Source organism: Melopsittacus undulatus, chromosome 2, assembly GCF_012275295.1.
Source record: "Melopsittacus undulatus isolate bMelUnd1 chromosome 2, bMelUnd1.mat.Z, whole genome shotgun sequence".
Classification (NCBI taxonomy): Eukaryota; Metazoa; Chordata; class Aves; order Psittaciformes; family Psittaculidae; genus Melopsittacus; species Melopsittacus undulatus.
The window spans coordinates 95,028,427-95,172,605 of NC_047528.1; the positions used below are offsets into that span (position 1 = coordinate 95,028,427).

General features: G+C 38.5%; 5 protein-coding genes across 12 annotated transcripts; 3 read left to right on the forward strand and 2 right to left on the reverse strand.

The window, feature by feature from the left end:
• Positions 1-1,750: 1,750 nt before the first annotated feature.
• CCT8 (chaperonin containing TCP1 subunit 8) lies at positions 1,751-13,055 on the forward strand. Its single transcript, XM_005151641.2, has 15 exons — positions 1,751-1,895; positions 3,497-3,587; positions 4,150-4,229; positions 5,277-5,426; positions 5,688-5,868; positions 6,586-6,647; positions 7,333-7,470; positions 7,912-8,090; positions 9,005-9,071; positions 9,149-9,236; positions 9,337-9,452; positions 10,742-10,813; positions 10,965-11,129; positions 11,531-11,650; positions 12,821-13,055. Exons 1-15 carry the CDS (start codon positions 1,836-1,838, stop codon positions 12,896-12,898), a joined length of 1,647 nt encoding a protein of 548 aa, XP_005151698.1. The 5' UTR covers positions 1,751-1,835; the 3' UTR covers positions 12,899-13,055.
• An 861-nt stretch (positions 13,056-13,916) lies between these two features.
• On the reverse strand, positions 13,917-35,515 carry USP16 (ubiquitin specific peptidase 16). Of its 5 annotated transcripts, none has more exons than XM_031051227.2 (18): positions 35,396-35,515; positions 33,417-33,515; positions 30,669-30,847; positions 29,938-30,041; positions 27,473-27,576; positions 25,509-25,690; positions 24,377-24,469; positions 23,581-23,711; positions 23,133-23,220; positions 22,279-22,357; positions 21,295-21,386; positions 20,858-20,914; positions 19,550-19,717; positions 17,882-18,581; positions 17,160-17,251; positions 15,942-16,028; positions 15,421-15,577; positions 13,917-15,315 (listed from the first exon to the last, which is right to left on the reverse strand). In XM_031051227.2, exons 2-18 carry the CDS (start codon positions 33,475-33,477, stop codon positions 15,191-15,193), a joined length of 2,499 nt encoding a protein of 832 aa, XP_030907087.2. In that variant the 5' UTR covers positions 33,478-33,515; positions 35,396-35,515; the 3' UTR covers positions 13,917-15,190. The 5 variants fall into 5 exon arrangements, with proteins under 5 accessions (XP_030907087.2, XP_005151696.2, XP_030907085.2 ...); XM_005151639.4 differs by having other exon boundaries at positions 15,151-15,315; positions 17,912-18,581; XM_031051225.2 differs by lacking the exon at positions 35,396-35,515 and adding an exon at positions 35,132-35,189 and having other exon boundaries at positions 15,151-15,315.
• RWDD2B (RWD domain containing 2B) lies at positions 35,238-38,635 on the forward strand. 4 transcript variants are annotated; one of them, XM_031051231.2, is made up of 5 exons: positions 35,238-35,315; positions 35,967-36,185; positions 36,281-36,348; positions 37,123-37,488; positions 38,201-38,635. In XM_031051231.2, the coding sequence occupies exons 2-5, from the start codon at positions 35,979-35,981 to the stop codon at positions 38,436-38,438; spliced, it is 879 nt and encodes a 292-aa protein (XP_030907091.2). In that variant the 5' UTR covers positions 35,238-35,315; positions 35,967-35,978; the 3' UTR covers positions 38,439-38,635. The 4 variants fall into 4 exon arrangements, with proteins under 4 accessions (XP_030907091.2, XP_030907089.2, XP_030907090.2 ...); XM_031051229.2 differs by lacking the exon at positions 35,238-35,315 and adding an exon at positions 35,507-35,847; XM_031051230.2 differs by lacking the exon at positions 35,238-35,315 and adding an exon at positions 35,507-35,727.
• Positions 38,636-39,958: 1,323 nt separating this feature from the next.
• On the forward strand, positions 39,959-71,418 carry LTN1 (listerin E3 ubiquitin protein ligase 1). The gene is made up of 30 exons (XM_005151637.3): positions 39,959-40,074; positions 41,552-41,755; positions 42,076-42,174; positions 43,069-43,299; positions 44,964-45,016; positions 45,455-45,635; positions 46,317-46,490; positions 47,558-47,748; positions 48,377-48,524; positions 48,886-49,671; positions 50,117-50,158; positions 51,193-51,385; positions 53,685-53,924; positions 54,911-55,064; positions 55,347-55,497; positions 56,208-56,409; positions 57,326-57,485; positions 57,644-57,748; positions 57,999-58,141; positions 58,966-59,101; positions 60,561-60,705; positions 62,526-62,739; positions 63,016-63,253; positions 64,221-64,295; positions 65,702-65,888; positions 66,324-66,495; positions 67,205-67,425; positions 67,934-68,128; positions 68,784-68,951; positions 69,716-71,418. Exons 1-30 carry the CDS (start codon positions 40,033-40,035, stop codon positions 69,776-69,778), a joined length of 5,313 nt encoding a protein of 1,770 aa, XP_005151694.2. The 5' UTR covers positions 39,959-40,032; the 3' UTR covers positions 69,779-71,418.
• A 1,752-nt stretch (positions 71,419-73,170) lies between these two features.
• On the reverse strand, positions 73,171-79,349 carry N6AMT1 (N-6 adenine-specific DNA methyltransferase 1). The gene is made up of 6 exons (XM_005151636.3): positions 79,198-79,349; positions 77,749-77,835; positions 77,039-77,129; positions 75,516-75,599; positions 74,637-74,778; positions 73,171-73,636 (listed from the first exon to the last, which is right to left on the reverse strand). Exons 1-6 carry the CDS (start codon positions 79,338-79,340, stop codon positions 73,485-73,487), a joined length of 699 nt encoding a protein of 232 aa, XP_005151693.1. The 5' UTR covers positions 79,341-79,349; the 3' UTR covers positions 73,171-73,484.
• Positions 79,350-144,179: the final 64,830 nt, after the last annotated feature.

Sequence of the window (144,179 nt, forward strand, 5' to 3'; positions counted from 1 at the left end):
TTATCAAACACAAAGCAGCTCCATACCGAAGCAGCTCCACTCTCTCCTGGCTGGACCTCAGCTATTTTATAGAGATGTCATATTTTATAGGTGAGCCTCCTAAGTACTCTTCACTGTGTTCTGTAGCACACATACTACTTATGATTACCCTGGACAATGAGAACTTGACTGTAATTTTCCCATCATAGAATCATAGAATGGTTTGGGTTGGAAAGGACATTAAAGCTCATCCAGTTCCAACCCTTCTGCTATAGGCAGGGACACCTCCACTAGACCACCCTGTCCAGCCTGGCCTTGAACACTGCCAGGCCATCCACAACTTCTCTGGGCAACCTGTTCCAGTGCCACACCACCCCCATAGTGAAGAATTTCTTCCCTATACACAATCTAAATCTACCCTCCTTCAGTTTAAACCCATTCCTCCTTGTCCAGTCATTACCTGTCCTTGTAATAACTCCCTCTCCAGCTTTCTTGTAGGCCCCTTTAGGTACTGGAAGGCTGCACAAAAGTCTCCTGAGAACCTTCTCCAGACTGAACAAGCCCAGCTCTCTCGGCCTGTCTTCATAGGAGAGGTGTTACAACCCTCTGAACATCTTCATGGCCTACTCTGACCTTGCTCAAGTAGGTCACTGTTCCTCTTACGCTGGGGCCCCCATTGCTGAATGCAGTACTGCAGGTGGGATCTCTTGAGAGCATAGAAGAAGGGGACAATCACACTCCTGATAACACTTCTTTTGATGCAGACCAGGATATGGTTGGCTTTCTGGGCTGCAAGCACAGGGTGCCAGGTGATACTGAGCTTCTCATTGACCAACAACACCCCCAGCTCCTTCTCCTCAGGGCTGCTATCCAGACTATCAGTGCTATCAGCACATTTTGCTTCCATTTGAACAAGTCTGGTCTGTATCAAACAAAACACTCTACTGGAGTCTGCAAAGTTTCATGACCAGTTTTTGCCACCAGTGGCAATGAAGGCTATTAACTGTTTCTGGGACATGTTTCACTTAATGTACTCAGATAAACATCTGGGAAACACCCTGCACTTGACAGTGAAAGAAGCCAACATCAGCCACGATCACCATATCACCTTACTATATTGCTGATGATTCCTAGGAAAGAGCACCATCACATAGCACCCCTGACACAAGGAGGAAGTGAGTTGGACATAGTACAATAAATCTGCCAATGCTCTCCTACCTGTTTCAGAAAAATATGAACAGGGGTCTTTTCTTTCTAAATAAGTTACATAAATACAGCAACAATGAGATGACCATTTACGTTCTTTGGTCACATTCACCTAAAGCAAAACGCAGAGCCACAGGACAAGCCAACCATCTCTCAGGTTAGGCACCTCTAAATACTCCCCGTTCTCTCGATCTCCATTCTCTTTTAGAAACCCAGTAGCCTTTGCCCGGCGATCAAGCTAAAGACTACGCAGCTTTCTGACGGGCTCAGGCAAACCTGCGGGCAGACAAACATGGCAGGCAAGCCGCTGCTGTAACAAACCCGGCTTTGGGCAGAACCCCTCCAGCTCACAGAGCACAGGCCCCACAGACGCAGACAACCCGCGGCCTGCGCGCCACCTACCGCCCATTGCGAGCGGGAGCCGAGCGGGAGCCGAGCGGGAGTCGGGCGGGAGTCGGGCGGGAGCCAAGCGCACAGCCCAGCGCCCCGCCTCGTGGCCCGCCTTCCCGGGGCGGGGCGGGGCGGGGCGGGGCGGCGCAGCCTGCCCTGCCCGCAAGCTCCCGGTTGCCCCGGCGCGCCTGCGCGTTTCCTGCTCTTGTCTCTCCCGTCGTCCTCAGCGCCCCACGGTGCCAGGCCCGAACGGAGCAGAGATGGCGCTTCACGTCCCTAAGGCCCCGGGCTTCGCCCAGATGCTCAAGGAGGGGGCGAAGGTGGGAGCGGCACTGGGCAGGGACTGTTCCCTCCGAGGGGGTGTGGGATGGGAAGGGTGGCTGGGAGTCTCAGCGGAGCGGCGCGCGGAAGGTTCTGGAAGGGTGGTAGGCCCCGGTGCTCCATGGGTCCCGCGAGGTGGGGGCCGGGCGGCTTTGCGCTCCCCGACCACGCCCCCCGCAGCCTTGGACCCTCTGACGGCCGTTGTGAGGCGGGAACCGGCCCCGGTCTGTGCTGGGCCGCGCCAAGCGCCACTGTCGGTGAGGGGGCGGCGCTTGGCGCACGCGGTCTTAGAGTAGGCTCTGCTGCGGCCGCTCCTCTGTATCATTCCCTGTGCCCGGAGGCGCTGCCGTTACTTCCCGCCGGCCCTGTCCCCACAGCCCCTCCCGAGCGGTGCGTCTGGAAGCTGTGTCAGGAAGGCGTGTGTCTGGAGAGCTCGTATAGGTGGTGGTCAGCAAAAGTCAACCGGGGCCTCTAGATTTAGCTTCTCAGAAGTGTCCCAGTTGTTATGTACATCCCTTGATGCTCTTACTGTGCCCATAAGAAAAGTATCTCTGCCAGCGGTGTAGAGTAACACACAATTTTCCGTATGTTTCCATAAATCCGTTCTCATTGTGTGTATCGCTAACACAGTGTAAATTTTGGTAGTAGTCAGACAGTTCCTAATAAAGCATTGTCATTCTTTGAGAAAGTGGACAGAAAGCAAGCACGTCTGGTGTGTTTTTCTTTATTTACAGAGGAAAATAGAAGTTCTGGTTGCTGCTACTTAATAGCAAGGAAAGCGAAGCTGGCAACTCAGAAACCTCTGTTTCTCTTTTCAGAATCTCTTGGAGACAAAGAATGGCATATATCAAGGGCAGGGGGAGAGCAAGGAAACAAAGTGGCCTAGATGCTCTAATAGAGGTTCCAAGGCCAGAACAGCAAGAACTGCCTTTTACAAAAGGAGGCAGCTGGCATTCTGAGATTTTGTTCTTTTGTATTTAGAGAGCAAATATTAGAGAGTACCTTTCTCCCCTCTCTTATGGCCTACACAGTATGTTTTATCCTGCTCTTTCTTCAGGCTCTTTCTGTGGATCCCTCCTTTTCTTAATGCTTCCAAACTGAAGCCAGGCTGATTGGCTTCTCAAACAGATATCTTATAGATCATTATGAATTTTCATAGTTTACATGTTTGAACCTAGAACTGAGTTAAATTATCTTTGTGGAATAGCTGTGAGCAAAGAAGCAGGCGCGGAACTTTGTGCTTACAGAACCCTTGCCCCTCTCCAGTCTGGTATAGGTTGTTTTCTGTTTCCCTTTGGCATGCCACTAACTTATTTGGAAGACTTAGGACATACAGACTGTATTGAAAACTGAGTCACTGTTCAGATGTTCTGTTCAGAGCTTATTGAACCTGCTGAACTGCCTACTTGAGGAGTACACAGTAGCTCTTTTCTTGCTGTCTTTGGGTAAGGTTTAATTTCCCTTTTAAGCTTTTAAGTGAAATGCAAAATCAAGGTTGATGAAACCATTGACTCAGTAGATTATTACTGCTTCGATGATAAATGACTAGTTAATACTTTTCTTTCTTTGTTAGTCTAATTCTAAATAACTTTCTTTTTAGCATTATTCAGGACTAGAAGAAGCTGTCTATAGGAACATCCAGGCATGCAAAGAACTTGCTCAAACCACTCGTACAGCTTATGGACCAAATGGTAAATAAATCCTAAAATCAGTGTAGTGTTTTTGAGCAAATGTGTTTGAGGAAGCATGTTGGACTTGCTGTGGAATGCTAAAGACAGTCTTTGTGGCTGTATAACTTGGACTTTGTTTTGTTAGCTCTTGATTTATGCTATATGATGTGCTTGGTTTTGCCAGTTTTTTGTTTGAGTTTTTGTCCTTTTTGCTGTCTTGCTGCTATATGGAAGACCTACAAAAACAAAAGGAAGGACTAACTTGGTAGATAGTCATAATGAATATACCCATATTATGTCTGGCCAGATACACCAAAGCAAAAGGTGTTCTGCAGCATTTGTTAGTTAAATGATGTGCTAATATTCTTCTGAAGAGAAAACTGCTTATTCAGAAATTACTGATTTCTCCTCATTGTAGCACTCTCTCAAGGGTTATTTCACAAAAATATTTTAGCTTCTTGAATTATAAATAGGGTTAAAATTTTAATGTATAAAATATACCTGAAGTCTATGGAATAGTATTTGTGTACAAAATGCTGTTTTCCTAATGAATGCTTTTTTAATTTTTTTTTCCTTCCACAAGGAATGAACAAAATGGTTATCAATCATTTGGAGAAGCTCTTTGTTACAAATGATGCAGCTACTATCTTGAGAGAGCTGGATGTAAGTTTTCTTGCTTCAGAAGATGTCAGTTGTGAGCTAGTGTTTTCCATTCATGGGCTGCTATGGTTCTGAATGTTTAATAAATACATGCCACCCTGACAGATGATGTACGTATGTCGTTTTGTAAGTCATTGACATCTTTTACTGGGTTTGAGTAAAGTCAATGTGCTGTACCCACAGCAAGGAACAGAACTCTTCTGTGAAGCAGCATTAAGTAGCTGCAGGAAATGCTTAATAGTTGCCTACTTTTTGTCCCCCAAACCAATGTAGATTTAGAAGAGTGCATGTCTGGACAATGCAGTGTTTGGAAAACTATTAATGAAATCACTGTTAAGTTAATTTCCCAGTGTTGGTAGTTGCCGTAATCTCTTGTCTGCTTAGAATACATTAATTGCATTTAAAGAAGCTGAGGATAAAGCAGCATCCTCCTGTGGATACAGTAGAAGTGTGGGAAGACTGATCTTTCATAACTGTTACTATCAAGTTAATATTTGTGTTTTGATACAAATAATACTTTACTGAATTCTGTACTTGCTGATAGAAATAATGTAAGTATTAAGTATTTCCTTAATACAGTGTGTTAATGCAGGCTAGTTACTGAATAGAATGAGTCTTGCATATTACTTTCTGGGATAAAATGACAGTGGTTTTATTGTCTTGGAACTAAAGGGAAAGCAGTGCAGTCTGTAAGCAGAAAAACGCTAAACAGGTATTTAGGCATCTACTTGGCATGTTATGCATCCAAATTCAGCTTGAAGAGCTGAACTTCCTGTTGCAGAGCTTGATTGTGAAACTATTGTGTCCTATAAAAATAGAACAGAACCAATATCGGGGATGTCTGATTTATGTTGTAGGGGGATTGTTCAGATCTCTGATTTTTATTTTCTTCATACATATCATTTGCTTACTAGGGAAGATAGCCAGTTAAGAAAACCTGTCCTCTTTTTCCAATTTAAAATAAGAGAGATTATACTGGATGCACAGAAAAATCTGACACTGTAGTCTAGGTGGATTTTTAGTAACTAAGATATGTAACTTCTTTTAAAGGTCCAGCATCCTGCTGCAAAAATGCTTGTGATGGCTTCCCACATGCAAGAACAAGAAGTTGGAGATGGAACAAACTTTGTCCTTGTTTTTGCTGGTCTTCTTCTGGAGTTAGCGGAAGACCTTCTGAGGATGGGGTTATCTGTCTCAGAGGCAAGTCATATTCTCATTACAGTTAGCAGAGCTTGAATTCACACTAGGATTCTTGGATCATGGTATTGTGAATTGTCTGCTTCCTTCTGAAGTAATTTTTTAGATAGATACATATGAAGAAGAACAGTAGAACAGATTTGCTGCTTGTGATGTCTTGCTACACTTGTAAGCTTTTGCTTTTGTTAATGTCTAATGGTCCTTTGAAAAGAAGATACAAGCAATATAAAGTGGTGTAGCGAATATTTCTTTTTTGCTTTGCAGGTGATAGAAGGATATGAAAAAGGTTGCAAGAAAGCCCTAGAAATCCTTCCAGACTTGGTGTGCTGTTCTGCAAAGAACCTTCGAGATGTTGAAGAAGTGGCATCTTTGCTGCACACTTCAGTGATGAGCAAACAATATGGCAATGAGCAGTTTTTGGCAAAGCTTATTGCTCAGGCCTGCGGTAAGTGGACAAGGACAGGTGTATGCATGCATCTAAAAAACTGAATGGTTTTGCTTATGATTGTTAGTAATGTCTTCATGTGAGGTGAAAGGTATGTTTGGTTTATCAGATTGAATTGGATGGAATGATTTAGCCTGTGAAATGAGTATATAACCTTGTGTTGGACTCCTTGTTGGTATTGTGGCTCAGAAAAGGTCTGTTTCCTACTAAAAATTTATAGATAAACAGACTTCTAGTCTTTTAAAATCAGAAACCATATTTTTCCTCTTAGCATTTGGAAAATATGTTACACTTCATATAAGCTGTTGCTAGTCTCAGCCACAGAACAATGGAAGCAGGACTGTAGTTGTGTTGAGTTGTTTTCTCCCTTTAGATTTCCAGGAAGAAAAGCTTTCATGTTTAGTTTTAAGTGTTTTCTGGAAATATTCTACATCAGACTTCACTCTTGAATGTATGTGTGTAAATGGATATTTGAATTTAATTAATTTAGCAGCCTGAATAGGTGTTGCTTTCTGATTGCCACATTGTAAAAGCAAAATTTGTTTCTCTTGATGCAGGTTATTAGCAGATTAAAATTGCCTTAACTTTAGGCAAGCATCTGAAACCATTGAAATTTAGTACTTCAGAAGAACTCCAGGCATTACTTATGGTCATTGTTCTACTTTATTCATTAACCAGGAAAAATTAATTATTTTTTAATTTCTTTCCTTGAAACAGTTTCTATTCTTTCGGATTCTGGTCATTTCAACGTTGATAATATTAGAGTGTGCAAAATTGTGGTAAGTTGGAAGTAGCTAGCTTTACTGTATTATGAAGGTAAACAGTTTAATGAAAGTTAATTTTCAGATCTTTAAATTTCGGAAGTGCCTTTTATATTCTTGTTCCTGTTGTGTTGTGGCATGCATAGTAAGTTTTGGAAATTGGTCTTTATATTGCTTATTCAGTGCTCACTATCAACTTTCAGAAACAAAAATCCTTAAAATCATGAAAGTATACACTTAAGTCAGATACATTAACTATTGTATACAGGGACGTTGATTGCATCTTTGCTGTAGAAGCAGTCACAAGATTAGGCTAAGATGCAGGCTGGCAGAAATTTAGCTGTCTAATCTTGCATTCTTTTTGTCAGGCCTCAGTATAGTATTTAAGGTAGGAATAAGTTTATATCTAGTATGAATTTCCCCCTGCATTTTTTCTCTGCTAATAAATACCTAACAAATTGAGCACAGAAAATGTATGTCATAGGCTTTAGCTGGACCACCAAATAATCTTAACATGGAAACCTGTAAGGCAATGTTTGGTGTTGCTAAATCAGCTTCAGTCTCATTTCTTTATGCTGCAATGAAAACTTAGGTTGCTACATTCAAATGAATGTAAGGACTGCCTTTCCTAAAGGGTGTAGTGCAGCTTTCTGGCAATAAATGATAGATACAGCTTTCCCCCATTCCATTTCTTTCCTTTCAGGGTGCTGGTATCTCCGCTTCCTCAGTACTGCATGGCATGGTTTTTAAAAAAGAAACTGAAGGAGATGTCACTTCTGTCAAAGATGCAAAAATAGCTGTGTATTCCTGCCCTTTTGATGCTATGATAACTGAAACTAAGGTATGTTAAAGCTCAGAATAAGTTGTATATCTATTTATGCTCATGTGCTCTTATTTTTAGACTTAACTATAAATATTGTTGACACTTGATGATTGAGATAATTTTGTTAATATCGAGTTCATTAGTTTAAAAAAAGTTCATAGAAAACATCTGAACCCAGTTTTACTTCAGAGGGTTTTTGGGGTTTGCGAGGTGGTTTTGGTTATGTTGGGTTATTTGAGGTATGTGCTAGAATGTCTGAACTTCAGGGTTGTCTGTAAATGCTAGAGTGCCCTTTTTTTGATTTCTTTTACCCATTGCTTGGGAAGGGAGGCAGTATTATGAAATAGGATGACTTGGGGTTTATGGATAAGGTTGGGAGACAAAATGATTTGTCAGAAACTTCTAGGCATATAGTTAACACTGAATTGGTAACAATGTATGTGTTTTATTTTTTACTAGGGCACTGTACTTATAAAGAATGCTGAAGAGCTGATGAATTTCAGTAAGGGAGAAGAAAATCTAATGGATTTGCAAGTGAAAGCTATTGCTGATAGTGGTGCAAATGTAGTAGTAACGGGTGGCAAAGTGGCAGACATGGCACTTCACTATGCCAACAAATACAATCTTATGTTAGTCAGGTAAGTGCTAGAAGAATGTAAAAACATTTAATCTACCAGATTTATGAAATGTACTTGCCATATTGGCACTTGCCTCTCCAACAAATTGGAAAGAAACTATTGCAGACTGCTTGGTTTTCTACTGATCAAAACCTGAGCTGCAGTTTGGTTGTTTCATAGCTTATGTTTCTTGATAGTATTTTACCTCTGTATGACACCTAATCAGGGAGTAACTTGTGTATGTGGTACTGTTATTCTGGCTTTAAGTGTTATTATAGCACAGCTGAAATTAAGAATATCAAAACTTACGGATCTAGTAAAGAGGGATGTGGCCTCAGAGGCATGTAAAACTATGCCACAATGGTTCTGCCTGGTCACAGTCTTCATGTGGTAGTTTAGCAATGATGAAATGCCTCCATGCAACACTGATGTATTGATGGGTGGAAGAACTAATTCTTAATACTTTATTTTTGTGGGTTTTAAATCATCTTCTCTAAATAAAGCATATTTGTGCATCCTTGAATCATATTCTGCACAACATAAGTCAGGTTTACTAGTGGTAGCTCTCATTTCATGCAAATAAGTGGACCTTTGTTGAAAGCTGTAAATTTATTGATGGTATCCAAAAAGTTTGAACTTCTGGAAATGCAGCATGATACTAAATCTTTTTCATAACAAAGAGAGATCATTATAGAAGTGCTGTAAAGATCCGTTCAAGTCTTAATGCACTAGATTATTGATAATTTTCATCAATTTGAACTACTTGTTTTTAAATTCTTAGTTTTTGCATAGCATTCCTGAAAATTGTAACTGAAAGAGATTAATGGATTTTATAACTTGGTGCAGTAAATCTTGATAGACGTCATTAGTTTACAGAATGCTGCCAAGTTTAGAGAATATTTGTTAACATTTGTTCTGCAAACGTGTTTTTAAAGGTTGAACTCAAAGTGGGATCTGAGAAGACTCTGCAAAACTGTTGGTGCAACAGCCCTACCCAGACTGGTATGGATTTTTCAAATGAGTAGGAGGGAGAGAACTGATGAGGAGGTTCACCTCTTAACTCCTGTTTTTCTTTACAGACTCCCCCTACTCTAGAAGAAATGGGTCACTGTGACAGCGTGTATTTATCAGAGATTGGGGATACACAGGTTGTTGTTTTTAAGCATGGTATGTTTGTTCCTTACAGCTCCTAATGTTACTGTACTAGAAGTACGATGTTCTTGTGTTTTGCATCTAACAAAATTCAGTAATGCACATGTCTGAACAGAAAAAGAGGATGGTGCCATTTCTACTATCCTCATTCGTGGGTCTACAGACAATCTGATGGATGACATAGAGCGAGCAGTGGATGATGGTGTAAATACTTTCAAAGTACTCACAAGGGTAAGTAACCAGTTATCAAAACTGAGCTATATAGATGAGTTTGAAGCAAAACTCATGCTTGCTTTGTCCTCATTTGCTACAAGGGCTGTAGCAGATACTCATCAGCGTAGGTACCTTCTTGAGGTGTAGAGAAGACTGTGTAGATGGGTGCCAACATTGTTGTGAATGGAGTGTACGTGAAAGATGGTGCTCGGCTCTGAATGTACTACTCTTAAATTTTCCAGTAACAAGTAAGTTCTTGAAGATAGATTGGTTTTACTACATTGTAATAGCAGTCAGCTATTGCTTGGCTATTTCCCTAAATGTTTTATAATGCTCTTTGGAAGCCAGGGACAGAGGAAAGCTAGATAGCTTTGTCACTGGGGATCAGAAGGAACTGACTGGTCGGATACTGAATTTATAGTTCACTGGTGACAAGATGTGCTTCTTCCACATACTACAGATAGGTTTTAGAGATGGAAGAATTCAGTTCTTCAGAGTTTCTTCTGAGCAGCTTTTGTGGACTTGAATGTTCATCTTTCCATATTTGGTTTTGTTTTTTTTTTTTAATACAAAAGGAAATGATTGTGAATTTACTCAGAAAAATGCACGCAGAAAATGCTGAACTTCTGGACTACCAGGACATGCACAGAGTTAAAGTGCAGAAGCAGCCATAGTTTCTGTATTTATTTTTGTCTCCAGGAGTTGGCCTGACTTATGATTTATGGTGATTACTTTTCTGTTAGAAAGACTGAGAGTTCTTCAGTGAATCCTGGTTTGCTAAAGGATAAACAAAATGCTTAATTTAAAAGAAAACAAAAACACCAAGCACTTTGTAGTACCTTAAACTTAGTGTACAATAGATTTGTTTCCTGCATGGTATTTCCCAACTGTGGCATGTTGGGAAAGTTAATGGAAAAGGTGAGAAAGTCTAGTAATTCTGTTATTAGTTAGGCAAGAGTTTAAGTTACTTTATAAAAACCCCAAGCCAACCCTCCACCCAAAAAGCTCAAAAATCAAAACCAAAAAAAACCCCAAACCCCACAACCAGCCGACCAACCAAACACAAATCCCACTGCATTATTATTGTGCTTTTACACGAGAAGCTATTCTCTTCAATGACATTGGAACAAATGCGTAAATTCTGGTAAATTTCTATTGTAATGCGTGTTTGTTCTGAAGCATATTTGTAATAAGTCTGCGTGGAATAAAGTTCTGTTTCATTCTTCATAGCATCTATAAATTTTAAAAGTGAAAATTAATGCCACACTTTAACCAAGACTTTGTGTTTTGGGATGGTATGTTCACAGGATAAACGTCTTGTTCCTGGAGGTGGTGCAACAGAGATTGAGTTAGCCAAGCAGATCACATCATATGGAGAGGTACAGCAAATGGGCACTTTATTTCTTTTTTTATACAACTTAGACACACATATATGCTTATTTAAATATATATGTGACTCATACAAATATATACATATTATTTTATACCTACATTTTTTAAATGCTGACATGGTTTTCAACTTCACTTTAGACTTGTCCTGGGCTTGACCAGTATGCCATCAAGAAGTTTGCTGAGGCGTTTGAAGCCATTCCTCGAGCACTTGCAGAAAACTCTGGAGTAAAGGCTAATGAGGTCATCTCCAAACTTTATGCTATGCATCAGGAAGGGAACAAAAATGTTGGATTTGATATTGAGGTAAATAGTCTTTTGCATTACTTGGTGCTTTGCCGTACAGGGTTATAGTTAATATATACATAATTCATATTGATAGAAGTACTTTAAATCACTGAATTTGTGTTGTATGGTCTAGAATAACTTCTTAGAGTTGTAATAATCAGCCAGCAAGCAGTTAAATTCAGTGTAGTATAGTAGCCTTCTGTTGAAGGTAAAGTGAGATACTGAACTGATGTGATGGATAATAAGTCTTTAGTAATCATTTAGTCTTCCTGCTAATGGATTAGGAACAAAGGTTTTCTGAAGAGAGGAGAAATTAGAAAAGTGATAACTTGTTTTAAACCTGTAACCTTGAAAACCCAGTAACTTGCTAGGTAGAAGCCTGAGGAAGGTCTGAACAATGTTTTCACCCTGTCTGATAGGCTGAAGCTGCTGCTGTGAAGGATATGTTGGAAGCTGGTGTATTAGACACATACCTTGGAAAATCCTGGGGTATCAAGCTCGCTACGAATGCAGCAGTAACCGTCCTAAGGGTAGATCAGGTAAGATCACAAGTAATTTGGGCACTGAATTGAAATCTTGAATTAAGTGTGCAGAACATGTGAATCTTCTTGGAATGCAAGATAGAAAAATAGAATACTTGAAAATGTGGTTTGTTTATTGCTGAAAGCCTGGAAGTCGTTTTCTGAAGAGCTCATAATTTGGAATGTTGTAATGTTGTCACTTTTAATGTTTTGGGGTTTTTTTTACGATTTGACATTTTGACACTCATAGTCCAGAGTATTTGTAGTCCAGTGCTTTTGTAGAAGCAAGACTTTTAACAGAAGAAACCTTCTGTCATGTATTTTTCACATTAAAGTCCAACTTTTAGGGAAAATAGATATTATAATCTTACTGATAAAATGTTAACTTTCCATATTTTGTGGAACTTTAGCAAAAATGTATTTGCATGTAAAATTCCTGTAGATTATTATGGCAAAACCGGCAGGTGGTCCAAAAGTCCCTAAGCAACAAGGACATTGGGATAAGGATGACTGGAAAGATGAGCCTGAAAAATAGTGTGCAGTAAGCTGTCTCTAGCAGAGAGGTATCTGTGTGTGTGAGCACATGCATGAGTATATATTGACAAGCACATGGCAGATGATAACTTTCTTGAGGACATGTGACACTGCTGTCTTAGGTGTGCTGATTGCTACATTTTGTTTATGCCTTTGCAAAAGAATTCTACTAAACCCAAGCTTCGACTAAGCGATGACAAGTGCAGTTTTAGTTTTGCTCGTCGCTATCACAAGTACAGGAAAAGAGCCTTTCACATGGTAGGACGGGTGGACTTTAGGCATTTAAAGTGTTGCTCAGTAAAGTTTAGACTATAATTCAGACTAATAGCTCTGATAATTCTGCCTTCTGTAGTGTGCATTCTGGAATCCCATCACTCCTATTTTTGCACTCACTTTCTGTAGACTAACCATAATTTGCATGCAAAAAATGAGGTAAAAGCCCTTTTCTTGTGTATCAGGGCTCAGCTTCTGCTATTTACAAAAAACCCAACCCAGACTAATGTGTGAGTATCTCAATTAGGTGGATAAAAATCAGATTGAGGCTTAGGTTCAGACTATGGAAATTGCATTTATTTTAGTGAATGTTGACAGAATCATAAAGCTGTAAGAGTCTGATTCTAACCTTTACCTTTTTCTTTTCCCTGTTCTTTTAAGATCATTATGGCAAAACCAGCTGGTGGCCCTAAACCTCCATCAGGAAAGAAGGATTGGGATGAAGACCAAAATGCTTAAACAATTTAACTATACTTAAGTGACATGATAATGTGAGTTTTTTGATACTCCAGCCAGAGCCTGTCATGATGTTTTGGTCTGTTGCCTTTAAGTTATGAATGATGTCTGATGGAGTGCAGAACTTCAGACACACCAATAAATATACTTGCTCTTAAAATGTTAACTGTCACATTATTTGGAGTTAGCATGATGTGGTTGTTCCCAGGCATTTGTGTGTGGGTTGGCCTTCTTCACTAGGGCAGGGGCAGAACATAAGGTGAAAAAATTCATGGGCTGAGGTGGACACAGAGACATCCCTTACTGATTACTGCAACAGGCACGTGCAGAAAATTAACTTATTACCAATTAAAGAGGAATTGGAGGGTGAGAAGGAATTAAATCTAAAATATTCCTGTCCAGCTCCCCTTGTTCCCAGGCTAAGATGTATTCCTTTATTCCAACTCCTCTACCTCTTCCCTGCTCCTGAGTGGTGAAGGGGATGGGGAATGGGGGTTGTGGTCAGGCTGTAACAGCTCCTCTTTGCTGCTCCTTCCTATGCACACTTTTTCCCTCCTCCCCTACCACAGTACAGTCCTTGTTGAGCTGCTTCAGCATGAGGATCCGCTGTAGGTTATAGTCGACCAGGAACAACTGGCTCCTGTAGCACCGTGTGCCCCAGTGTGGGTTCCTCATTGCAAACTGCAGCTTCCTTCAGTGCACACATTCCCCTAACTCTGGCCTGGGGGCCTCCGTGGCTGCAGTGAGGAGGCCAGTATGGCCACCACCTTGGCTGAAGGGCTCAGCTGTGCCCTGGTGTGGGTCTGCTTAGAGGTGGCTGGATCCAGCAGCAGCCATGCCCAGCCTCTCCTTAGAGGCCACAACTGCACCCAGTGCAGTGAATTAAGGAGAGACTATGAGCCTGCTGCAGGAACTTCTGGAAAGCATAATCTAGTTGTTACAGCTCTTCACTGTACTCCTTGCCCAATATTTGAGCGTAAAAAGTCAAATGAATAAGAAAGAAACAAGTATGGCAACAGGTTCATTTATTTTTGTTTCATACATCAACTTCATTGTTACCCTTTAAAGAATTTCCATGCTCTCAAAATGGCAGCCTGACTGCAGTGAACTGCATCTCATTCTAATGGCCTTAAAAATAAAGGATGGGTAGCAGTAGCTAGCATGATGCAGAATACCAGAATCTTTCAAGAGAAGCCCTCTGTTAAGATTCTTCTTGGAAATTAAACAGCTTGTGTGTCTCAGAGTAACCTGAAAGGAGAACTGCACTTGAAATTCAAGCCACTTCAGTAATTAATGCCTTTATTACTCTTGCTGGTGCTACTGTTTCACAGCCAGGAGGGTGTGGAAGGCTAAATCAAGTCTAGGACTATCTTATGCCTAAATAAGGCTGCCATACAGCAGCTACACTAATGCTTGCTTTATAGTTCATTGCTGGTGTGGCCAAAAAATAAACTCAGCAAGTTTTCAGAAGGATTGGCATACTGGTAACAGTCAGCTGCACAAGTGCTGCTGCTGCTGACTGTAAGGGTAACAAGAACACGTAAGACTGCCCATTTCCTTAGTGAGGTTGTGAAAAATGCACTGAATGTAAGCAGCTGCTGCTTTAGCATGGACAAGCCAAGATTTTATTTATGTGAAACCCAATGTGAAGCCTAGCCTGTGGAGAACTTCATAGTTACAAGTCACTGCAGGACTAATTTTCTTACCCCACCCTAGTGCAGAAGGAGTGCCTGTAGCAAAGGGGAGAGAGACCCAAGCTCTTAGCCTTACCAAAATACCAGCAACATTCCCATGTGGAAGAATTCCCAGAGTTTGCACACCAGGGACAACTCTATGGGGCATAAACCAACAGTGAAAAAGGAGCTGATGCTGAATTTGTCTCAGGTCTAAGATGTGCAGAAAGAAACAGCTACTAATTGGAACTCAGTTCTAAAATACACTTAGATGATAGGCAAGATAACTAGCTTAAAATTGAAGCTGGTCCCATTAAAGTGAAAGCTGACTGAAATGTATAGCGCTTGCAGGAAACTAAAAGTAGTGGTTCCTTGTCTGTGCCAATGCCCTCAACAGAAACTCAACACTAATTTTGTAAAAGGCCTTTATTTAAAAGCAGTGAAAACACTGGAAAAAGTGTAAGTTAACCCCTTGTCAGTGTGTTTAGGAAGCATAAACTGTATTTCTGCAGTTGTATACAGTAGCTACACCATGTGAAGACCATGATTTGCAAGTCTTTTCCTTCTTTCAGACCACCTGAGGATAAACACCTCTCACCACCTATAAGATTTCTCAAATGAGTTAAAGGAGTCGCTCATAGAAGAGAAGATAGGCTTGAGAGTTCAGAACTTTTGATGCAGACACAGCTTGTACGTGGGTGTCACTGATGTGGAACCACTGCCCTTTTACTGGTTCAGTTTCTAAAGCTGTGAAAGGAAGAATTTATGAGTAAAGGTTATTATGAAGGATTGAAGCAATCAATCCTGTACTGTTGTGCAGTAAGAATTTGTAAAATACTTCAAATTATTTACCTTGAGGAGGTTGTCCTCGAAGGACAAGATCAGAGAGATGGTTGTTCATACTTCGCATTTTAGCATATGCAGTATAGTGCCCAGACCTCATTGTTCCACTGTGCTCAACAACTCCATAGAGAGAGTATAATACTTTTGTGTTCCCTTCAGCCACATTCTATAAAAGCAGAAGTTTAGGCATGCCAGTCAGGTACTGGGTTTTAAGCAAGGCTAGAATGCAAACTCTTCACTTTGATCTGTTTGCTGATGAAAGGGAAGCTGGTCATTGCAGATTCATGCAAGCACTACAGCTATGGTCAATGGACATAACGCTGATTCAAGTACAAGCTGCACTTAGAATCATAGAATAGTTAGGGTTGGAAAGGACCTTAAGATCATCTAGTTCCAACCCCCCTGCCCCTGTATTATCACACAAAATAATTGAAGCTTGACAAGCATTCTGCAAAGTTCCTGCTAAACAGCTTAATTGTGAAAGCTTGTTAGAACATGGGAAAGGAGAATCTGGTTGTTTTCCCACTTACTTTACATTTAGCTGTACAGAAAGGAGCCAAGTCTATCACTTCTGGGAACTTGATATGCCTGTTAACCTTCCGGAGATTAAATCCAGCCTTAAATAAAGAAAAATCCCATAAAGTTAAAATGTAGGTATTAAAACCACACTTAGATACTAAATGTCTTGGGTTAAAGTTTCAACAATACAAAACGGGAAAAAGCAACACTTCTTTTTGTCTCCAGTGCCCAAGGTTTCCCAGCAGTACCTCCTGGTCCCCACATGCTGCACTGGAGCAGAAGTTAACATGGCTCTTCAACTCACAGTAACTTAAAGGTAGCAAAAGTGGAGAAAGAATCAGCTCTAATGCACTTATTTAACTATGAGGACATTCTTGCTTCTCAGGCAGTGTGATATGCTTGAGAATCTAATTTTATATCACAAGAACTAATGTAAATTCTACTGCCTTATGTCAATAATCTTCCAGTATCAAACTAGAAAAACAAAAGGAGAAGATGACATTTTCTTCATTATGTTACAGTCTCTTGGAATAAGCTACACATTTCCATTTTCTCTATGAAATTGTTTTTCATCTACTTAAAAGTTACCTCCCTTATTTTTTCCAAGCTTTTTGACCAAAACACTGAAGAGCTTTACATTCAGAAGAGGTGATACTGTCTCCCATCCCCATCCCATTCCCCTTTCTTGCTTGAAAACCTAAAGCCCTAAAACTTTTCCTTACAACTTGGAAAAAACGTGAGCCACTTTACTTCAGTGTCTATAAATAAGACTCAAGTCACAGTGCTTTCCATTCTCCATGTTTCACCACCACCACCTCGTAAGGCTCAGAATCCTCTCTTTTCCAATTTTATGGACCTATTTGTTACACTAATTTAGTAAGGGATCTTATTCTATCTGTACTGAACTGCTGTAGTAGCAAGACACAATTAATGCCAAGATGCTGCTTAATCCAGTAAGCAGTAACAACAGCGAGGGTATGTATTTTCCAGGTAACTAATGGAATACTCTTTTTGGGAAAATACACCCCAGCTCCTTAAAGGCCACAAAAAAAAAAAAATGCTGCACACCAATGCCTTCTGAACATTGGAAAAAAACCCTAAACCATAACAGTCTCTCATGAAAATATGCTAACATTAGATTTAAGTTAAGCTAGTATTATGTGCATATATACATATTAAACTGATACTATGTACATACGCATTTCTGCAGTTACCAGCCTGCTACTTACCTGTTGAAACCTTTTTAAGTGAAGAGTTAAAACTGGAGGAGCAAGAGAGATTAGCATCTGCTTTTTGGCATTAGTATAAATATATTTTTCACCTGCAGGAAAGAAAAACCACCAATGATTAATGTCTAAACAAATGTTACACCAAAAATTTATTTTCACTATTTAGGCTGCTCTAATGCCATCTACTACAACTGAGAAACGGAATATTCCCCCTTAATCTGATGAACAGCTGCCATCTTGCAGATTCCATATCACAAAAGTAACCCCTCATGTTACTAAGCAATGGCTGCACAAGCAGGATGAATTCTTCCCCCTTCTCCACAAGTCTCATCATCAGAAATCACATGCAGCTTTTACCGGCCTTTTGTGCAAACACCAACAGGATTTCCCTATTACTGTCTCAGCAGAATTTTATCATTTAAGGAGTAAACAGGAAAAAAAGTCACCTCCTAAATCTCCCTACATTTACCCACAAAAATAATTTTCAGACTGCAATGCCCTTTTTCTCCCACCAAATCCAAACCCACTCCTCTTTCGCAGTCCTGCAGCATTCTGTACCTGAGCTTATGAGCCTACTATTCTGCTCAGTTAAGAACTTACTTGTATTCATCTGTATGAAAAAAGGTTCTCACAACCTACCCACTTAATACTAGTTCAACATATCCAAGTTAAAGTTATACCAATACCACTTTAGGGACATTGCTCTCCACTCCCTCACCCACCCAAGCAGCAGATAAGATAATTTGTCATACTTTTTATGTTCTTCTTTGGTCCATAATGTCTTTGTGTACATACATCACAGAGTAGTTTATTGGTCTCAGTAAGTTTTTCATTACGGGTAAACTGATACAAACAGTGATGGATTGAACCTTCTTCTGGATTCAGATCTTCCCTATTTGCAAGAGTACAAAATGCTGTCCCTGAATCTTCAGTCAATACTTCACATGTCTTGATGGGAACAGACTGAAGGTCATCTAAGGTACTCATATCAGGTTCAGCATTGTCACTCAAATGTAGTTTTGAAAAGTCAGTAGCAAGCTCTTTGTCATTATTTTCATCACCTTCATCTTTCAAAGATATATTGTCAAGTCCATTAACTAATTTGCCAGGACAATCTAAGTCTCCCATAGGGAGATCCCCGAGAGACTCCTTTTCTACACACTCTTGTTCAGGCTTTCCTGTATTTTCATGCATGCTCTGAACTTCTGTACTATTTCCCTGTATATTCAAGTCTTTTTGAGTTAAGCAGTGATCTTTGCAATCATTTGATGACTCCTCTTCTTGCTTCATATCAGGCATTTCAGAGTCAATTTCTGCCTCTGATTCTTGGTTGTGTTCAAAATCTTTTTCTGGCTGTTCAGTTGCACAGATATCTGTCAAGTGAAGCACTTTTCCTTGAAGTTTTTGTTGACGGCGTTGGCTCTGCAAATCAGAATACGTAACATAGAAGAATACAAAAACCAGAGCAAATTTAAAATATATTTAGCGTTTATTACCATTTCTTTATCAAAATTTTTGTAGCATGCCATAGATCCATAGGGTGGGAAAGTAATCTATGATTTAATAACCAGAGGTGACTAATATACTGAACTTATTCTCACTGAGAGAGGCTGAGAGCTTGTTCAGCCTGGAGATGAGAAGGCTCTGGGGAGACCTTATAACAGCCTTCCAGTACATAAACAGGGCTTACAAGAAAGCTGGAGAAGGACTTTTTTTACAAGGGACTGTAGTGACAAGACAAGGGGGAATGGCTTTAAACTGAAAGAGGGGAGATTTAGATTGTATTCAGAAAGAAATTCTTCACTGTGAGGGTGGTGAGGCACTGGCACAAGTTGCCCAGAGAAGCTGTGGCTGCCTCATCCCTGGCAATGTTCAAGACAAGGTTGGACGGGGCTTTGAGCAACCTGGTCTAGTGGAAGGTGTCCCTGGCCATGGCAGGGGGATTGGAACTAGGTAAGCTTTAAGATCCCTTCCAACCCAAACCATTCTGTGATTCTATGATAGTTCCCAATGTTCCTTGTTACACAGTATCTTCAAAATACATTAATGATTCTCTTTAGAACACAGACATAAGAAAGGATATAGTTTTGTGAGTATTCTTGCAATCAATTACTAGAGAACAGCTGCCTGAAACAAATTAATTACTTCATACAAGCATCAAAATTCCACATTCCTCTGGATATTAGCTTATATATAGCACAGCAGCTCTTAACAGAATATGTAACTTCCTAATAGCAATGATGCAGATAAAATTGGTCTTATGATTTGTGCATTTTACAGAGGATAAATTCTGAGTGGTCTCTACCTAATCTGAAGAAGCAAAAAGAATTTGTTTTACTAAAAGTTGCAAGCACTTCATTAATAAAAGTGAAATACTGATCAAAACCAACCTTAGCTTGTTTTTTGGCCTGTTTCTTGACTTTTTTCTGAAGGTGCTTACTTGTACCAGGGGGCTCATCTCTCTGCTTAAGGTAACAGTCATCGTTTTTATTCTCTTCATCCTCAGATTCCTTTTCTTTGTTTTTCTTAATGTTTCTCTCATTGGTATTTTTTACTTTCTATGAAAAAAACATGTAAAAAGCCACAAAACAACCACAGAAGTAGAGATGTTACTGTCCTGAGTAACAAAACAGTATTCAAAAGAAAACTATGGATGAGAAGTTATCTGAGTTTTCAGCTCAAGAGAAAGCATTTTAGTGACTGTAACATACAACTAACTCGTTTATTCCTTACAAAAGAAGTACCTCATTCCAGAGGGAACCCACGTGAAACAATGCCTTCCAGAATGAAATGGCATGAAAAACCAAGGGCCAAATTCTGAACCAGTAAAGGAGCAACATTACCTTTGGCTCTAACAGATGTAAGTCTCATTAAATGCACTGAAGAGTAACATTTTACACAAACGGAGAGACATTTTCAGTTGAACTGCCTGCCACAGAATTTGTTTGCTTCTGCTATAATGCAATTTGTTTGCTGCAGAAGACATACAATCCATTTGGTTGAGGGGGTTTAATTTTGATATTTACTCTTTAACTTTTGTGTTAGCAGCACTACATCGCAAATCTGAAACATTATGTACAAAGATTATCAATATGGAATCCAAAGCAAATCAAGCCTAGACACTCAAATATCTAGAGATCAATCAAATAAATCAGTACTGATCAAATAGGTAAGTACATGCTATCCTACCAACTTTATTTAATAACCTGAATATTATGAGAAGTATTTCTGCATTCAGCACAGAAAAATGGATTAAAAAAGGGGCACTCAAGCAACCACTTGCTTGATGGCAACCCATCATTGTCATACAATTTAGATTTACAACAGCGAGGATGAATCGGGAAGCCATTGTTTTTCGAAACTCGGTCTTCTACAATAGTGAGACAATATTGGTACATTCCAGATTACCACCTAAGCCAACCTCTACATTAGAAATGTTAATTGACAAAGCAGCAAGATTACCAACAGACTATCAGATTTTCTAGAGACCAGTTATGAGCCACGACCTACAGGAATGACACTCATAAAAAAAAATATAATCTTATTTTCTAGCCTTCTGGGCAAACTTATAATTTTAAGTTCCAGAAGAGACATTTAGAAATATGTATAGATTCATTCTCTACTGATTATATAATAAAGGTGTTTTCATGTACAGGAACAAAAACTAATGCAAAAAGCTAGCACATACAATTTCTTACCTGATCATCTAGTACAGGAAGCGACAAATCAAGGAAAGACTCATGGACCAAGGATACCTTTAAATGAATATTCAAAAGTCCAGTTTAATTTTGTTTGGAACTGGCTGGGTTGCTGTCAATAGGCTTATTTGTACATAGCCTTGTTTGCATTTAAGTCGTGTTTTCACAAGTGCATTCAAACATAACACAGCTAATCTACCTTCACAAATGGCAATCATGACTAAATTACAGCTTTATAACATAAGGGAAGGAAGCCAAACCATGCTCCTCTTTGAAAAGCATGTAGCTAGCCAACTCCTAGAAGTGCATTAAATGAAAAAAACTCTAGTTTCACTTATATCTACATATAGCTATTTTGGTGTTCTCCTACATTACGTAAATTATATAGATTACATTTAATTATTCTCCAGGCTATTGAAAACAGGCAATTTACTTACAGTTCTGCATTCCTCACACATAATTGTACTGGTTAATTCTCCACCAAAAATCCGATCCACAAAACTCTGTATTCCCTTTTTCTTTTCATATTCTGAGAATTGGCAGAGTATACAGCAAAGTTAGTAATATTACACTGAATATACTGACATCCAACTTAGTTATGGCATACCACCTTAAAAAAAAAGTGAACACACATATACAAGATATATGATGAAACATATTGGTCTGTTCTGGTTTCCTTCAGAAATACAGAAAGATTCTTTCATGTATCAAAGAAATGGAAGCAAAAACAGATTTGCAGAAGACAGACTGACTGAACTAACACCTTTATCACTTTCTCAACCCAAACACATTTCCTCATTTTCTAAGAAGTACTGCATGCCAGTAAGAGTTCCCGTTTTCTCTCAGGACTTAAACAGCTGTCTGAACCTAAAACCCAAGCACCAACTCTGGTCTGTATAGGTGCCCTAAAACAAAAGCAATTTCCTCAAGCTGTATTTGCAGTGTTGCAGACAATCTGAATTTAAACTGGCTCTTCTAACCTAAGTGATGTTGAAAAGTTTAAAAATTCTTCTGTTCAGTATTTGTTTCCTTTATATACCGCTGTTAAGTACCAATGGATTATTAGGACTGAATAAGTAATTATATTCATGTGATGTAATATCTGTGATAATTCAGTAAGGACTGAATAAATAATTATATTCATGTGATAATATCTGAATAATTAAACACTACCCAAACATATTTTAATTTATAATGTCTATAGAATCAACTCTCTGTTAGACTGTTAAGGCTCGGTAAGACATTTGAATAGACTTAACGCTATTGAGCCCTATACTCTAGGTACACACATACTCAAGAGATCCCATAAAATTGTACAATTAAACATAAATCTTTTAGTTGATACTATTAGTGTTACTTTGGGTACTTCAAAGTTTTAACAAGGTTTCAAACTATCACAATATCAGGACCATATATTTTACCTTTAATTTTCTTTTTAATTTCTTCTTCATTTTGTTTGTTAGAGTCAGTCAGTGCCTTCAGTATTCCAACACTTATTTGCTGTAATTTTCAAAACAAACACATGCTGTAAAATTTCCTAAACTAATTCTGCTAACTGGTTCGTCTCACAAAATGTTTCAGATGAAGGAAAAAATTTAATCACCAGTAATTAAGAGAATCAACACAAACTACCACAAATGCCAAAAAATAACTGAGAAACAAACTTGCAACTCTAATGTTGCAATTAGGATGTAAGAAAGTAAGCCTAAGGGTAAAATACTTTTCCAAATTAAGTGAGCTTTCAGGCATTTCAGAAAGAAAAAAGAACATTTTGTTAGGGACAGTTCACATACACCATGCTTTTCTGTAGAAATTTTGGAGAAATCAATCTATTCCTGAAGGACAATAAACATTTATATTAGTAGTGTTGAATTAACCAAAGACCTTTAAAGCAAGCAAAACTGAACCTTTCTATTTGGCTTGAGCATAGAGAATAATCAGTTCACTGCCTTGTAAAATGTCAGAAAATATCATTACCTTAGAAACCTAAACAGCACATGCAATATATGCAGGAGATACTAGTTCCATCTAACAGAAGTATTCAAAGAGGGAAGTTTGTGGCCTGTAATACCCATGGTTGTACCATCACAACCACACTGCTTAGAACCTGCCCAGTTCTACAGCTTTGTAGCTCATTTGCTTGAAGTGTGTGCTATGGGCAGCACAGACCACTCTCAGAGTTCAACTTATAACATTCTTTCTTCTCTCAGCAGAGGGAAAAGTCTTGATCTACAGCATGAAGACAGGTTTGCACAACTATAAAATTAGCACTCACTTGCATTTCTTCTGATCTCATTCCATCAAGTAAGTAACGAAGCAACTCATGACTGTCTTGCTGCTGATAACCTTTAAATCGTATTGCTCTGTTAAGTGAAATGATGGTTGTAAAGTATAACTGAACTTGGACAAAGTAAAAACAATTCACATCAGACATAAAAGGACAAAGTCTTAAGCATGTATGTATATAAAAGCAACAAATTTCTACATATGGTGTTTTCTAATTATATGAAGCTAGCTAATCTGAATATGTCACTGTTAATCTTCCATTTTACTTCTATTCATTTATATTTTGCTTTTTATCCTCTTCTTTCAAAACTTGTTACATATACAAATTTTACAGGCTATGATGTGAGCTCAAAAAAAAAAGGGACAAAACTGTCTGTCTTTTTAAATAGCAAACTTTTTTCATACTGGCTATGACATGCAATTGTAAAGATACTCACTTTTTACAAACCTGAGCAAAAAGTTCCTTAGGAGTGACGACCCCTCTTTTTGTCTCTTGCATTTCTGTCAGGAATTGATACATGGCTAATGTCAAAGGACCTGGCTGATCTAGTTTTATCAGTTGAGGTTCCTGTTTTAAAGAAAAGCAACAAAGTTGTTTTGCCTTAATTTGGTGATAGATCCTTCTGAAGTAAGTTCTCCTTACCTAAACACTCCAGCACTTGAAAACATTATAAACAAACCCTCCAAAATGGCAGCAAGTTAACCTAACAAAAACAATCAACAGGTGGATTCTATTGAGGTGAAACAAAAACACTGGGCTAAGAATCATGAGTTATTTACTGCAACTCTGGATTTCTTGCTTTTATTAGGAAAAAAAACCCCAACAATTTCTTAAAATGCACAACCCTTCTTTCCCTTCCAAATCCCTAACTGTAATGAGGAGTGTTATTTCAGTTACCACCACAGACAACCTCTAGTTTCCTATTTTGTATTTAGACAAGCAACACTGTAGAAAAAGTTACACATTTTCACCCTTTAAATAGCTTAACCATAACGTAAGTACTAACAACTGACAACTAACAGCTAATGAATCGCCACTCTTTCACTTTAAATGAAAGAACTCTGTGGACTTCAGAAGTAGCTTTATGGAAATCAGTGGTGAAGTTCCCACTGATTTTACATCTTAATGTTATTATTTAGCTGAAACAGATTTAAAATCCAGAGATGAGTGCTTCTTGCTTTAACAGACTTGGAAGGCAGAAAGAAATGGTATGGAAGTCAAAGCATATGTACCATGGATAACTCGGGTGACTCGATTTTAACTGTTGTGCCAGACATTTTAGCTTCTTTAAGCAGCTCCCTCAGGACTGGAGTTTGTGATAAATTCTGTAGAACATAAAAGAAAGAAAAAGATTGATAACTGGGAACAAGAGGAAGAGCAGTTGAATTCCACTGGTCATGGAATTGGCAGCAATCAGATTAGTATGAATTTGTTTTTCCCAAATACAGAACTAAAGTGCAAATCATCACTCCAGAAATGCTAATGGTGTCTAACAGTTAAAGGTACATCCCATACAGCTAATGGGACTGTCACGTATTCTTTATTATTTAGATTTCAGAAACCCGAAATTCTTGTACAGACTCATCTTCTGTCTATTTCCTAATGTCTGTTTCTAAAAAGGAAAAGGTAAAACGCAGTGTATATATTTGGTTTAAAACATGTTTAAAAAATAAAACAAATTGTGTACGAAAACCTGTGAGTAGGAATTCTAAGTAAAGCTTCAGTATCAAAAGCCAAAGAGCACACGATTCATGTGTATTACAACTTGCATGTAGAGAGCCAGCTTATTATATCCAAACACTGCTTAGATGAGCAAGACACACAAGATAGCAATGCAATACACTCATCCTGTTGACATTTGCTTTTGTTTGATTTCCTGTTGCCGAGAGAAACACTTGTGTTTCAGTAAACACACATGGTGTTCGGATATTAATCTCTTATATTCTAAGAGGTCAGCAAGGGCGATGTGCCAGACTATTTTTTTATAAAAGCAAGAATTTGGCATGCTCAATCTACATCAGCCAAAGATGCCGTCCCTCAAAGAGAAGGCAAGTTTGTTATATTCTCCCTTTCAGCAAGTCTGAACCTGCAGTTCCATTTCTTCGTATTTCTCTAGGCCAACACACTATTTTTAGAAAGAACCCATCATTCCTGGCAGATAAAAAAAAAAAAACAAACAAAAAGAAAAACCCACACCAAAAAAAGCCCCAAACATTTTAATTGTGTCATTGTAAAATACTGGTGGCAGGGGAGTTGTGGGCTGATTGACTTTGCAGTTTCTTTGGTTTGGTTTGTTTTCTTATTCAAAGGTTTGGGTTGTTTGTTGGTTTTTAAGGTTTCTTTTTAAAGCAGTAACTACCATACCTGCATCACTGCATTAAAGAAACATGTATTCCCCAAATTACTAAGTCCCTTCACAGTCACTTCCGAATTAGTACTTGAATTAGAATTCTCTTCTTTAAGCGAGACTTCTTTTTCTTGCTCATTTTTGCTGTCCTTTTCTACTTTTTTATTTTCAATATCTTTGTTCTCTTGTTGCTTTTGTACTGAAATAATAAAGAAAAAACATACCACATATTATCCAGTAACAGGGAATGTGCTAGGAAAAAAAAATACAGGCATCAGCAATTTATGATGTTTAAAACTTACAACATATAATTAATTTTGGAATTGTGTAATGCTACTGAGGTAGGTTCTTAAACTGTCAAGGTAAGAGGAGTTGAAATACAAACCAAACAAAAATATCAGCAAACCCCTGAAATGTCATTTCAGATCAGCATGCAATTTAAACATGCCGCTTGGCCCACAAGCCATTCATACCATCAATCTCTGAAACTCTGCATGTGTTATCTGAAATTTAATTCCTGTTGCAAAACCATGTATGTTAGTGCTTTATACAACATCCAACATGATGGCATCTGAGATACCCTTCTTGAATGAAACGAAACACACAGGCCTTCCATTGTGAATACATTCGCATGTTCATTTCATGAACCTATTCAGATGAAACTGGAAGGTTTATATTCTTTAAGACATTAAGATATCTTCCCTAAAATTAGTTTGGTGCATAGTTCAAAATTTCAATGACCATAATAAAACCATAAAGGAATTCTGACTAATTTTTAGAATAACACCCACACTGGTTCTGCCAGTTTGGCAGTCTACTATTGATTCAGTTTCTGACAAATAGAGCTGTGAGCAAAGATTAACCTGAAAATAAAGTAACACCAGCTCAGAGAAAGAAAGGGCAACAGACAGTACAGTCTCCGCAGATGGGCAAGAAGTGGATGGACAACAGATAGAACACCTGAAGCAACAACTGCAACCAGGTATTTGTTTTCCAGCTCAAACCTGAAAAAGAGAATTTTGGGAACCAATATGAAGGCCAAGGATATTAGATGGAGAAAAACTATGCATCTGAAAAAGACTGACCAAAACCACTCAAAGATTCTGGTCTCTGTGGGAAAACCTTAGCTGCTTCCTGAACAAATATTTGGAGACAGCCACTTGGCATTGCTGGATGGTTGTGATCTATTTCCCAAGTGGGCTACAAACCCAAATGTGTAATTTTTTATAGCTATGAGTTACAGCATTTATTTTGATATGCAAATTCTTTCAGGTTTTCTAGTGGAAATACCTTGTACAAAACCAGTTTTGCAACTGTGGAAAGTGGGTGGTTTTGCTGGATTTATCTCCTTTTAAACAATCACATTTTACAGACTGCAGGCTGAACATGCTGTTTTAGGAGAGTTGTGAAGGCACTGCACCTACCTATACTAAATGTACAGGCCCAGCAGAGAAATCCTCTTCTATATGCCTTCGTGTGCTACAACAGCTGGAGGCAGTAATTCCAGCTGATACATTCACAAGTATCTATAAAAATACTTTTAAACACTCAAAGTATCCTTCGAATCTCAAGACAGACTAAGCAATTCTGATGAATAAACACAGCACTTTCAAGTACCGAAAGTCAATTCCTTACAGAACAACGGAATAACACATTAAAAAAATAAAGTAAAAAATGTCACAGTAAAATCATATTTTTTCCCCTGCTATTCCTGTATTTCTGGTCTGTAAAAGTTTAGGAAACACTGAGCAAAATCCTGGTTCAATTAGGGGCATAGGTTAAAACAGTACTTATGCTATCAGAACTCTGGGGACAGGAGGGAAAAAAAAAATCTAAAAAAGAACAGGAAATTAGCTTTTTACTTTAACTACAAAATGCTCCAAAAGCTAAATCTAATTTAGTGTACATTCTGGATTTACAGTAGTGTCTCCTACATTTAAGGGACTTTCTGATTTACTGTATGCATACTACAGTTATTTACCTGTATGTGATGAGCCAGTGCAAACTTGTTTTCTAATATAATCCACAGTCTGGCCCAATCGGCTTGAAGTACCATATGGAACTTCAGTATCACATATGTAGCACCTGTCTCCGCCGCCCCAAAAAAGAAAGAGAATTAATCCTATTTTTTTTCCTATTGTTTAAAATTCCTAAACTATTTGCTTATTTGATGCACTTCATTACACAAAATTACCATATTTATTTTAAGGTTTAGAAGTTTTGGAGAAGAGTTCAATCTATTTCTAATCAAGAAAAGAAAGCTTACAAATTATCTCTACTAAATTATTTCAGTGACTGAAGGCTGTGATTTACAAGTATAAATTAGACTCTTAAAAGCTGTGCTTAAAAACCTTGTTGCAAGTAAAATAAATGCAGGGAAAATTTTGCCAAAATCAACAAAGGTATCAGGCCCTAAAGGAAATTACTTACATTGTTATGGCATGGAAAAATACTATGAGTATTCTAGCCAAGCAAGTATTTAATTTTATTTAAACCGGATAAGAAATAAATTATTGTCCTCCATTAGTCCGGCACATTTTTATTTGCTCTTCCATTGCTGATACAAACCTATTTGTGTCTTTATGAGCAAGGAAGCACATGGTTAGACCACTAGTTTGTTTAAAACAAAACTGTGAGAGAAGCTGCAGTGATAACGGCTTGAATAAAATTCTGCCAGAACACATACAGCTGGAAAGTTGCAAGTACAGATTTTTGCAGCTCTGCTAAACCAGCTCTTTGAACAGGTGGCAAAAAGTATTGAAGAAACTGCAAATACTTCAAACCTTGAAATACACCAATTACAGTTCTTAGGCACAAATGCATTTAGCAGATTTCAGGATTACCATAAATCAGACTATTTTCTGATATTAAAAGCAGTAGAAGTCTGTAGCAAAGTGCTTCCCTAAATCTCCAGCATCCCTGAAATTAGCTGCAATTTTCACATTTCTTCATGCCACAGTAAAAAAATTGGCTCAACTTTTGTACCCCTGATTATGTACTTATTGTCTGCCTGGCTAATTATAAAAATAGGCATTCTTACCCCTGAATAATAAATGATAGTTATTTCCATGGGCAATGTTTACATCATAAACTTTTATCTGTCAAAAATTTTGTAGGTAACCTTGAAGGAATCAAGGCATTGGAAGTTGTTTTTTTTCCCCCCAGTGATGGCTGTTTGACTGGTAGGGGGAAAAAATATAAGTAGGTCCAACTGCTGTGTCACGCCAGTAGTGAACATGGATACAACAGCACTTGTTGTAAACCCCAAACGGCAGAACCTAATGAATTACTAGAACTCTCCTCTTTCTCTCCAAGTTCAAAACATTTCTTTTAACTGTTTACAGGTACTACTTACATGCCAATTTCAACCACAAATGCATACACACCATAAAAAGAACTATTCACACATTCATAGCATCAATAAATTCTGACCAAAACTGGTCTTCCTTTTGTATACCAGGCCCACTGTGAAATACAGTTCTTGACTACAGGTTTGATTTATAACAATTTATACCAATGTATCAATCACTGAATAATTTCTTGTGCAAGTTTGTACAACCAAGAAATTTGAGAAGTAAGCAAAACAACTTGCTTCAACAACTTCCTCTCAGCCACAAGCACTTAGAGTTAAAAACTAAGTTTAGAAAAGAGAAAATAAAGCACTTCTAAATCATATTTTTGACATGAATTTAAATCCAAAACGTTCACTAATTCATTAGTAACACATGCAATTAATAGTATCTATTTCCATTCTAGAGTTCAATGAAAATATTGATCATTACACATAAAAATGTTTAATATAATCAAGTAAGAAGATCTTGTTATACAAAGATTCTATGAAAATGAACATACTGACAGATAATGAGTTCTAAAAAAAAAAAAGGTACTAAGCAAAATGAAAATTCTATGTCAGGCACAGTATTTGTGTATAGCACAGTTTAGAAAATTAAGGTTTCCCCTTATGTAGTGCACTATTCCTTTTAAGAGAAAGATATACTACCAGGGAGATGCAATTTGTATTGACTGATGCGAGTAGCATCTTGTATTTCTAAAGCTGTGCTTCTTAACTATACATATGCTATTAAGAAGTCACGCTTACTGAGAAAATAAGTTTGTCACGAAGCGCATGAGAAAGAAGCTTCTCCCAAAGCTGAAAGTTTAGATTTAGAGCTACATATCAACACTGGTTGCCACGTATTAGTATTCTGACCAAGCAAAAGCAGCATTTACTTGTTGATGGATTTCAACTTCAATTACAAAAATTTTCTAGTTATGAATTTTACAAGAAAGCAGTATTTATTTAGACTGTTGAGAACTTCATGTGTGGAAATACTTTATACCCATCTAGCGGTAAATCCTAGAATTAACAAAGAAAAGAAAACAAATTATATCCCAGCCTCTGATGCCCTCTAGCTATGGCTTATAACTGTTGCCTGACAAACTCACCACACACTCCAGTTGTCCAAACTGAGAACCAAACAATGGGGATCTGATCTTGGCGTTTCGTAATGCTTTAAAGCATGCTGTTCTTGAGAATTTCTGCCACAGCCCTATAATGTTGATAACCAGAAGTGTCACAAAATCCAGTTGACTATCAATGAAACATAAAGTCAAAGTATAAACAAAGAATTAAAATGAAAACTGTTTAATGCTAAATTATTTAGGATGGTCAGCTCTCTATTTTAAGACCCTTATTTCTGCAGAGAGAAATGGGTGTAGAATAACTATAAAGTTGCTCAGGGACATAACATTTAATTTACAAATTCCAATTTGAACAGCTTGAAGAATGGAACAAGACAGATACCTCTTCAGCATGCAGAGGTCTAAGTTTACTAAACTAATGTGAGCATAAGATCTCATTGCAGGAATCATAAATCAGGACCATTAACAGAAATTTTTACTTTCTTAGGAAAATAATTTGGACTTTCTAAGAAAACAAGTCCTCAAGATGGTGTTCTAGCCTTAAGCCTGCTAAATGCTTTTGTGCCAAGCTTTTAAGTACTTCATTTCCAATTCAGAGCAGATATTCTTGAATCACACTACAGTAGATTAAATTATTTATGTACCACCACTTTTAAAATTATAAAAAGAATGTAAGAGTTGAATTAGAAACTCTCTTGTTCCACTATATTATGAGGCACTGAAAGATATTAAGACAAAAACAAAACAAGAGATACCCTATGGCCACATTTTAGACATAACCATATTGAAGGGCTTTCACTGGTCTCCTCTTCAGACTTCTCTTGTGTCTTATTATCTGCCTTGCAGTCCTGACAAACATGCCATTCCACATTCAGTAGCGCCTTTTTCAGATGACCTTGTTCTAATCCTTTACGAATATGCTTGCACACAGGTTCTACAAAATAAAAGGCATGAGAAGGTTATAGGTATAACAAATGGAAATGTTGAAGACACAGACAGCAATTCAGAAGCTAGGACAGCCTTTCCAGAGTCAAAAAGATACTGACAATTTAGCAGAAAGAAACCCTTCATTACCTCCATTCACATACAGGGATATTGTTACTGCATCCCAAGCTACAAAAAAAACCCCACAAACAAAAACAAACAAAAAAACCCAACCCAACACCAACCAAACCAAACCAAAAAATTTATCACTCAAACCCACAATTAGTCAAAGCTGTTGACAAAACTTCTGCATAAAAACCTACATACTGTGTCAGGCTGTGAGCTTCTGTTATTAAGATTCCCACACCACCCAGGATGCAGTCACAACCCACTGCCATGATTTCCAGCCACCAAGGCAGCACCTGGCTGGCCTATAAAGTGGAGGTTACAGAGGCTGTGCTTCTAGCTGAGCTGCGTCAGTGAAATTATACAGCATACTATGGTAGAAGAAAATGACAGAGTCATCCTGCCTATACCATTATCACTTCACACTACAATACTACACCCTTCTGGGAGCTGCACCTTCTGGCCATGGTGTGAACTCCATCTATTTAACCACACTGTTAAGAACGACTGCACTGAGACCAGGCATATGTTGCTAAGAGCTACTATCAGGAGTTTAATTACCTTATTTCTTCTTTTTTTAATTTTATGATTGCTGATTACACTACACTTGCGTGAAGAAAAGCTGTAAGCTTGAGTCATGAACAGAGAAACTGAAATTGACAAACAATGCATATGCAAACTGTTTCAAGATCTTCCAAATAAAATGAAAAAAAAAATTATAAGAGGAACACATTTTAGTCCCTCCCCCTTTTTTCTCTCCTGTGCATTTTTTTAAGACATTTAGCCTACATCAGCCTACAATTCTTCACTATTTGCAGTTACAAGTGTCTAAATTTGCAAATACAGGGTCAAATACCTGACAGTGCAGTTACCTCAAAAGTTAAAAAAAAAAAACAACAAATCCCATGATAAAAGAAAATGCTATATGTACTTAATATGTTAGAAATAAATAAAAATCACAGTCTTGTTACACTATTATTAAGAATTACATAGCTGTTTACATAATTCAATTGCCTTAAGTACTTTGCTACAGAAGTACTTTTATTGCTCAGATGGTGTAAAAACCTCAATCTATCTTTGTTGGGATCATATCCAAGATTACATCTTCAAGACGGGAAACTTCTCTTGGCATGAGCTGAAACTGATGAAAAGTCTTGTATCCACAGTTCTATTTCTGTCCAAGATTAAAGGATTTTACCAGAGTACAAGTGCAAGCCAATAAGAGCCAAATACAGACATTTAGATACACTTTTTAAGCCTTAAAAAAAACCACCTCCCCCCTCCCCCCCCCAAAAAAAAACCAAACCAACCAAAAAATCCCACCAAACAACCCACAAGCTTCATCTACAACTTCAAAACTATCTTTTTAAGCAAAACTTTTGTTTACTGCCACTACTACCATAGTGGAATTATTTACAATGATCAGTCTTAGTTTAGATTTGTGGTTTTATAGGACTTCATCAGCCTACTTTTAGCCAAAGAAGTGAGATGCCATCAGCAAATGCACCATAACCGATTTCTTTGCTGGAACACTCACAGCAGACATTGACCTTGATTTCAGGAAGAAAAGACAAAAGAAGCTAAAAAGACAGAAGGCAACACAAGACCAAGACAACCAGGAAACCAAAGTAAAGTAGACTTGAACTTAAAATAGACAGGCCATCACACCAAGCCTCCTAGATAAAAATGCAAGTGTCTTCTAATTAGCATGGCCCAACTCGTTTGCCCAGTCAGGACCAACAAAAAGGATGGGTAAGACACAATCTGTGACCTGGTCAGAAAAGGTGGTAGAACAGAATACTATACAGCACAAGCAAAATTAAGAGCTAGATCAACCAGAGTAAACAAGATCATGAAACTTCAAAACAGGGGTGAGCTCCAGTAGAGCTAGAAGGGTAGCATGAACTTGGGATTAGGAGCAGAAGGCAAGGATGAGAAGGAGGTTTTCGCCAAGAAGCACCATGACTAGAGAGCTAAGATGTCCAGAGACAGTACTGAGCTAGGTGCTAGTGTAAAGACAAATAGTTTTGCAGAAACATTTTAATCACAACCTTTTTCACTGAAGCAAAAGCCTTCTGCAACAAAATCTTCATTAGGAAAATGCTACTTAAACCTATCACAACCAGTCTGGCAACTGACTAAGCAAACCCTTTATATTCTGAGGAATTTTATACAATCTGTGTAAGTCTACAGAATTGTATGTCAGAGTTTCTTGAAAACCAGAAAATAATCCTAATTTTCAAGATGGGATTATTATTATTTTCTAGCACACTTAACCTAAGTAGCAACCCAGTTTCTTGGCAGTCCAGTTTCAATTATACAAACCTATACTTTGTAAATGAGACTTCAAAGCCAGTGACTAATGTATATGACTTCTAATATTAATGAGTTTTCAAGCCCTGTTTGAGGTTAAAACAAACATTAGGACCACAAACTTCTCAGAGGAAACACACCCAGCGTATCTGCAGACTCATCAGACTGTGCAGGTTTGCCTTTGATGCGTTTCTTTCCCATATTTGTAGTCTGTAATTTTTCTTACATAGAACAGTGACCTAGCAAAGAAAAATAATAAATTAGAAAACAGGCTTTGGTTTATTTGCTTAGTGCTAAACAATACATTATTTCTATGTCCAAGATAGTGATTTTGAGGTGATTTAACTTGTTTTAATTTGACTTTTCAAAAGAAAATACATTAATTATACTTTAACATGAAACAAATGCAACTGTTGTATAAGCAAGATCACAGTGTGAACTATAAAAGTGAAATGATTTAAAACCTTAAATCAAAACTATTATACAAAAGATGGGAAACTTAAGCATCAAAAATCCCATAAACCTTTAGGACTTGTACTTTAATAACAGGCAAAAGAATTGGGTTTGTCCCAGTTAAATCTTGAAGTTATTACAATCTTTCAGTTTCCTTTACTGTAAATACCTTGTATCTTTGAAGAAGTCTGACACACACCAATACACTAACATACTTGAAAATATACACACAATGGGAGCTGAAATTTTTCAGTTTTTTCACTGGGGGAGTCTTATTATCACCTTCCCAACCTATCAACCAACTAATTCAGAAGGGGTCTGTTATTTATATGCCTGCAGACCCTTCCAAACAAGACTAAGCTACCACTGCAGAGTTTCAAGTCAAGTACTTGCCTTCAAATATATTTAGCTTCTACTCTGTAGCCCCATGACGTCTGTGCCTTAACTCACAAAGAACACAAACATCAGGTAAACTTAAAACCCAACATATGCTATACAATGAAAGCACACAACCTAAGCAGGTTCAAAACCAGGTTCCTGCAGCCTTACACAGTCTTCACAGGCTGGCCTATGCCTGCTGTCTACCCTTAGCATAAACGTGTTAGCGCAGCACTAAATCTGACTTGTATAACACTCATCCTTTCAAACCCGTTTCTTAGCTTGGACTCCACCATCACACCAGCCACAGAGAACAGCTGCCTGCGTGGGGCTGTCACAAACGACAACTAAAGCCAGCCCCCAAAAACTGGAGAGAAACTGAGCTGGGAAAAGTTTACACATGATAGCCGAATAGGGGTGAATTCTCTGCTGGAGAATTCACAAACCAGTCAAGTTGACAGACAGGGCACAGAGGACTTCAGGAAAACAAATGACAGATCATCCCCAACCCCCAGCACGTTTTTCTGCCAAAATCTACAACATTTAATCCTACACGAACAACTCTAAACAGTCAAAATCCCTTCCAAATCGACTTTGCTCCTGCCGGGAGGTCAGGGCAGTATCAACACATGTAGCTGTTAGTTTAACCCACACTGTCTCTGGATGAACTTGTCTAGCATACTCCTCGCTAGCCTTTTCCACGGAACAGCCCGCACAAAAGTGATGCAAAGCCAGCAGCCAAAGCAAGAAAACGACAATCTGAGTGTTTTGGGGGTGTTCTGGCAAAACAGAGCGGTGTGCCCAAGCCAGGGAAAACACCGGGCCGCGGCAAGCGCTTGCCCCAAGCACCAGGCTGGGCCGCGGACAACAGCGGGGAGCCAACACTCCCTGTCCCAGAGGCAGCCAGGACCCGCCGCGGCGGGAAGCAGGTGTGCCCCGGGACTCGGCACGGCTGGTCTCGTCCCCCCACCACCGGACAGGTCCCCGGGCGGGCAGCCACCCCCACACCTCACTCACCACGTACCGGACCGTACCACCCACGTGTACACCTGCCCCAGACCCGCCGCCGAGCACCCCACGGCCCTGCACCGCCCCGCCTGCTTCCGATTGGCCTGTGCCCGCCTCCTGTGCCAGCACTGACAGGCACCGCAGCCAACAGGAGAGCCGAGTGTCTCGGCCCGAAGCGGACACTGCGGAACGCTGGAGGAGTGAGTCCCGGGCCGGGGGAAGGAGGGCAGCCGAGGAGGCAGGGGCGTGATAGCAGTACCGAAGGGCTCCCGTGCCTTACCTGATGGTGCCTCGGGGTGAACGGCTTGGTAGTGCATGGCTCCTCCTTGGGCAGCCCGATTGCTTCACCTCATCTTGCAGCCGGTTGGGCAACAGTCACCAGCTGCTATACGTGTTTCCGGCGCGTTGCATTGTGGGGCTGTGAGGATACGGCGGCATGGGAAAGCAGTGGAGGGAACTGGGATGAGGACGTGTCTGCGCATGCACATCACGCCTTTAGCCCGCCCTCCTGAGCCCCGTCCGGATGAGTTATCGGTGCGGAGGGATGTTGATCTGGGTGGTAGCGTTTAGCGTTCTACGGCTGTCACAGCAGCACAGGCGGCTCTGCTCCAGGTGTGCGGCCTTGTGAGAGGGAAATGTATCTGTTGGTACAGCACCACATCCTGCCTCGTCTCAGCTTGGAAACCTCGAGGGCTGTCACAGAGTGCGTTTGTGCTCCTGATCTGCTCGCATGTGTGAGCTAGTTTCGAAAGGCTTGGTTATAAAGATTAATATGATTTATGCAGGGTAGTTCATGAACTTTGTCCCTTATTCAAGCCCTTATTTTCTTTCCTCATTTCCTCTTTGCTTAGGAATCAACAGAAATGACTAACCGAGAAGAAGCTGAGATACAAATTTCAGAATTGGATTTACTCTCTAGCATGTTTCCTTATGAGGAAGAGTTCGTTCTGACTGACCAGCTGGCTGTAGCAGAGCTAAAACACTATGTTGAAAATGAGTCTGCAGAGATGCCATCTTCGAAAGTTCAGTTTATACTCAATGTAAAGCCAGAGATCTGTAATGCTTCTATGGTATGGTAAATACTTATTTGGATTTTGTGAGATTTTAGGGCTTACTTGACCTGAGCACTTGCTTATTTGTTGTTTTTTTTTGTTTGTTTTTTTAGGTGGAATTCTCTATGGCCTGTGCTTTACCGTTTAAATATCCAGCTGTTCTACCAGAAATTACTGTGAGGTATGGCATTAAAAGTACAGGTAACAAAAATATTAAGAAGCTATGGTGTACTAAATAGATAGAGTTATAAAAGGAAAAGGCAGTCCCTTTTTGAATAGTTTACTGTCAAATTAAGCCAGAAGGACAACAGTGTTGAAGAAAAGCAAATCTACAAGGTTATGATTTCTTCGTCGTCCTCAGCAGGTAAGAAAAATAGGAAAACCGTGGAGGAGCGCCATCTTCTGTACAGAGGGGTTAGGCATAGGTACCATTCGTTGGTTTGATGTTAAAGAAGAGAGACTGTTGTCCATTTTGGCAAGGATTAACATTAGCCAAAAGAGTAAAAAGTTACTTGGTGGTCTTATTCTTCCTTTGTCAAAATGCTGTCACTTGCAGGCTTCTGGTTTGTTGGGTATTTTGGTTTGTTTGTTGTTGTTGTGTTTTTTGTTGTTGTGTTTTTTGTTTTTGTTTTTTTTTATTGCAACATACCTGTTTAAAGAAGTAGCCCTGCATGTTGCAGGAAGTCAGTTTAGCCACCGTGCCTACTTTTCAAGTACATTTTCCTTGATTTTGATTTACAGATTAATTGTATTATATGTGAACTGAAAGAGTTAACACACCCATTAAATACTGATTAACACCTTTTCATAGCTAATAATGACTTAAATAATAGCAAGTGTATACCATCTAAATGCAGCCTGGATTTTCTTGGCAGCTTGAAGTAAAACTGAAAAACAAAATTTAAAAACTTCTAGATTGTAAATGTATTACAACTGCTTTTAAATTTTTCTCTAGGTCGTCGTTATTGAGCCGCTCTCAGCAGCTTCACCTGAACTCAGATCTAAAAACATATTTGATGCAAAACTGCAGTGGTGAACCCTGTATGTTGAGTGCAAGGGAATGGGTTAAAGACCATGCAGCTGCTTACATTGACAAAGAGCTTTCATCTTCTTCAGTGACAGCATCGAATGCTACACAGCCAGAAGTCATCATGTTCACTCGACTGTGGATCTATAGTCATCACATTTACAATAAGCAAAAAAGAAAGAATATTATTGATTGGGCCAAGGAGCTCTCTCTGTCAGGGTTTTGCATGCCAGGGAAACCAGGTGTTGTTTGTGTAGAAGGTCTTCAAAGTAATTGTGAAGAGTTCTGGTCAAGGTTAGTTTTTTCTTTGTTCTTAAATGTCATTAGTAGTTAGACTATTACATTTTTTCATGTGGTATATGTGGCCAGAAAGTGGGAAATCCTACCACCTTCCAGCCTGTGAAGGTCTGCAAAATACGTGTGCTTATCATAATGTATTTCCAACTGTGAATATCAACTGTAGTGTTGGTTGCAGAAATCAAAGCTGCTAGTACCACACAATGCCTATTCATTTCTGTTTTATCTTCCTCTATATTTCACTTGTATAGCAGTAGGCTGCAGTACCGTAGTTGCATTACATAAGTACGTTGTTATATTCCTCTGCATTTGTGTTTTATTCTGCTCCCATCATTTATACTTCTGAGTCGTGCAGACTAAATGAACATTGTTATTTGATTGTAACAGCTAAGAGAGTACGAGAATATGAGAGTTCTTAGCACAGGCAAGGCAGAAATAAGCACTGAAATTGAAACCACATCTTCATCAATTATTTTGTGAGCAATAACATTAAGGTTCTTGAACCCTGAGGCAATACAAAGAAACAAGCTCCTGCTTATGGAGGTGTTTGCATGTGAGTGGTGTTTCTGTGACAAGCCAGGTAACCAGTATCTGCCAAAGATACAGGTACAAGGAGTTTGTTGACTTCTGTGATAATAGTTATTCCATAGTATTTTCTAAAAAAGTATTTATTTTATAGGCAGATTCATATTTCTCCAATTTCTTTCAGAGTGAGAAGATTAACATGGAAAAGAATTCTCATTCGGCACAGAGAAGATGTTTCTTTGGAAGGTGGAGGACATGCTGAGATTCAGAAACAAAGAAAGTTCTCCACTTTGGAAGAAAAATGTTTTGATGCACATGGTGCCAGAGGGAATCATATGGATTTGGGGCAGCTATATCATTTTTTAGAAGAAAAAGGATGTGCTGACATCTTTCAAATGTACTTTGGGGTTGAAGGGCATTGAAGGGGTTGACAATCACCACTGGTCCAAGTGTCTACGTTTGTAAGTTAATTTTCATAACAGATTCCTTAGCTGTTCTGCAGGAGTTTATCAGAGGGGGAATTAATAATTTGTGGTTTTATATGATGAATCCAGTTTTCAATGAAAAAATATCCAGTGAGAGGCTGAATAATGAAAATTAAAATAACTGTTTTATTACACTTTCTGGATGTTTAGTGTACATAATTAATTATTGGGAAAGAAAGTATGTTTGATGAACTACCAGGGCATTACAGAATTACAGGTGAATGAATAGATGTAATTGTGGTGAATGCATATATGAGTAAGGAGAGACAAAATTCAAGTGTGGGTATCTCAGGAGACATACCAAAACATTTGTATTATTTGTTGCTGTTTACATACACTACATGAAAGCTTTTTTGTAACAAGCTTTTATTCTGCTTTCTATCTGGAAGTATATTGAGCTGTGATATTGACGTATTATTAAAAAAACCAAACAAAACCCAGAACAAAACAAAACCAAGCTAGTCAAAACAACAAACAGAAAAGGAATGAGCAAGTTCACAGAAGTCTTGCTTAGGCAAACAGGATGAGCTAGGATGCCTACTCTAAGGCATAAGAATTTTCCATAGGTAGACTTGGGTGTGCAGAGAGGTGCTGTGGTAGCTTTATACTGCACCTGTGACTGAGAAGCCCAGTCTCTACTCACATTAAAGTGGAATGTTACCCAGGGATGGGCTGCCTTATGGCAAGCACACTCCTGAGCAGGGAAGCAATCCTCACTGTTCTGAGCTTGTGGAGTTGCAGCCAAGTAACAAAGTGAGTTACACTGCATGTGCTGTTGAATACAGTTTCAACAAAGCTATATCAGAATGATATTTTGATTTGTTTATGGATTGCTTATCTAAATCACACATGTCATAAATCATAGAATGGGCTGGGTTGGAAGGGATCTTAAAGCTCATCTAGTTCCAACCTCCCTGCTATAGGCAGGGACACCTTCCACTATACCAGCTTGGCCTTAAACACTCAGGGACAGGGCAGCCACAACTTTTCGGGGCAACCTGTTCCAGTGAGTCACTGCCGTCATAGTAAAGAATTGTTAACTTACATCTAATCTAAATCTACCTTCTGCTAGTTTAAAGCTATTCTCCCTTGTGCTGTCACTGCATGCGCTTGTAAAAAGTCCTTCTCCTTCCTGTAGGTCCCTTTAGATACTGGAAAGCTGCTATAAGGTCTCCCTAGAACCTTCTCTAGGCTGAACGCCCCCAAGGGGTTGCTTGCTTCTGATGTTGAAGATCTGTTAAAATCCCCAACATGCAGATCTCTGGTGTGCACTCGGACACGTCCCGTACCAATACTCCTCGGTGATTTCCTTCGGCAAGCGCCGATTTGCCTCCGATCCTTTGACAGGTCCCAGGTCTTTGTAAACGTACGGAAACGGCGCCGCTACAGAAGGGTGCCAGACAGCTGCGCTGACTACAGAGTCAGGGGCGTGGCCCCGCTCCCCCGGAAGTGCCGCCTCTCCCGTCCCGGTCGCGCGCCCGGTTTCTTCTGGCCCTTCCCCAGGGCCGTTGCCGCTGCTACTGTCACCGCTATGGGGGGAAAGAACAAGCAACGAACCAAGGGCAATCTGCGGGTGAGCGCGCCCTGTCTGTGGGGCCCTGGTCCCGTGTTGCCGAAGCCGCCGGCCCGCGGTCTGGACGGGGAGAGTGGCGGAGCTCGGGCCTTGGCGCTGGGGCTTCGGGCACTGTCGAGTGGGTTGAGGCCGTATTTCACCTTCCGGTGCCCTGGGGACTGGGTTGTAGGCCGCCGGAGGCGACCCCCGCTGAAAGGCGGCGCAGTCTTAGGGCCCGGCTGTCGTAGCCGGGGCCACAGCCGGGCTTTGCGGGCGACTGTTGGCCTGGGCCCACGCTTCAGGGCAGTGTGCCTGCCGCTTCTGTTGCTTTCGTGCGGGCTTTCCAGGGAGGGGTAAGGGCAGGGGGTGTAACCGGCAAGTCACTGCGGGTATGAGTTCAGTGAGGTACCGGTGCGTAGCGCGTTCCTCTGTGGAGTGGTTTGGAGCACACTTGTGTCTACTTGATCTCTTTTGCCGCCACCGGGCCTGAGGTGGTGGCTGTATGGCACTGGGTTGATATGGGAGAACTGTGCGTGAAGAGTTGTGTTCAGGTGATGTAATACCTACTTGTGTTTAGCGAAGAATAGGGAACACAAAGAAGCAGTCCTTATATTTGAGATTTCCCATGCAGAATGTAGATACAGTACTCAGGCCTGCAGATAAAATAGTCAGGTAAAATGTGGCTTATGTACCTCAAAAAAATCAGAAAAGTACAGTGGACTTCAGCAAATTGTCATTACTTTAAAAACAAACAAGCAAATGCAAACTCACAAAACTACAAGGATCGTAATGAAACAAAAAGATACTTGGATTCTAAAGTCTCACAGAGAACATTAAAGCATCAGTGGGTTTGGGGACAATCTTTTGGGAAGAGTGTGGTTGAAATAAACATGAGCCACTGATACGATGAACAAGGTGTTGACTTAACTGGGGCAAACTAGAAGAGATGCTGAACTCTGAAATGCTCACTGTAGCACTAATGGGATAGTATCACACTCTGTTACATATGCATCCTTTCACTCTGTTCTTCTAAATCCTTCTTGGCCTCTTTGCTGCTGGTATCATCTTTTGATTCATGCATATTCTTATTTTGCCCAGTGATATGAAGAGCATTCCTTGGAGGCTGTGTCCATCCATATGCAGTAACACGAGAAGAACTAATAAAACCAGTAGTGAAAGAGAGTAAATGGTTTCTTAATAAATCCTTCACTTACAGAAGAACTTGTCTGTTATACTTTTTTGTATGTGTATAAAACCAATATTTTTTTTCCATAAGTATTCATGGATTATTAGAAAACAGAATGCTGATTCTGAAGCGAGGAATAATTTTCTAGTTCAAACTTTTATGTGTAAAGCATATGTGGTGGCTCTTTTTTTATGAGATTTTGTTTTAAATAGAAGGTTAATTCTACAATTTAAATAGGAGCATTCTTTCAAATGCAAACTAAAATAAAATGACTGAAGTAGATAACTGACTTATGTCCCTGTTTTTTGTCAGCCTTCTAGCAGTGGCCGAGCTGCAGAGCTCCTTGCCAAAGAACGTGGAACAGTGCCTGGGTTTATTGGCTTTGGAACATCTCAGAATGATCTAGGATATGTTCCTGCAGTTCAAGGAGCAGAGGAGATAGACAGCCTTGTGGATGCTGATTTTCGAATGGTGTTGCGAAAACTCTCTAAAAGGGATATCACAACAAAATTAAAAGTAGGTATATCCTTTGTCTTCTCTGTTGGAGAGGAATATATCAAGATTGCTGATACTAATTTCATATTGATAAATTTGCTAAAACTGCAATCCAGAAGGTATCTTGGAGGACTTATGAAAAGATCCATCATGCAGTGCTGATGGAGCATTCATAGAAGTAACTAGATTCTGTAGAAGCATCTAATTAATCATCTAATCTATAGATGCTTAATTGCAGGAATTGAATTGATTTTTGAAAAAGAATTGCACTGTATGGTAGGAGCTGATAAATTACAGGACATCTATTTGAATTCTTAAATCATGCTTTTGATATTTTTTAGGCTATGCAAGAATTTGGAACAATGTGCAAGGAAAGGGAAGCAGAAGTTGTTAAAGGTGTTCTTCCTTACTGGCCAAGAATTTATTGTAAAATCTCACTGGTAAGTATTAAAGTATCTAAATTAAAAAGCTCTGTGGATACTTCCTGTGGAAATGTCTGGGGTGGACTTTATTGATATATCTAACTATGTTGGAATTACTGACTTGTCCTAGGAGCAAACATGAAGTTGAAGGAAAGTAATGTTCTTCATTGTGGAGATATGTCAGTATTGGCAGTGAGTGGAATTTTGAACTGGTGAAATCTGGGCTCTACTTACTGGATAGGGATAGCTGTTCATTAGACCTTTATGTTTAAAAGATGACAAGACATTTCTCTTAATGAAAAATTATTTTATGTCACTTCCAGAATGGCTAAGGAGAATGTGCTCTTATAAATATTTTTATCTAGGACTAATACCTGACTAGACTTAATATTAAAAAAAACCCAAAACCAAACAAATATTGGACAAAATTAATCACAATGCTGATTTGTAAGAGGAATCTTTAATATTTCTTTCAGGAACCAAGAACATAGAAATTCATGATGATATAAATTCACACACAAAAATTGGATAATGATGCACAGTTTGTGTAGGCTTATGGTTGTTTTAGTCAAGAAAGTGTCTTCAAGTCTTCCTGTTTCTCTTGCCTCTTTGTTTTTGTTAAATGTTTTTTTAAAGTGAAAGTAGAAACTGTCATTAGGGTTATTGGGAAAAGGCTAAAATTTTGAATTTACAACGCACTGGGAATACGATGCTGCTAAGTTGGGACTATCCCCTTACCTAGGGTTACCAAGACTTTGTTGTGTATTTTCAAATTTATGTAGCCCAATTAATTGCAAAAATGGCTAAACTGAGAACAGCTTTTTGCTTTATGATCACTTCTGCTTTGAAGTACCTGGCACTAAAGGTAAAACTCTTAAAACAATAAACTTTTTTTATATTTTTTTTTAACAGGATCACGATCGCCGCGTTCGAGAAGCAACTCAGCAGTCTTTTGAACAACTGATTCTTAAAGTAAAGAAGCACTTAGCTCCCTACTTAAAAAGTATTATGGGATACTGGTTGATTGCTCAATGTGACACTTACTCCCCTGCTGCTTCTGCTGCAAAAGTAGCTTTTGAAAAAGCTTTTCCTTCAAGCAAGCAACCTGAAGCCTTAGTATTTTGTAAAGATGAAATTCTTAACGTGAGTTTATACTTTTCTATATCATTAAGGCTCTGTGTTGAGTATATGTAATTTTTTATTACAGGCTTAAAACTCATCCTCTCTCATCTGTTATTCATGGTTAAATTTCTTCCTCACCTGAAACTTAGCTCCTCATAATGTAAAGACTGAGGCAAAAACACATCCTCTGTTTCTGTGACTTGTAGTTAGGATGACTGGAATCAGAGAAAAAAGTATGAAACAAATTTTCTTATGTGCATTTCTGAGTAATGATGATGCGTGGATAGACTCCACAACTAGTTAAAGTTGTAAAGTAGGTGTGCTTTTATTCAGCGCTGAGGTGCATGGGGATAGCTCCTCCAAAGTATGCACACCTCAGGGTTGTTCTCCCTTTACATTTATTCTCTTAAGGTATACATAGGCATGAGGTTGCTCAATCCGCCTATACATATTTATTATCTATCCTCGCTTCGTATTATAATGAGCCGGAAGGTCCTTTGCACCTGCGCAGTGCCCCTTCTGGTCATGGACAGGGGTCTCAGGACAGACAAGAGTCTTCCTCTTGTAGGTAGGGGTCTTCAAGATGAAGTAAATGAGTCTTCCTCTTCTTAAACTTTACACCTTTTAACCTTCAGACATGGCCTTAGGGGTTGGTCGGCGCCCAGTCTGCTTCTCCCTCGCTTCTCAGTAGGACCAATCATCTGTTTTTGTCAGTAGAGCTAGCATCTATTTCTCCATTTCCAGCAGTAATCAATTCCTTGACAAGATGGCAATGGCAGGTACTGAGGACAGACAATGCTTCTGTTTAAGCAAAGGAATTCCTTTAACCTCCCTTGTGCAATTTCTCTGTATTACCCCCCTGTACATTGGTTACCCCTGTATCAATGATGCTCAGTCATCATGTAATGCTGACAGATGGAATAATGATGACAGAGTTTATCCTCAATGGTAAAGGATTGAATGCTGAGCTGTGTTTCAAAGAGCCTCTGAAAACTGAGTTCTGATCAGGGTTAATACTCTTCTGCCAGTAGTATATGAAACTGAACTGACTGGATTTAAGGTCAAAGTGTGCATTGCTGGCCCATCATATGCAAACATAACCATTTTTGCTTTGTCTCAGTTTGGCTTCTTTTTACCAGAAGCATGTTGGCATACAACTGCAGCTTATGAAATGTGGTGAAGTCTTGGTTCAAACAGTACCACAGCTAATGTGTTCAGCAGGAGTCAATTATATTTTTGTTTACTAACATGTCTAAAATGTGTTTGAAAGACTTGACTTGGAGGTTGTGAAGTTTTAGAGCTGTTTCTGAAAAATATAAAGACTTATCATCATGTGAAGACTGTCTTCATTCTGGACTGTAGCGACAGGACAAAGGGTAGTGGGTTTAAACTTGAACAAGGGAAGTTCAGGTTAGATATAAGGAAGAAGTTCTTTACTGTGAGGGAAGTGGAGTGTGTTGTCCAAAGAAGTGGTAAATGTGCCATCCCTGGTGATGTTCAAGGCCAGGTTGGACAGAATCTTGGGCCACATGGTCTAGTGTGAGGTGCCGTTGTCCACGGCAGGAAAGTTGGAACTAGATGGTCTTAAGGTCCTTTCCAACCCTAATTATTCTGTGATTCTATATTATTAACATATAAACATCAGATTCTCATGTGTAATATGTTTGTTTTTTTTTTTTCCATAGGTACTTCAAGATCACCTTCTGAAAGAAACACCTGATACACTCAGTGACCCCCAGTACGTTAGCTTGCTTGCTGTACTGTATATGGTTTAAGTCTTAGTCCATATTGGGTTCTGTGTTCCTGGAGGGTAGTGGATTTAGTTTTGTTTTAGGAGACGGAATAGTTACTTGAGTCCCAGCAACTTTCTCTGGGACTTAACATTTTCAGAAGCATTGATACTTATCAGTATAACTCTTGTTTCAGCTCTTTGAGGAATAGCATTTTTTAATAGCTGGAAGGCAGATAACTTGAAACTCTCTTTTACTAACACTTTGTAATGGGATTTGGTAGTATCGGAACCTATGGCAAGTTTACGTATGTACATTGCTGGTGTCTGAAATCAGAAGAACATAGAACAGCTCAAGACAGTTTAGTTTACTCAGTTTAGAAGAGCTTGAGAAGCCTTCAGATTTATTTATGGCTCACTTAAATTTGTTTTGCTTTGCTTTCTGAGAACTGTACCAGACGAAGAAAGGGAAGCTAAATTTTTCCGGATTCTGACCTGTTCGTTGTTAGCTTTAAAGAAGTTGCTGATCATGTTGCCAAAAAAAGAGGTGCATTCACTGGAGGAAAAGTTAATGTCACTTCTGTCCCAAAACAAGTTTTGGAAATACAGCAAACATAACATACCACAGGTGACTTTTTAATTTATTCCTTCTTTTGGTTGGTTTTAGTTAAAGATAATACACTGAGGCCTAAGCAAGTGTTAATTACTTGTATCCTATAAGAATGAACTTTGCTGAATTATGTTCCAAACAGCCTTTGGATTTCTAGGCCTTAAATAGATAATATAATTTTAAACTTTGCCCAGTAGGCTAATCTGTTATTTATGTGTCACCACCATCTACTTCTTAGTAATCTGCTGTCATTTTAAATTAATGTAAGAGATACAGACTGTGTCATCTTACTGCATGTGTTCTTAGTGCTTTCTAGAGGTGTTTTGTTTTGTTTTTTTTTTTAACCATTTTATTGGTCTTTGGTCTGTTAAGACCAATGGTGCATAAAGTAATTAATTGATTCTGATAGTATTTTGCTAAAAATTTTAAGGTGCATTTTGGAAACATGCCTTTTGAGAAGTATATTAAAACAGTTTTTTTAAGAAGTGTTATAGCTAAAAAATTACTTTTAAATATTTAACAGGTTATCAATTTTTTTTTTATTTTTAATATTTAAATGTTTGCTGATGTGATAAAATATGGGGATCATGAGTTGTAAATTATGATGACTTTGAAAAGAATGTGGAAAAACTACAACAAAGTGTTGTAATTTGGCTCAAATTTTGTTGTTTTTTTTTTTTTTTATATGGTTTGTATCAGGTTCGCTCAGCTTTCTTTGAGCTGGCTTCTGCTTTTTGCCAGTACTTGCCTGAGCTGATGAAAGCTGAAGCACCAAGAGCTTGTACTGCTGTTCTTCTCAGCATTGATGACAGTGATGCAGCGGTGTGTCCTGCTCTTTGGGAAGCTGTACTTTATGCTGTCACTACTATTGAGGTAATGTGGGAAGTTTAAGGAGCAGATATTTTACTTGAATTTAACTTCTCACCAAGTGCCATTGTTCTTTGTGTAGAATTAGGAAGAACAGCTTGACTGGGTTTTCTGTATGATTAATAACATGAACTTATCAATGCTACAATCTCCTTTTTTCTCCCCCCTTAGGGTTTCAGTGTAACTTTGAAATATATTGTATTCAACATGTCTTAAAATCAGATGTTTTATGAGTTTACTCAAATTAACCTGAATCCCTTTGAGTAAATATAATTATTAATAAATAAAATGATACCTAAAATCTTTTTCTTGCTTAAAGACAGTTACAGAAATGACCTGATACGCATTTTTGGTTTGTTTGTTTTCTGCTTCTAATTTGATGTTCAGTTCTGTGACTTTGGTAGGTTTTTTTTCCTTTTTAAGTGAAATACCAGTTTTGAATTTATTAGCAGGATGAGTGGTGTTGCCATAGACTGGGATGTTTTGAGGGCTTAATGCTGCTGATCTCTTTTGTAACTGCTGGTATAAACTGTAACCACTTATGGAGGATTTATTGTTCAGCTTTGTTCAGCTTGCTATAAATACAGGTATCTGAACTATGATAAATCAGATGAGATGAAAAAAATTTTGGAGTATGGGGTAAGTGCCAAGGTATTTTGTAGCCATCAGAAAAATTCTGAGGGGAATTTTGGAGTTGGTGATGCTTTAAAGTTAGGATTTTGAAATCATTGCGTATTCTTAATAATAAGAATTCAGAATTAAATACCGGACCAATGATTTACAATGGTTTTTAAGAAGCATCTTTAAAGTAGTTATTAAAGAGAAGCCTTTAAGTGCATTTTGCTAACAAGGTCAGTTGATGTTAATGCAGGAACATTTTTATCATGTTAACTTAAATTTGCAAGCTGAGATAGGGAGAAAATGATTCTTAAAAATACCGGTAAGTGAATTTAAATTGTACAATAACTTGTTTCAGCTACAACACAGGGAGATATATTAAATATCTAGCTTGGGATTTCTTTCAAGACAATATATTCTCATTTAATTTACAATAAGTGTATTTCTTTCTGTAGGACTGTTGGGCTCATGTAAATGCCAAAAAAGGAGTTCTGCCAAAGCTGTGGGCAGTGCTTCGAGAAGGTGGACAAGGACTAGCTACCATTATATACCCAAATCTCTTGCCGTTCATTAGCAGGGTACCTCCTGGCATTGCAGAACCAAAGCTGGACTATTTCAGGACTTTTTTCAGCTCTATAATTCAAGGGTATGAACTACAAAATTATTTATTTAAAGGAAACTGATTTCAGAATACATTTGGAAATAGGAAAAGTAATAATTTTTAAGTATTTAAAGATGTGTAACAGCTCACAGTTGTTCAATCTCAAACTGGCTATGATGAAACTTGTCTTTTTGTTTCTTAGTTTGCTGGGGTTTGGTTTTTGATTTTTTTGTTGTTTTTTTGGTTGGTTTGTTTGTTTTTTCTTTTGTAATGACAGAAAGTGGTACTTGCAAAGCCTCTGAGGTGTGTGTAGAAAATTGCAAAGGAGTTTTGACAAACAGCTGAAACAGTAGACAGTATGCTTGACCAAATATGTTTCCTCTGTTAATGTAGTTTTGGGTTTTTTTTTGTGAATGCTAAAACTACGTGAAAAAGTTATTTTAATGTAAGTCACATTAAATACCTGGATGTATTGTTTGGATGCTTTAAATATGTCCTATTGAATTTGTTTTGATTTGACATCCTGTCAGTGATTCTGTGATTCTATATTCTTAAACTGATGATGTCTGGATAAGAACAGCATAACCAAGTTTATATTCGTAACACACATACTGGGTTTCTCAGAAGCTTGTGTGATTGAGTATTTGCTCCCTCCAATGTTGCCTTTCAATAGGTTGTCAAGTGAGCGAGCAATATCCAGCCCTTCAGAAAGTTCAGCAATTATAACTGCTTTTATGGAGTGTCTGCGCTTTGCCATACTACAGAAAATAGATGAAGAAGATGACCAAAGGCAAATTCATCAAATGCTTATATATGACCAGGTATTTATTAGAAATACATAATATTGAGTGTACATTTAATAATTCAAAGTTGATGAAAAATGAACATTTCTGTGGGATTTACTTCTGTGTTGAAATTTTCACTAGATTTAATGGAAAATAGTTCTACTGAATTTAGTAATTTTTTTCCTTCCTATAAAATCATCCCTTTTACTGTGCAGTTTACATTAAAAAAAAAAAAAGGCATTCCACCCTGTATATTTTTATTAAGCGTTCAAGCGTAATTCTGATGTTTTCAGGATTACTTTTGAAAGGGCTTTCCAAATTATTTCCTGGTATCATAAAGAGTAAAGTGATAATTTAGTTGGATCATTGTTCTTTAATAACTTTTTTGTCTTCATAGCTAATTCCTCTCACCAATGCTGTACTTAAGGAGCCCAGGTTACAAAATGGACCACTGTTTTATCAACTAGCAGAAACGCTGAGCTCCTGGGAAGCTAAAGCAGAACTCCCTAGTGATGATGGCACAGATGAAGTTTTCCAGAAACTGTTGTCAAATTTTTGGGATCATCTTTTAAAAATGTGTGTGCTTCATGTTGATACATTGGATGCTGATGAGAAATCATTGTTTGCCATATCTGGTATGCTAGAAATTCTTCAGAATCCAAAGAGTGCTACAAAACCAAACAACAGAAAATCTCTAAAAATCAGATTTACAGATGAGGATGAATCTGGAAGAAACACAGAGAATGGAAAGTTTATGGAAGTGAGAAATAATGACTCTGAAGTAGAGGCTGACTTGCAGCATAGTTCACTTCTAAGAAAAGAACCTTTAGAGAATTTAGTCTGCAGCCTTGCTGAACTGAGTATTGTGTATGTGAATGAACAGAAGTCAGAACGGCATTTGAAATTTCTCTCTGCCCTGCTTAACTCTTTTTCATCAAACAGAGTTTTTCAAGTACTTTTAGAGCAGGGCAATGATGCAAGTTCTGCTCAAACTGAATCCCAAAATGAAATGAAAGTTCATGATGAAAGTCCATCCATACGATTTTTGTATATGAATTTAATAACTTGGCTGAAAGAAGACTGGAGAAAAGACACCCATTTTCTGGTTGACATTTTGTACAGTGTGCTTAATTGTTGCAACAGTAATGATGAAAGGAAAATCATTCTTGATAATTTAACAAAGGTATGACTTCTAATTTTGTTAGTTTTTATCAAAGTGACTAGTCTTTTTGTGGGCTGTGGCTAGTTAATTTTACTTTGGAAGATAATTTACATGAACTTCATAAGTTCAACATAAGAAAGGTAGATTTAGGGAAGGTTGACATCTGTATGGTATAATCAATCATCATCAGAATTTCTCTGGTCTTGCTGCTTTATACAGTATGCTTTTATAATTGATAGCCTTTCTTACAAATATAGACCCTTTCTTGTAATTCATATAAATAAATATGCACAGTAGAGAAAGACTTCGAAGCCAAAAATAACATAAGCAGTAACTTTGTTTCTGAAATGTAGCAACTTCTTCTATCCCTTACAGAAAATTTGTAAACAAAGTTAAAAAGGTATGAAATACTTCCTTTTCAGTAAAGAATTTGTTTAATATTATGGAATTTTGTTTTATTTTTCAGATGGATTTGAAATGGATTATTTTTCTCCAGATAATTCAAAAGGTACCTCTTAAGACTTTTTTATTCTTGTTTTGAGTATTTCCCTGATGTTACCTTTTGAGAGTTGCATGTGTTGGAAAATTTTTGTTTTAAAGGGGTAAGAATTTCAGTAGTTTGAAAATCTTGTACAAATAGTTTGAGTGTTCATTTTAGCAACAAATGGTAAAACTGCATTTAGTGCAGTTAATGTTAACTGCATTTAAATCTGTGGACAGTTTTAAAAATGAAACTATGGTACCAAAATAAAATAATCTTTGTCCCTTCTAGTTTTGGTCAGTTGGCTCTTTGAGCCAGAGGGTTTCCTGATTTCCTTTTGGCTATTCCTTCTAAGATAGAGAGAATGGAGTTGGGTAGTAGACCAACAATTAAAATGATTATTTGTATAATCACCCTCACATCAAGCTTACAAGGGAAAGATAGTATTACATTTTTCACACGGGGTACTGAGAGACTGACATTTATATGATTGCCTGGGATGAAATATGAAGAATATTACAAGTTTTTGGACAAGAACTCATAGCATTTGATTTGCAATCCAGTGCATTGACCCACAGTATGTTTCCTTACAGATAATGTGTATTTTGAGTACCCTCTTTTTTTGTGATTTTGTACCTTATAATGGCTTATCACCAAAATAATTTTCTAATTTGAGTCCTATTTATTTTTAGAGAAATTCAGATACTGTAAATAGATTTTATGTTGCAAATGGATGACTAGGTTGGCTGAAATAAAATGTAAGTTATCTTTATAATGCCAATGTATGCATTCCCTGGGCTCTATAGTTGGAGAAAAGGGAAAATAAGGCTTTCAGAAAGTGACTTGTTTTACTTTCAAGTAGAGGTCTAACCTAGCCATAAGTTGCTGTCTCTGACAAAAAAGAAAGTTGGGGGGATTGTTGCAGATGTAAACACCCAGAGACTTATTGTTTATGTCAGATAATATGATTCCCACTCTGTATGTGCAGGTTTGACATATTGGTCTTGCGCTTAGTAATAAAAGTTAATACCCCAAAAGATTATTATTTTCTTGTGATTCAGGCATGCTTAAGCACAACAAAACTTTCCTTAGTCTCTGACTGGCTGAAAGGAGATACACTTGGAGAAAGACTTGTAATGCTGACAGATGATCTGTGTCACCTGGGTTTAAAACCTGTAGCCACCTCATCAGAAGCAGCCTCTTCTGAAAGGTGGACCCTTCTGAGCTTAGTGTTGTCACAACATGTTAAAAATGGTAAGCATAAGTATTCCTTGGAATTTGTGAAATGTAAAGAGGGGATGTGTTTGTGTTTGTTTTTTTACCTGAGCCAATTAACAAATTTTGTAAACATGAGATTGCAGCAGTGACATTGTAATATGTTGTTTTTTTTGTCTGCATTGCTAAACAAAAGTCAGTGTTTAAAGAGCAGATTAAGATTTGCAAGTCTGGAAAACCCGAGGAAAATTTAAGAAAGTTTGAGTTATTAGCTGATATGCTGTAAAATAATACTACTTTTTAAACCAGAGCATCTGACATTTACCTTCAGAACTAGAATATCAAAGATCATGGTTATGGACCCATGCATGTGGTGTTAATGCCTTCTTACAGGACCTATAAATTGGCTTTGAGCCATTTTCGGTTAGATTTATGTACTTTAAAAACTGTGTGTGTATGTATTTATGCTATATATGCAATCTATTTTCTGTTAATAACCTCCTGTTTCACGTCTTCATTGCATTTTGTGGTATCTGTCATATAGACATCTAGTGGAGTTCAATTTCCTTGATGTTTTCCATGTAAACTTGTTATTTGTGTTTTTTTAAACTCAGCATTTGCTTTAATCCATGAAGTAACATACTTTGGTTTATCTGAAAGCTGGGCACACTTGGGGTGCTTTCATGCATCAAAGATTGCATGCAACAAGTTGACTGCAGTGGATATTCATAGGTAGTGCATCCTGAAGATGTAAGATTTGTTACTTTGGCTACTGGAACTTTTGAGGTAGAGGAGCATCAGGAAAACCTGTTCCCTCTCTCCAGAGAGCTTTCAACAAACTTATTCACTTGTGAGTCAGTGGTACCCTAGGGAAATTTTCTAGTGACTTCGCTTTTGGCTGTAGAGCTGGAGGTATTGCTGAGCTCATTTTCGGCTGGGTGCTGTGTGACCTGGTTTTAATTCATGTTGGGGTGAAGACTAAACCTTCAGGAGCCATGGTGATTCTTGACTTAGTGATTCGGGCCCAAATAAAGTATATGGACTTTAAAACAGATTTTTTAATTTCTTTTTTTTGTGATCTCTCATCTAAGTTTTTGAAGGTAAACTGTAATGGAATAAGTCGAAGGGCCTTTCATAGATCAGTAACCTATCAAATGATATGAATTAAAGGTGAAGAAAGTTAAATACTGGAATGATAATTGTTTCTGATAAATTATTTGGAGTAATCAAAACTGAAACTTCACGGAACCATAGCAGTGTGTTATGCTATTGAAGAATAACTGATATAATTATAGATGAAATTCAAACCCAGTAAATATCAAAAGTATACATGGGAAGAACACAGCTGTTCCTATCTGTTCAATAATAGGCTTTGAGCTGTTAAAACTCAGAAAAGAGATCTTCAGTCATTGTAAATGTTCTCTGTAAATGGTATTGTAAAGGTTCTCTGTCAATAGTGCTCATCAATGAAAAAAGGAATACAGGTTTACAGCTTATTAGGAACTGCTGTGAAAAGAACAAGGGACAAATGAAAACTATTATGGCATTTGTGTGTCAGTATTTTGAATATTGCCTGTAGTTTTGGTCCCTGCAATATTCTTGTCACCTATATGCTGTTGAAAAAAGTGTGATGGAATTAAAATGTTCCAAAAGAAAGATGGCAAGGGTGGTTAGGCAAATGCGATGGATTCTGCTTGTAGAGGCCGTAAAACAGACTAGAATTTTTCATCTTGCAGTGAAATTGATTGGGATGGGGTTGTGGTAAAGACCCATAAATTCATAATATATATGGAAAAAGCAAATAGGAAGAGGTTTTTCATTGTTTAGATAGGCTTAAGGAAAAAGAAAACTATAATTCTTCATATACTTAATAACTAAATAATAGAATTTGTTGGCACAAGATGCTGTGGAGTTTGAGAATAAATGGGATTAGCCTACTTCTATCCCATGAAAAATGGAGTAAGTGTATTCATGGAAGATCTGTCTGATTGGGATAATCAGGTGCAATCTCTGTCTCACTGTTGTTGGCCAGAAGCTTAGAAGGCATAAAAGGGGAAAAGGGACCACTCTGTACTTGCTGTCTTTTATATACGTTTTGTCTAAGCTACTTCAGCTGGTTTAGAGAAAGTATACCTTGCAATGTGAAACTTTGGCTAGATGATCCTTTAACTGTGGAGTAAGAAAGAGAATTTAGCTATACATTAGACTGAAACGACTTTGCACTTTATTTTGCATTAAAAATTAGTAAATAAAAAAAAGGTACATATTTATATGATAATAAACATGATCATTAAGAGACAAGTAATCAAAGCATGTTGTCTCTTCCTTTCCCTAATAGAATCTTTGATTGGTGAAGCTTTTGTTGAAAGGATTATTGATAAACTTCAAGCAGCTCTGTCTAAAGCTAAGGATCTTTCTGAAGCTGGAAATACTGAACCATCAGTATCTTTCATCTGTGATGTAGCCTCAAGCTTTTTCAGTTCAATTAAAGGGTGTTTACTGATGCCATCCTCAGAAGACTTGCTGCTTACCATCTTCCAGCTGTGTGCTCAGAGGCAGGATGCCACACACTTAACAGGTAATTTGGAAAAAAACTTCAACCAAACTTTTTTGTAGTTGATGATTACATCTGAACTCTTTTCCATAGAACAGATTATATAATAGAATATTGAGTTCATACACATGGAGCTTGCAGCTGTAACTCACGTGAAAATTTGTGCTTTAACTTACAATGTCAGTAGTTACTACTCAACATTTAGTAGTACATGATTACAAGGATTTAAACTTTTTTTTGATGTTAGTATCCCTATGCTTCAGCTATCTTTGCAGCTGTGACATTCAACACTTTTTGGAGTGTTACATAAATTATTTAAGATCTATGAAGTACAAAGAATGAGCTTTTGTTTGTTCATTCTGCAGTATGGGGTGCCTATGAAAAAATGTGTGCAATCAGTTCATTAAAGATACATACATTTATTCTGAAACCATTTGTATGGGTCAAGTTGCTCTGACAAATTGTGACCCAATCCTCTCTCCACAAGTGTCTCATTGTCAGACTGAGATCCTGAGTTATATTCTTTAGTCCAGAATTTGGATGATAAATCAGTATATGCATTTACTGACATAGCTACAAAGAAGGAAATGTTGCAGTGGAGTCATAGAAGTAGGATAACAATAGCCTGAAAACCACTGCTGCTTTGTAAATGACTCTTGTTGTGAATGTTCAGTATTTCAGTATTTCAAAAAGCTCTTTGGTTTTGAAGACCATAGGACATACTGCAGAAGACAATGGGAACATCCCTCTTAATCTTAAATAAATACTACCTTTGTGTTGGGCTTATATTAAAATTGCTGTACAACACAAAACTTGTGTATTTGCCTTTGGTAGTTGTTGCATGTAAGTAACCACATAGAAAAAGGAATTCTTTTTCTGCTATAGGACTTCTAGACATGATTGTTGCTTGATATTGTAGGTTGTAATTTGAATTTACCTGTTTGTGGTGGGTTTGCTTGTGCTTGTTGGGGTTTTTTTGTTTGTTTTTATTTTCTTTTTCCCTACAATAGATTTACTTGTATGTAAATTAAAACACACTTGGATGTCTGGAGTAAATTCACTTGTGCATCAACTTCGGAGTATGCAGAAACAGAGTACCTTCTTGCATAAATCTGCACTGTGGGTCAAGAATCAAATTCAGTCTTCTTCCTTGGATGTTAAAAGGTAATTGTGATGTACATGTCCATTTCATAATATATTCTCCAAAACAAAGTAAGATCAGTGCCATACTTTTCTTTATTTAATTAGCATTTTACTACTAAGAGATGTTTCAGCCTGTCAGAGGTGAGAACTGCAGGTGGAGCATCTATAGTATGTATATAGCATTGATACAAAGTATATAGCATTGATACAACGTACATAGCATTGTGTCAAGGTAAAATAAAGCAGCTTGCTTTTACTGGATAGTGTCAAACTTCTGTTTGCAGTGTTTTCTCCTTATCTCAGCCTCCAGGTTTTGATCTCTGCAGTTAGTGATTTGTTGTCTAAGCTTATGGAAGCTGAGGGGCAGTCTGGATGTCTTGTGGGAGCTTATGTTGAAGATGTCATGCCAAACAAAACTGAGTGGGAGAAACTGCATGAGTCTCTGTCTACTGAGGTATGAAAATAATAGACTTGCAAGCAGTAGTTAGTCTTACCTCAAGTCTCTGTTCTTTAGGATGGTAACCATTCTTTATTTTGACATGGCACTGCAGTTATGAATATACATATGTCTAGGCAAAGGTTCTTTTCAGCCTCTGCAATGATAGAGGACAAATTCCGTTTATGGTCCCATCCAGTGTTACTGTGGAAAATAATAATCGTTCTTTTCTGCGTGGAACACCAGCAACTTGCTTTACAGGCCAGGAAATTTTATCTGACAGAATATGGATCATGAAGATGCTCTTATCTTTAATTCTTCTATAAGATAAATTTTGTGGACAACACTAATATTTGCAGAGAAACGTGATGTGCTGACTATAAACAAAATACTGATATGCATAGTGTGGAAAGTGGGGAAGAACTAAATTTCCTGTCCAACCAGTTATCTTCCTTAACTATAGTATTTATTGTAAAATTATTACAGTTCAAAATATACATATTTATTTCTGAGGCAGCAATGCAGTTTCAAGCTACTGTTGTTCATTTAGGTTTTAAAATATGACGGAGTGGGTCACCATGACCATTGTGCTTTTGCTGTTCATTTGTATCTTTCCTGGTTATTTTTTCAACAGTTCTATATTTTCAAGGTTGAACAGATCAAAGCTCTTCTACGCATCATTAAAATGTCAATTATTTGTTTATACTCTTCTTATGCATGTATTACAGTGGATGCACAGACCTCTTTTGGAAGGAAGGCTTAGCATGAATTGTGAACCGTTGGGGTCATGTGTCAAGCTGTGTGGCACAACTAAACTTCCAGGCCATCTGTGTACTTCAGCCTTATTAAGTAAAATGGTGCTACTTATATTGGAAAATGATACAGTCCATGAAAATTGTGAAGTTGAAAAAAGGAAAATAGATAATATAAGTAAGTGGTAAAACTTAAAGGAATTTGATTTTATAGTAGTTTGAAATTAATCTGAATTGATAATTAGAAATGTGTATTTAAAGTTTGGCACATAGGTATGAGAAGTCATTCTTTTATCTCTTGAAAAGTATAAGTAATGCATAAGTGTAATGTAATATATTTCTAGGGCCTTTTGTGATTATATGCATGCTGTCTCAACAGGACTTTGAATTTTGAGGTTTCAATTTACAGTGAACTTCAGAGTTGTTCATTGCCAAAACATGTGGTGCATTGGCATGAGTGGGCAATAGGAACTTTATCTATGCCATCAAGTAAACGTCATGAGTGTTTAGCCATAACATAAAGATATTTTGAGGCAGCAGTTTTTCTTAATTCTATCAGGTGGAATCTTGTTTCTTTATAGAATGCTCAAACTAGAAGCAGCATTATCAAATTAACTTTTTTATCTCTGGAAGTCTCACCATGATGAGAAGCATAATTATTCAATAAGCTAATAAAGAAAACATGCTAACTGTTAGCATAAAATTTGTTTGCTGTAGGGACTTAAATCTGGAGTACCTTGTCTGCAAGAAATACATATATATATGTGTATATATATATATATATATATATATATAAAGAGAATAGAGACAAGCTACAGTTCTTGTCTTGCTTGTTTTACTTTTAAATATCCTGAACATATAGAATAAGTTATTGTAGCTTTTTCTTTTGTATTTTATGATGCAATGGCAAATATCCAGTTTGTGCTCTGAAGCACCTGAAATTGCATGCAAATATAATCTTTTTTTTAATGCATTTAGAATATATTTAAAAAACAAAACCAAAAATCAACAAAACCTTGACCCGAACATTCTTGCTTATGCACTGAATATATTCAGCAGTTGTTTGTAAGCAACAGCTTTTGTGGTTTGATTAGTTGCAGAACTGTTGTACTCATTACAATGGGTTGAAGAGTTGGAAAATCCTCCTTATCCACTTCAGGAATATCTTCATATGTTAGAAGAAATGCACATCACCTATGAGAAGTTCAGGATGCTTAGTGATACAACTGGCGTTCAGCAAACAATATTTGATAGGTATGTAAGAACAAGTAAACCAACTTGTCTGCATATTTGCATCTTATAAAGTGCCACCATATTTCCTTATGTGTACTGACTCAAACTTCACATGCTTGTGTTGTGGAGTGAACTGTGCATCTGTTGATATTAACCAGGGTCTTTCTTCTTCTTTGAAGATCAGAGGAACATGGAAAACTCTGGTCCTTAACCATGGCTAAAGTGATTCGTGCAGAAAATGCTGTATCCTGTGAGATGAAACAACTTTTTAAGACAACAGAAGGGTATTTTAATCTTGATGCTTATAATTTTTTGTTTGTTGAAAATGTTGATAATGTTAAATGATACTGATTCTGATAAATGACAGCTGAAGACTGAAAATTTGGTAATATGTGTATGGTATGTAAAAGTGGGACTTGGCTTAGTGCCTAGGATTAATTATATCATAGGATCTTTGGTCATTGTGAACCAATTGACATTTTGCCAAGTAGTTGAATTTTTGGGTTTCATTCTGTATTTTGCTTGTATGAATAGGTTTCCGCCATTAACAGAGGGCAGATTACATACACTTCAGTGCCTTTCACCTTTTCTGCTTGAGGAAGAAAAGAACGAGCTTGTTTTCCACTGTGTGGCCAAACTTATGACATGCACACAGACAGAGCTTTCTAGCACTGATGGTGAGTATGTTCTTATCTCAGTCCACGGGAACTTGAGAAATGTTATTTGCAATAGTGTTTGCATTTAGAGAAAATGTGTTAATATTATTTTTCCTAGAAATATCTTCTCAGTTTGCATGTTTCTGTACTGTTTGGCATAGTAGTTTTCTGCTTTATGAAGGAAGTACAAGCTATACTGCCTGGTGTAAAATAAGAACCAAAGTATTTAGGCTGATATTGTTAGAAGAATTTTGATATCGCTGTAATTGTCTGATTTAAACACATCTATAAATACTGAATACTAAATACTGAAGTTTCCAATTAATAAATTAGGCTTTACACAACATGCAAAAATATTACTATTGTCAACTGAATGTGTCATGATTGTATTTAGATGCTTTAGCAAGAGCTCTTTCACAGCTTATGTATGATTTTTGAGTAGCTCTTTCAGTGCATTAGATCTAGTATGCAGAGTCAGAGCTGCTTTACATACACTTTCAGCAGCTTCTGAAAGTTACTTGGAGGTGATTGATATGTAGTACGCTAAGCAATATTATAACACACTTTTAGTAGCACAAATATATTTAAATCGTAGCAGATTTGTGGTTGAAGTTCTTGGTAGGGTTTTTTTTCCTAAAGTTTGGGTTGGATATAGCGTTTTTGATTTAATGATGCCATCTCTGGATTAAGTGTTCAAAGAAGAAAGTGTAGGTATTGTCCAAATGGTCTAACAGTATTGATGTTAAGTTCAAATAAAAATATCCAGTCAGTTGACATACATTGTAACACTTGTTTACTCTTGATAATAAATGCCTATTGAGTATGGTGTTTTTATTGTGTTACAGGAGCATTTGGGTGTCTTTCCATTTTGAACTCCTGCTTGAATGATAGTAGCATTGATTGTGATCATCTACTACCTGGAATACTAAAAATCATAATATCTTGGAAAAACAACAGTGAGGACAGTTTTCTCTTTAGCTGGTGGGTGCAACTTTGAGATAATTTGACTTTTCTTTTAATTTCTAAAAGGAGTTGTTGTGGTTTAAACCCAGCTGGCAGCTAAGCCCCACACAGCCACTTGCTCATTCCCCCCTGATGGGATAGGTGAGAGAATCAGAAGGGTAAAAGTAAGAAAACTTGTGGGTTGACATAAAGACAGTTTAATAGGTAAAGCAGAAGCTGCATGCATGAGCACGGCAAATCAAGGAATCTGTTCACCACTTCCCATTGGCACACAGGTGCTCAGTCATGTGCGGGAAAGTAGGGCTCCATCGAATGTTAACAGTGACTTATGAAGACAAACACCAACACTCAGAACTCCCTCACACCTTCCTTCTTCCCCAGCTTTATATGCTGAGCATATGTCATACAATATGGAATATCCCTTTGGTCAGTTGGGGTCAGCAGTTCTGGCTGTGTGCCCTTCCAACTCCTTGTGCATAAAGGGTGAGAAGCATAAAAAGTCATGGCTCTATGTAAGCACTGCTCAGCTAGAACATCCCTGCATTATCAAAACTCTTTTCAGCACAAATCCGAAACATGGCCCCATACTAGATACTATGAAAAACATTAATTCTGTTCTAGCCAAAAAAGCACAAGAGTTTAAAAGTACAGAGTGGTTATTAACTCAACAAAATCAATTTGAAAGTTACAACTGCCATCCAGTACTCTAATGTTACATTTTTAAGCCATTGTAGAACTGCATCCCATTGTTCAGTATACCTGTCTTCATGTATCTTACAACTCTTGCTGAAAAAAATTACCTGGGTGGTTGAAGGCTGGGAAACTAGGAGCTTTTTTTAATGTACCTAGACATCAAAGGTTTTCAAAAGCGTTCAGAACTGACCAATTTTTGTAGGTTTTGCTCCAAATTCTGTTTGCGTATTTAGGTACCAGAAAGAAAACTTGGATAGTAAACTTAGGTGGCTGTAGTTTAAAATTCTGTGTCTGCAAATGTAGCTTGGAAATCTTCCAGCAAGGAGTGAAAATACGCTGAGGTTCATTTGTCTTGAGTATAGTGAGATAAGTCCAGCCCACAGAGTCTCAAAATAATATGTGCTATTTGGACACTTGAGTGCTTATATCTTATTCTTAAAATCAGTAACTTAGATGATTATTGCATTGATGTAATTAGAATTGCTAAATTTCATAGTTCCGTGTAAGTGTATTACTTGAGCAAATATGTAAATTGTACAGTTTTAGAAATCTTTATAACGTGCAAATGAGTGAATAGCTCCTACAGTCTCTTCTGTACCTGTTGTCCGGCTTATTTAAACTTGGCAGCTAATATAGTATTCTAACTTTGAAAGACAGAGTATCAAAAGCACGTAGGGCAGAGTCTACTGCAACACTTAATTTGTCCTAAGAGGAGTGAAGATAAGAATATAAATACTGTTTACAACATGAAGATTTGTAAGCTTTAGTTGTATTTTTATTACAGTAATCTGAAAGAGACAAGTGCTCAATTGCTTGGTTTCAACATAGAGGTGATCCGTTACCTTCCCTTGTTGCTGAAGTATTCCATAGCTCCTTTGGACAGCAGTGAATGGGACTTCATCATGTGCTCCATGCTGGCTTGGTTAGAGGTAATACAAAAGAGATTATTACTAACCATTGCACTGCAGCTTTTAGTAGGATCCTCCTGATGCCCTCCAAACCTGATGGATTGATGCAGGGGAGGGGGAAGGGGGGAACAACTGAAAAAATAGGCTATAAAATAACTAAGTTTTTGTAATCTTATCGGGCTGTCTGATTGAAATTTCATCCTAAATCTTTCTTGAAAGTTCACCTATCTATTTACAAAGTGGAAAGTTGGGTATGATACAGTAAAATGCTATAGAAGCAATGCCACGTAGCAATTTGAATAAAGAAGCATGAGGATTGCGAAGAGGAATTGAAGTCAGTGTTTGTAATGTCTCAGTCATAGATTTTAGAACATGGTGGGGCTTAACAGTTTCAGTTTCATCTGATGTGTGTTAATTTTATTGTATCTCAGAGTAATATTAATAGCTGGGTACCCAGCATTTTGAGGATAACTTATTTTACATATCATCTCTATAAAGATACAGAACTAAGAAAATAAACTCTACCTCCTGCATGAGTGCTAATGTTGCATCTTCACTTTTGATGTACTTACCTTTTTAGATTATTCCCTGCATGCATGTGGTCATCTCATCTTAGCAAATATTTGTCCTATTGTTAAAAAGAATTGTACAAAATCCTTTTTACTGAGCACTAACAAAAGTCATCTATCATTTAAAGGCACAAGCAATACTAAATCTCTGGTTTCTTTTTGTTTATGGAGATGAAATTACCTTACTCTATAGAAGCAATCTGATGTTTAGTGATGGCACTGGTGGTTGGAAAATAATTTTGAAATATGTCTGCTGTAGATCTCTATGTTGAAAAATAATATCCCTTTAAGACCAAAGTCTAATATGACGTATAAAAATTAACTGAATGTAAAGTGGTATCTGCATTGCAATATCAATCTGATCACCTGAAACATCAAAATGTATTGACAGTGTTAGAAGACAGGTTAGAGTGAACAGCTGACTACTTTGTTTGTCAAATAAGAATGAAGAATCCCTCACACTGTCACTACTAAGAGCAAACTGGAAACTTCCATGTGGCCTTTCTTGGTCTTCGGTTTAATCTCCTTACCTATGCTGTATATACCTCAAAACTGTAAATTCTTTTATTAAAAAAAAAAAAACAAAACCAAACCAAAAATCTGAAAAACAACAAACAAACAAAACAACAGCAAAAAAGCAAACCCAAAAAAACCCAAACAAACAAAAACCTAACAAACTTCTATGAAAAAATTGTTGCATAGATGAGCTTTGGAATATTTTTAATACTTAATGCTATTCCTTGGGGGAAAATAGTAAGAATATAAATTAGAAGAATAAACTCTGCTGGGGGAAAGGTAATGTTCTCCTGATAGCAACTTCAATAATTTCCAGTTTACAATAGTGTATTGTCAATTTCCTTCTGCAAGTTGGAAATAAAAGTATGATATCCGTTTGGCTTTTGTGTTTGGGAGAGGAAAATGAGAGCACTTCATATATCAGTTTTGGCTCACTTGGCTGCATAAGTGCCACAGAAAAGCTCAGCTGCATACATTTCTGTTTGAATCCACTTGGTGGCAGTTTCTGTTATTGAAAAGAAGGTCATAAAGGAAGCAATCCAGGATTCTAAATGTTGATGAGACTTGGAAATTCATTTCAGTAAGTCTTGCTAAGATACAGATTACATTTCTAAACTTTTACCCCAGTCATATTAAAATGGTCTTTGCAATTGAATTTTCTTGGAAATTACACTTTCTGGTGTACACAGGAAATGTGAAACATATTTTAAAGTAAATTTATGGTTAAGACATTGTCCTCTTATTTTTTCCTTCTAGACAACAAGTGAAAACCGTTCACTTTATCATGTCCCGCTTGTGCAGATTTTTGCTTGTGTCAGTTGTGACCTGGCATCTGCCCTTAGCACTTACTTTGAAGCTGCAACTCCCGAAACTACTGAAAACCTTCCTGTGAACTTGATCAGTGAATGGAAAGAATTCTTTTCTGAGGGAATTCACAATTTGCTATTACCTTTGTTGGTGAAGATCACAGGCAAGTATACATCAAGGAGGGTCATAGTGGTACCTGTCAGGCTATTCTGAAATATAACCCAATGGGCTGTATTTATAGTAATATTATGTCAACATAGTTTATAAAACTTGCTTTTTTAAACACTTAGATGTTAATTAGTAAAGTAACTGCACTTAACATTGTTATTCTTAAATTTAGGTGGATTCTGATAAGTGCAGTCTGAGTTCATAGTAATGCTTGTATATGATATCATCCATACACTCTGTATCACAGCTCATTTTTCTCTCTTTTAAATAGGAGAAACCAAAAACGCATCTGAAGGCTCTTTTCAGAACTCTGTGTTAACGTCTTTGGGTGAAGCTCTAACTTACATCTCGAAGGACCAGTTGTTAAACCATAAATTGCCAGCAAAGTTTGTTGCAGGCCAAAAAACAAATCTTCCAGATAAGCTCCAGACTCTACTAAATACATTATCTCCACTGTTGCTTTTCCGGGCTAGAGCTGTACAAATTTCTGTCTACCACATGTTGTATAAGTAAGAATCAACAGTTTCTCACTTCTGTCACCTTCCATGCTATGTTTTTTTTCTAACTGAAAAAAACAACAACAAAACCAAGAAAAACCCAACAAAACTTAAACCAAATAAAAAAAAAAGCAAACAAACAACCCCAACCCAGTACTATGCTGTAGAATATGCACTTATATGTTTAGCAAACTCATATTCCATTATGGGAGAAAATCCTTAACTCGGCAATTTGTGTTCTGTATTGAAGGACGTTATATAAAACTATGAATGCTAAATTTAATTATAAAATAGACTAAATATATACTGAGAAATTTTAATGCAGTAATGAATATACAGTCATGCAGTTTTGTTTTCTGTACCATACTTATGTAGATAAGAGTATTGTAACTCTAAAGCTATTTATTTTTAGCCCCTATTCTAATACTTGTAGCATCCTAAAATAAAAACTGAATTATTCCAGGTTTGATCTGGGTCTTGACTATTGTTAAGCAGTATGGCTTTCTCATTTTCACTATTTCAAAATAGAAATAGTGAAAAAAAAAAGTGTAGTCTTGTGAACTTTCTGAATCTCTCTAATACCAAAAGAGGATACAGAATTTGAAAAATACTGTGCACATTTGACTCTTCAAAATGCAGGTTGTGAAGTAGCTGGTTTAAGCAGAATAAGCTCCCATTATCTTTCACTTACATTGAGGCATAAAGTTGCAATAGCTTTGTTCTGATAGTAAGGATAATTGAGAGTAGTGTCACTCAGGAAGTATAAAAAGTCTGGAAAAGAACTGAGCAAGGCTACATGCTCATTGGCTGTACTTCAGGAACCATCTTTGCAATGGTGACATGACTCTTAAAGATTCTGTGTTGTTAATAAGGAATAATTGCCATTATTTTATTGTTTATCATTAACTTGACACTGATAAGGAAAGAACTGTGCATCATAGTAGAAATTAAATCTGATTTCCTTTCCATATTTCTGTAGATTAATGCCTGAATTGCCGAAATTTGATGACGAAGATCTGAAATCTTACGGTGATGAAGAGGAAGAATCAGCATTGTGAGTATTTTTATCTCATGGTTTTTTTGTGACTCTTCTGTATCTTTAAAACGTGCTATAGCAGTTGAGATTTGCAGCATAGTGCTCACCTCTCAGGAGATGTTAAAAAATAAAAGATATGGCTATGACAGTAGGTGTCGTGGTTTAAACTAAATCTGCACAGTTCCTCACTCACTCCCGGAGTCCCACACACTCCACACTCCTTTGTTTCCCCTCCCCCCCCCACCTTCCCACTCCCGGAGGGATGGGAAGGAGAGCCAGAGGAATACAACTCCCACTGATTGAGGTAAAATCAGTCCAGCAATTAAGGTATAACACAAATCACTACTGCTACCACTAACAAATCAATGTTAGAGGAAATAAACAGGGAGAGAGAATACGATACCACCCGCCAACACGAGCCCAGCCTGGAAGAGAGAGCTCACCCCTCCCCTCTCGGCCAACTTACAGTTCCCTCTCCGAGCCCCGCCCGGAGTGTTAACCCCTTCCCTTCCGGCCAGCTTCCAGTCCCCTCCCCGAGCAGGACGTGCTGTGGTATGGAATACCTCCCCGACTAGCCCAGACCAGGCGCCCTATCTCTCCCTCCTCCCTGGCAGAGCATGAGCTACTGCTGAACCCATGACAGTAGGGTAATAAATATTAAAAATATTCACTATAATAGGTTAAACCTGCATGTGTGCTAAAACTGCAAGCAGTATTTGCAGTTGTTTTCGATGTACAGTTCTTAGAGTATGCACAATGTACATGCTTTGTATTGTGAAATCTTCACAGATTTTTACTGGACTGCTCTATTCAGAATGTGTCCAGCTGCACAGGTAGCTTCAGTTACTTGAACCTCCCAAACTGACCTGGGTGTTGTATACAGCTTGAATATGATAGTAAGTCAACAGTTTGAAGAGGAAGCATGGTAACTGTTTAAAAAAAATAAAATCTTTTTTCTTCACATCACCCTAGGGATCAATGCCTACCTTTACTATAGAGTCACAAAATGCTTTTTAATCCAAACCCCAACACATGCAGCGATTAGGAGATCTATTGTTCAATTGCTCTTTGGTTGGTGTAACTTGCAAACAAAGCAAGCAAGCAAACCAGCTGTGCATGTTGTAGGTTGAATCAGCTTAGACATAGACCGCTTCCAAGTTAAGTGGTCAGCATTCAGCTTATGTTTGTCTTGCAAAAAAAGCCAACTGTCCTTTCAGGAAAATGAAATTAAAAATGAAAAAATCTTACATTCACACATTTGTGCTAGATTTTAAAAATATTTTTTCCTGTAATAAAAGATCCCTTTTATGTTCTGCATACATGGTTTTACTGACATGACTTTTCTAGGAAATCTGTGAATATAAATTCAGTTAATGCTCTGCTCAAGATTTGAATTTACTAAACCAGATAACATTTTTCCATAGATCACCTCCAGCAGCTCTTATGTCTGTCCTGGCCACTCAAGAGGTCTTGCTAGAAAACATCCTGGAATGCATTCCTGTTGGAGAATTTGCAGTTATTCAGCCCCTGAGCGATGAGTTCTGCCTTGTTCTGGGATACCTTCTCACTTGGAAGTTAACATTAGCTTTCTTCAAAGCAGCTTCTTCTCAGGTATATGTTGAGTCCTTTCCTCTTAACTGAATTTCCTAATATACTTACTTGGTTTGAATCATGATGTTTCATTCAGCTATTTTATTCTTTTAATTATGCACCTATTGGTTTTGTGGGATCAGTGGAATTCTGAAAGCATCAATAGACCTTGATTTCTGCACTGCAGTAGTTAAGGCTGGTAGTATTAGAGTATAGAGAATTAAAATGCATTAATAGATGATTCTTGCATTTTCAAACTAGCTTGCTACTTCTACAATTTTCTAATAATTCAAAGTGGTGCAGAGAACTAAGTCACTCTTCTAAACCCTTGTTCTGAATCATAATCTTGCTTTTCTTCCCTATAGAAACAAATTTGTATTATTTACAGAGGAAGCTGTATTTGTTTCATCTATATGTTATGGTTTTTGGTTTGACTTTTTTGTTTTACACTATCAGCTGCGAGTTCTCTACTCACAATACCTTAGAAGAACTAAAAGCTTGAATAAACTGCTTTATCACTTGTTCAGGCTTATGCCTGAAAGCCCCATCTTTTCTGGGCCAACTTCAGATGTTCCAAATAAGGACACAAAAACCTTCTTTACTGAAGAGCTTCGTTTAGATGTCAAAGGTTAGTAAAAATTGTAATTATTCATATTTTAATACATACTTTTTGAAACATTTGTGACATTAAGTTATGCTGTTATCATGCTATTCAGAAGATCCTGTAATCAACCATGATGTGAGAAGGTATGCTGGTTGTTTGGGTTTTTTTTCTAAGAAACATGGAAAAGACAGTTTTTAAAGTAACTTCACTGAAATTGTTATGTGCCTGTATAGATGAGAGCAAAGACACTGAGTTCCCATTTCTTGTTACTTTGCTTGAACACCACTGTATGTTGCAGAACAATTTACGTGGATGACAGTAAGAAAGAATTACTAATGTGACATTCCAAGAGAACAATTTCCTTTATCTCTTTATAAACTTCTATGGGAACACTGCAAACCTCAAAAGTACTCCAGATTTCTTATTGTTTGCCCTAAAGTGCGTGTTTTGTAGTTTCTAGAATGGAAACTTGTTCTTGACTTCTGGTAGTCCACCCAGAGTTAATCTCTAAATTAGAAGATGAATTTCCATTTGTGAACTATTAGCCTAAGAAACAGAGACCAGGCTGATGGAGAAAGACAGAGTCAAACAAACACGGTAGGAAGTATTTAAGGAGCATATACATGACATTCTGGTCAATTCAAGTAACGTTGGTGTCAGTATTTTTGTACATGGTGTAGAGGAATTGACATTTGTGATTAACGCATTTCAACATCTTTTCTTTCCCTCCCAGGGACAGGAGTCCTGTCATCCCAGATTCCGCACTTGGCCTGCTCTGTGTACCATATAACACTGAAAGACCTTCCAGCCATGGTCAGGCTTTGGTGGAATAGCTGTGAGAAACGTGTCTTCAATGTTGTAGATAAGTTTACAAGCAAATATGTCAGCAGCGTGCTTTCTGCACAGGAAATAGCTTCTGTTCAGACTAGCACACAGTTATTTAATGGCATGACGGTGAGTATGACTTTTTGTCCTTTTTCTTCTAATTTACCTCAGTTTTTCGCAAACATTAAGAAATTATAAGACTGCATTACAGTGTGTTGTATGATTACATTTTTGTTGTTCTAAATGACTGATGAAAACAACATTTAGCTTGGTATGTGTATATTAAGTTGATGTTTGTTAATATCCTGGGTGGAAAAAAGTACAAAAGAATGGGTTTTATGATGTTGGAGGAGGTAAGTGGAAGATATGGCTATCCATACAGTGTCTTTAGTTTCTTAAAAAAGTAATGAATCAGTAGACTGAAAAATGCCTGGTAACTTTTTCTTTGGTTCACCAACATATGAGTGGATTTTTATTTTCCATGAGAAGAGTATGTTCCTGGTCTAAGAAAATTATTTAATGTGTGTAATAAAGTTATTTATGTTTTGTGTGTGTGTGTGTGTGTATATATATAAAGGAAAAGATTAGTGTATCTTTGTATCTCTATATATGGGGGCTTTTTCTATTTTATTAATAGGTAAAGGCTCGGTCTGCAGCACGGGAAGTCATCGCTACCTATTCAGTTGATGATATATTTATTGAACTAATAATACAGCTTCCATCAAATTACCCACTGGGATCCATAACAGTTGAGAGTGGAAAGAGGGTTGGTGTGGCTGTACAGCAATGGCGCAATTGGATGCTACAGCTAAGTACCTACCTTACACATCAGGTATGTGTAGAGGAAGCCCCTAGTTTTAAAAAATTAATTCAGTCATGAAAATAGAAAAACATTCCTAGTGATGCAGTATTATTTAGATCTGTATAAGGGATCTCACCAGTAGATCTCAAAAGACTTTATAGGTTTGGTCACTCTTCTATCTGCATCTCTCCAGATCTTGGAACAGAGAAGTAAAATTATTGGCCTAGTAAGTATTGTTAAATCCATAGCCAAAGTTGGAAATTTAGATCCTTTAAGACGTGGGCCAGTGTCTGCCGTATGTGGCAATTCCATTTCAACTATCATTTGAAGGAAGGAGAAAAAAAAAAACCCAACCCAAAAAAAAACCCAACCCAAAACCAAGTATATGAAATTCTGTAAAAGACTGGTGGTTGCTGAAGTTGCATCATCTGTGGTTAGAACAAAATAGTGATTGAAAATTTTAAAATCCCCTTTTAAGTGTTCTAAGTGCATTCCTTTCATTGCTTTTCTATAGACTAGACTATCATCTGTATTTCATGCATTTGCTCTACAAATATTCCCCACACATATTGCATATAATTTCAGATAAAGCCTTAAGGCTTTGTTTCCTTCATCTGCTTATGAATAACAGTATGCATACTGTGAAGGAATTCTGCAGTATTAATAGCTCTTTTTCCTCTGCTAGAATGGAAGTATTATGGAAGGATTGTCTTTGTGGAAAAATAACGTGGACAAACGTTTTGAGGGTGTTGAAGATTGCATGATCTGCTTTTCAGTCATTCATGGTTCCAACTATTCACTTCCCAAAAAAGCTTGCAGAACATGCAAGAAAAAGTTTCATTCAGCTTGCTTGGTAAGTACCTAGACTAAATCTTTCGAATAGGCAAAATATCCATTTGTACTTTGAACCAGGAACTTTTGTTGTAATACCATCAGTTCTCCATTATGTTATTGGAGTATTGGGGATTAAATAAACTCATGAGTTATTTGTATGGTTTTTGTAATAAGATGTAAGAGCATGTAACGAGAGAGGGGTTGCTACACTTCACAGATGATAATGATCCATTTCACATTCACTCAGACATAGGCCTTACATGTACGTAGGGTGTAGCAACAGCACCTCGCTGTTACCCGCACCAGTATGGGAATGGAAAAGGTTAAATTTAATTTGTGCAGCATGCTCTTTAGTAAACCACACTGATGTGACAATTAACATTTAACTATACCTAACTCATTGTAGGCAGTGGTTGTACACAGCATACTGGAACTGATTGGCACCTGTATGGACATGAAATGGAGAGGTTATTGCTGCTTTAAAAATGCTAGCTTTTTATTCTAAAATGAGACTGGATGGGAATTCCTTTGTGTCAGGCTTTTTAAAATAAGACTTTAGTATTATGTATGTGTGATGTGTATATACATATATATCTATATGTATACATGCATACGTACAGAAGTGGAAAGGTAATTTTTTTAACGTTTGTTGTTTGGTCTTTTTAAAGTACAGTTAATGCTTTGATAATTATAATAATTGGCAAATAATAGTTATTATTGGTGATAAACTGTCATTCCTGAGAGCTTGCATGTGTGTCTTAACCCACTGTATTTCTCTTTCAGTACAAATGGTTCACATCGAGCAACAAATCCACCTGTCCACTCTGTCGAGAGACATTTTTCTGAACTAAAACGGTCTTTCTCCTTTCTGTGAGCTAAGTAATAAATGAAGAGATGGCAAAAAACTGTTTTAAGAAACTAACTACTTGGAAATAATGTCAGTTATTTTAAATTCTTGACTAGTGGGATATATGACACATATTTACCTCTGGACTGTTTTTTGTAAGTTTGAAGATTCTTCTTTGATATAAAGAAATATATAAGAATAATTTATTTTAATGTGTATATTTTTAAGATACTGAGACATATTAAAAGTTTAGAAATAATGCAGAGTTGTGTTTCAAAAGTGGTGTTTAAGCCACAACATAGTTGATTAAACCCTCTTATTTTAGGTGTATTCTAACATGGTGTCAGGCACTTAACCCAGCTCATGCCTTTTAATATAGCAGGTGAATTTAACATAGATGGCATAATCCCTTGATTTTTGGTTATAGTGTGTTCATAATAGTTCCTTTTATGGGGGAAAAAAGAATGTTGCTGCTGTTAGACATGAAGGCATGGATCTAGGGTGACAGCCTTCAGTTAAAGCATAAAAATTCAACATAGCATGCTTTAAATTAACATGCTTGTATACTGAGCTTTTTACCTTTAACAGCCTGGTTTTCCAAAAATCCCTTAACCATCCAGCACCCTAAAACCACAAAAACTCAGCCTAAGTAAGTAGAATACAATCATTCCTGCATGACAATGGAAAATGCTACCTATTTATTGCCAATTGGCTTTTAAAGAGAAGGCATATGCACCAATCAGTTCTTATTGTTTTAGTTGATGGTTTCATTAGCTGGCAAAGTAGCTATCACTGAATGGACACTACTTCCACTGTCCCAGAATTACAAGGACTCCAAGTGAATATGAAAGATGTATCAAAACTTAATATTGTTGCCAACTATACATTTTCCATGCCTTTTATTTTTTAAACAGCAGTAGCATACTAATATATTCAAAGTTGAATGGTATTTGGGGTGGATATCTTTTGAAAAGTGAATAAAAGGGAGGGAATAAATAAATTTTAATCAATCTGTGTAGTGTTAGGATTGTTTTCTATTAGTTTGTGTGATAAAGTTTCAGAAATTAATAATACAAATTTCAAGATGACAAGTTGGTCCCTTCTGATGTGGAAGCTCTAGAAATGAGTTTTAGCTGTTGATAACTTAAGTCTGTATTTTTAACAGATAGTGCTGACCTTCCAGAGGAGAAATTTCTTCACAGTTTTTGAGAAAGGCAGAATGTAAACGTTTTAAAACTGGTACTGAAAAGCTCTAACTGGAAACACAGATTAAGGAGCAAGCTGTAGTTTTTAATTTTTACTGATACTAAAACTCCAGAGTTGCAGCAGACAGCAGTAGAGAGGGGCCAGGAAATTTGAACTTATGATCTGTTGAACTGGATGCTTGTATTTCCTTGTACAAATATCCAGCTGTTAGATAGCCCAGTGCAATCATGTTCTCTGGAAATGATGTCTGCTGTTTTATTAGTTTCTGTTCTGATCTTCATTGTTCTGTTCTTTATCATTTAAAACTGCACACACTGTTGAGCATTGCAATATGTGCCAGATAATTGCCCATTTTTATCTTTGATTACTTTTAAAAACCAATTCTGTAGTTATAACTAAACACTAGACATTAATTAAACTTCCTTTTGTTAAACCTGTAGTTTTATTCTATTGAATGTTTTGACCACATCATAAAATACGCTTTTGATGTTATGACTTTTGCTCAGGAACTTAACTTTGCTAGCCAAAGTGGTTAACAACATACAACTTTTAGAGTGGTGCAAGGATGATAAGTGTTTTGGTTCAAACAGCCCTGTGGCTATGATTGTTACTTTAAAAGCCATGATTTTGCAGCAAAGTAAAATCACTAAGCATAAAACCTCTTATAGCTTTGTAAGGGAAAACTGAACCAAAAAAGTGTTGCTTAGCAAAGGGTGTGCCATGAAGTCAGGTCCTAGAAGTAGGAAGCAGAGTGAAAAACAACTCCATAGAGCTGTCTACTTGATAAGCTGCAAGAACAAAGCTTTGCTTAAAGTTTTTGGTGGAAAACTGTGGGAATATGTTACTTCATATTGTCACAAAGTTTCTCCCCAGTACCTCACCTTTGACAGTCCTTAGCCAATCCTGTCACAAAGTTTCTCCCCAGTGCCTCAACTTTGACAGTCCTTAGACAAATCCGGAGTAGAAGGTAGCTTCTCATGTTCCTTTGCACTAAAAAATCTCAAGTGGCCTAGCTAGGTTTATAGTTGTTTCTGCTAACAGCACCTACACTTCTAATGTGTTATTCTCCCTATTCAAAACCTTTTTTCAGTGTCCTAGTTAAGGTTTTTGGGTGGTCAGTTCTCAGAATCCCAAGGGTTGGAAGGGACCTCGAAAGATCTAGTCCAACCCCCCTGCAGGAGCAGGGTAACCTAGAGTACATCACACAGGAACTTGTCCAGGCGGGCCTTGAATATCTCCAGCATAGTTCAAAGCATGGAAGAACTTTTAATGTTTGTGCAAGCTGGGTAAGCACAAGTTGTAAGTTCACTTCTGAAGTCTTAAATGGAACAGTCTCTTTAGCGTCTCAACAGAAAAACCCTTGTGACCCTGGTCCCTATAGAAGAGTTAGCTGATGGCTTCTCAAACATCACTTGACACAAATTCTTAAAGGTCAGTGTCTCTGAAAGCAGGCAGTGCTGGGGAACAGTTTTGGAAGATATGGGGGGTGAAAGGGAGAGGAGGATTGGTTTAGTATTGCAATGTAATACAGTGGTACTGCATACGAGACTGTCTGCCATTGTGCTGCGAGCAAAACATCTTCCTTGTTGGACTGTGCCCATTGCACAGCACACATCTCAATTCCATACAAGAACATTCTGCGGGCAGCAGGAGGAGGAAGAAGCTGCAGAGGAAAGTTCTTCATCTGGATCCAGTGGTTAGGAAATAGCTTCCCATTTTGGACAGTGATTGAGGGAGGACTTTTACTCCACTTCTCTACTTACTTAAAGTCCTTGTTTTCAGCTACCCATTAACCAACCTTCTCAATAGCATCTCTTCCACCTATTAATATCTTTCATGGCTGAGAACTTTTCATCTAACCTACAGCAGTACCCTCCTTGTAAAATAAGAGGGAGTACAATCACCCCACTGTTGCCCATAAGACTTCAGGAGAGTAATAGCTTGCTTTTGCTTTAGTTCTTGATATACACTTACTGCATCTTGCTGTTCAGAAGTACACCATTTCCTTGCCAGTGAAGGAAACTCAGTAATTGTGCCTTACACTTGTAAAAGTATCAGATACCACATCAAAATAAGTAACACTGGTTCTAAGTATTCATTCAAATCCAGCATAGGTATAGATAGCAAACTATTAAAAAGATATATTAAAGATATTACAAGGATATATTAAACCAGGAAGAATTATATCAAATAAATTATTTTAATAAGCTACAATGAGAAAATATACATATACCTATTTATAAGGGAAAAAAGTCTTCAATGTTTAAGTGCAAATACAACAAGGCAGGGTATTTCACAGTTGCCCCTCAACTGTCATGTGGATAGCTAGAAGACTACAACATCTCTTTATAGCCAACAATAGCTGGTTGACATCCAGAATAAAAATAAATACAGAATCTTGATCAGTTTCACTGCAGTAATCAGGAAGTGAAGATATTCTTTAAGAGGATGGAAAACCTTGGCTTCAAATTTGATTGGGAAACTTCAGTTCTCTTGTGTTCAGCTTTCTGCATGTCTAGTGTCTGGAAGATGAAGAGCAGTTATCAATGACTTCCTAAATCTGAGGATAGTAAGCATCTCTGGTCCTGCTTGTCTGGAAAGTACTCGTGTGCCTTCTAAGCCATGTTTCGTCATTGTTTCCAGGATTTCATCTGTAATTAAAAGTGTAACATTACAATTGAGTTCATATGGAAAGCAGCTGTAAAAGGCATTGCTAAAGTATCTACCAAACATAAGCTGTAAAACAAAGATTATAAACTGTGTTGTCACTAAGTTTTACGCAAAATAGTCTTCCACCAAGAACAAATGAAGTTTACAATTTGCTAACTGAAGTTCTGTGTCTTGGTATTATTAATAGCAATAAACAATTCTGTTATGAAGCTAATTTGTAGAAGAAACTAAAGTCTGTAGCACCTTCTCCCAAAAGCTGCCTAATCTACGGGGTGTGAAAGAATGTTTCTTAAAATTAGTTGATAATGTATAGCCATTAAGCACTAGATCAGAAAAAACAAGTCTGCACCTTTTCTCTATGCCTGTCAAAATGAAAGACATTCCCAACTGAAGGCTCCTGCCTTAGAAATTCACACCATCATTCTCTCTGATGAGGAAGGATGGGCCTGGCTTTGTTATTACCTTTCAAGTGTGGAACTGAAGCCCACACTTGAGTGTGGGGTAGTGTGGGGGGTCAGAACCTACATAATACCATTTTCCAAACTAAGTTAGGGTGTTTTTCTGGTAAATCTGCTTATATATTTGGTCTAGCTCACCATACACTGGATGCAAAAGCCATGAATTCAGGAAAAGGACTCCAAGAGACATCAATTTATGTAAAAGTCCCTCTGTTGATTAGACACCCACATAAAATTAAAAGGCAAGAAGCACAAGAATTCACAAATGCCATGGGCTTTATGAAGCAGGCAGATATGGTCATCTACAGCATTTCTAAATGAGGACCTAAAACACCTATATGAATGTCAATACATGCTGTCAATCTTGAATTAGTTGCTGTCACATGTTAGATTCAACTGATGTTGTGTGCTACTTGTTTACTGAAGTCTGATAAGCTGGGGAACATTGCAGTGATCAACATTCTGATTTAATACGGTGTTAGATCTGGTTTGGCACATTTAATGGTCCAAAGAAAGTGATCACCTGGATTATTTTCTTTAATTGTGACCAAGTAGAATAATCCTTCTGGTGAAAGTAGGTCTGGTACTAATGGAAAAACTCTGTCCATTACTTCTCTGCCCTTCTTGCCACCAGCCCAGGATGCCTCTATTCCGTGGCTTTCCACCTAGAAGGAATAAAGGCAAAGATTGTCATGATACAGAATGATAGAAGGGTCACTCAGAAGAGAAACATTTCCATAATTTCTAGTTTTGGATGTCTGCCATTAGAAATCTGTCAACTTTAATTCATCAGGTTAGTATATGCTCAGAGTGATAATGTTTCAGCTTGAAGCATGTGAATACATAATATGCTGCAAAATTACTTCAAGACTACTTTTTACACAATGAACAATTTTTGTTTCAAATTCTACTCTTAAACTGGATTAAAAGAGCTAAATTTTGTCACGTGCTTTTTACATATTTTCTTGCAATATTTTACAAGTGTGTTTGCCAAATGGAAGGTGGCCAGAAAACCCTTTAAGTGTTTTTTGGTCAAATTCTGAGAATAGTGACTGCAGAAGCAGAGGATATTTTGCAGGGAACAAATGCATTTTCCATTGAAAGTCTTTCATGGGAATGCCTTAGCATGCCTAACTGAAGTCTTACACAGTTTATACCTGCTGGAGAAAGTAGGTCTTGAGAAGCAGCAGCTAGCAATCCTTATTCCCAAGTAGTCTTTATAAGCAACTCTAGTAAATAATTTTCACTACAACAGTGCTGTTGCAAGAGTGCTGGTCCTACAACATCCTCTATTATTAAAAATAAAACCCTTTCAATTTTCATAGCAGAGCTTATTCGTTTTGCCATTTCTCCTCCGACAGTAGAAATACCATTTTTATTGTATATTTCCAATTTTTCCTACCTCTTCAGAAGGTGTCACCACATATGGTGGATTAAATAGCAGTAGATCAACCTTCCCATTTAATCTTGGAGACAGTCCTTTGACCTGTAGATGAGTTGAAGGTTCTTTTGTTAATTTTCCTTTTTTTTTTTTAAACAATGCAAGCATTTTGTAAAAATACAGTTACATAATGCTGGATATTCTGAGCATTTCAGCCTGACTCAGGAACACTGAACTTTACTTTCTAAGAGCAAGAGAAGCATCATGAAGAAGTATCCATGCACAGCAGAATATTTCAGTCGTCTTAAAGAGTATGTTATGTATGGGATGTAGAAGAGAAAGACACATATGTGGACATAAAGTTAGATAAATAAGTCAAATGAAAAAGAATTTTTAAGTTATCATTGGTTAATATTTGTTACACAAAATTACCAATCAGTGACAACTGCAGTACATTTCTCAAGTATGAGCAGTACTTCATCCATTTTAGATCACACTTGTTGTTGCCTATCTTCATTATCTGTTGTAAACACAGATATTTAGGGTATTGTCTTGGGTTCAGCAATAGTAGTCATTTTTTCTCCTTCTTAGTAGCTGGTGCAGTGCTGTGTTTTTGACTTTCAGCATGGGAACAGTGCTGATAACACCGATGTTTTTAGTCACTGCTCAAATGTTTAGACTGACCAAGGACTTTATGAGTCTCATGCTCTGCCAGGAGGAGGGGAAGCTGGGAGGAAGCAGAGACAGGACACCTGACCCAAACTAGCCAAAGGGGTATTCCATACTACAGCACATCATGCCCAGGATGTAACTGAGAGTTACCTGGAAGGGCTAGTTCACTGCTGGGTGGGGTGAGTTATTGGTCGGTGGGTGGCGTTGTATTTTCTTCACTTGTTATTTCCTTTATCATTATTATTATTGGTGGTAGCCGTAGTGATTTGTGTTATACCTTAGTTACTAAACTGTTCTTATCTCAACCCATGGGAGTTGCATTCTTTTGGTTCTCCTCCCCATCCCTCTGGGAGCGGGGGAGGGCAAGAAAGGGTGGGGAAATGAGAGAGCTACTGCGTGATTTATGGCTGACATAGTTTAAACCACGACAGTTCTTTTAAACAAACATCTTGCTAAAGAGACAAGAAACCTAGCTTTTCTACATATCAATTTTTGTAAGGAAAACGTAACAACATACACAGTTCCTAATTAAATCAGAAAGAGCTGAGAACTAAGAAATACATCACATTAGAGAAAGGGCTATGATAATGTCAGGTCACTGCAGAGTTCCTTGTGCAGCATTTTCCAAACTGTACCTACATAATTAAGTTTTAAAATTAATTCAATGAAATGTTAAAGCTTAAATTTTAATTTTAGAGCTGAAGCAGTTTGTTTTTCCCATCTTTCAGAAACACTTTAGCATTTTATTGTTTTCTTTTTCACTTCTGTGCTTTTTAAGAGAATGCTTGTTCCAGGCCACGGTTACTTTTCAGTATCTCTAATAAGTATTAAAAAAATACAAAAACTATAAAGATATTACTGAAACATCTTACCAAGTCAGTAATGACAGGCTGAAGGTGAACGTTGTTAAGCAGAGCTGTCTCCAGTGTACAGTAGGCTGCCATTGGGTTGATATCTGTGCATCTAGAAGAAAAATATTACAAAGTCTAAGTTACTGGGTACTATACCTGGCTACTGTAACATCACCGTGAACCATATGCTAATTTATGTACTCTCAATGAAAACACCCTTTTTGAGTCTATAGCAAAAAATAGCCAGTAAAATACACACAATGTATCAGCAGCTAAACCACTCAACATTATGCTGAAGTTTTAATGACTGTATGAAAGCTAAAGTGCAGGATTTGTTTTTCAATGCTAGCCCTGCATAAATACATATGCATACAAGTCTCTCATAAAATTCAGTTACTGACAGCATCCATAACTAAGGCTGTGTGATCAGACCTCAGTAAGATTAGTCAGTGGCTAAAATTTAGAATTTAACTAAGTGAACACAATAGTAAACTTAGCAATTTGTCTCAGAAGTGGGAAAATGGAATTCTAGTGGCACCACTACTTAGTTGTTAAAGAACCTGAAATAAGTAGTTTAGGCTTGCTTTGCTTTGATTTCCATACATGTAGAATTGAACTGATACTGCTTTGTGAAAAGAATAGTTCTTAAAATGTAAAAATGGAAAGTATATATGTGAGGGTTAAGTACTGTTTATTACTGCATGCAGCAGTTTAAGTGCTATTATACTTACATATACAGTGCACTGGATCCAATAATGGAAGCAACAAATGTCGAAACCACACCAGATCCAGATCCTATTTCAAGGCAGATCTCAACTCTAAAGAGAGAAAACTCTGGATGACTTATTTGTAACATATAAGACCACTTACAATAGATGCAGAATTAGTTAAGGCAGTGTTAGAAAACCTGATGCCCTTCTCCCAGATGTGCTGAAATACTTATCATACAGACTTTGAAGTCCATGACATGTCAAAGCTCATGTCTTGTTGCCTGTTTCAGTGTTTTTCAGGCCTCTTGGTGACCATACAGACAATTCCTTGTGTGTTTCCCAAAGTGGCCTGTGGTAACATTTCCCCCATGCCTACTAACAGTAGATTTTCCATTAACTGCACAATCTCAACAGTACAGGCTACATTTCTACAGCATTTATTACAGATTTATTGCAGCAAGACTGAACTCCAGTAGAAATTAATGAACATCTCCATGAAACCACACAACTAAAGCAGGACTCAAATGCAGAATACCTCAGGAGAGTTTCAGCCAGCTCTGGACAAACAGCAGTGGCAGGTAATTTCAAAAGAATCACTCATAACATTAACTCCTTGGGCGATTTCTATAGTGGTTATAGTTAAAGAGGCATACTTCAGCTGCTGACACTGGGCAGCAACCTGAGCAGCTACACAACTCCTACAGCTTCACTGGGGTTGGGACACAAACATTTTACCACATTCATAAAATCACAGAATGGCTTGGGTTCGAAGGGATCTTAAAGCTCAAACAGTTCCAACCCCCTGCCAGGGACAGTGACACCTTCCACTAGAGCAAACTGCTCAAAGCCCCCTCCATCCTGACCTTGAACACTGCCAGGGATGGAGCAGCCAGTTTCTCTGGGCAACCTGTGCCATGTCTCACCACCCTCATAGTAAATAACTTATTTGTAATATTTAATCGAAATCTATACCTTCTCAGTTTCAAACCATCATCCCTTGTCCTGTCACTACAAGCCCTTGTATAAAGTCCCCCTACGGCATCCCTGGAGGCCCCTTTAGGCACTGGAAGCTGCTCTAAGGTCTCCCCGGAGCCTTCCTCAGGCTGAACAACCCCAGTTCTCTCAGCTTGTGCTCACATGAGAGGTGCTCCAAGCCTCCGAACATCTTCGTGACCCTTCGCTGGACTCTGTTCCAACAGGTCCAGGTGCTTCTGGTGTTGGAGACCCCAGAGTTGAAACACTCAAATACGTGCTGCTGCCACCGAAATACGGTGCAACCCTTGCACAGCTGCTCATAAGTTACCTTCAGAGCACCACCCTACGGACAACGAGCGGAGCCGGAAGCCGTTCTGAAAAGTGCAGCAGGCCCGGTGTTACCGCGGTTCCCTCAGCCAACCGCCCGCGGAGGGACGGGCCCGCCTCGCCTCTCCCCCTCCCATTGCCGCTCCCACCGTTCCCCGCGGTGCCTACCGGGCCTGCCTCAGGAGGGCCGCGTCCTGCTCCAGTGCGTCCAGCAGCAAGAAGGTGTCCTCGGCCGGCTCATACACATCACGGAAGGGCCCATGCGGCCCCACGTGATCATACCGCGGTGTCGGCAGCGCTGACGCCGCCATCCCGTCCTACCCTGGAGTGCGCATGCGCTGGGTCCCCGGCGGCGGGGAGGGCCGGGCCGGGCAGGGGTGGAGCAGTCACGCAGCCAATGCCGCCAATGGGAGGGCTCTGTCTTGGCCCCGCCCTAGCGCTGGCCGCGCCAACGGCGGCTGTCGCTCTGGCCTCGTTATCAGCTGCTGACGTCACTTTCGGTGAGGACCGGCGCACCCGGTGACATTCTAGGGGGAGAGTTCGTGTTACCGGTGCAGTTGATCCGACGGTGAAACCCATCACTGTCATCGGTGCAGGTGTGCGTGGCGATCGCCGCAGCACAATCACAGAATGGATCAGGTTGGAAAAGACCTTCAAGATCAAGTCCACCCCAGCACTGCCAAGCCCACCTTAAACCATGTACTTTGGTTTTTAATCACTCCAGGGATGGTGACTCCACCACTGCCCTGGGCAGCCTGTGCCAATACCTTATCACCCTCCCAGTAAATAAATTTTTCCTAATACCCAATCTAAAACTCCCCTGGTGCAGCTTGAGGCTGTTACCTTTTGTCGTGTCACTTGCTACTTGGGAGAAGAGACCAACCCCACTTCACTACAGCCTTCTTTCAGGTAGCTGTAGAGAGCAATAACGTTCCCTCTGAGTCTTCTCTTGTCCAAGCTAAACAATCCCAGTTCCCTCAGCAGCTCCTCATCGCACTTGTGCTCCAGGCCATTCATCAGCTCTGTTGTCCTTCTCTGGACCCAATCCAGCACCTCAGTGTCTTTCTTGGGGCCCAGGCCTGAACACAGGATTTGAGCCTCACCAGTGCCCAGTACAGGGGCCCTACCCCTGCTAGCTGCACTACTGCTGATACAGGTCAGAATGCTGCTGGCCTTTGCTGCTCAGCTGTCCATGAGGACTGATGTGAAGGACCTAGTACTCTTGCTTATTGTTTTTGCTTCAGCTTCCCAAACTAACTGCTTTTCCTTTATGAGAAGTAACACCTCTGCACATGAAGTTAACACAAAGCCTAACAAAAGAGGTGCTGAGGAAGTTTCTAAGTGTCTGTCCTGCAGTGAAGCACACATGGGAAAGACATCAATACTCAAATGATGCACTTTTTTCCAGTTACAAAAGGATATGTTTCTATGATTTTTTGCCAGCAACACCTGACAGCATCCTCAGGCCCAACCCTATGAACTCCAGAATTCAAACAAAAATTAGGTCTGCAGAGCTATGAATTGAGAGGAAATTTCAGGGCACCGATCAGATTAATAATTTGCTTTACACAACAAAATACAAGCGAGCAAACAAATTCTGATCAGAAGCAGGAGGGGTGTACAAGTTCTAATTCCCATAATATGTCTGAGTTCACGTATCAATGCATTGAACACTTGAATTCTGAAAGTGAGATGAATTTCTAGGTCAATGAAAGGTGATGTTAATAAACAGGCCAGAATCTTAAAAGATTATTTCTGTAATAATTTCAAAGAACATAAGTTTTGGGAAAAGAAGGGAAAAAAACAAACCAATCAAACAAACAAACAAACAAAGCCAAAACCCAAAAAAAAACCCACCTGATGAGTAATCCAGTAGATTGGTTTCTTGGTCCACTGTCTAGCATGTAAAGCAACTCTAGAAACTCAGAAGTTTAGAAAAATTCAATTTCCTGAATAAATTTATGGTCCTGATCTTGTATTACCTTTAGGATGTTATTTCTCCCTTCATTTATTCCCCCATATGAAATGTTGTCATAACCTATCTCAACCATTTCGCCAACAGAATTATCCGTTGTTGCCTCCTAATTTAAGTCCTTATGCTCTCTCATGAAACCTGTTCTGATAGGAGTTATTCTGTCTTTCAGCATGGTGTCCACATACAGGCTAAACAAGATCTTAGCCTGTGGGGTGCTGATGGTTTCCTTTACTGAAAATCCTTTTCCAGATAATACTTTGCAGAGTAGGATTATCACGTTTCTGACAGAACAGTAGGTTGTGACAGAGGTTAACATTAATCTGTCTGCTTTTCATAAATTATCTCGATCATCAGTGGAGCATGATAGGCTGCTTCAAGGGGCAGTAGTGAGCAGGAGCCTGGCTTGAGACAATGCCAGTTTTTTTAAATGGGAAAGGAAACTCAATAAGATATTCTGTCATTTCATCTGTCTTCCCAATGATTTGCTGCTACGCTAGAGGAGCAAGTACTTGTAAAACATATTAAGCTTGCATAAAATTCCATTACTTTGGCAAAAAGAAGTCATGTTAAGAGACAAAATTTTGCACTGTGTCCATATTAGGAAAATTAATTCTTTGGATGTGTTTTTTTAAATCTCTACGGGTGGTCAGGCTTTGGAGTGCAAGTAGAAGAAATGACTTCACTATCTTCAGCCGTACTGGCTGTTACTTTTGGCTGTTTCATACTTCATGAAATCTGGTTAATTATTATTGGAGGTTTTAATACTTGTAAATCCTTCTGGGTGAATTTTATAAAACTTTTATTTTTATTGCTTATATAACTAGCTAAAATGTTTTTCTTAGTAGAAAACTGCACTGGTTTTGCCAAAACAGGTTCTATTTCAATTTTGGGAAATTGTTGTATAACTAATATTCCCATTATCTATGGTGCCCGTGCCATGTTATTAAACCAGGCTTTATGGAAATATGAAAAAATGTTCTTGACAAGGAATCATAACCATTTGTTTACACTAAGCTGTATGGCTCTATCCCATTTGGAGTTCAGTGCCCTTCCTCTCATGCAGTGATGCTTAACCCGTAACTTCCTAACTGCCCGTCAGCCCTCGGAGGTCTCCATTGTAAACTTCTCTCTGCCCCTCCATGTCATGAAAGTAAACCTAGGCCTATGCTGGACCCATGAATGCTCCTCTTTCAGTGCATTTGAGGGAGTGGAGCCACCAGGAAAAAACACTACACAAACAAAACTGCTAAGAGAGGTTTGGAAGTGATCTCTTTATATAGTCCAACAGGCAACCACATCATATAATTTCTTCCTTAAACTGCGAAAGTATCTTCCTAAAAGTAGCTAGTTTTCTTGCTATCCATATTTCTAATGAAAAGTCACTTCAGTATTCTAATTATTAGAAACCTTGTAATTCCCAGCCTAAACATGGTGGTGATAGGTTTGATACTTTTCTGGCAAGTATGAAAGCTGAAGCATTTCTTTTCATAGTTTTTGCTTGATGGATATGTAGACAAAGAAAGGCTCTCAGCCTTTGATTTGCTTGACTAAGAAAGACGTGCTCTTAAGAGTTTCCTGTCATAAGATACTATTTTCATTTCTCTTACCACTCTTTTAGACTTTCCTCATGTGGATTCAAGTCTGACTTCACCCTGAATATGACTTCTACAGATTACTCCAGGTAATGCCTCACTGATGTTTTGCAGAATTAACTGCCACTTTCCTGGAACTTTCCTGGTATATCCCAGGATTATGGTTGCATTTTCCTCTCAGAAATGGTTTCTTACCATTTGTTCTTCCACTGATTTTCCTCAATGGTTTCCAAATAACTGACTATAATATGAGAATTCTGTAATGGTTTGTTGTTTTTATAAGCCCACTTTGCATGCCTATTGCTCACATTCTGGTTGTTTTGTCTCCCCCTGCATCACGTCTCCTGACTTAATGTTGTCATCAGACTGATGTCAAGGATATTGTAAAAACACTAATTAAATCAGACCCAAGACTGATTTTTGAGGAAGTCAACATTAGTGACTTTTAACCTGATACTATTAATTTTCAGTATGATGTATGACTATCTAACCTTTATTCAGTTTCATGTTCACCTCATGTTCCCTTTGCCAATTCCATCATCTCCAGCTTAGTTCATACTTTTTCCTCATAGCATCACATCAAAAGCTGCATGAAAGCTGAAGGAGATACAATGTGCTTCATTTTTCCTGGTTAAAGATGGAGACAGACACCACAGTAATGTAGCAAGATGTGCTGCCTTTGCCAGCATGGCCAAAATCATCATCCATTTGGATTTTTTAATTGTTATCCCAACTTAATGATACATAGGTCCTGCTGCTTTCCTTCTTGTCTTTTTTAACACATGTGCCCCTAACCACCTCTCCCAGGGCTCTGTAGTCCTTAATGATTCCCAGGCTACTGCTGTCACTATCACTTGCTGCTCAGAACTGAGGCTCCTGGGCGCGGGGTTTCCCCTCTCAGGGGCTGAAGGCTCCTCTCTGGAACTGGCAGAAAAAATATAAAATAGTCCTAATTTAAAAATAGTAATAATTAACAAACATTATTCCAGTCATTTATTTAATTTCATTTAATTATTCTCTTAATTATTAAAGATTGTTATAGAATAGTGACTTTTAGTTACAGACCTCTTTTTTTTTTATCCTTTGTTTAATTATATTACATTATTCCACGGTCTGTCATGTAAGGTTATTTTCCTTGACATCCCTGAACTAACATAGAATCATGCTCATTACCTAGCAAAGACAAAAATAGTATCATCGTTTTACTACTGCCTAGACTATTAAGTGAAGAACTATGCTACTGTTGATGTGAAGAACACTTGGCTGTTACTCATTTCTAGTCTTTGGATAATTAGTGTATTTTTCCAAGTGTCACATTTCCGAATTTCATTTCTCTTTCTAATTATATTATGGAGTTCCCTAACCATACCAAAAGCCAAACCCTGGAGCTTATCCTCTAATAAAATTGTCATACTCCCTGTTCTCCATAGATGCTGTCAGGTGAATCAATGCTGAATTTTCCACACTGTTCTTTCTTTTGTATTTCTAAGAGGAATAGCTTCAGTCTTTTTTCCACTTCCGTACTGACTGATGAAAATTCTTGCCCTTACCATTGCTTCAGTACTCTGTGGCATGGTAATATTTCATCACAGCTCTGGAACTTTAGACCTGCTAAGGAGAGGTCCAGGGATGACATATTAGAGAGGGTACTTGTTTATAGCCCTTCCTGAAAAGATCCCAGGGTGCATGCTAACCTTTACAAACCAATTACCAGCTGTTCTATTGAACTGATGATGAATTACATCACTCATCATTGAAATGCAGCTACCTTAGGGAGAAGGCAAAGAACTTTTTAACAGTGTACGAAAGTATTTCAACACTTCAGGAGAGAAAATAAATAATACCATAATCAACTGAGCAGAAAGAGAATGTTTAGGTAAGTAGTTATATATAGTTGTTTTAACTGGATGTAGGCCAGAAACCTAGGAAAAAAACTACTGTTAATGCAAAAAAATGGAATTGGGAATTTTAAGGCACAAGTGAGCAGTCCTTTGGTTTACATCTTAATGCACAACATCTCAAGCAGCAGAGTTGTAGCTGAGCTTTCCTTTACTACTGGCTTACCAACATTGCCTCCTTTAGTAGTCAAGAATGATGTCTGATTTCCTCAGGAATTTACAGCAATGTGCCCCAGGGCAAATTGGCTTCTTTAGCTATTTCCAGGACTTTTCTGCTTCTTCTTGTCATTTTAAATGGCTAGTTTTTAGAGGTAAGTAAGACTAAAACATGTTCTATTGCATTGGATTCTAACAAACAAACTAGCAAGATAAGAGATTCCCTTACTTTCTGCTGGCCCAAATATGAAGAGAAGCCTCTCTTAGGACAGATAGTGTTGAGTGTGATTTCTTATTTTGTCCCCAAGACTTTTAATGGAGAATTCAGAGAAAAAGAGAGAAAACAGGAAAATTATATGCAGTCACAAGACAATATTCCTTCTTGACAATTATAAAACATCCAGAGTCCTTTTTAAAAAGGTTAAAAATAACATGAATTACTCTGATCACTCTGTTAGTCTGTCAGCAGCACTCATCATACTCTAAAATGTAGCTGTATTCCTTTAGCTAAAGCCACCAGCTACAGGAAGATGGAACAGGTTGATTTAAAATCTCTTACAAATAGCAAAATTGCAATGCAGTTAGGCTCAGTAGGATCATGGCAAGGAATGTACCAAAGAAATAGCTGGTTTGTGTATGCATACATAATTGAGACAGTTTTACTGTCTTTTAATTACATTATTAATGAAATGTATATATCTGCAGGGAGCAACGTGACACAGGAGAAAATGTACTGGCTAGAAGGACATTTCTAAAAAGGATGAAAAATCTCTTCTGTTTCAGGATTGAGGCCAAACTGACATTTTCATGGCATGAATAATGGATGGTTTATGTGTCAGTCCACTGGAACTAGAGTGAAACAGAACTTCCTGAACAGCTAAGCAGAAGTGACTGAATACATTCAAAAGTTATCTCAAGAGGGACAGTTTTTTGTGCATCTCCATAAGAAAGTGCTTTGGTTGCTAAATCTTTCCTTGTTTGATAGAACATTAAAGTCTATGAGCTAGTCAGAGATAACAGCTTCCTTTTCGACTTAGAGAACATTTAACAAGGAAATCAAAGAATATTTGCTCAAGTTCCAGGATACAAATGGGTTAACAAGTTGTTCAAATTATCTGCAATAGTTCTGGCATTGTGCAGGACTTATAGAGAAACAGCAACAGAACAGTCAGTTGGTTATTTAAGTTAGTGTTAAAAAAATATAATGAACACCAGTCTTTTCTAGGCATCTGAATAGATATAAATACAGTGGATTCGATCTTTACCTAGTTTAAATTATTATAGCTTATATTGACTTCAGCAGAGTCATAGTTACCCTGGTGTTAATAAATGGAAGATAGAAGAACTGGACAGAACAATTATAAGTGTCCCTATACATTTCAGAATAAATTTATTGTCACTCTTCAGAAAATCAACTACTGTCATGGAAAATCAGTAAAAATCTGTTTAACAACTGCAAGAGATACCTTAGGAATAGCTTAGGTTAGAATAGGAGAGAAAATAAAATTGGAAATATTATAATACTATTACATATATCGATGTTGATGTACATATATATGCATACATTTACAATGACATTATATAAAAATATAGTATTTGTTACTTGATTATGTGTACATATATTTTTATATACATATATAATCTTATTGTGTATTGGTTATAAAAATATAGTATTTGTTACTTGATTATGTGTACATATATTTTTATATACATATATAATCTTATTGTGTATTGGTTTTGTAAAGAAGCTCATAAATGGGTGATGGAAAGCTGTTGAAGCTAGGGAAAGAGCAACTGAACATTGTAAGAAGGTTTCACCTGATTTTTATTTTTTTTAGTCTTATTGCTTCTATTAAAAGACCTCTAATTATAGGATCAAAGAGCCACTCAGGTGGGAAGGGGCTTCAGGTCTCTGGTCCAACCTCCTGAGCAAACCAGGGTCATCCCTGGGGTCAGACAAGGCTGCATGGGGCTTTCTCCAAGCAGATTGTAAAACCCCCCAAAGGTAGAGCCTGCACAGCCTCAACCTGTTCCACTGTGTGACTCTCCTCAGGGTGAGTTTTTCTTCATATCCAGACCAAGCCTCTCTTGCTTCAACTTGTGTTCACTGCTTCTTGTCCTTCCACCACAAAAATGGTCTTCCCAGTTGTTCGCCTGAAAGCTTGCTTGGGAGTCCATTACAATTCAATGTGCTCATAAAAACTTTAGGGAAAGCAGCCACCTGGAGAGGATTTTGTGTAACTTCTGGCTGACCCTGCCAGTACTGATAGCACTGATAGCAGTACTAGATTAGGCAGGCTGTGATTCTTGCATTTGTAAATGTTATGTTTCTCTTTTTGTTTGGATATATTGTGAATATTTTGCCAGCACTTTCTTATCCATACTATTTCCTGGACAACATTAATATTAATATTGATATTGATATTAATATTAATATGTTCATAGGTTACTAATCATGACTATTAAGAACCTGAACAAAATCTGCATGTAATTATGGCTTGTATGGCAGTTTTCCCTGTATATATTTTAGTATGAAAATCTAAGAAAGAGAGATTAAAAAGGCTTTTCACTTCATAACTACCTTCATAGTGGCATTTGATATTCCATTAGAGTCGTGCTTCAAAAGTGGGGTGTGGGGGGTTAGGCAGCTGTCTACCAAATCGCTGAAGGTTGACGTAGCAAGCTTAGTAGGTACTGGATAGAACATGTCATTGGGCACCTCAGAGAAAAGATTTTCTTGTGGCTTATATAAATAAAGCATCTTGACAGACTTAGGAAAAAGATACTAATGTTAGGCAAAACATATTGTGTGTAGCTGTATATATTGTAGATGATTGATGAGTATACCTTCAGGTAAAAGTTCATAAGTACTCACATAATGCTGCTTCAGTAGAATAATTTCTGAAATCAACATTGTTCAGTCAAAAAAAGAACAGCAAAATTTGGCCTATAATGAAGGACCTTGTCATGGTATAAGACAGCCAAGATAAGGCTGCCACCAAAATACTCTAATTTCATGCTAAGAACTATGGATAGGAGTCCGTGTTTGCTGTGCCTTTCCATAGCAACAGCAGTCTGCTAGCACTTAATAAATAATGAAGCAATCCTGTGTTTCATGGGTTTACAGACTTTCAATAATTTTATATCAAGACTTTAATTACATTTCCTATTTTTTTACAGGAGAAGTGTAAAATGAGAAGATAGAAAAAAGCATGACTGAAAGAAGAAACTAAATATATTGTGGGAAAGACCCTGAAGATTAGCTTTTTTTTCTGGCAGAGTTAGCCTGATCTACAATCAGAATGTGAGAATTGAGCAACTTTTTTTTTTTTTGGCTTGTAATGCTACATAGTGTAACATTTTCATTGGACTACACTCAAACTGAGTCTTTGTCCAGCAACAACAAGCTCCTTAAGCTGTCCACTTTTCACATGCACACCTGTTAATATATTTTAAAGGAAATACTAAAAATATGTTACAAGTAAAGACATAACAGATGTCAGTAAGAATAAATGAGGTGATTTAGAATTATATTAAAATCTTCAAGGTGCCTGGCTGGTGAAGCCATGCTATAAAGCGTTGCAGATTGACCTCAGCTGGAAACAGGATATCGCCAGCAAGTAAAATTGCTGCATGGATCCTTGTCATTCCTGCTCTCTGTACAGCACATTACACTCTCACTTTGGTCTCCTAGTGTGGAGCTGAAGTTTGTAAGAAATGCTGAAAAAGATTTTGTGATCTGTGGTGAGCTGGGTCCAACCCAGTCAAAACTCCGTAGATCTGCATCTGTTGCATAGCTGTGGAGAACTGAACTCAAAGATCCATTTGGTCCCTTTCAGCAACAAATCCCCAGCTGGGAGCAAAGAGGGAAATAATAGACTGGAGATTTTAAAACTGCAAAGGCTGAGAAGTTCAGGAGTCACTTATAGGGACAAATTTCCTTGCAAGAAGAAACATTATAAAGCAAAAGACAAGCTCCACCTTGAAACAAGTGTGATAAACACATAAATGTATTGGCTTTTGCAAATCGTAGGTGTGGTTATGTGGATATAACTATACGAGTTTACAGCAACAAAAACAAAGCTCGATAAAGACACAAGATGAGCAAAATGGAGTCGTATAGTAGAAGAATCTGTAAAGGTAAAAAGAAGAAGGGGGGGGGGTTGCATGCTTGATATAAGAAAAGCTAGTGTCTGTAAAATATAAAGTACTTTTTAGCTTAACTTAGGTTGTAGAAAGAGAACAATGTTTATGTTGTTAGCCTGTGGAATTTAGTGTCCCCACTAAATGTGAGTTAATTGTTTCACACTAGTCCTCTAGAGTATCTTAAGTTTTAAAGAACAATGTTTGTGTTGTAAGTCTGTGGTGAGATAACAAGATTTAGTGACCCCACTAAACATGAATGAGTTATTTCACACCATCCTTCTACTTATCAGTTTAGAGACAGAGCCTCCCAAACATCTGCTAGCTTGGGATACTCCTTGTCTGCCCGTCCTGCTATAAATTTTGCAGGAAGGACACATTGTTTTAAATCTTTGCTAGTTATCAGAATAATTACAGCTATGGCTGGTTTTAGTGAGTTGTGTGATTACTGGGGTGTTCAACTGTGCCAAAGGTGAAAAGTACACTGTGAGGAAGACTGCTTACTTCATCTTGAAGACCCCTACTCACATGAGGAAGACTGCTTGCTTCATCCTCAAGATCCCTGCCCACAATCATTGAAGAGCAGGGTGCAGACACCAAGAGGAGGAGACTTCTGGTAATCAGTTACTGGACTTAATTATAATGTTCCCTGCCTATACGCAGAAATTATGAATATGTATGTGACTAATGCAATAGTGAAAGTATATAAACCTGTAACAAATACTAATCATGTGCGCCTCTGGCTACGGTCATGCGCCCAGTGCTGTTTGCTTTTGCTTTATTGACTTTGTCCCTTAATAAAACCTTGTTATCTTGTTTAGAGAATTGAATTCGTATTTTACACAAGTAAATCATTATCTGCTGTAGAAAGATCTAAATATGTCATGTATTGGATCAGGTAAATTGCTATATGTTTTCCTTTTGCTGAGTCTGTGTGTGTTTTCTTCAACTGTAAAGTGTATCAATGATAAATTGGAATGTGCCAGAAGAGTTGGGGACCATTTAGGCACCTTTTGTGCCTAGACACAAGGACTGCCAGAACCTCTTTATTTTAGAGACTTATTTCAGGAAAGTGTAAGGGGGAGTCTGCCCTCGTAGCCATGCTGCTGAGCTGATGGCCCGCTCCTTCCTCATCAGGCAGGATTTAAAGTCTTTTAAGCCCAGCATATCTGTACTGACAGAGAAATAGGACAAATAGCTACAGAAAGGATTAATTGGCAGTGTTATTTTAGATACCAAATGACCATTAATTAAAAGGTGAATATTAGTTGGACAGCAAAATTGCCTTTTTAGAATCATAGAATCAGAATAGTTAGGGTTGGAAAGGACCTTAAGATCATGAAGTTCCAGCCCCCCTGCCATGGGCAGGGACACCTCACATTAAACCATGTCACCCAAGGCTCTGTCCAACCTGGCCTTGAACACTGCCAGGGATGGAGCATTCACAACTTCCCTGGGCAACCCATTCCAGTGCCTCACCACCCTCACAGTAAAGAACTTCCTCCTTATATCCAATCTAAACTTCCCCTATTTAAGTTTTAACCCGTTACCCCTTGTCCTGTCACTACAGTTCTAATGAAAAGTCCCTCCCCAGCACCCTTATAGGCCCCCTTCAGATACCGGAGGGCTGCTATGAGGTTTTTATTTTACTTCTAAAAGGACTAACGTTTTCTAAAGGGAGTAAAAGCTACCTAAATTGTAGACACCCTCTAGTTATCTCTAACACCCTCACTTTATAAACAACAATCTTTTTGAAACACCACTTTCAAACTCTAATCACTTGAACAGATGTTCAATCAAAACAAATATTTTATGAAAGAGGTAAGCTCTAGGAGGTGAAATTTGGGATTGAAATCAAAACTTGTAAATAGGTATATAAACAAGGTCACTATTTAATAGGTCCATAGCAATTGCATATGGAAGAAAAATGTTATAAATCCTTTCTCCCTGTCGTAGTCCTGTACATACATTAAAGAAAGCAAAACTAATCAAACACTGAAAGGTAACTGGTGGTCTGATTAACTAATGCAATTCTCCCAAATAAAATTAATTTTTTTTTCTAAAATATGCTAGATGTTACAGGTAAAGCTATCAAATAAAAATTCATATGGCCATGTTTTTTTTTTGTTTCCAGGTTAAAATAACAATACTGACCTTAGCATGAGGTAAATTCTTGAGATTAATCACCAGCTTGGGTTAATGATCCTTGGCTGTGCTTCTGACCTTCGTCTCGTCCCAGCCGGTTGTTAATCCTTAGGAAATTTACTGTGCCTTGATTGTTATGACTTACACAGTCCATGTACAAACCTTGGAAGCTGCTGAGAATGTGTAAGTGGTACTTTGTGTTGAGAACTCATACAACTGAAAACAAACCAAAACCAGCTTTGAAACTTTAAGAAATCAGAAAGACAAATCATATGACTTTGATCAAAGTATTACTAACAGGCTTCATTGTGTGCTGTTTTCTCTGTATGAGCCTTGAAGCGATTATTGAAGAACATTACAGAATACAAAAAATGTAGCATTTGGCATTGGTTATCTGGTTCAGGCATTTCTGAAACAGCTATCAACTTTGCATATAAATGCCAAATACAATATTTTGTCTTGATGTAATTCTTCAAAGTACCGTTCATTCTCCTTTCACTGGAAATGGTGCAAATCAGAACAATGCTTTTCTGAAGGTATAAAATGAGTGAGGAGGTTTTTCACCATAACTTATTTTTCCGTACCCACCTGTCACATTGCTAACTCTTTCACTTAGCTATAGCTTATAGGTGGAGGTTATGAGGCAAAGAGAAAATGTGATTTGCCTAAGACCCTACAAATAGCCATGTATGGAGTTATAACTAGAAGATGGGATTTTTCTGGTGAATGCTGATGTTAGTGTTCATTCCTGAAGACCATTTTTCCTTCTCTGTCTGCAGTAAGGATGTGATGTTTATAAACCTGATGATGATACAGAAACCAGAGTTGTCTTTCCTAGCACAAGAACTTCATTAAAGTTCCAGATGTAGAAACAAATAGGAAGAAAAATAAGTGATGGGATATTCCTTTCTACAGCTGTTTGAACTGGCAGCTCTGGAAAAACAAAGAAACAATACAAAATGCATGGCTGAAATCAGACATAAATACTTCATCATGTCAAAGGTCCTATTGTTAAATTTTAATCTAACTAAACTTCCTTTTCCATCCAAAAAGGAACAAATAAGAAACCAGGAGTTTGAGTGAAAAGACATCCTAGAATACTTAAGCCATGTAAGTTAATGTCTGTTTAACTTATTTAAGCAAAGACACTTTTTGTAAATTAATGGTTTTAAAGGCCAAGGAAACCAATTATTACAATGCAGACCACCTTCCTGCAGAACAGAAGCTTTTAGCCTCAAATAGGGTATATGAAACGTCCTTTATAAAAATAACTTTTGCCTTACATGTGCTATGTGGAAAGAAGAACAGCACACAGCATTGCATCCTGAGGAGGGGTGCAGGAGCAAAAAAGGTCAGTTCTCAGGTGAAACTGAGTGGTGGTACAGGGTAAAGGGTACAATATGCACTTTTCTCTGAAGGAGTCTTGCTCAGTCTCTTGGGTGCGTACAGATCTGTTGAGGGTCCTGCTAGTATGGTGTGGGCGGAAGAGTGGCGTTGCTGCTGTGGCTGTTGTGCTGAGGGCACACTGGGGAAAAACAAAAAGTAGTGGGCACTAGCCTGTGTTCCTCCTCCCAAAACCACGCACGAGTAGATAGCCATGTGTGACACATCTTATTTAAATATAAATTTGAAATTTGTCCTGCTGCTAATGCTGCAGTAAGAAATTGTACCTGGGGAAAGGCACTTGCTCTCCATCTATGAGCGTTTCTAGCACTCCACAACTAGGGGAGCAGGAAAAAAAACCCCTACCCAGTCATCAGCAGACTGAATAATGTCAGCCTGGTTCTGAATCATGCTAGTGGCAGTTAGAGGCCAGGCTTGCATTAGTTTGCTTCCCCTGTTCCACCTGGGATGATGGTGGGCTCCTTGCAGCTCTTCTGAAACTGGATGCTCTTCACCCAGAAGCAATGGGACAACCATTGCAATAGGCAAAAAAATCCCAACTCCTCAAAACCACATTGTGCTGTTAACCGTCATTACTGGCATGTTTGTAAATAGTTTTACTAAGGAGATGAGGTCTTATTTAATTTAAAATTGCACAGCATCCTCCATCCTCTTCTAACTTTTTGTGACTTTCTGGTTTCATTTTTCTGCTGGTAGGCCCTTCATTGCCTACCAGTAGTGTTCTGGCAAAGCAAAATTGGATTCAAAGCTGTGGAGGTGCTGTATTTTAACCAACAAGGAAGATAACCAGTGAAAGATGTAAGGCGGGGGTTTTTTTAAGATACAAGGCTTTCTTTTTTTTTTCCATAAACAATTGATCACCTAATGTCTTCCCAGCATTCCCAGATCTGCCAGTCTGAGAGGCAAAAAAACCCAGGAACAGAAATAAAACAGCTACTAACTGTTTTATTTCCAGTATAATTTCTGGCTCTGTGCAGATGTGGACAGAGCAAGCAAAGAAATGGTTTTCCCAAGAGAAAAAAAAGCAACAAAATGCAGTTACTTTATAAGGACTGTTATTATGGCAAAAGCACTTTTTATTGAGAAGAAGAATCATCTTTCTTCACACGCTATATATAACTTCATAAACCCACCCTTTAGAACTATTTGTATGCACTATAAGCTGCATCCAAAAATCTACGAAACTCTTTAAAAGGTTAACATTTTATTGAAAGTTTTCCTACTACATTTTCACAATGTGGAAGTAGAAACAATCTGACATTTCTCTAGGTCTAAGAGGATTTCACTGAGACAAAATGAGAAGTTTGGAAATTGGTAAAGTCTAGTTTTAGTGCAGACATGGTATCTTCTAATGGAGGGGAATAAGGAAGAAAACAGGTCAGGAACCAACAGGGCATTGGTTCTTTTGAAGCCCTGTGCCTTGATGAGGCAAAAATGGAGATCTTCAGTCAGCAGTGAGATGATCAGAAAAACATCTGAATTCAGCGAAAGACTCGTTTTTTGGGAACAGTGGTGGATTCTGGAGGTGGCAGTTGGTTATCATAACAAGGGACAGGAGGCTGAAAATTTCCAGGTGTCAGCCAATGTGGCTTGCAGTAACCTGTAGTTATCATGACTGTCACTTAGGGCACCTACCTTGAGTTATCTGCTCAGTGTGTACATATATGTATATTTTGTTTCTGAAGGCATAATCTCTGAAAAAGTGTTCCACTTGAGGAGTACATGTTGAAATCCACAGCAAGGGCTATAGTAAAGTTCATTCCCAAATAAACTATTATTTAATGCTCAATTATTTGCTACCAATTTGAATAGTTGCTGAAGTTAAATATGGTCACACCCAATTCACAACATATGTGCCAGAACAAGAAGAAAACAATTAGTCCTTCTTTTCTATTCAGATCACATTTACTGTGGAGAAAAAGTTTCTTTCTTCATCCAGGAAGATTTTAAAAGGGTTTCTTTTTCTCTCTAGCTGTGCCAACATTCCTTTCACATTAGAAAGCTTGAACAGATTTAAGCTCTCATTCAAAGCATGGTTTGTAGTACAAACATGATACAGTTGTCAACACACAATGCCCAAACAGACGGGGGCAAAAACAGACCGAGTGGAGCGGCTGCTAGCCAGTATAGCTAAACTGCTTGTGGAAGGGGGAAATGAAGCTATTTTTACAAACAGCTAGTCAAGCTCTTCGAAGTCTCAGAAAGTCTATATTTGGAGTAATTATGTGACTGTGTTACATCTTGGCTAATTACGGCAGTTATGTTAAATAACAAAATTATTCAGCCATTTCCCTTTGTGTGAGAAATGGCCCCAGATGGTCACCCTCATCCATTTCAGACCAGTGTAGTGCAGCAGCACTACTTATTAAGAGCATATGGGTAAATATTTGAAGTGCTGTGTAACTAGCTTTAAACTGCAGTTTGTTTTAAAGAAATAAACAAACTGCAGTAATTTCTCAAATTTTTGATTCCACAAATGTTCTATAAAATTCTTGTTATATCCGGACTCTTACAATATAATTTTAGAAGTTGGCAAAGGAAATAGGTGCTATAAAAGCAAATCACTATTCTGTATGATTTATGATGTAAAATGTGTTTAAACCAGTGTTGTCTATAGGATTTAAGACATATACTCAATACTAAAAAAGTTCAATCTCTATAAAATACAATTTACTGCAGTCCACTTTTGCTTCATCTGCTTGGATTCCACAGGTTAGCTTTATAACACAACCAAGGAGACAAGTTATTATTGAAATTCCACCTGTCCCCACTGGTATGTACCCAAAACGTATGCCAAGTCTAGCATGATGTCAAAATGAATTCTGTCACATGAGAGCAGAATTAGCCTAACTGCAAGCATTTGATACTATGCAGACATGCTTAGAAAAGGGAGAAAAGCTAAACTGAGATGAATTCTGATTAGGAAAAATATTATGGAAAAATGAAGTGCTAAGATTTCTGCTGAATATTAATTTCTGAAGATTATTTTAGCATTCTCATTTAGTGCTTAGGTGTGCTGAGGCATTGTTATGCTAAGGGATGACAGTAGACACAAGGCTATCTTGTTGCATCCTAATTGAACAATACAATAAACTCCCAGTGTTTATACATATTGTTAGAATATTCATGGAACAGTTCCTGGAAGCCTTACCTTCAAGATGACAGAATAAAACCAGAAACAGAGTGCTGCAGTGCCAGTCCCAAGCTGGTTTTCTAAGAGAACAAAACCGTCTCTTTTCATTAGTTGTTTGTAAGTGGCTATGCATATCAGTTTTTAAGCTCTTTTGAGTTTATATGTAGGCTGCTTTTTGCACAGGATGTCTGAAACAGGAACCAGTTGGAACAGAGTTCTGGGTTAGATTTTTTAACGATTCCTTAGATTTATTCTTAAAAAAAAAGCAAACTAGGTTGTCTACACAGGAACTGGCAGAGAGGGGGATCTAAAATTGAGTGTGATTTTTCTTAAGAAACATTTGGAATTCAGTGTCTATAAAAGCATTATTTTCCGTAAGTAAAAGTGTGTCTTTGAGAGGTAGAAGACAAGTCTTCTACCAATTCAGGATGCTGGGCCTTTCTACATGTTGCCACCCCCTTCTTCTTACAGTTGCTGGTAAGTAACATTGGCTGGCAACTCCCTCTGGTCCCCTACAGAAAGGAGCTCAGGCTCTGCAGACTTTGCAAGTCATCTCCTAAAGTCTCTGGGAGGTGAAACCAGCCTCCCTGGAGAGATATCACGCTGTGCGGGTGAGGCTGAAGGAACAGATATGAGGGAAATGCAGGTATAATTGCAGAAAATTGTGTATGTATGTGAGAGGTCTTGCAGAGGAAATGGCAAGAGCAGAGGTGCAAATACATCATGATGAAATTGAAGGGAGTTATGAGGTACAGTAGAAAACTTGATCAGATTTTGAATAGGATATAGCCTCTCTTTTACCTAATGGCAATACTATGGTGATTGAGGGAACAGCAAGGCTGTTAATCATTAGCACAAGTGCCTACAGTACACTTTTCTGTGGCAATGGTGCCTAATATTAGTGGAGAAATAGGTACCTAACTCATGAAAATGCTGGAAATTACATGATGTACAAGTCTTTTGAAAAGCACAAAAAGATTGTCAACACTGAATGATTTAATGGCAAACTTCTGTAGCCTATTGTTTTCCACTTAATTGCAGAGTCATCCCTTTTAGTGTCCATGAGGTTTATTATGGTCAGAGCTTCTTTCTGGTGTCATACTGCAATTGAATTGCTTAATGTAATAGTTAACATGCAACTCATTAATGAATATTTTTCATCTGAAAGAAATATTTAAATGATGATACACATTAACTTGGCTTGGGCAGGTTTATGAAGAGGATACAGGACAAAAAACAAAACAAAAAACCCACAAAAAAAAAAAATCCAAGAAAACCCCAAACCCAAAACCAGACAAAGAAATAAAAACCCCAGAAAATAAAACTCCAAAGAACCAGCAAAAGCTCCAGTATTGCCTGGCAGATAAATCTGTAATGGCTACATGTATTTGATGGTTGTAGTAGAATTTTCCTAAACAACAATTAGAGTTCCTTTAGTTTGACAGGACATTGTTAATCCTTGAGAACACAAAATTCATATGCCTAAATATTGGAAATATACTGTAATTAAAATTACTTTTTTATTAATGGGTGTTTTGTGAGCTATAGGATACCCCACTCCAACAGAATTGGAAATAGTGCTAACAGCCGTATTTTATGAACTTGGAAGTTCAACATAAATACAATCTATTACAAAGTGAGGAAAGCATCTGTATGGATCAGTGTATAATATAAGGATGGAAATATATGGGATTTTGAATTGAAGCTGAAAAAATCTGTATTTCTAAAAGTACAAGTAGTTTGAAATCTACATATTTTCTTTTGCCATGTGAAAGCGTCTTTTAAAATTTCTTGGGAAGGCACTGATGCAACTGAAGGTTCAGAGGGACCTGTCTTAAGATCTAGCTATCCTAACACAATGCCATTACATAGGCAGTAGAAGGTGCTCTTGTAACAGCAAACAATGTTCCTTGATTTGACAAGTGAGAGCTCAGAATCATCCTGCCCTTCATGCAGTCCAGCATCCTGAATTTCAAAAGCCCTGGAGCCAAATGATTGCACAATCTAATTGGTTTTAATCAAGCAAGGCCAGTTTTAGTTACATTGAAGTCTATACAGAGCTATACTTTTCAAAATTCAGCAGTTCTCTTGGGTATCTTCAGAGATTTACAAATTGTATAAATATATCCCATTGTTGCTAGAATTGCATGTGGTTTTATGTATGAAGAATGGTTGAGGGATTTAACTAGGAATAAGGAAATAAAGGTCAGTATCATACATGTGCTTCATGCAATGTGAGTGTTGGCATAGCCCCTATGGTCTCAATACCAGAGAGGCAAGTTTAGTAAGTTTTGCTTACTATTGCCTGAGGTAAAAAGTTACTGAATAATAGTTTTCCAAAAGTTTATTCCAGTTCTTAGCCTCACCTAGATCTTTCCACAGGAAAGATCTTTCCACAGGACATAGCCATTGTTCCAGCCTCTTCTCTTTAAACACTACACAATGTTCTGATAAAATCTGCCTCTAAAACACAACCACTACTAGTTTTTCCACCTTGTCTTGACTCTCCCAAAAATTCAAGTCTCTCATAAATTCTTCAACAGAATATTTTCATGATGTGGGGACTACCCCATTGCTTTTGCTGATTTTCCCAAGTCCTCTGTCTCTGGTGGCTGGCTTGTCCTGCACTCCTGGAGGACTTCTAACAACTCTGATGGTGCAAATTATATATCTTAGAGTAGAAATGCTAATTTTTACTATGTATTGTTTTTCTATATATCCATTAAGATAGGTCAATATGAAGTAACTTTTAATGTTTCAGTGTCAGCTGTTCGGAAATCTATGCCTTCCAGTCCTCAAAAACAGGAGTGGTGTTTTTTTTTTTCAGCTAATGGTGATGGAGAAAAGCTCAACCATGTTTTCAGTTGTTTTAGTACCCTATCTGGTAGCTGAGAGCATATTTGTATCTGAGCATTGGTGCAGTTCCACAGGAGAGCTGTAGCTTTCCAAATCCATTATGTCTCTAGGTAAAAAATTGCAGAAAAGAGCCTGCAGCTGAACAGTTGTTGAAGATTTCTCGTTCCAATATTTAGGACATGGATCTCCTCACTCAGAATGAGGTTGTGGAAGAGAAGTCGGTAAGTAGCACATTTTAAGTTAGCTGGAACATTTAAAGAAAATGCTAACATTTTCTTTAGACATTAATGGATGAATTTCAACTCATCCCTCCAAGCTCTAAACCAACTTACAGCTGTTACTTTCTGGAGGAAGACATCTCCAGTATTTTAATTCTTACTATACACTGGAAACACCTGTATATTTTCACTCACATCTTCATATCGATATACCAATACTACTATTATTATTCTCTAAATAAGTCTCTTTAATGTGTTTTTATAGTTCCTGATGCTTCCCTGTGCAAAAAAAGTACAATTTTTTTGTTATGCTTCAGTCTGCCAGAAGGCTTTAGTGTTGTTTCGATACATAGGAGAAAAGCTAAAATGAAAACTCATCCTTCTAATTAAGTAAGTTAGAAAAATACTGGTAAATGCAATTTTATAGGCCTAGCAGATAGTGAAAGGACCCTGATTATAATGACTAAGTTGTCTCGATTTGGGTGACTATGTTTCTATTCACCTACCTATATAAATGCATCCTCATTTTTAGGGGTCTTAAGCACCCATAATGAGATGGAGCAGTAGGTTGTCAGTAAGAGTGAAAACCTGATGATTTTATGGTGAGTGCAGATTGCCTATGAAAACTTTGGTAGCTACATGTCAGCTTGAGCCCAAGGTCCTTATTTGCATGCAGTTAATTAGGGACAGTTTAGTTGAAAGGTTATTTACACAAAATTTGTGCTAATACCAATGTCTACCTTGCAGACTGAAACTAGCCTTTCCCATTAAATGCATTTTAAAAGGTAGAAAAATCTACCTGCTATCCTTTATCAATCTTGAACAAAGTCTTCTAAATTTCCTTTAATAAGAGTAAGTGCTAATGAAATTACATTAAGATAAGCCTATATGGGCTTATTTGTTCTGTTGTAAATTAAGACACCTGAATGCTGTAGCCTTGAAAATGGACCACCAAAGAGAGTCATATAACTAGCAGCACAGATATGTCAGAGCAATTTGGAAAAAACATAAATGAGGAAATTGGCAATAGGTAGATTTTATCATGTCTACTGAAATCCCAGACTCTGAGCTGATGGCCACTGCCAGCTGGAGCAGTGCTGTATCAGAGACTTGCATTATACGTTCTGCAGTGCTGAACCTGAGCTGGCAGACTGTGGTAGACCTCCAGTCTCTTACCCACTGTCCTGGTTTCAGCTGTAACAGTTGTTGTTTTTTCCTGCCACAACACCCAGGCTGCATGTGACTGTTACTGTCTGTTTTTCCACTTACCTTGCTCACTTTTGTTTTTGTCTTGTATTGAATATAAATGAAGTAATACAGCTTTCTTTTCTTGCAACTTCAAAGCAGACTTACAGACCTTGCAAAAGTGACAGAAAAATTACTGACAAAGCAATTCTTAGTCTATTTTTTCCTGAGATTTAAAGCTACATATTCTTAGAATCATAAAAATAATTTTAGCTTGCACTATTACCCTTTTAAAACTGATGCTCTTTCCCATTTCAGTAGCGTCATCACAGAAACTATTTCAAGGTCCCCTGTTTGATCAGGAATAATCTTGCGTCAGTTGCCCTTTATAGCTGCAATCAAAGTTTCTTGGGTGTCTTCTAAAACTGTATCTCCTGATTAAACATGGTATTAGTAGCACAACAAATCAAAAGGATACATGCTTAAAGCCCCAAACATTGTAGGCATTACATAAGAAATTTTAAATGATAATTTAGAAGCAAAAAGGAAACTGAGTTTTAAAGTCAAGGTTTCAAAAAATAAGCAGCAATTTTGGTACTGTAATTTCCACACATTATCAACTAGAGACAGTTTAAATACAAAATATTCTCAAGAAACGTCTTAATAAACATTCTCAACGGTGCCAGTTTGTCAACTCAAAGTTAATATAATTAACTATGCGGAGACCTCATAGCAGCCTACAAGGATGCTGGAGAGAGACTCTCCATCAGGGACTGTAGCAACAGGACAAGGGGCAATGGGTTCAAGTTTAAACAAGGGAGATTCACGTTAGATATAAGGAAGAAATCCTTTACTATGAGGGCGGTGAGACCCTGGCACAGGATGCCCAGAGAAGCTGTGGCTGCCCCATCCCTGGCAGTGTTCAAGGCCAGCCTGGATGGGGCCATGAACAACCTGGTATAATGTGAGGTACCCCTGCCTATAACAGATGATCTTAAAGATCCTTTCTAACCCAAACCATTCTATAATTCTATTATAATCTTAAAATCTATTTGCAGTAATAGAATATTAGCTAGATATAGTGAAAAATCATCAATACACTTCTATATTTTTTTATGATTTTCTGAGGGATTTAACTTTAAGTAATAAATTTAAATATCTACTATTAAATGAGAAATATTAACTTGCCTTTTTTATTGACATTTTATTGACCCAGGTGTAGAACCTTGCACTTGTCATGGTTAAACTTCATAAGGTTGGCATCAGCCCACCTCACAAGTGTGTCAGGGTCCCTCTGAATGGCATTCCTTCCCTCCAGCGTATCAATGGAACCACACAGCTTAATGTCATTGGCAAACTTGCTCATGTAACATTTAAAAAATAATGTTTACGTTATAGCTACAAGATGAAACTTAAGTGCTTGCTACACAGCTTTGAGCTAAACCATTCTTTTCTAGTAAACAAGAATCAATTACCTTTTCTTCACTTATATAGCTTTGGGAAACACTGCCAACTGCATTGTCAAAAACTGAATAGCGCTGTGGCAGAAGCTGTGCAATTAGGTACACAAAAAGATCAGACTGTAGCTTGTTAGAGCCATTACTTTTTCACACCTGAGACTATTTCTCTTTCAATTAACTGAAAGAATAGGAGAGCCTGGTTTCAGGAACTACTTTAAGGTCTATACTTGCCACAGTATTTTATTTTGAACATTTCAAATTCAGCTCATCTAAATTACATAGTATTCTCTATGTGGATGTTCAAAACAATTTGTTAAAACAGCATTCAACAGTTTAGCTCATAAGTGCTGATCCACCTAATTTTCTGTCCAAGCATCTAGAGCCTGTTCTCTATCCTTTCATTTGTAGGTTTTGTCTCCTATAACCAGTTTACACAAGGATCTGTGTAATATGTTCCCTTTGTTGATAGTGATGTATTAACAATGTTAGTTCTTAATTATGATGTTCACTTTGAACGTTGCCTCTGAGCTGTAACAAGCAAACACATTGAAATGCATAACATTAACGTGGAGATACTTCTGGAGTAACCTCATTATATCTCCCCAGTCTGCAAGAAACTATAATAAAGCATCAGCTCCATTGTTCGTTTGTTCTTGATGTCTTTTTGGGATTGTAAAAGAACCCTACAATGTTGGAAAAACTAAGGCTCCATCATCCCAGCTAAGGGGGAAGTCACCAACATGGCAGTTAAACATGAGAAAGAGGATTCAAAAAATGTGAGGGTTTAATATGCCTCAGGAATAAAAATTGCCAGTCAAACAGCATGCGTACTCTGGTCTCTGAGCAGCTGATAGCATCCACTTCTTTTACTACACATGCTTTTATCCCCATCCAGTGCTGCCGTGTTTATTGCCATCCACACAGAACCACTTGCAGATGAGTCAATGGGAATGGTGGTGGCTTTAGGGTCCAGTTGTACTTTGTGGGTTTGAGGGAGGAAGGAAGAGTAAATCTGTTTGGATTCATGTTCTATATTTGATTCTTTATTTACAGCCCACTGCAGCTGTGCTCATTAGCAATGGTATGCATTACAGACAGAAAAGCTGTGCCAACAAGTTTCCATAAAAAATTTTAAATTACAAGAAGAAAAAAGGGAATTTAGAATGACATGATCACATGTCTAGTCAGTTGTTTCTTAACTGAAACAGATTGGTGCATTACAAGGCACAAAATTCCAGATGCAACAGGTATTTTGCTAAATGAACTACCCTGTTCTTCTGTACAATATACAGACATTGTCCCTTTAATAGCTTTGGCCTTTAAGTTGGTGCAGTAAGCCACACATCCTCAAACAGTATCACCAGGCATCCTCAGATGCTTTGGCAGAACATTTGAATAGAGAAAATATGACAAGTAAAATGATAAATTCACCAGGAGAATTGTTCCTGTCTCTTGAACACAGCCCTGCTCAATACAGGTATAGTCACTGCACTAGCATCTTCTAGTGGTTGAAGTTATATTCATACTTAAAAGTAGCTTGGGTTTATGCAAATGATGCACTGCAGTGCAGGCATTGGCCTCTGCTGCCTTAGACTCAGGACTGGTAGGGACCAGTACACCCCCATGCCACAGCATGATTTCCATTTGCTTTTTCCCATGTGTATTCTTTGCACAATTCAATCCTTAAATGGATCTCACATTCCACCAGCCATCTCTCTCCCCACAACAGATACCCGTCAGAGGACAGATCATCACAAAGGGAAAATAGCCAGCGTATTTTTTTTTCTTAGATGGATTTTTGGCAATCAGACAGGCTGTTTAGAGTCTAAGTGTTACGAAGTGCATTTGCCAAGTCACAAGGCATTTTCTTTTTCCCGATCAGCTTGCTCTTCTCAATCCTGTCTGGTACAGAGGTTTTGGTACAGCTACCTCAGGAAGTCTGTGTCCTTTATAGCCACATGAATCAGGCTGTCATCGTTGCCATGCCACAGTGGACAGGTTTTGTTTGTGCTTCCAGCATCCTCTTCCTATTTTTGAAAATTACTTTTCATCATCCTGGTATCTGGGTGACCAGTGTAGTTCTGGCAGTTTGAGTCTGCAGCTTTTTCCAGTACCAGCACAAGGGAGGTTAGACAGCACCAGGCAGAGGAGTTTAAGGAAGATTCATTATCCTTTGCACACAAGGCACAGTGTTTTTTATGAACAGGTGTAACTAATGGCACCGATCAGAGGCAGATGAGAGCCAGGGGAATGCATGCATTGTGTAAGCTCCACACACATTTATGTCACAGTCAGATCCTGACCTCCAACACATTCTTTGACCTCATATTCAACTTCCTTTTGAATACAACCTGCCAGACATGTTCAATTGGGCAGTGTTCTTGCAGTGTGCAGGGTGACCTCTGAGGTCAATGATGACACAATTAAGATATCTCAAAAACCAGGCAAACTTTAGACCTTTATTTCTGAAAGTGCTAAATGTACTCTTGAAAGCCCTCTGGTATCTTGCAGAAATCCAGATTTGCTGTATCCTGTCTCCGATTTCCAAATCTTGCTTTAAAGTGAACAGAAAAGAAGGAAGTTTATTTTGTGCTGAACATGGGTATGAGTCTAGTTCAGGACTTTGTAATTAGTTAGCTTATTTCTTAGAATGCTACATGTGGAATGCAGCAAGTGATTGCAAAATGCATAATAAATTAACCTGTAAAACATGTGAAACTTTGGCTCATGATGTATTTCGAAACAAGTGTTGGATGTTGAGTGTTATTTTGATTTTTAACACCTGCAAGTACATGGAGATTTATTTCTCCACCATGCTCCTAGCCTGAACCCGCAGATGTATTTTGCTCATATTGCAAACAGGCTTATCTGGAATTTAGGGTTTAACTTCTGATTTAGCTTTCAGGTGCTAATAAAACAAAACCTATTATTTTTGGATTCTATTTATGCTGTGCTGCTTCAGCAGATTTTTACTTCTCATGTATGCACTTATTTTGTAGTTTATTTCAGCATTGCAAGGAACATTCTCCTCTTGAAATGAATCTCGTGAAATCCCAGCAGTCATCTCCTACATGTCTTCTACACATTTTCTTATGAGAAAGATTTTCTAACAGGCTGTAGGAAGCCTGGTAATTTTATTTTTGTTCATTAAAGGTTGCACAGGTGTACTGTGAGAAGGTCTTCTTTATTTTACTATTCCTTTTTACCCAAACAATTGGTTCAGCCTGCAGAGAGAATCATGTAACAGCTACATACGTACATACGTATAACATCTGAATTTAGGGCTCCCATGGCATTGGATAGAGAGTGAATTAATGAATTGATCTCACTACAATATTACAGTAGATCTTTGCAATATACTAAAATATGTTTTTCTAATTTTTATATATTTTTGTTCCTCTCTTGCATTCAAACTATTTCCAACAATCAGAGAAGAACATTGTAAATTCTCTTCTAATTTATGCAACTTGAAATAATTTTCTTCAGTGGAAATTGCTGGTTGCATGGTCAACACATGTTAAACACTTGCTCTGTAAAAACACTGCTAAGCTCGTTAAACTAAGAAGAAACCTCCAAGAATTTAAAAGAAGTTAAAGTAATAACCTAAGTTTAAAATAAATTGAGTGTTTGTCTTAAAAATGTGGTGTTAAAACAGAATGGATAATTGAAAAACATTACTTTTGGCAGATTATGTTTCAGTTTTTTAAAACTGGAGTTGTAAATGAAAATCTATAATGCCTGCCCACATTTAACTAAATATGATAAAGCCTGCAGAATCACACTGTGATGGATGTACAGACACCAAGGGAGTCAGGAGAATATTAAAACATTGCTCTGTTAGGGAGATGCCGTCCTCATTACAGTCTCCACTTGAAAATGGAGACCTGAGAGTGATCCCCTTCTTCCTCTTCTAATGTCTAACTACTTCTGAATTGTGGTGAAATCTAGCCCATGATGAAGGGACTAGCTCTGGCACCATGGGACTCAGTATGGGCTGCAAAAGCCTGCCTGAAGGCTGCGCTTTGCCCTGTGCTACGCCAGTGGGATCTCAGACTGCATCTTTCCAGGAGGAAGCCAGCGGAGTTTGTCCCCTTTGCTGTAGAGTGTGAATCTCAGGCTTGCCCTATGGCTTCTCGGAGTGATGCAGTACTGTATGCTTGTGCTCTTTGTGAGACTCCTGGTTTTGGCTATGGTGAGAGACAGGGCAGCAGGATTAAGGAACTCAGTGTTGCCATGTCATATCTTTGTATATGTAGACATGCAAAAGTGTACCTGCTTCTTAGGGGCTATTTGGGAATTATAGCTTGCAGTCTTCAGGTGCCCACTGTGTGGCACAAGGATGATAATCTGCCAGTATTTTGGTCTTCCTTTGAAAAAAAATCTGCAGAGATAGCAGGATTGCTGCCAGGTAAACATCAGCTTGTTATCTCTAATAAATTAGCAGTAACTTTGAAGGGAGAGATAAAAATGGCATCCCCCCCGGTCTTTGAAATCAAATGAAATGCATGATTACTGTATAGATAGTTTGGTTTGATGCTGGGTTAGATATGATACATATTTTTAGTCCCAAATTGGCATGTATTTAATAACAGCTATAACTTCATAGACTCATAGAATCATAGAATGGTTTAGGTTGGAAGGGACCTTAAGGCTCATTCAGTTCCAACTCACTGCCATGGGCAGGGACACCTTCCACTAGACCAGGTTGCTCAAAGCCCCATCCAACTTGGTCTTGAACACTTCCAGGGATGGGACATCCACATCTTCTCTGGGCAGCCTGTTCCAGTGCCTCACCACCCTCACAGTAAAGAATTTCTAATTATATCTAATCTAAATCTACTTTTTTTCAGTTTAAAGCCATTCCCCATTGTCCTCAAAATAATAATAACAAAAAAAATTATAATGTCTTCAAAATATTTTTAAGTGGTTGGTATGCAAAACTGCAGGCTTATGTGGTGAGTCAGAACTGGAAAGGTTGAGCCCCTACTGCATCCCTATTATAGCTCTCCCCACCTCACCCCTCCTCAACCCCGATCACAGAGAAGTTTTCATTGGCAATAGCACCACACAAAATCCCTGCTTTGACTGGGGCAGGACCACATTTATAAATGCAAGCTCACAAAGTATTTGGTCTGCTCAGCATGATATGGTAGGCCAGGTTTACCTTTGGGAGTGCCACTTCAGGAAAAGTGTAGTTCAACTCGGCAAAGCTAGGGATAATCAGAATTTGTGCTTCTGATAGCTGTTAGTCATTTATGGGAAAGAATTTGATAGTATTAATCCATTTCAGGGGAACACACGTGCTTACACACCTCCCCCTCAGCCTTTGACCTTTCATGAACGTACATGGTGGTTTTGGAAGATGCCACATTGGCTGAATAAGCAGTGAGTGTTGCATCAAGACATGCTCAGGGTCTGGCTACCAGTGGGCAGCAGTGTAGGTAGAAGTGCCTGCCTGTAGTTACAGTGAGGGCAAGAATATCTCTCAGTAGCATGAGACTTAAATGGTAGCAGTCAGGCAAGCTCAGCCCATGGTGAGGATGCAGGCAATTTTGGGTGTTCACCACGACTCTGATGGCTCTGTTTGAACCTTGAAAGTGCATACAGCTTCATTGCACATTGTTCTCACATACAAAATGGAGGTAACACTCTCTTATCTTGCCCAATTCAAAGTGGATGGTGAAACAATGTTTTTCTGCTTTGCGCTATTGCTGGTATTTGTGCTTGTTATTTAGTTAAAGTAGGGACTTTCCTCTCTATGATCAGGCCTTCAATTATTAAAAAAAAAAAAGATAAGCAAACACCCATTTTATTTTCTTGTCTTAAACTGTGTTTAAAAATGCTGTTCAGATTTGTTGACAGTTGATCACTTATCTTGGAAAACAAGCTTCTAAAAGACAGCCAAAGCAAATGTTTTTGTGCAAGTCTTTAGACTGAGGATACGAAGTGCCTGTAGCCTTTAATTAATAGACACAATTCACTACTTATTGAATTGCACATTTAATTGGCACTACTGTAAGAATTCCAGAAATAACTGAAGATTTAAATTCCTACAAAAATATGTTACCAAGTTGTCCTGCCTCAAATCTGCAAGAAGAATGTTCTTGTTTATACAGTCCTTAGAGTAATTAATCCACATAGTTCTGAATACAGCTGATCTGTGTTTTTGCTAAGGGGTAAGGTTCTCTGCAGACCTTGATAAAGGCCAAACCATCTCCATCTCTGTGTAGATGTAAATAACAGTCTCCTGAAGCAAGGCAAGAACAACAACAGATGCTGTTCGTTTCAGGTGGGGTGTGCACTTGCCTCCACGACTGGATTCTGGGATGGTCATCCAATAAAGAGATCTGGGCTTGTTCTAAGATTTTCATACCATATTAGAAGGATTATAACTCAGTGTACAGTTCAGTCCGGTGAACTGAAATGTCAGAAGCAAATGTCGCTTGGGTTACAGTGAATACAAACTTTGACATGTTGTCCAACCTGAAAAAAATCTGAAAGGGTTTTGTGGAAAATTCAACAGAATTGGAACATGTTCCTGGACCACCTCTAACAGGAACAAAGGAAACAAAGAATATGGCTTGCAGAACTTGTGGAGATGGGCTTGATGGCAGTGTTAGTGCTATCCTTGTCTTCCTTTGCTCTTTTCACCCCACCAAGACAAGGGAATAACAACCCATGAACAGCAGATCATAAAGTCACAACAGAAATTAGAGAGACTGGTATTTTTCGACATAAAGTGCTTCACTCCTGTTCATTCTAAGTCATGTAAAAAGTCTTTTCTTGTTCTTTTCTCGGTTTTGTCTTCTGGTAAAGACTATACTTTCATTTGTGCTTCTCAGTTACTCCTTGTCTTGTCTTTGGTGAACTGCCAGCTCTTCTCATTGTTTGGATACTGCTTTTCTCTCTGTTTTTACCTGCATGCTGCACTGCATTCACTCCGACACTGATAGCAGAACTGCCCATTTGCTGTGGTGAGGTGGAGTGGGACAATTCATAACAGAGGACAAAACGCAGTAATGATGTACTTTGACCCCTTAAGAAATACTCAACATGTGCCAGGAAAGCCTGAAACAGTGTTTGCTCTTGTAGTTGCCCTGCGAGGGTGCTGCAGCTCCCCAGGCCTACTGCCATGATGCAAAATTCAGCATCAAGGAGCATGAATGATTTCAGGATCGATAAGTGAAACAAATAACGAAAGCAGGATATATCTAGGTGGGTCTAGAATTCAGCAGTAGTTGCACAGGCAGGAATTTGTGCATGAATATAGGAAAACAGCTTATATTTAATATTTTTTATGAAAAAGGCAAAAAGTCTAAATCAACTAAATAAGCTCCATAAACCATTTCTTGTCATTTATAAAAGTCCTAAGATATCAAGTTGTAAAATTAAACACCTGATTTAGGAATAAGATTTTCTGGCAAACCTCAATGTCTCTGAATTTTGTGATTTAGTTCTGCATATATTCTGGCCCATGTCTCATTTACAGTGCATGAAAGACTGCAAAGCAGTTCTGTATTTGACTTCTATGTACAAAAGAAGATGATTTGTTTTTTTCAAATTAGGTGTTCATCTGACATAGAATGAATAAAACATGCAATTTTATCCTACAGAGGTATTAGTGTCTTAGACTTTGCAGTTTAATACAATGTCTCTTGCTGAAGAGGGGATATATTGTCCACCTCAACCCAGTAGCTTTTCTTTGTGTTGCACAGAGGATCCAATTCAGCAAACACATACCTACCACATACTAAAGCCTTTTTGTTGAATTCAGGGCCCTAGCAAACAATGCTGGCAACCGTATCTTTTCTTTAAAAAATAACTTCTGATGATGTTTTTGATTTGGAAAGGTTTCAGTTTCACATTAAATGAAAAACTTCTATAAACTCTGATTACTTTTGCTATATACCGCTGCCAATGTTCATTTTTGATATCTTGTCACAACCCCTTTTCCATTGCATGTTTTTAAAAAAACCTGTTGTCCTAAGTACTCCCTTGGCAGCTGCAGCTCTCATCAAACAGAGGTACCTAGCATTGTGCTTGGAAAACATGCTTTTACTGACCTGCTGATCATGTATAAAAAGTGATGTGGCACGACTTGCTGAAGGCCTCAAGCTGCAGATCAATGGATTTGTTTAGATAATTGTTTATGTATCCAATTATGTGTGATGCCAAACAAGTCTTTACATGCCAGGATCAGCAGGTGGGGGAATTGTATCCCACCGTTCCCATGAAGCTGTCTCTTACAGGCATCTGTTTGATGTTTCATTGTGAATAATAATATGAAAGATTTTAGTACCATTCCTCACTATCTGCTTCCGATTTTGAGGAGTTTTATTAAATTCAGATCAGCAAGGTAGGGTAGCAAAGAGGAATCTGAATGTTGTGCTTACCTGTGCCAGACACTGAAACCAGGCAGAGCTGGTCTGCACCACTACTGCAGAAGGGTACTTTATTTTTCTAGAAGAAAAGTGGTAGTCATGGCAGTAGCAATACTGTCAATCCACAGATAAAGCTTTCTCACTTTTTCTGCCTCTGACAGAGCCTAAAGAGGCTGGAGAAGAGTATGGGAATAGAGCTCACATGTATAGCACTTCTACGTAATATTTTATACCTGGGTCGGAGCAATCCCAGGCACAGCTACAGGTTGGGCAGAGAAGAGATTCAGAGCAGCCCTGCAGAGAAGGACTTGGGGGTGTTGGTCGATGAGAAAATGAACATGAGCCAGCTTCAGTGTGTGCTTGCAGCCCAGAAAGCCAACCGTATCCTGGGCTGCATCAAAAGGAGCGTGACCAGCAGGTCAAAGGAGGTGATCCTGCCCCTCTACTCTGCTCTTGTGAGACCTCCCTTGGAGTATTGTGTGCAGTTCTGGTGTCCTCAACATAAAAAGGACATGGAACTGTTGGAACAAGTCCAGAGGAGGGTCACAAGGCTGATCAGGGGACTGGAGCACCTCCTGTATGAAGGCAGGCTGAGAAAGTTGGGGCTGTTCAGCCTGAAGAAGAGAAGGCTGCGTGGAGACCTCATAGCAGCCTTCCAGTATCTGAAGGGGGCCTACAAGGATGCTGGTGAGGGACTCTTCATTAGGGACTGTAGTGACAGGACAAGGGATAATGGGTTAAAACTTAAACAGCAGAGGTTTAGATTGGATATAAGGAAGAAATTCTTTACTGTGAGGGTGGTGAGGCACTGGAATGGGTTGCCCAGGGAGGTTGTAAACGCTCCATCCCTGGCAGTGTTCAAGACCAGGTTGGACAGAGCTTTGGGTGATATGGTTTAGTGTGAGCTGTCCCTGCCCATGGCAGGGGCGTTGGAACTAGATGATCTTGAGGTCCTTTCTAACCCTAACTATTCTATGATTCTATGCTTCTCAGCCTCCAACTCTTTTAATCATATGAGGTTTCTGTATAATTAAGAAAACCCTTAACTCATGCATTTGCTGTAGCTGCCCAATGGTTGATGTAAAATTTTGGCATCCACAACATCTGTGTCCTGTGGGAAGCAGATCTACAGCGTGACAAAACACACCTGTTGATTTGTTCAGAACCTAGATTCTAAGAGGTTCATTTAATGCCCAAAGGTTCTTATAGTGGAAGAGAAAGTAATCCCTCCATGTCATACTGTGTTTTTGGAGACTGCTATCATACTCACTTTCAGATACCTCTTTTCCAGACTGAAGAGTCCCAGTTGACTATCATACACGGATGTACTGTCGCCTGGAGAAACTGGGATTCCTAACCTTTGCAAACCCACCAAGACTTAGTTGTCCCTGGGCTACAGGAGAGATCTCTTGCTTTCATTCACAAAACACTGTATTTAGCAGCTTGTTGGTGGGTCTCTGTGCCTCTCAGTTGTCTGGATCTGGATCCAGCCCCAGTGCTGGAATCAAGGAGTAAAACCATATACACTTAATTTTTTACAGGTCACTTAAGAGGGCATAAATTATTCATAGATGGAATTTGTCCAACACAGCAGACTTTAATAGAACTTGTCTCACAAGAAAAATGTACCATAGGAATTTTTACTGGACTTCAGAACTAAAAAACCTGTAACTTCAGTACCACATCTATCAGCATAGTGCTTCCTAGGAACAAGCTGAAACACTGGATCAGACCTGATGAATCACCAACACCCAAGAACATCCTAAGGACTCCTAAGCTAAATGTCAACTGTGTTTGACCCTGCATAGTTTGTGCAATATGAAATCCTGATTTTGCATGGCTAGAGCAGATCAGCAACATTCTTCATTAGTTTACTGGCGCCTCCTCAAATTTGGAATCATGCCCAGCTGTATTGAGTCCCCAGAACTATTTGTTCAAACTGGCAGAAGTTTTGTCTTTTTTTAACCATTAATCACGAAATTGTGCAAAGTAGAGAGTGGGAGACAGAGGGAGAGAAGTGCATAGCCACAGACATAATAAACAGTTTACCAAGAATATTAAATGAAGTCACATGTATAATTCACTAGTTATTTATCTTTAGTACACACCAGCTACAAGCAGACTAAAGTATATTTGCTGACGAGATTTGTGTGCCATCAGGAAAACATTGTATAGAGGTATCACAATAGCCCAGATATTACACTAAGAAAAATACTGACGCCACTAACACAGTACCCAAAAAACTCCTATTAAAGGTTGGTTTTAGGTGTATGAATGGAAAAGATAACAAATTCGCCTCATCAGGAAAAATCTGGAAGCCAATTAAAATATTTTTCCTTTGCAAAGATTGTGATTTGGCAGATAATTTTGTAAATGTTCTTTAACTCAAACAAAAATGTTTTCCATTAAGAAAACCATTATTTTTTTTTCTCTTCGGTTGTGTAAGACAAGCGTGAAACAACTATTTTATTGCTGAAGTCTGTTTAAATTTATCTTGTGACTAATTGGGCTTTGATTAAAGTAGAATAAAACATTAAGTGTCTGTAGGCTGAGTCCAGTGATTACTTTTCCTTCTTCTCAAAAGACAGATGTCTTTTGAGCCTATATGACACATTATTTCAGGGTTCTTTAGTCTAAGAAACTGCTGGTTCTGTAAGTACTTGCAGCAGTATTTACAATTTGTGGTTACTTGCAGTGTGTAGCAATTTGTGGTTGTTCACTGAAGAAACCCACCACATAATATACCATACTGATGTTCTATCTTTATAAAAATACAATTGGCTTGTAAAAAAGCAAATCTTTACTTTTGGGGTGGGAACTGGAAACCCCGCACCTCCAAGACTTTGTGAAGTGTTCAAAATGTCCCTTGCTCTAGGCATCTGCCATAAGATCCTGTGACTAAACCTCTAACTGAATGATGGTGGCAATTTATTTTCTGCTTGCATTTATCATAAGCTGAAGAGTGCGTATTCTGGTTTCTTACCATTTTCTACCATTAAGCATAAAGGAAAAAAAGATATAAGTGTCATCAACATACTTTATATGTTAAGGCAAATAAATATTTACTACTTCTACCCCTCCCCTTCCCTCACTGACATAAAACTGAATTGCTCCTAATGGAGAAGCTGGCCTCAGGGTTGATACAGCTGGGGATAAAGCTTATGGTTTCTCCCAGTATTTTTATAACTTTTTTTCATGATTTATTTTTCTGACTTTCTTATGGGTCTGCTGTTGTGCCAGTGTACATGACTGTACATGACCAATACAAATGCAGTTGTCACCACCTCTGCTCAACTGTCACTATTCATCTGCTCTGAGTGTTCAGATATGCTGCTCTCCTAAAAGTTCAGCCATGCATAAGAAATTCTCTGGCCCAAAACCTGCAGCTCTGAAAGTGTGGATTTATCCCTTAGCATCAAAAAGACAAATTAAAAATATGTATGTGCAATCAGATATTTTTTCTTTCTTTTGCCATTTCTTTACCAAAAACCCCAAACAAACAACAAAAAAGTGAGTACAAAATACACACTGAAAGGCCTTCTACACTACTGAGGATGTACTCTGAAAAATAGCACAGAAAATATGGTGTTATATAGTTTCATGCCCATGTAATGGCAGCTTTCACAGAATTTTGTTACATTTACATATTTGTCCATCTTCCAGCTCTGCAGGCTTCTGATCTTCTTGAAATCCAAGCTGCATTCTCCTTGATTTCTTCATTGTCACCATAACTTTCCACTAGCCAAACTGTGCCTTGCATTGTATTTATGCAAGTACATGTCATAAAATCATAGAATCATAGAATAGTTAGGGCTGGAAAGGACTTCAAGATCATCTAGTTCCAACCCCCTGCCATGGCCTTCAGATTCTGTTTCTAGTTAATCCTTTTCATTCCCTGTCTTCCATCTGCTGTCTGGAGAGACAGGATTGTGGCCTTGGATTTGAAACATATTGATACATGATGCAGAAGAGAAAACTAGTAATTCATGATGCAGAACAGTAAAACACTGATACGTGATGCAGAGCAGAATCTTACTCATTCTTCCTCAATGGATGTGGCTTTGCTGTGCTTACGAGGGGTAGAAATGAGGATCAGTATCTGCTTCATAAAAACAAAAAATAGTATGATGACCCTTAATATCTGCAGAAATATATTAATTTTACATTTCTGCTTTCCAGAGCAGGAACTGACTCTTGTTATGTACTAGAGTTGACATGAATAATTTAGAGGATAAGGTAAGGTGGTCCATAGGATGGGTATCATAGGACTCAGATCTCTCCTGTTCTATAATTTCACTTAAGTAATTTAAACTCTTTGTGTTTCACTTTCTTGCTTCTCCAAAGTTATGAAAAAAACCCAGAGCAATATTTGGGGTAGATACATCTTAAACAGATTGCAACAACTATTCTTGCTAGTCTTGTTATATGCTTACAGAATGCCAAATAATCTTTACTGTGTTGAGTTTCCAGAATGATAATCATGCACAAATTGTGAAATTCGTTAATACAGTATTTTGAAACTATTTGTCCTGAAAATGTGCATTCTTCCAGCCAACAGGTTAATCTGTGTGGGCACTGTGATTTTTCTGAAGCTGCAGCATGCTGCTTGTCAAAACACATTGTTTTGGGTCATGTGTGCAGTAAGTTACCTGGGTGGTTTATTTAAGAGCAAGCCCTTAAACCTTCTGCCAACATTTGCAATTATTTAACACATGTGAATGCAGATCCTGCAGCTCCTTCCTGATGGACACATTCTCTTTAGTGGCACAAATAGAGCAATCTGTGAGGAAGATGGGGTATAGGATGTGCCTACGCCTTGCTGACTGTCCTCCACACTTTGCACTGCATGTGTCTGAACACAACAAATATGACATAGTCCTAGTCCTTGTTGATCAGCACTCTAAAATCTCTTGATACAAACAGCAGTTTTGTAGACTTAGTTTACCCGTTGAAAGTTATTCCTGGAAGGACTACCCTGAGGAGTAAAGAGCAGTGTGGAGTCTATGGCGTGTGCTGAGGTATCACTATGCAACATTGATGCAATCTTTCTTTTCCCTGCCTTGCAGGCTGATTTTTCTGATGATGCATGGACTTGGGCAAGGTATTTGACACTGTTCCACAGGACATTCTTGTCTCTCAACAGCAAAGGTGTGGATCTGATGGATGGACCACTTGCTGGATAAGGAATTAGCTAGATGGTCACACTCAAAAAGCTGTGGTCAAGTGACAAGAGCCATTTCTCAGGCATCGGTGTTGGGACCAGTGCTGTTCAACAGCATCAACACATCTTTGTCGTTGATATGGACAGTGGGATTGAGTGCTCCCTCAGCAAGTTTGCCAATGATACCAAGCTGTGTAGTGACTGACCCACTGGAGGGAAAAGATATCATTCAGGAGACCAGAACAGGCTTAAGAGATGGGCCAGTGCAAACCTCATGAAGTTCAAGAATGGAGTGAGAGTAGCCCTGAGGAGAAAGACTAGATTAGAAGCTCAACATGACCCAGCAATGTGCACTTGCAGCCCAGAAAGCCAACCATATCCTGGGCTGCATCATATGAAGTGTGACCAGCAGGTCAAGGGGGGTGATTCTCACCCTCTACTTGACTCTTGTGAGACCCCACCTGGAGCACTGCTATCAGCTATGGTGCCCCCAACAAAAGAGGGACACAGATCTGTTGGAGTAAGGCCAAAGGAGGGCCACAAAGATGATCTGGAGCACCTCTACTGTGAAGACAGGCTGAGAGAGTTGGAGTTGTTCAGCCTGGAGAAGAGAAAGCTCTGGGGAGACCTCAGAGCAGCTTTCCAGTACGTAAAGCGGGCCCACAAGAAAGCTGGAGAGTGACTTTTTACAAGGGCATATAGTAACAAGACAAGGAGGAATGGCTTTAAACTGAAAGAGGGTAGATTTAGATTAGTTATTAGGAAGAAGCTGTTTGCCATGAGGGTGGTGAGACACTGGGACAGGTTGCCCTGTGAGAAATTGTGGCTGCCATAACCCTGGAAAAATTCAAGGCCAGGTAGGTTGGGGCTTTGAGCAATCTGGTCTAGTGTAAGGTGTCTTTGTCCATAACAGGGGGTTTGGAACTAAATTATCTTTAAGGTCTCTTCCAACTGAAACTAGTTTATGATTCTGTGATCTCAGACCTCTCCAGAATAAAAAGAATAAATAAACAAAACCCAGAACTGTGTCAGTAAAAGAGAACCAAATAATGTCTAAAGAATAACATTTCACACAACTCTAACACCTGCGTACATTTCTCACATAGGGCCCTCTCACACATACATGCCCCTTGCTGCTTCAGAGTTTCTCCCTAACTCACAGATACATACTATCTACAAGGTGACTCTGCTGGCTGTAAGGTGGTAGGGATATCTCAGGGCCACCAGAGATGACACTTCAGGCCTTCATCACTACAGGCTCCAGAAAAGTTTTCAGCAGCACAGAGCTGAAAGGCAGTTGGCAGCTCAACAGCTTCCAGAGAGTGCGATGTCTTCAGCTTGCTTCCAGTGGTACATGCTACTGACTGAAGGCTCCACATCCTGGTCCTGAACTGTTCAGCTGCCATTTCCCAGAGCCAGTTCCTAACCAGTGCTGTCATGTTGACTAATACTATGTTAGTCTCTGGCACTCTCCAGAGAGTCTGTAAATCTCATACCTTCTGGCTTATACTATGTTATACATGGACAAATTATTTCAGGCAGGAACCATCACTTGTGCAACATCTACCCCCGCAGTGTCTTGCTCCAGGCTGAATTGCCTGGTCAGTGTGCTAAGGTGAAAAACAGCTCACTCATCTTTTTCATCTCTTTCTTTCAGACACCTGCTCTGCTTTCATCAGGGAGAAGAGCCTGCAAAGATCATTGCCCTTCATAGGCACTTTCTCATCTGCTTTCATCTACTGAGCCTGTCCTATGTCTATGCTATCACCTGCATGCCTTGTTCTTAATGCTTCTAAGCCTCTTTGAGATGAGACATCCAGAATTTGACACATGCTTCTTCTCCCATGCTTTCACAGAATCACAGAAAAGCCAAGATTTTTTTAGGGACTGCTTGACATCTTTTCTCCCTCTCTTGAAAGTGGGACTTTGAGTTCAGTTATCCAAAGCCCTGTCAAGCCAAATTTGGAGTATTCCTGGTGAAGGAGATTCCACCACTTCACTGAGCAATGATTTATATTGCTGAATTGTTCTCACAGTGAATATTATTTTTTCTTATACCTAGATTGCATTTCCTCTTTAGTGATCTTTGCCCATTACCTCTTGTCCTGTTGGTGGGAATCCCTGTAAAGACAATACTTCCCTGACCTCTGTCTACCTATCTAAAACTACCTTTTGGGTCTTAGAAGACTATGATTAGATTCCTCATGACCTTCTTTTGGCTTGGAGTTGAGGCTGAAATGCTCAACTCCTTCCACCTTTCCTTCTGCATCAAGTTTTCCAGCACTCTAATCACTGGTGATTGCCATCCACCAAGCTGTCTCCAATTTTTCAATGTCTCTTTTGAGCAGGGAGAAAACAAAACTCTATGAAATAATCCAGGTGTGGCCTGACAAGTGTGGAATAGACAGGAATGATCACACATCTTGGTTTGCTGGCTGTAATTTTGCTGATGCAGCCAGGATACCGATTGCTCTGTTGGCTGCCAGGCCAGGCTGCTGGCCCTGCTCAGCTTGCTGTCTGCCCAGACCCCCAGCACCTTTTCAGCAGAACTTCTTCCCAGCCAGCCAGTTCTCAGCCTGTACTGCTGCTTGGGATTATTCCATCCCAGCTGCAGAACTTTGTCTTCATTAAAACTCAAACGTTTGTTGCTTTGACACACTAAACAGCAATCTTCTTGGCTGACTTCCAGCCTGTTGAGGTCTCTCTGTGTGGTAACTCATCTCCTTCCAGCATATCTCTTTTCCCAGTTTTATGTCATCCACAAACTTGGTGTGGGCATCCCATTATCCAGATCACTGAAGAATATGTTTAATAGTGTTGGACCCCATATCAACCTCAGTTCAATTTTGAGCCATTAATTAATCATCACGTTTCGAGCTTTTATCTGTGTTTCCATCCATCTTCTTTTGACCTCTTCTTTGGATTTCGAGAGAGATCAATGGTGCCAGTGCAGACCTATAGGCTGCAGAGTCCAACAGACAAGAGAGATTGAACTTTCATGTCAGAAAATGTGACTGTGGAAAACAATGACTTTGAGGGGGGACACTTCAAAGTTCTAAGGAAAAGGAACAAAAGCTGAATCATTTAGATGGAGGGAGGAGCTGTAGTGCTGAAAGTAGAAGTTGGAAGCAGTAAGCAGTTTTGGCCTTGAAAAGGACAATAGGTGGTGAAAGAGAGAAAATGCTTTGCAGGTGTGAAGAGCTGGGTGCCTGTAAGTGGTTAAGTTCTTTTGTATTAGAGAGAAGAAACAGTGTGCAGATGAGAGTGCAAAAATCAAGGAAAAAGAGCAAGAAGACTAGGGAAAGGAAGGAAAATGATCACTAAAGATCAGTGCATGAAACTGAAAGTAATAGGGCAGTACTGATAGCCACCAAATGAAGAGGACTGATGAAATGGAAAAAATGGTGCATTCAAGCTGCAAACCTATGGAGTTCTTGAAGTAATTCTACTGCTTTATTGTGATGTGGTATTATCAGGCTAGTTTCTGATGTCCAAAACTGTCATAAAACTCACATAACTATCCCGAGTTGCTCTAAAAGAAGTTAAAAATTTACATTTTTCTTAGTATTTCTGAAGATTTTATTTTGGCACTGATCTTTGTCATGTTCCAATGACAAACAGAGCAGCTTGCCACATGCATGCACTCATTTACCATCAGAATCTTTTAGAGTCCCCTTTGTTTCCCATACTGTAGTAAATGCAAAAATTTTCAGCTGGAGCCCACAATACTCTTGGTACAAAACATAACAGGGTGTGATCATAGATTTTTGGCTTAATCTAGCTTTCACAAAAATTATTGGAAGATTTGCCATTGACGTCAATGGGAAGCGAATTGGGCCCATGATAGGAACTACTGTAGTAATAACAACCCGTTTGACTTATATAGCCCTGCCAGAGGCCTTTGGGCACTGCATGTAAATGAAGACAAAACAATAAAATGTCTCTGATTCCTGCAGGATTAGAACAGACAAACAGTGAAAATCAAAGTATGCCTATATATGGGCCACTTCTTATGCAATGGTTCTAACTGTGTCATCATACAGTTTATGGCAGGTCATCACGTACTTGATCTCAATAGAGCTGTTGTGGATTGAGCCATGAAACCACCGCCTGCTTAGAATTTTCTTAGCATGCAAATAAGCATTAAAAAAATGGATATTGATAAAAGAGAATATTTTTAGGCTTGCAAATCAGCCAAACTCAGTCAAATTCTTGGCCCCCGCCATGTGCTGCTGAGCAGTGTCAGATGCTCACACATACACAAATTGACATTTACAAGGCATGCTGCACCTAGTGCCAAGTTCAGAAATAAATTGCCTCTTTTGATAGGTTCACCAGAGCCTCCTAAGTACACCAGAGCCTCCTAAGATTCATTTATTGTTTGCTACTGGAGGGACTGGAATGCTCCTGGACACAGAATGAAAATCCATTGAGCGCAGCATAAGGGAAACTACATAAACTGAAGTACAATAACTGTGAAGCTGCAGTTTCATAGGGTAACGTATTCACAGTGTGCTGCATGTGGAGGATTAGGTGCTTGGCTGTCATTAACGGCAATGTGGGCTGCATAATTAACTCCATGTGTATGCTGCTGAAAACCTACTCCAATAAATACCAATGTCACTTACCTGGGGAGCATAGAGGAGGCTGGGTCTGACCCTACAGCTTTGCTTGTAAAAGATACAACCCTGAAAAGATTTCCTTCAGCTGCACGGGGGTGATGCTGACTGCTGGTGTTATCTTCCCAAGAACATGGAATATTTCTATGCTGGAGGAAGCTGGACATCCTCATTTTGCCTCTTGTTTGTCCAGAGCCAATGTGCGAGTAAGTTCTATCAGTCCATGTGAGGCAAAATCTGTACACATTTGTAGAACGAGAAAGGGGATAGCCTCACCTGGGCAGATGATTCACTGATCAAAAATCCAGCGTGCTGTCTCTTAGTCTGACTGGTACACCTCATGGTATCTCAAAGGAAACATATAGTTCATGCAAGCAATACTGTACAAAAATTAGATATGACAAATATTAGACACAGCAGCCTTGAGATTACTTCTCAGAGTCTGTTGAGCCTATCTAAACATCATTATGAAGCCCTGAGAGTCAGCGTTTTCCAAATGCAGATTTACCAGGCTTTGTTCTCTTCCTTAGACTGTTTTGACTTCTGGAGAAGGTACAGGCACTAACTTTGCTGACAAGAACAGTTTTCAATAGCATTGTCTTTTTGCAGATGATTATAATTGGATGGTTAAAAATGGTGATCCGTACCACATGGTGCTGTAATATTTATCAAGGGAGCTGAAGAAGACAAAGATTTACCACAAACTGGCCTAATTAGGCAGGATGGTGCCTGTGGTGAGAGGTTATTTTCCCTATTACAGTAACTAAAAACACTGCAAGAGGAAGATGGGCAGAAACCTTTTTCATAGTCATTGTTCTGAGAAAGAGCTTGTATGTCTGCCAGCTTGTCCTCTTTTTCAGATGGGAAGAAGGTCTTGAGTTCTTGTGTGGGTGCCACTAGCAGTAATCATGTTGCTATGATGGTCTCCCCTAAGTGAGGGAATGTTTCTAGGAAGAAGTATGGTTCTCTGTCTAGCTTATACACATGGGAAAAACTGGACAAACTTTGAGGCATATAGGCCTGTTTTGGCTCAGAAGGGTCTCAGATAGGGTGCCTCATAGCTTGCCTGTTTATCCCCGTTTCATCAGTTGGTCTAATAAAAGGTATTGCCTCAACCTGAAGAGTTTGCTGTGCTTATTTCCATAGCTCATAGCAGTTTCAGTAATACCTCAAAAATATTTATCCTGTTTAAAACTGACCAATGCAGCTTCGAGCCTTACTATGAAAAAGTGTCATATGCGTGACCTGCTTCAGCAGTGTGAGTGCTGACAGCTGTGGGTGGGATGGCTGCTTTTGTTTTAAAGAAGTTTAGGGATCTTGATACATATGATACATACATCCCTAAACTTGGCTAATGTCTCAAGAATTTCTTACAACCATAGTTAATGATGAGCTGATGCTGTCTGCAGTCATTTGATACCTCTGGATACGGTGGGCTGTGAAGGCATGCTGTGAGGATTTGTGTAACCACATACCTGCGTGCCAGCTGCCTTTATTGGAAACAAATGGTCCTGAAATTAGTTATTAATTACATTGTCAGTGTTCATAATTATTTTCTGTTGTTACCAGCTGTGAAACGTGTTGACTTGACAGACTGGAAGACTGAACACTTCCATCTATATGTGCATTTATGTTGCAAACACTGCTGCTGCCTAGCAATACTGACAGGCAAATATCTCAGTCTTTACATAATACTTGTATTGTAAGGGCTTTATCAAGACAAATGGGAAATAAGAAATGGAGTGAGCTAGTCCTCTTTCCTCTATTATATGTGTTTTAAAGGCAGTGGAAAAACAAATACTTGACAGGCATGATGTCAGGTGCAGTGGAAATGGATGGGGATAGCTGGCAAAGCACATGCAGAAGTGGTATCCCCTCACCCCTATAGCCCCCCACCTCTCCTTTTCAGTATCTTGCATTTAAATATTTCCCCCTTTTTGGGGCCAGAAGGTGGAATCAGCTTGTGGGAAGAAGAAGGGCTATACTGAGTGACCATCTTTTCCGCCCTTTGCCCTTCCTGTGAAAGGACTTTGGACATTTAGAGGCAGAGTTTGTTTAAAGAACAAAGAAGCTGAGAAATATCTTGGGAACAGTATGTAGAGGAGGATGGGAACACCCTGAGGCTTGGAGATGTGCACTCCCACTCTTGCCTTAGTAACTGTAACCAAATTGTTCCCAGTCCATTTTTATTAGTAGGCTTTATGTGTTTAGGGATAAATATTAAACTCTACAATTTGGTGTGAACGTCAGCTGTTGATGAAAAGCAGATCCCAGCTGGGACAGCAAGGACATTGCATGCAGGCTGTGTTTGTGGTACATGAGTGGAGCTGTGTGGGAGGCACTCAGCTGAGTTTATTGCTCCACGCCAGCTCAGGCTGCTGCTTCTCTGTAATTTCAGCTGAAGTCATTTGATCTGCTTGGGCATGTGGCTCCATTCGGCCCTCAGAAATACTTCCATTAGTACAGTGACATTAATTCCTCCCTTTCTATTCTCTCATTTTAAAAATAAAAAGGAAAAAAATCTGGCTGTTATTGCCAGAGTATTCTGCTTGTGCCCCTTGTCATCAAGGGACTACATCCACACCTAGTTCCAGCTGCTGGGTATGGGGGACGCCTGAGCATGTTCAGTGGATGTGCTTGCCCCAGAGTCAGTCTTACAGTGTCTGACAACTGCTACTGGAATATTTGCCCCTTATTTCAGGGCAGTCATCCAAGTGTCCTTGATTAGAAGACAGGTTTTTCTCACTTTTTCTGCGTCCTTATGGAGAGAGAGGTAGATGACGGTATGCTCTTGCTTTGAATTGTTCTCTGGAGGAGCCTTTCCTAAAGTACGCGGTATCTATGGTATTAGCAACTGTGAACTATTCATAAGAGGGAGGCCCAGTTTTTCTCTATTTCTGTAAGAATTAACAGTGCAGATACAGGAGACATTCAGCACTGTGTCAAGTGTCAGTGCAGAGCTTTGCAGAATGGCCCTGAGATCTTCTGTTTTCTCCATGGAGCTGTGAAAAACAGGGAGGGGAGGATAGCTGGGTTTTCTCCTTGCAGGCTTTGTCTTCCTTGCTTTCCATTTTCACCCTGTTTTATTTCAACCTGTCTCCTAACTCTTCCTTGCTCCTTCCCCTTGAAGAGCTCTACCGGGCTTGACCTGTGATGAGGGCTTGGAGTAAGCCTAAACCACAAAGTGGAGCATGATGCAAAGATTACAGAGCTTGTCTTGAGCCCCCCTGGTACTGGGTGGCTGGCTGGACAGGACATAGCTGCAAGCCCAGAGCTGAGGAGCTTGGCAATCGTGGCACCATGCTTAAGTTCTCCAGCCCTGAAGGGTTTGGAGGCTTCACATGATGCTCACTTGGCTGCCGGTATCTTAAAGATCTGTGCCAGCTGCCATGGTACAGTGTATGTGCCCTTCTGCTGTCCCTACACATAATTTTTATGTAGCCTTTCTTGTAGAGATCCCCAGCAACCCTTCCTTGCCCTTGCTCCTACATCATCCTTGATCTCTTCACTCTTTGCTTTACATGCTGAAAAAGAGAAAAAAAGCTTATGTTCTTGGCAATCAGGAGGGATTAAAACTGGTGTGAGGATGGTGTGTCATTCAGATTTCAAAACTAGAGATTAGTCATTTTATTTGGCCTAACTATGTTCATACTCTTCCATAAGCAGTTATTGTTGGTCACTAGATACTGCTATAAGGGTATCCATCAACTGATTAAAAAGGGCCATTTCTGTGTTTCATAAACTTTCACCCTGACATTAAAAGTGAAGTAACAAGGGCACACATTTACTATTAATCTGTAAAATTTCCTGAATGCTGAGCCAACTTTACAATTTTTACTATTAAACACTTTTTTGACTGGCTGGCTTTAAATGCAGCTCTACTAATTAGGCTGAGGCTTACAAATGGAGACAGGACTAACACACGTTAATGCACAAACCAAAGTGAGAGTTTATATATAAACTTCATGACTACAACCATCAATACACTGAGGGAACCACATATTGGTCTGCTAAAAAAAAAGGTATATCTTCACATACAGTTAACAATATCCAAGTTAATTCCCCTCAGGTGCCTGTTTAAATATTTTGCACAAGCCACAAGATGTCAGTCTGGCTCCATGAAAATTCAACCACAGTCCTGCACTCTGATTCATGCAGTATATTTTTTAACTCATATCTCTGGTAACATAATCTCTTAATTTACCAGTACAATTTGTCATGCACTTTTCTCCCATATAGCCATAAATCTCCTTTCTCTTTGCAGTGACTCCTTCACATAGAACTATATATTGAAGATAAAAAATTATGACAGGGAATACTACTTACCTCCTTTAAAAATAGTTTTAAATATTGATGTGTCCTTGATCTTTGTGTTTTGGCTACTGTTTTGCTACAGGGGCACATACTGGCAGTAGGGATTAGTTGTACTGTTACAAACTATTTCCTTGAAGCAGTTTGTGCAGTAAGAGCATTATGTATTAGACAAGTCATGGGTCATTTTCTCTCCATATTTCTCTGTTTGATCTCTGTACAGTTTAAGTTTCCACATGCATTCTCTAAGACCTTTGCTCTGATAATTAAATGTATATTTTTTTCGTGTCATTGGTATCTGGGAAACTGCAAGTACTCCATTCAGTTGCCCAACCTCATCACCAGTGGGGTTAGATCCCAGTTTTGGGATCCTTCCTGCTGATTTTCCCAATGTGACTGCATGTGTAAGATATGCCTCTGGCTAAATCCCAGCCTCCTAAGAAACTCCTGGGTCTAGTTCTAAGTACTGTGATTTGATCAGACACTGTGCAAAGCATTTGGCTCTAAAGATAAAGCTGACCAAGCAGCTATTCCCTATCTGTATCACAAGGGCTGTGGCTGCAAGTGTCCAGAAACCAGGATCTGGACCATGGGATACTAGTGAGACAGAACATGACAATCACCCTTACAATCACCCTGAATAAATTTTGTGAGATTAAGGATCTTTTCAGGCTCAGCCTACCAAATACTAGCAATATTAAAAAAATTACTTTGAAAATTTGCTGTAGAACAGGGGTTAGAGCCAGAAATGTGAATTCCCAAGAGAGTGCATGGTTCGATTTTAAATACCAAGCAGTAGGGCAGAGGTAGGACCAGGAGCTTAGTGCTGCAGCAGCTCAAGAAAGGCAACCCTGCATGACAGAAGCTCATGGCTCCTTACTCTGATGCTATCTGAACACAGTGAGACCTGAGAACTGCTGCCTTACATAGAGGTGAGATACCTCTGACAAATATGTGACATTTTATCTTCTTAGCATCCAGCATTTCCCTGACTCTGGCTGATCTCCCAGTAGCACGGTTAATCTCTAATTTGGGAACGGGTGGTCTGGTCTGCTCAGACAGCCCTGTCCCCCATGAGCTTGGTGTTCCCAGTGTTGCTGGGGTGTCCTATATGCAGAGCATCACACTTCTCCAAGGGCAGCAGCCTGTTTTGCAGCATGCACGCACATTGTGACCAGTACCCACTGATCAATGTTTCACCTCCTAGCAACAGAGGAACAAGATGTGCAAAACCTATGCCAAGGCACCAGTTAGTCTCCCTGGTTCTAGCAGGTCTGACTTACACTTGGGTTACACCAAGTCTTAAAGAGGTTATGAAAAATGGTGCAGCTGAGCTACTCCCTCCAAGGCAGACTTGATGTTCTGAGGTGCCTGTTTGCTCTTTGACAGCCAGTGGATATTCTCAATTTAGCTCATTACTATAGAACAGTCTATTCTTTCCAAACAACTTTTTCATTCCTATTCTCTCATCTGAACCCAGGACTTCTTTCTTTGTCTGAGAATAAAATCATTATGATTAGCCTATAGTATTTGTGGTCTTACAGTGACTCTGTCTCTGCAAACACTGTGCTAATCCTCTGCCTTACAATCATATACAGAGATATATCATATGAGCTAGTTACAGCAGCTTACTAAATCACTGCATGTCAGAGGAGAGGGATACATGGCCAGGAGGTAGTGCCTGGAGAACATTTGAGTAAAAATAATTTGTCTTAACAATCCCTAAGGGTATTAACCTAATGGGTAATAGCTCAGTGCCATTTTAGCTCATCTGTTTCTGTAGTCTTTAACAGAGAACATATTTTAGCATGTTTTCAGAGTCCTGGCAACTTTTGCATACAATAAAAGATGTTTATATTTCTCTGGCAATAGATGTTAGGGGAAATATTCTATTAAAACTCAATTTTAATGCTGTAACTACAATTACACGAATTAAAACCAATTTCTGTATATAGCTAGGATGTCCATGTGAGTTCTGAAACACTCTTATTTATCAGCATATCACAAACTTTCTGGGTTATTAAATATGTTGCACTTTGGGTCTGACATTCAACTTCAGTTAGCAAAGACAGCAGATAAGTGAGATAAAACAGAAAATTAAAGAAAAGCTGGAAATGGAACAAACAACATCTTGAAAAAGAGGAATATTTTAATTATTTAAATATGCAGTATTTGTAGAAAAACCAATCTGGCTGCCACTGAGCACTTCTGATGTTTACAGGGACCATGCTGCTGCTAAAGATGATGTGAGCCGGCTGTTTTAGGAATCCAACTATGATCAGGAGGCTGCAGATGGCAGCCCAGGACTGTGGATGGCTAGATGTTAAATTCAGAAATTGCTTAGTTTTGATCCCATTTTGTAGCTAAGTTACTCAGTCTTTATTATTTATGATGAAATGTTGTGCCATAATCAAGGCTTGCTGCTGTTGTGTGCTTACTCTGTTGACTGGATTGCACGTAATTTTCTCTTCCATGACAACCTTCCTGCTAAGCCTAGTCCAGCAAGTGTAACAAATGATAATAGCTGAAAAGAGTAATAAAATTTAGCTGCAGATATAAAGAAAAAATTCTATTTTTAATTAGTCTTTTGTGATACCACTGATCTATCTGTTCATGTTTCTGATGATGTTTACTAGTTCGTCACAGAGCTAATATACCATTGCTTTAACAGAGTATGTTTGTGAGACTTTGAAGGCAGGGCAGATATGTGCCCAGGCTCTGGCAAGCCCCTAGATTTCTTCCTAAAAATATTCTGAGATATAGTTTAGCTGTTTGAAAACTAAATAATTTCTTACAGGAATGACTGAAAACAAATTTAGGCCCTGATCCTGTGGACATGAGTTTTAGTCTGACTTCAGGCACTGCATAGGATTGGTCATGTGCAGAAAGTATTTATGGAACTGATGCCTATGGTGAAATACAAAACACAGAAGGTCCTACTTCCAAATAATGAAATAAGTTGCATAACATTTTTTGCTACATAAATTAATTATAGAATTATAGTCAGTTTGGGATTTAAGAGACCTGGATTTGAATTCCGTTTCTTTCACAGATTTCCTTCTGAGACCTTTGAGCAGGGCAGTTCGCTGGAGCTGTAACAGAAAGCAAGACTCTTGGAGAGAGCCTGCAGGAGCTGCAAAAGTCTTGGAGTGCTTATTATTTATTTCTAATGAGACTGGCAACAAGAGATAAATTCACTTTCTGTCCAAGAATCTTTGTGCAACTGTGTGATGTTTGGCTGCTGCAAGCAGGGAGAGAGATCATAGCTGCCATGTTTGACATAAAGCATAAGAAGATACAAGGGAGAATCCATGCACCCTATAAAAGACCTTGTGCCTGTGGCCGTGCATGTCCCCCTTGGCCAGTGCAGTTACATAATTAGTGCAGGGTGTTCTCAGTTTCCTGAGGTGCTTACTGTGAGTGGTTGGGATGACCAGAAATGCAGCGTGCCAAGTGTTTGACTGTGCCTCCACCTACAAGAAACCGCAGTTTGTGACTGTAAATGGTGCATGGAGAGGCCTCACTTTTGCTAGGCTGGAAGATTTTTGTGAAGTGAGAGCCAGTATTGTGTGGTTTGGAAGAGGATCTTTGGAGATTAGCAGCAGATCAGTAGATTTCCCCACTGACTCTTACTGTTACGAGCAGAAGGAGGGACATCAGCCCAGGGTTTAGGAGAGCCAGGATTACATCCTGTGCTCTTCCACATTCTTCTCTGTGACCCCAAGGTGCAGGGCTGGAGGCCTGGTGAAGCTCCAAGTGCCAAGGGCATCCCAGGAGAAAGGCAGGGAAGGAAGACAGAGCCCTCATCGGGTCAGGTTTGCTGCAGGTGTTGCAGTGGTGGCTTCACTCACAGCCCTCAAAGGTGTTTCTTGGTAGACCTCTGCACTGGTGAAGCAGACAGGGCAGAGGCTGGGAATGCTCTACTTTCTTGGGCCAGATGGTTTCTGCTTTGCTCAGTGCAGAGCCCGTGCTGGAGGTGGTTGTACTGAATGAGATGTGACCCTCCCAATAGCCACAGGCCCTTGTCCCTTCCATCAGTGATTGCCATCACCTTTGTTTGGCCAGGATAACTTTGTTTTGAGTTGATTTCCTTGATCTTTGATACTATAAACAGCAAGTCTTTGCTAGCTCTTACTGTTTTTCATGTATTGTGTGAGGGGAAGGTTACATATACAGTCAGTTATTCTGGCAGACTTGAGAGGGTGTCAGTCTTTGGCAAGGGAAGGAAGAGAGCATCTTGGGATAGGAGCATGGCTAAAGCCAAGGCAGAAGGTGTGGAAAAAAACTCAAGCTAGCATGTCACAGGCAGGATGCACCTAACAACCACCTTTGTTTGGCTCTTTGTGGGTCTAAGCCTTAATTTCTCCATGCCTAAGCTTCCTTTCAGCAAAGTGGAGATGGAGGTGTCTCACCACCTCAGCCAGGAAGTCCTGGCCGCATCAATGTTAGCGTTACCAAAGGAATCAGATGGCACATGCATGTATCCTTAGACTGGAAATAGGTTGAAATGCATGCCTGTTTGGTTATTTCAGTCTAATTTAATCTAATGTCCCTGCCCATGGCAAGGGGGTTGGAACTAAATGGTCCCTTCCAACCCAAACTATTCTATGATTCTATGATAATTCAAAGCCAAGTTAAGGCTAGAGTTACACTCGGTGCTGGGATAGTGCTGGAAAACCTGTGCTGTGGGTGGATCATGGGTGTGCCTTTAAACTCACCCTGATCCATATGTGAGACAACCAAGAAATGAAATGTTTGGGTAGACATGTTAAAAATGCAAATGCTGACACCAGCTACCACATCTGAAAAGATGCCTGCTTGTGAAAAGATCCAAACTTGAAGGCTTTGACTGCGAAGTCCTCTGTTTATCCACAGAGCAGGTCCTGCAGTTGAACAAGCTTCTTGTGTTTCCTCATCAATGTGCCATCATTTTGTCCTTCAGGGTCCACCAGTCACCAATGTCTAATCAGTGCCTGGCATGTGGCCACTGGTTCATGACATGCAGATTTCTAAACAGCTACTAGATGGCTTTAGATTACTGCTAGCCATATCTGGACTCAGACCCTCAGGGAGGATTAAGAAGATCATGTTTTCCTTCCCACTATTCAAGGTAATTCAATATCCCAGGACTGCGATTTTAAAAGCTGGAAAAAGAAGCAAATGAGCTTTGAATCTTTGCACAGTGTCAGTTTTCCATTGTAGGGAAAGGACACCCTCTTAATCGCACCTGCACAGTGCTGTGCTGTCTTCAGGCTTTCACAGGTTGGAAAACACATGTACCGCTATGCTCACAACTTAACACCAGATAAAGAGTTATTGTTTGGCTTGGTTTTGTTTGGTTTTTTGTTTTTTTTTTCTTTCTTTAAGAAACAGCTCATGAAAGTGTAGTTGGCGAGGTACAGGTGGTCTTTATGTAGGAGGGAGTTTGCAATAAAAATATACAGACAGGATTAGGAAAATGATTTTATAATCTTATACGTAAACTATATAGCACATCAAAGAAATAGGTGAGGTAAAAGGAGATTGTCCAAGTGATAAATTACACACACACAAAAATCATCTAGACAGACTATGAGTCAAAAAAAGGCTTTTGATTATCTTGATCTCTGCAAATTCATTATAATTATCAACTGAAACCAAAAGAAACTATAAAATATGTTCTATCCATTTGATATAAAATGGTCTTCTTTTCTCACTGCCTGTGCAGGTTTGAACTGAACAATTTTCCAGTTCCACCCATCTCCTGGAAAATTCAGAGTACTTAAAACTGCACTTCATTAAAGCACCTCACCTAATTGCTGGAAAGTCACAAGTAAATATTTTGTGTGTGATTTAACTAGTGCCCTGTGTACGTTTCCCAAACACTTTTTCTTTCTTCTGCCAGAAACCTGCTTAATTTTCAATCAAAATTATCAGCTGAGCTTTTTTTGATTCTCTGGTAGCCATTAATGACTGACCTTCTGCCTTCTCAGTGCGACACTACAGCAGCTTTAAAAGACAGTATCTCATTCAGCTGATATTTTGAAGAAGATGGACTGATTTAACAGATTCTAGAAAAGAAGAGTAAACTAACTGCTTGGCCTGGGCAGCTATTCTCACCACCTTAGACTAGAGCTTGGGATGGAGTCTGGTAGCTGATGGGAGGAAAAAGGCAGAGGTTTCTGCAAATTTGTGTTAGAATTGTTCTGTTCAGTCACAACATTCAAACACTGTAGTTCAAGCAACAAAAACCTGTTGAATTAAGAACAGGCATCTCATACCTTGATATCTCCACTACCAATGCTGTTGTTACTCCATGTACTCAGTTAGAAATAATGGAATGGCTTTCCAGTGGTGATAAGTTTATTAAACTTGTATCCTAAATCACTTTTAAATGAGAATAAGTGATTATGCTTTTCTTTTGGAGTACACTGAAACATTTATAATGATTAAAATATGATCGGAAGCAATTCACAAAATTATGATCCTTAATCTGATCTCTGTCATGAAGTTTTGTAAGGGTCCTAAATGTCAGAGTATTTTAGGATTCTAGTGAGGTTTTAGAGTCACATCATCATCTGATGCAAATCAAGACACCTCTATTGTGATGGTCGTATTTTTCCACTGAGAATTTAATATAGTAAAATTCGCTGCTGTTGAACTCTTTTCTGTCAGTTCCAGTTGTAGAGCAACAGTATATTCACTCCCACAGTCACGTAACATTTCACAATCTTAATTTCCTTTTTAAATACTGAGCTATCCTAATAGTATCAAAGACATCCTCAGACAATTAAAAACAAGAACTTCTGCAAGTACATAATTACGTTAAGCTGGAAAAGATCTGCTGCTTATGCAACTTAACTAACTCAATGAAATAGCAGCTGCCATCCTCTTTGGCTCAGTTCTTATGAGCTTAGTCCTGCTTTCCTTTTGCCCTTCCTCATCCACTGCATTGCTTGCTGTAGTCACATGGATGTTTGTAGTGTCTAGTAGTATGGGCATCCACAGAGAGGCACAGGTTGCTTTTTGGAACATATGTAAGGGCAATACAATAATATGTAGGAGTGATAAGCATACGCTTGTGGGTGAAAATGTGGAGTATATAATACTACATGCTTTAGCTTTGAATTTCCCAGCTGCTGTGAGAGATTCTACATCTGATTCATAATGTGAAATATTTTTATTACTTTCATTCAGAGTGTGTTTTTCAGTTGGGAGCACAATAAATTTAATTTCATAATGACACAGGAAGAATGGATTAAAATTATCCAGTGTTAACCAAGCTTTCTTTTACTCTAAACCTGTATGCAATCCTCTTTCTTATTAAATTTTGTGCAAAGTTTTAAATAGATTTTTTAGTTAACAGTAAAAAGTAGGATCTTCAAGAACAAATTCCATCTGGAGCTGTAAATTAAAAACCTATCAGAGAATTTTATGAAGAGAAACAGAGTAGAAATGATAAAGAGAACTTGGCCATTAAAAGCTAACACTGTGTGAAAGGACACAGCAATCACTTGCATATGACCCCTTCTGTATCCATTTTTGGATGCACCGTCACCTGCCATCTGTAGGTACTACCATCATTCAAAAGTACTGTGCTATGTGGGCTTTCATCTCTTGTACAGGTTTGTTGTTATCATTCCTGTTCTAGAGTGCAAGCAGACAAGAAGAAGGAAGCAGGAGTATGAGGTGCTTCCATGGTGCATGGCTGGATTGATGGGAGAAAAGCTTGTGGTGGTCTTCATTTCCATTCTGTTGGCAATGGGTTTGGGTGCCTGTAACACAAAATCAATGATTCTGTGTCTGCATGTGTGCTGAAGCCTCTGCTGCCTTGGGCTTTCTCACGTAATACTTCTCCATGGAACATTTGAAGGAGGGGTGAAGCATCAGATATCCGTATAGCCTTTACAGTGGAGACAGGGTTGTTTTCTTTACAGGTGGCAGAACTATTGGTTATAAAAGAGAATGAGAGCAGCTGCTCTAGGGCTGTTCATTTGGTCAGTGGTCACTAGTGGATGCATAATGAATGAGAACAGGGATGTACACAACGGTACTTCTAAAATACTCTCCAGCCTTCTCCCCTGACTAAGCATCTCTTTTTTCATGTTATTGTTTTTACCCATGCCCATATTCATTCCTGTTCAGGCTCTCATTCCTGTGTCAACACAAAGGGAAAGGTTTCTGCAAAGGGCCACTGTTTCTTTTGTTTGGGGAAAGACGAATAAAGATGCACATAATATTTTTCAGTCAGACATTTCCAGGGATGAAAAAAGTCTTTGCTTTGGAAATGTAAATGTTTTTATTTCTTTATTGCTTTTCAAACTGAAAACTTTTCTCTTTTTTTGCTCAAAAAGCCCAAACTCACCATATTTAGAAACACTGATCCAAATAAACTCCAGAGCCAAAACTGGACAATTTTTCTTCCCAGAATTGTCCATGACAAATATTTTTGGCTATTTTTTACTAGTTCCTGTGGGGATTGCTCTGTGTGTCATTCTGATCCTCTGAAAGGATCAGGCACAGGTGTCCAGGCTCAGGGCTTTCATATCTATGACTGCATGGTGCTTCCCTATTTGCTTGCACCTCTGTATGCACAGGCTGTGCAAATGAGTGAATACTGGGTGATGCTGTAGGAGACAGTTGTCTTCTGCCCCCTGGCCCCATGTCTATAGCTGATTTCTCATGCAGGTCACCATTTGCTTCCTGGAGAAAGCTGTAGCTTTTGGCTGAACCCAGCATGGTCGTGTCAGTGACCGTCAGGCAGTGACTGTCAGGAAACGCATCAATCCCCCAAGTCCTGTAAGCTTTAACCTATGCCTTTAGCAATTTTAGCAATGTTATAAGACATAAAAGATCTGTTTTAGGAGTACAGCATTGTTTATAACTGCATTCATCATGAGAAATTGCTCCAGATTTAATCTGATAAGGTAAAAAGGGATCCTGATAAACACGAGAGATTTTGGGGTTAAGCAAGTAGATGACATGTGATCTTCAAATGTATTGAAGCAAAATTTCTTATAAAAGCAGCTTTTGTTAGCTAAGCACAGCAGAAGAGCAACAAATGTAAAAAGAAAAAAACCCAGCAGCCTGCATCTGGTTTAAATACACCAGAATAGTGTAATAATTAGCATAAATTAGCAAACAAAAAAGCAAAATCTCGTGTTATCTGAAATACGATAAAATAGATTGGGTGGTGTTCATTACTTGCTTTTGGAGCTCCATGACCAATATGCTAATGCATTATGCCTTTTATATATTTCCTAGGAAGCACTTTGAGTTGTCCTTTCATGTTCTCCTCATTTAATGTTAACTTAAAATAAATTAATAAAAGGAAAAGGAGCAATCTAAAGTAGAAGAGCTGGGGGTTGTACTTCATGTAAGCCAGTTCAGTCCTAAAAGCTGCATATTGTTTTTATCTGGAAGTGCTCCCAAGCTAGCAAGGCCTGTGGAGGGACTTCTCAGCTTTGCAGTCTGGCTTGGATCAGCCATAGTGCAGGATTTCTTCACTATTGCACCCTGCTGTGCAGTATGGACATGTTAATCTGCACTTCTTAGCACGTGCTTCAACATGGGCTGTGCCACATCAGTTTTCTCCAGAGCTGGAGGAGCAGAATGGGAGCCACAAGCCACTGCAGACACAAGCCCAGCCCAGTCCCAGATAACCCATTTGGCATACCCAGCTATTTTTCCCTCCCCCAGCAGTTAAGGATGGTGATCTGCTTTCACCTCAGGAGCTCAGGTTTGGGAGTAGTTGAATAAATCATGTATATAGCAATTAATAGTCCTATTTTATAAGCTCCGCCTTTCACTCCCTGCAGTGTGCAGAGCAATTTGAGAGGTGCTAAGAAACATGGCAGACTGGCTCTGAGTGGTGAGGAGAACATGTGCTGCTGCTGGCACCCTCTGAGGTAGAAATGTCCAGATTGTAGACGCACAACCTGTGGGGCTGTGATCCCTCCGCAGGACAATGTCCCCATTGAAGATTAGGGAATCCTAGTAAAATGCGTAAAAGAATGTTTCTTTACTGTCCTTTGTTGGCTTTTTGGCCACATCAGCATGTGGATACCCAGTCTCAGGGGAACACAGAAGGACAAATCAGTGCTGGAGGTGCCAGGTTTACTCTCTTGAGGACACAATACCCAGTTGCCAGCAGGATGACTAGAAGAGCTCTACAGAAGTTAACAGTGGGTCCTTTGACTTGCCAGAATAATACTCTATGGGCAAAAGAGAAGCTTCAAAGAATGAAGAAAATTGCTTGGCACAAGAAGGAAAATGTATTATTTGTGACACATGTACTTCTCTCATGCTTTCTATGGGCCTGTTCTAAGGTTGCTCTTTCTAAAGGCAGGAATGTAGAGCTTGCTGTATATGAAGCTGTATGCACTAATGAACCTCCTGAGGCTATTTTTCTTTTAAATGCAGGAATTGTAGGTCAGGAATCTTAAATTCTTATCATGGAATGTGGAGACCATTAACAACCCAGCTATGTAAAGTTCCCTCATTTCTGAAATGTCCGATTCAGTATGACTGTGGTTGCTGAGCATACAAACTTGGTGGGGTCCTGCTTGGAAGGGCATTCAGTGCTTAATTTGCAGTTGATTTAGCAATTTATCACAGTGAGAGTAGGCTTGGTATTGTGTTATGTTTTGTTGTTTTGAATTTCATATTGTACTTCTTCACATAAATAGCCAGAAAAAATACTTGCGATAAGAAAGCAAGCACGATGATTGAGTCAACCATGCTGACTTTCGGCTTTTTTGGTTAAAAAAAAGAAGACATTTGCTGACATCTCGCATTGCCATATGACTGTTTTCAATGTTTTCCATTACTTTTTTCCTGGACCCCATTTGTTTTTAAGTGATGTATTTCCTAGCCAGGAATTTTAGCTGTGCTCTCCATCCAGTCGAGCGGTGCATTGCGAGATTCCGTCAGAGCGGCTTGAGCTCTCAGAGAGCTTCTTGGCTGGTGTGTATTTCAAGCACATATGGAGAAGATATCAGCTGGAGAGATCATACAGGCCCTCAAATTTTTTTTCACTCAAGACCTGTTTGAAAACTCCTGTCAATTTTGTTTTTAAATGTATTTATGGAAATGGCCTAAATCCGCTACATGTTGATTCAGTTTGCTTTCCGAGACCACAGCAGATCATTTACTGGTTAGTTACACTCTTTCAAATTGAGAAACCCGTAAAGAGTCAGTAAGACCTGGAAATCTAATTATTTGTTGCTTACAGCTTCCAAGGGTGAAACCTTGCTCTCAGGTCCTTACCGCATACTGCTGAGTTCAATAATAATTTATGTGGGTGTGTGGTTTTAGTTGTCAAGAATCCACATTGCCTGATTTGGACAATTTTAGTCGGGGACTGATGTAGTCAAGTGCTTTTTTGCGTCAAGAAGATCTGAAGGAACTTCTGCCTTGCAGCAGCACCCTGCCACTAACTGGGACTGGGGACCCAAGGTATAAAAACAGTAGAACTGCCTGGTTGCTGGATTTTTTTTTTTGACTCAGCATTTCAGTTACTCTCCAGTGTTGAAAGGGTACCTTCTGGACCATGGTAGCATTGTACATGGGCACAGCAGTGATTTGCATTACGGAACAGAGACAGACAAAGGAAATAGTATATTTTTAATGCTGGTGATCATTCCTTTTAATTCTGTGTCCAGCCGCTATCAACATGAGGCAGAGATTATAGATATAGGCACAGAGTATAGATATAACAGATGATACATCTATAGATACAAGTATATCATACCACACATTTAATAATATAGTTTTGGGTATACTCTGATATCAGCATTCAATATACCAGCAAAACATACATACATATTAGCAAACAGTTAACACAAAGTTATAGAATAAAGGTGGCCTTTGGTCAGCCTCCAATTACTATCAGTTGTTGTATAAATCTGAGGAAAACAATAATGAAATCTGGACATAAAAATTCTTCCAGAATTGATTTTCTGGATACACACAAGTAAATGGCTAAGATATTGATGGTGTTTTGTCTAGGGAGTCAAAACGGCATTTATAAAGAGTTCTCACAAGTTTGATCCAGCATCATTGAATTAGGAGGTATTTTGCAGTTTGAATTTGAACTAACCAGAATAAAGCTAAGAGGAAGAATTACTGAGTGTTCTGATAAAAAAATAATTTGATCTTCTTCCTCTGAATAAAGCTTTATTATCCCAGCCAGCAAATATTTTTATTATCCATAAAAAGAAAGTATCCCCTTGCAAAATAATCATTTCCTAAACATGGTGGATGATGATGTTAGCACAAATATTAAGTAGGAAGCTGGAGCTTTCCTTTAGGCTATCTGTAATCACTTAAATAGATTTTTACATTGAGCCAGGGAGAATTTAAGAGACAATGTAAGAAGCTTGTTAAACTTGTTATGTATTTTACATACACTATGGGAACACTTCAATTCCTGTCCAAAGATGCTGAAAACACCTCACTCAGGCAGTATAACTATTACCTGTTCCTTGTATTAAAAAATTCAGTCTCAGTATTAATTTATCAGTGGAACAAGATCTATAAAGTTTTATGGGTAAAATTCCTCCCTTGCAGGGAGCCAGAGCTAGCTCTAGGTACTACTTAAGTATTACTTTACCTCTGCTCTGCAAAACCCAGTCACTTTTAAATGGTGACTAGGCTTCTGACTGACCTTCTCCGTATGGAAGAGTTCCGTGGTGGGTGAATGAAAAGGGACATCTGTCTTTGAAACTGGTTTCCAGCTTAGTGTGTGCAAATCTAATCACCAGAAAGAAGGTTTAATCAAGAGAGAACTAAAAGCAAGAAGAAATTGCCCACTCAATAAAATTCAAACCCTGTGATTGCCAACTCTTCAGGAAGTAGGAAATAAGGTTTTCTCTTTTACTTTCTCTAGACTTGTAGTACTTTTTTGCCTGGAGATGGAAATATTCACTTACTACTGTTTAAAATCAAATTAATACTTTTTAATAATAAGAATGGCAAGACTGATTAGTCCTTACTGAGACTTCAGAAGCATCTTAAAAATATGCACTCCTATATGATCGTTGACATGGTTTGTATTTCTGCAGCTAGCTGATTAAACAACAGAATAAAGATAGACAAAAGTGATGGAAGACTTCAGCAAAATGATCAGGCAAATAATGCATATATCTCTTATTATGTACAAATGTATTTGTATACCTAATACTTATTTTAGGCCTTAAAGCTGTTTTATGTTGAAAACAGATTTAAAATTTACAGTTATTGTAATCAATAGACATAATTGTGGAGTGAGATGTTTCCCCAGATGAGTAGAGAAACTACACAGGAACCTGGCTTTATGCTGTTAATTGTACAGAAACAGTATTTCTAATTTATTTTTGTTCTATTGTGCATTCCAGCACATGCACCTTTCCCTGCTGTAGTGCCACATGGCTCAGTACCTCTCTCACCAGATGTCAGTCAAAAAGAAAGATTGCCCTAAATACAAAATGGAATAATGGCAGTAATTTCTAACATAATACACAGTAGAATCAGCACCTTAGCCAGCTAAGTAATTTCAACATTTTATGAACAAGACAAACAACAATTTTAGAAATTGATTTGAAGAACAAAGGCAAGAGTTTATCATGTCTTTTCACACATATTCAGCTTTGAATCTGTGTGCTCCTCATGAGTGAAAGTGTGAAGTACTACCTTGAAACAATTTTTTCTTATATTTCAGCTCTTCTGGTTCTTTCATTTGTTACTTGTGTCTATGCATGTTCTTCAGGTGTGTAAGTAAGTTTCTTGACTTTGTGTTACAAAAGAACAATGACTCTTGAGTTTTTGAAGAAAAATCTACTGTTAAATGTAAACAGGAGCATTTTTCTACTGCAGGATATGAGTAATTTCAAGTAAATGGGAGTTATTTAAGTGCATGGCCTTAGGAGGTTTGCCTAAGTAATAGATGCAATTAAGCATAGTATGGAGAATAAATGAATAAAAATTACAGGGCTCTATATTCAATATGTGCAGAGAGTTAAATATATTATAATTAATATTTTTAAACTATATTTTGGAGGCACCTCTGGAAATATTATTTCTGAAGTGAAATGCAGTTATAGGTACAAAATGTGAGGAATTACTTTTTATATTCCTGTATATTGTGGAAAAACACAGTTTGAAAGAGCTGTTTTGTTAAACAAGCCAGAACTGAAAATGAAGGGGAGGACTGCACAATGCACAACTGCACACAATGGTTGAGAGATGAGATCACTAGAGCAGCTAGGAGTTGAGACATGTGGTTTCAATTAGAGGTCCTGCTTCCTAGGCACTCAATGTATTTAATAGAAGATGTCTCAAAAGCATATGAGAACAGCTCCAAGGAGGGGAACACCTTTATAGATCTTGGTCTTCACTGTTCTGTAGCTATAATGTCCTTTTTTTTTGACTCCTTCAGTATACCAATGTGGAACTCCAACACCTATACTTCCATCATCAAAAATTTTAAACACTTTAAATGTTAAGGATAATATGAGAATCTGAGCTGAATCTCAGTGCATCACAGGAGGTAATTAGGAGAATATTTGTTTCCTCACAAAGGCAGTTACTGAAAAAACTAAAAGGGTGAGTTTTGAAACACAGTGGTTTAGATATTCAATACTATTAAACCATAAAGGATTGTGAAACAACCGAGCCTCTGAAAGAGGATAGAAATGGCAATGTATCTAGATGTTTAGAAGTATAATATCATTCCACAGCTGTTTAAAATACTGTTTTTGTAACTGTATACCCTACTGGAATAAGTACCATTTCTAATTCTGATATTTTTTTAGTCCTCTGTATGTTTGCACTCAGAAATAGACAGTAAGGAGACTTCTTTAAATGCCAAGAAGGGTAATTTTACCAGTGGTAAGATGAATACAAAAGGACCAAATATTATTCTTCTTTGGCTGCTTTTCAGTAATTTGTTTGGACCAGCAAAAAATAGATGAATGCTGATGTGAGCCTAAGGGTCTAAAAGTAACCAATTTATCTGCTCCTAACTAAGAGGAACCTTCTTTAATATATACCCAAAGATTATTCTAACCTTCAGTGTCTGAAGCCTATTCTGCAGGGAGCCAATTTAGGCGCACTTGTACCACAGTACGGAAACCTGTGTGGAGAGGAGCAATACCTGGCAGTGTCAGATTGCTTGCATATCCAGCAGGGCATTTCATTCAACCTCCTATCTGTTTGATATGGTGCCTTTTTATGCCTCAGCACGATGTTCAGGGATATGTAACAGTTTGCTATGCTGGGTGCAATTTTGCAGGAAGGGATCAATATGGAGTTACACTGTGCCACATCTATGCTGAAAAGCCTTCCTGCACCTGGAAATCACTTGGGGTACAATACAAACCTCTGAACAAAGTCTGCAAGATCCACTCTGGATCTCAAAGCTAGTATTTTAATTACTGAGATAACTTTGGCTCCTGTTTACGTTATGTAATAATGTCAAGATTGCATTGGAATAAGTGATTTTATGAGGCCTGTAGATTTGGTTTAAATATATATGTATCTCTTAGATGCATTATTGCAGAGAAATTCAGATCTCCGTGTCTGAGCTCTTCTGCTTTGCAGCCCATGAGAAATTCCAGTTAGTGTAGTGTTTGTCTAATGGTAGCATACCACTTGAGGTCAGTTGGGATTTCAGTTATGCCTTAGGGATGCTTAGTAGTTGGCCACATTTGAGCTGTCTCTACTTCCACTGATACTTCAATAAAGACAAGGTGTGTCCATGCCAGTCTGCTCATATATGCTTAGACTGAAAAAACCCCGATTCCCATCATAAGTACATGAGAGAGAGCCTTATAATTATAGCTCTATCACGGTTTCTACCAATTATACCAGTCTTCTGACATGCTACAAAAATAACTTTACCTCAGTGTTGCTTCTTATGAAGCAAATTCTTATGACTCATTACAGAGCAAGACTTGTTTGGCTCTATAAATCTCCACTGAGAAGCTGTTAACATTGCTTGAAAAAACAGAATGCGTTTATTTATTCATTTTGCAGAAGAAGAAAACCATCACTCAGCTACTGAAAGTCTATGAAACAATTTTAAAAAGAAACAAAAGCAACTTCTCCAGCTGAAATAACTCAAACATACTAGGACTTATTTGGTTGTCATAAAAAAAAATCTCATTTTTCTAGGGAATACTTTTACACCTTTAACAGTGAGCTGATTTTCATTTTCTTATTACTCCTATTGAATCTCCAAATGAAAAGGAAGTATAGCAGTACATCAGGTGTACAGGAAAGGTATAGGGGTTGCCTTTTTGTGCATCAGGTCCTGTGGAAGAGAGTACTAAATCAACAGGTGATATTTCCCAGCTGTCTTGATCAGATGAGTAGTGAAGTAAGTCTTGAACTGCTAATTAATTTTGCTAAGAAAAGGTTATTTAATAGACTCTACTGTGTCAGGGAAGAAAGGCCTTTTCTCAGATGAGAAGCTAGTTGAATGTTTGATTATTTCCATGCTACAGTGGAGCAGATACATGATTGCTGGGTTTTGCTCTCCCAGAAATGTACCTTAGCTGGAGTTGGTCAGAATGATATTTGCTGCAATTTTGCTCTAATTGTGTGCTCTATTTAGGAAATGGATTTAATTTCTGTTTTCAGTGGTACCAAATAGGCACAAACTGAAACAAAGGAGTCTCTGTCTGAACATCAGGAAAAACTTTTTTCTTGTGAGGTTGACTGAGCACTGGCAAAGGTTACCCAGGGAGGCCGTGGAGTCTTCACCTCCAGGGGTATTCACAAGCCATCTGGGCATGGTCCTGGGCAACTGGCTTTAGGTGACCCTGCTTGAGCAGGGGAGTTGGACCAGATGCCCTCCGCAGGGCATATCAGCCATGTGATTCTGTAATTCTGTGATTTTGTAATTATCCATTTCTGTCTTGTTGCTGTGCTGGGCTCACAGACTATTTTTTTTTTGTGCTGTCTGGATAACATTTAGCTCTAAGCATTTTGAGTGATCTAGTGTAAAAGAATCAACACAATCCCTGGGATTTGTCACCTGTTTAATGTTTTTGGTATCTGTTTCAGACCAGACTTCCTTGTACTATCTCCAGTTGCTTTGTTCAGTGTCAGAAATTCTGCTAAGGTATACATCAATTCTGCTAAGGTATACACCATTCTTTCTGGGTGAAAGAATATCCAAGAAAAAGAGCAACAATGGTCCATTACAGACCAGTCCAATGATCTATCAAATGCTCCGTGCAGGCACAGTGACTGTGTATGCACATGTGTGTAAGAAAAAAGTCTCTCTAGTAGACCTTCTGTATTGGAAGTGTTTATAGTAGAAAGGTGTCTATAAGTGGGGAAGAGGAGCATTGGAATAATAGTGGAGCTGACTTAGTTCACAAAGTGTGCTGTCTTTCACTGCTTGCTGGGCAGATTGTTTATAGAATCTAATGCTACTCATTTCAATAATCCAAAAAATTTATTATCTCAGGACTTCTGAATATATGTTGGAAATAGAAGTAATCTGGAAACCTCAAAGGAATGATCTTGCTTGGTTCTCAAGCAAGAATGCTGTGTGCTGTGAAGGGGTGCTCAAATTCTAAGTAAAACCTACCTGGTTTTGCTGCAAAATGTTCTTTACATCAGGTATAAAACAAGCCAAAGATGCATATCCTCCTCCCACAAAGTCTTTAACTGTTGTCTGATGTATTTAAGGAATTGAGTTGGAAAAATCCAGCTTTCTGTTTGGTTGTTTTTTTGCAAGACTTGAAGCCACAACATTTGTGGTTCGCACCTCCCTTTACTGGCTGTGGCTTAGGCAGACAGCACAACATAAAAATCAGTAACAAGCCATATATTTCAGAAGAAAGAACATATATATATGTATATATATATTTTCTACAAAATTTGAAGAAAGGGTTCTGGGACAATTGAAAACAGTGAGATACTACACAGGGAGAGCAAAATGTAGAATTGCTGGTACCACAGAAAAAATCAGCTACAGCAACAGCTTGCAATGTTGCATGCTAAAATGCTTGTGAGCCACGCTTTAGAAGGCCTGTGATATCTTTGCTGTTAATGTCATATTTCTCAGACCCACATACTGTTTTAGGGGTCACAAATGCACTGACTGCAGCTCTGGTAGAAACAATTTGCATTAAGGTGTCACTGAAGTTGGTTTGAAGAAACAGGCAAGAAATACTGAAAGGAAAATGAGAAAAGAAGAAAGAGGGAAAGAGAGAAGAGAAATGGGAAGGAAGAAAAGTAGAGAAGAAAAAAAGAGAAAGCACAGCAAAACAAGATGGCAAGAAGAAAGAAAAAGAGAAAATTCTCTCTCATCCACCAAGACGAATGAAGGGCTAACAAAAGGGTTATTCAGTGCTGTGCTGTAATACCTTATTTTAGTTTCTGATCTGAAATCCTTTGACGTCAGTGAACTTCCATTGACTTTTAACATGCTCCGGATCAAGCTTGTCATGTGGATCTTAGACTTACTGTCTGTGAATTTACATGAATCTGTGGATTAGTTTTCCAGAACAAACAAATAACCTTAAAAAGTAATTAGTCTGGTATTTTAACATTAGCAGGTTACAATACAGAGGTCCTTAAGCAGATGTGTAGCACAGTGTTTTTGAATGGTATAAGTAATTTTCTTAACAGTGTGTTTTCTGTTGGGGTCAACAGTATTTAGGTTAATGGAAAACATGCCTGTCTTGCAAAGTATTTACACCAGAAATCTTGGAATCTGAACAAAAATCTTTTCCCATTCTGAAAAAACATGTGGAGCTGCAGTATTTTGCTTCTTTCCCCTTTATGTATTAACCTATATAAGTGAGTATATCCATGTAATTATTATATGTATATGCAGTAGTTCACATCATATAAATATATTATAATGTAGACATACCTACATTATACATCTATGATAAGTATCTCTAAAGTTCTAATGCCATGTATTATTCGAGAATTATGATTTCTTAATATATGTGCCCTTCTGAAAGTTCAATAAATGGTTTAACACCCCACCACCATCACATTCTTCGCTCTGCTATCAACCAGTATTTCAGTTCTAATTCATTGCAATATTCAGATTTTGTACCTTTATGTGCATGTGCAATATTAATGTGCACTGGTGGTTAGCAATAACCTGTTAACTACTGAAACATCAGGGACTTGGGTAAGAAATGATACTGAAGTTATTAGACATGGACACTTTCAGGACATTGTCTCTTTTACTCTCAGCCAACAGATATCCTTTGGGCTCTTCAGTGGTACTTGTGGGAGCGTGGATCCCATCTTTAGGCTCTGGCATTGAGTGAGTCAGTAGGTTATACCAATATAAGAGCCCCATGGGAAAGGTGTCTCATGTGAGAGGGGTCCCAGGCAGAAGAGGGTCCAGGATGCCCTGGGCCATCCCATGTGAAGCCCCTGCAGAAATATCTGATCACCGGGCGGCAGAGACAGCCAGAGAAGATGACCTTCCCCTCAGGTACTGCCCCAGGACTCTCCTGACCACTTATAAAGTATATTTAGTGTCAAATACTTGGTAGTATTAAAATGGTACAAGTTGCATCAGCTGTCAGTAACATAAGCTTAAGTGAGGTAGTTGTCGTGTAGAAGAGAAATCAGATTAATACACTAAAATAACTGATATGAGCAGAAACTGCTAGCAAGTCTTAGTAGCATTAAATGGCACCCAAATGAAAATAAAATATCCAATAAGATCTGAAAATGCTGTGCAATTCCCCAAAAGAAAGGTTTGATAGCTTGATAGCACACATTTTATGTTTAGTTCTTTCTGTTCACTTGATGTTTTCCTCTCTGTATATTTCAGCATTTTCAAGTCAACTTTTATTAGACGTGATTTACAATTTGTTATTTAAATATTGTTTTCAATTGAAATATGTTCTTTCCCTCAAAATTATGAATTTAAATAATGAAATAAAATCAATACTGAGAATTTTTGTTTAACACACTTTTATCCAATGTTTCCTTTTTTGCTTTATGGGAGAATTTTGTGATTCAGCAAAGTTTTAAAAATAATCTTAAAATCCCACTGCCACTCAACGGCAGTTTATATATTTAGTATTATTTTATGGAAGCTGTAGGGGATGAATAAGTTTGCACGCATATAAAAAAGGTAAAGACTTTTTTTCTGTTAACCTTCTAGGATTACTTTTATATGTACAATATTCTGTGCTACATTTAAGTGTGGAATGACCTATTTTAAATCATTTACTAAATTTGTCTAATCGATGTTCTAAATACTGCCGTTTCATGTGGCCATATCATATTATATTACAATGTCTAAATTGTACACACTTGAAGATTCTGCCAAAATATACAATTTACTACACTGAAATTAATGGTTGTTGAAAAAGATATGTATTTTTTAGCATAATGCATGTAATTTCTGTGGATTTCATATTTTAATATGTTAGCAGAAGCAATTGGGGGAGACCAAAATGACACCTATTGAGTAGAAATGAATTCCAAAGTCTTTGTATTGTTATTACATGTTATTTAGAAAAATCAACAAAACTTATAATACAGCCCTTTGGAAAGGAGAC

Bases quoted from the DNA above. Each gene is read 5' to 3' on its own strand.
- CCT8 (XM_005151641.2), top strand. From the start codon at position 1,836: ATGGCGCTTCACGTCCCTAAGGCCCCGGGCTTCGCCCAGATGCTCAAG. The intron at 3,588-4,149 runs GTAAATAAATCC...TCCTTCCACAAG, and splicing joins TACAGCTTATGGACCAAATG to GAATGAACAAAATGGTTATC. The intron at 11,130-11,530 runs GTAAATAGTCTT...CCTGTCTGATAG, and splicing joins ATGTTGGATTTGATATTGAG to GCTGAAGCTGCTGCTGTGAA.
- USP16 (XM_031051227.2), bottom strand. From the start codon at position 33,477: ATGGGAAAGAAACGCATCAAAGGCAAACCTGCACAGTCTGATGAGTCT. The intron at 30,848-33,416 runs GTGTGTTTCCTC...TTTATTTTGTAG, and splicing joins TGAGTCTGCAGATACGCTGG to AACCTGTGTGCAAGCATATT. The intron at 21,387-22,278 runs GTAAAATATATG...GCCAATTCTCAG, and splicing joins AATTAAAAAGAAAATTAAAG to AATATGAAAAGAAAAAGGGA.
- RWDD2B (XM_031051231.2), top strand. From the start codon at position 35,979: ATGACTAACCGAGAAGAAGCTGAGATACAAATTTCAGAATTGGATTTA. The intron at 36,186-36,280 runs GTATGGTAAATA...TTGTTTTTTTAG, and splicing joins AGATCTGTAATGCTTCTATG to GTGGAATTCTCTATGGCCTG. The intron at 36,349-37,122 runs GTATGGCATTAA...ATTTTTCTCTAG, and splicing joins CTACCAGAAATTACTGTGAG to GTCGTCGTTATTGAGCCGCT.
- LTN1 (XM_005151637.3), top strand. From the start codon at position 40,033: ATGGGGGGAAAGAACAAGCAACGAACCAAGGGCAATCTGCGG. The intron at 45,017-45,454 runs GTACGTTAGCTT...TTGCTTTCTGAG, and splicing joins GATACACTCAGTGACCCCCA to AACTGTACCAGACGAAGAAA. The intron at 60,706-62,525 runs GTAATACAAAAG...TTTTCCTTCTAG, and splicing joins CCATGCTGGCTTGGTTAGAG to ACAACAAGTGAAAACCGTTC.
- N6AMT1 (XM_005151636.3), bottom strand. From the start codon at position 79,340: ATGGCGGCGTCAGCGCTGCCGACACCGCGGTATGATCACGTGGGGCCG. The intron at 77,130-77,748 runs GTAAGTATAATA...TTTTTCTTCTAG, and splicing joins GGATCCAGTGCACTGTATAT to ATGCACAGATATCAACCCAA. The intron at 75,600-77,038 runs GTAAGATGTTTC...ACTCATCTACAG, and splicing joins AGCCTGTCATTACTGACTTG to GTCAAAGGACTGTCTCCAAG.